Genomic DNA, 129426 nt, shown 5'->3' on the forward strand with positions numbered 1-129426 from the left:
GCCCAGGAGAAGAGCAGTTGGAGATAATCAATGAATGATTCATATAACATTTATATATACATATATAGAACTACCAACACATGCAGCCACTTTGATTGGGGTTTTCTCCCCATCCCCAGTCTGCATCTGTTTATCTTTCTGATCCTTGATCCCGCAATCAAATATATGTGGGCAAACCTCTGCGCCAACTCAGATTTCATCGAGTTGCAGGATCAGGGTCACAGGGTCTACTTTTCAAGAGATCTCAGTGCCCAGGCAGGAACTGAAATAAATGGCCAGGTTTTCAACTTGCTCAGCCCCTTGGTTGCATTGGGTGCTGAGCTCTTGAAAAATCTGGCCCCGCTTATGGGTGCTGGACAATTTTAAATTTGGCCCTTTTTTGTAAGTTCTTTGGGATATAGACCATGTTTTCTCTCCATTTGCATTGCACATTGTGGGCTCCACTCTAATATAAATAATGATATTCAATCGTCAGCAAACAATTCGTGACACCTTCTAGCTGATGAACGCCATCTCTGATTGGCTGCAAACAGATCACCCTTTTCACAGATTTATTTGCTGTCTGAAATTATTCAGTAATATTTTTCACAAAGCTTCTCTCCTACTTTATTCACCTTCCACAATCTGAGCCATACTGTGTAGCTGTGAAGGGGTGCATATAATAAATAATAAAATAATAATAATACTTAGCTCCTACATAGCACTTTTTGTCAATGGGTCTCCAAGCTCTTTATAATCAAGCCAAGAGTCGTTTTACAGATGGGAAACCAGAGGTACAGAGAGATGCATGGCCTGACAGCACACCTCTGGGCTAGGACTCCAGGCACAAGTGAGCCCAATGTGACCCTAGGCTGACTCCACTGACCAGTGAAATTACACCAAGGACGAATGTACAATTATTTGTATCACAGTTGCACCTAGGAGCCCCAGCCATGGGCCAGGCTCACAGTGTGCTCAGGGCTGTACAAACGCAGACTGTCGACAGTCCCTGCTCCAAACAGGGAGCAGAGAAGAGACAACAGGCCGATGCAGCTAGACTGAGTGGAAGGGCACAAGGAAGCAATGAGACAATATCCGTTGTCAAATGGACAGTGGTCTCAGCACGGCAACTGCTGATCCAGTGTCAGGTTTTTTGTAGGTGTCGCGGTAAAGGAGAGTTTTAAGGAGGCATTTGAAGGGAGACAGTGAGGTGGCTTTGTGGGTATTTACAGGGATCTCCCCCCAGGCCAGCCCCAGAGAGAGCACAGAGATGCTTATTTGAAAGCTGAGCAAGTCGGCGATGAAGTCTAGCATCACTGGTAGAGTGGACGAAGGCCAACATCTCAATAGCATAGGAAAGCAGACAGACAAGGCAGAGGCAGGCTGTGAAGGTCCTTGAAAGCAATGCCTCTCTGACATGGAAGGTGTGGCAAATATATTGATCTTCAAAGCTATTGAGAAACAGGACTAAATCCATCCCTGGTGTAAGTGGCGGTGACTCCAGCTAAGTCAGTGCAGTTCCTCCTGCTTACACCAGGGCTAAATTGGACCCATAGCACTTAGCTTGCATTGTTGGACTCAACATGGGGGCTCATTTAGCAGCACAGCTCTAGGTTCTGGTAACCCTTTAATCACAGCCACGAAGGTCCATTAACAGAGTTAATTAAAGCATCAAAAGCTGATCAGCGGTCCAATGAATAGCAGCACAAGCTGGTTTGGAAGCATTATAGCTCTCTCCCACAATACACCAGGGAAGCATGCAAATTAACATGCTGTTCCAGGGGCTAATGCACTACATGATTGTAAAACCATATAAAATAATTGTTTGCAAAATAAGCAGCCCTGTTAATGGCTGATATCATCCATTAGGCAGCATCAAGAGCAGGGACGGGCGCAGTTTTACAGCATGTCCCTTCCTCATCGCAGAGAGCTTCCCGCTCCCAAGAGACATAAGGGAGCCTTATGTGGGGAAAGCCCAACAGTCTGGATGAAAAACGAAAGGGGCAGGCATTGAAGCAGTGGGACTGGGATCAGCAGCGCACGGGCGTACAACGCAAAGGAAGAGTCAACAGAGAAATCTGCTCCATTGGACTCCAACTTCCACCCTCACCATCCAGCTGGGGGGCCTTGATCAGCACCGCCAGGCGGTTTAGTCCTGTTGCCTGACATCTAATGCAAGTCTGCGGTGCAGAGAGCAGAGAAGAGCCCACTAAAAGTAAGATGTCACTGAGGAAATCTCTCCCCCCTGCTCCCACGCAGCAGGGCACCTATTGAGTCTGGGATTCTGGATGTGATTTGACATCCTAGGTTAGGACCAGATGCATCTGAGCAAAAGGCGGCCTGCAGGGATGGAGTCTGTACTGTAAGCAGCTTTGCATGGCTCCCGCCTGGGGGCAAAAAATCTCCCCTGGCCCCCTGCAGCTCTTAAATGGTCTCCCCGTACTAGAGCAGGGGCACAGGGGAAGAGAATTGGCCATTTAGCCTGAACAGCAGTTCCACAGATACGAGGGGAAGTTTTAAGGGTAGCTAATGCAAGTCGATGTGGGAGAACCCCACTGTGACTACTCTAGCAGGGGTGGGTTGGTAAGAGGGGCTGGAGAAGTGGGTTTCTTGTGTATTGCCCTGCCCGCCGAGGCAGACTCTGCCATGCCGTGCACCTTGTGCATTTGCGCAAAGCGAGTGCAGCCCTGGGAGTGAACTGCCAGGGACATGGGCACGCTCACTTCTCACAGATGGGAGTGACTGCACCAGGGACAAGGTGGGGGAACAGGGGATCAGATGCAGATATACACACACCCAAAATGGCAAAAAAAAAAAAATTGAAGGGGTAGGGGAGAGAGCTTCTAGCCAAAGCTCCGCTTCAGTAGAGACAGAAGAACCATCCGCCCCCACTGCTGGTAGAGTGGGCACATCCCAAATCGTGCTGGGGCTTTCCAGGCCTGAATAAAACAAGACATGGCCTGACCTCGGCCCTGACAGCCTCAGACTGCCCCTCTAGCCTCGCTGGGTTCATTGCCCTCTCAGTTGGGTTTTAGTATCTGATTTTTCCCCGTCTCTGCTTCTTTTCTAACACTCTCTCCTCAGAGGAATCAGGAGCCCAGGGACAACCGAGTTCGAGTCAAACTGTCCAACTCTCTGCAGGGTTGAGCGAGCTCAGAACAAGCCCCATGAATTCCCCCAGCCCCTGGCTGCAGCATAGGACAGCTGGGCTGGTGGATGAGGTGCAGCATTGAGTGGGTGGAATTCTCGGGCCTAGGTTAACAGGAGGTCCGACTACATGATCAAATGATCCCTTCTGGCCTTCAAATCTATGGACCAAGCACTGGGCTGGGTCACAGCAGACCTGGGTTCAATTCCTTCCCCATCTTCTGCAATGCTGAGCAAGTCACTTAATCTACCCTGAGCCTCACCTGTCAAGTGGGGTCCCTACTTCCCTGGGGTGCTGTGCGGCCAGATCCATTGGTGACTGGTGAGGAGCTCAGATGTTCTGGCGATGCAGGCCATAGAGATAGCTGGATTGCTAGGGGCATCTAGCTGCCATCTCCAATGCATTCACCTACGAAGTCACTCAATAGGCTTACCCCACATTTACTTCCCCTCCCCCCTCACTGTGTTTCACCAGCAGCCTGCTTCCCGCTCTCCTGCTTTGTTGGTTCTCCCCTGCGGCTCCACCATCGCAAATAATAAACAGATTTCAAAGCCCCCGTCTCACATTGATGTAACATCAATACAAATGGAGATAAAAGCTCAGCACTCCAGAAACAGCTGCCGATCACACAACGCCAGCTTTGCCATGGAATATTAATTGGGGTATTAAAGGGAAAGTCTCATTAGTGCAACCTGAAAGGCCAGCTCAGCAGCACGGCAGAATGGCCTGGCATGGCTGAGGAGAGCAGAGCAGGATCTGCCATGCCCATCTGAGGGAATCTGCACCTCTCCTCTGCATGGTCCATAGGGCAATGGGGGGGACCACTGGAGGAAAGCAAGTATGTAGGACCAATCCCCCCATACACACACCAAGATATCATCCCTACTCCCTCTGTGGCTCCTACATGGGAGCTCAGCCAAGGGGAGTGGGGATGACTGCCATATGTTCTCCTCTCACAGCAACATGAGTTACCTCTCCCTGAGTGGCTGTAAAAATCTCTCAGCAACATTTACCTCCAACAGCCAGGCTGAAGGGGCACAGTCAACAGCAGCTGTGGGACCTGGCCTGCAGGGCACCTGGGCCTTGGGGAGCAAGGGAAGTCTGAACTCTGCAGGTTCTGACCCTTTCTGTGGATCCTCATGTTCCAGCTGCACTATTGGCCATTCCACTCTGCAGTCGCCCCCAGCGGGGGGTGCCTGGGGTACGGTGGAGTCAGCTGTGGAGGTGACCTGGACACATAGGGCAGGGACTGCATCCAGCAGATGGACAGGTGTCATCACAGAGGCCAGACACCATAGTAAGGCTCGGCTCTAGCTCAGCCTGTGTAAATCGTGCTGCTCACCCTGGCCAGGGGCAGGCGAAGGAAGAAGGGAAGTCATTAGCCAGCTGCTTCTGTTAAGAGAAGGAACTGTGTCCAGGGTGCCACCACATTCCCCATCATATGGATACCAAGCTATTTCCCTGGCCCCCCCCCGGGGCTCCATGGCTCAGCTGATCGTTATGTGCTGGATTACTGTGCAGACATCATGTATCCACCCCAGCCAAGGACAACTGTTCCTCTCTGCCTATAAGTCAAAGATCCCGCTACATCCCTCGCCCACCCCATTCTCGTGGCTCAGCCTTCCCTGCATCTCCTTCCCCAGCTCAGCTTTCTCCTCCCTCCCCCGCAGTCTGGGCCTCTGCAGTAGAGTCTGTGCATAACCAAACCCCTTCCCCAGCCCAAAGTGGGTCATGATACCCATGTGGTATGGCCTCTAGTTAGCAGGCACTGGGCCAGGTGGTACCTTGCACAACAGACAGGCCTTTGGGCCTCCCTTGGTAGAATTGTGTAGCGGGTGCAGCAGGCGAAGACGACCCAGCCCTCCCTTTCCCCCCACACCTTCCCTGCAGCTGCAGTGAGCAGGTCACATAATAGCTCCACCATTCAGGTCTCCTGGTTTGCATTGATCTCCCTGTCTCTTCACTTGCTGTGCTCTGACATTTTTGCTAATGGGGGCAGGATGGCAGCAGCGTTCCTCAACTTTCCCCCAGGGGCTCATTAGCAGACAGCTGACTAAGTGAGGAGGCCCCCATTTGTGAAGGGTTGCGGAGCCCCTTCTTCAGGATAATTGCCTCCCAGTGACTGACTCGAGGCAGGGCTGCCAGAAGCCAGCTCAGCTTCTCTGACATGCACACGCGGGCACTAGCAGCCTCCTCCTACCGGCTGTGGCGAGCTCAGCCCCGTGTCTAACAGTGACACTTCATGTTCCAGCCTCTCGTAAACCCTCACCCCAGCGCTAGGACCTCACTTACGTGCCCTCTCCCTCTGAGACCACCCGTCAGTGCCAGGCCTTTGTTTATAAGGCCTCTGGTCTCACAGCTCCTCTCACACACTCCCCTCAGTGCTATGCCTGCGCTTGGTTATAAGGTGTCTGGCCTGTGTGGCCATCCTCAGTGCGAGGCCTTGATTCACATGAAATCTCATTCTGAATTCCCCACAGCCACGGCTGGCTGCCCTGGGCAGGGAGAACAGATGGGCCTGTTGGAATCAATGAGCATTTGGCCAGGATGGCTCCGCTGAGCATTATTTTGTAAACCTGTGTTTGTCTGAATACTTGGGGTTGGTGGGGTGGGGGGTCAAGGCGGGAAATCCCGGTTCTACTTGGCTTCTTATCCCACATGCCTCGCCATGGTGTTTTATCACGGCTCATGGCTGAATAGAGACATGGTCTTGGGCTCCCCTCCACTCCCAGCCATGATGCATGGAGCATCTGCCCCGACATTTGTAACTGTACAGATCTCCTCAGTATCGCCCACCTCAAGCATTCAAAAATCACGACGTTAGCTTAAAAATGAGTTCTTTTTCTTTGCCTTCTGGGTTTTTGAGTTCAAGGGGGCACCAGAGTCACTTTTTCAAGTTTTTCTCCAAAACCAGGAGAGCTAGTAACTTTTTTGTTTTTAAGATAAAAGCTGAGCATGAAAACTTAGATTCACATGATTCCAGGAGTTGGGGCTTTAAGACAAATACAAAATATCACAAAACTCTCAATAAAATCATGACACTTGGCAACACGATCTCCTCCACAACAGTTTGCAATTCCATAACACTCCAGCGTCGATGACAAGGATTGTTTGCAGGGAAAAGTAACATTGAGAGATTATTTAATGCAGTTTTAGTTTCTTTTAACACCATGTAGCAGTTTGAAACAAAGACAAGGAACTGACACCATGTGACCTGCCAGTTCTTTGCAAACCACCAGCAAGGAAGGACCCCACTGACTACGGCCTGAGAACCATTCTTACGGACAAAAAAATAGACCTGGTTCTTTATTTCAGTCTGCAAGCAGTGGGGGGCATCTATTGATCTGACAGCAATTGACAGGTGAAGGCTGGAAAGAGACACAAAAATGAAGCCAGTATACTTCAATATTCCACCCTTACTATGAGAGAGAGACAGACTACAGAATTCCCCCTTTAGTAAATATAATATACTATAGTATACCACTATTTAAAAAAAAACCCACAATATTCTACAGAATTCCTCCTGTATTATAAAAGGCTTCAGAATCCCACAAGAGGCCACCCTTATTAACACATAGCCTGGTACATCTCAATAGAGGTCTCTGACTTTATAAGTGTCTGTGGTGTTGCTAGACTTTCATCCTATCACAGCAGAATGACTTATAAGGGACGATAGCAAAGATTTTTTGAAGTATTTAGGTGCCCAAAGATGGAGACAGTGACCTAGTGGGATTTTTGAAAGCATCTCGGTGCCTAACTTCAACTGGGAGTTATTTATCTGCATCTTTAAGGGAGTTGGGGGGAGCTACCTGTGAATGGGGGGCAGAGGGATAGGAGGGAGAGCTACTGATACGACTGGGGAATGATAGGGTAGGCAACAGATTCCAGGCTGGGCAGGAGCATCCTACCTGCTGCCAGGCCCATTCCAGCCACTTCCTGCTCCATGGCCTGATCCTGGGTGCCATGGCAAGCGCTCTGGGTCCTGCTCTCACCTCCGAACCCTATCCCTGGGCATGAGGGAGTTTACACATGGGTGGAGCCCCAACAATCTTTCCATGACAGAGGCTTTAGCTTTCCCCTGCTCCCCTGGGTCTGCCACCCCCTGTTTAGCTGCCTAAATACCTTTGAAAATCTGGCCACCAATCTTTTACGGAGGCAAGGCACCCCTTAGTTTTGATGGGCATTTGGAGGGAGGAAATACTTCAGGATGAACTCTGAAGCTAGTCATTCTGCAATGGCACTCTGCACAAGGACGAGTTAGATCAATGCTCTGTCCCCCCTAACCCTGCCCTTTAACACAGACCCCCCCACACACCACGAGTTACCCCACTGACATCTACGTTAACACCGAAGCTCACAAGCTCCATATGCCGGAAGCCTGGGCATAGCAGCCCAGCATCCCAGAAGGAGACACCACAGGCCCCATTAAACACAGAACACGATCAGCATGGGAGTCACCGAGCAGAAACTTTTCACATCACTGCTTCTTGTCATGTCTGTGCACCGCGGCTGTCAACAAAACCCTAATGTAATTGTGTAGACAAGCAAGGGGTGGAAAACAACAGTTTCAGCAAATCAACGTAATTTGCAAGGAAATTGGTGAGTTACTGGCAGGAACAGTAATGAGGAAGGAAGCTTCTTGGGGAGAGTTTAACTTTTTGCTTCTTATGCTGCTCTGTCTCTTGGGTCAGTGGCTCAGTTGCTCCATGAATTCAGCCACTCACAAGAGAGGAGCATTTGACGACAGGACAGTTTGACACCTCTTGTCAAGCTGCAACGGAAAAACTGCTACCCTTCTAGCAGAGCGAGCTTCCTCCCAGCAGTGCCTGGGGAACATCCCCTCATCTTGCAGCCTGCACCATTTCACAGAGCCCTGGGGGACCTTTCCTCTCAGCTGTGACCTGGGCGTACCTCCTTCTCCCACAGTGTGTTTGTTCGTGCTGCAGAGCCCTGGAGAATTCCTACTTCTCTAGCGCTGTGAAGAGTGCCCCTGTATGCACTCATTCACTGTCATGCTCTATGGCCGCTGTTCTCAAACTGTGGGTCGGGACCCCATTTTAATGGGGTCTCCAGGGCCAGCATTAGACTTGCTGAGACCCGGGGCTGAAACTGAAGCCCAAGCTCCACCCCTACTCAGGGGCGGCAGGGCTCAGGCTGTGGCCCCCCGTCCCCTCCCACCAGGGGCGGCGTGGCTCGGGCTGCAGACCCCCCGCTCTCCACTGGGGGCAGCGGGGCTTGGGCTGTGGACCCCCTGCTCTCCCCACTAGGGTGGCAGGGCTTGGGCTGCGGACCCCCCTCTCCCCACGGGGAGCAGCGGGGCTCGAGCTGTGGGCCTCTCCCCACATGTAGTAACTTTGTTGTAAGAAGGGGGTTGCAGTGCAATGAAGTTTGAGAACCCCTTCCCTATGGGATCTCCCTGGATTTCAGCACTGTGAACTTCACAACTGTGCCTGGGAAGATCCCCCTGTTCCTGCAGTAGCGTCTGGCTGAAGGATTAATCTTACGAGTGCCGACACTGATGTCTTCCTCTGTTGGTAAGAAACCAAGCCTTTATAACGTTTCAATTGAGTTAAAGCAAGAGGCTGCTTCCCCAGAGGCCAAAGGAACGGGCTGAAGCAGATTGATATTTGTGATTTTTTGGGGGGGGGGGGGGGAGGGGGGCGGGTTTTCCTTATGTTCAGTTCACTGCGCAGGGGTCTCTGTGATTTTCCCATCCAGTGCCTGTGCTGGGAAGGCTCTGGTCTTCCCGCCATTCTCTCTTTTCCTGACAGACCCTCCCCAACTCAGCTCCGGGCCCTTTAAATAGATGTTTTGCCATAGTGCAGAGGGGATTGTCTCTTGCCTTAACCTACATTCCTTCCTTTTCAACTCTGCATGAGCAATTAAAATTTAAATAAGAGGCTCTGCACTGCAGCAGGGACTGGTGGGGGGGCCGATGGAGAAGGGCGCAGCCCTCTCAGCCAGGCTCCAGCGGTGTCACCACCCTGGAGGTGAGAATTTATTCCCAGCGAACAGCTCCAGGCAGGCATCGGCACAGAACGCCCTTGGGATGGCAGGGTCAGATGCTGCTGCTGCTCAGAGTTGGAAGGACTATACCATGCTGAGGCCCTGCAGAGAGAAAAGCCAGCCCCAGGATTCTGCTCCCTACCCCCAAAACACTCAGCTGGTTTGGCCAGAAGGACATATCAGAGAGTTCTCAACAACTCATTGGCAGAACGGCATCCTGAATGCCCAGCACTCTCCCCCATTGCCACAAGTGAGTTGTGCACAGTGGATGTGAGCTGGGGCAGATCAGTTGTGGAAGGGCACCTGACCAACTCTGGTTTGCACTGAGCTGGCAGCAAGGGGGTGCTGAGCTGGACACTGGGGCATTAGTTCTGGGTGTTGAGAGGGCAGCATGTACCACCCAATGTGTCTGGGATCTGGCTGAGCCCAATGGGGTCAAGTTAACATTTCCCCAGAAACATTCACGTGTGAATGTCTGGGCCCTTGTACTGCAACCCTTCCAATTCACGTTGAGTTCAGTTCAGTTTCTGCACCGACATTTCCTTGTCTTTGTAAATATACTGAAGGGAATGCTCTTGCCCAGAGCTAGAGTGACCGGATTAGCAAAATTGACAGCATAGGTGCTGGAACTATGGATGCCGGGGGGTGCTGCAACACCCCCTGGCTTGAAGTGGTTTCCATTATATACAGGGTTTACAGTTTAGTTCAATGGCTCTCAGCACCCCCACTATACAAATTGCTCCAGCGCCCCTGCCTGACAGGTCTTCTCCAGCGCTAACCTCCGTGATCTGAAAAACCAGAAGTGGACGCCCAACCCACTGTTGCTAATCCCAGGCATTCAAAAATCAGATTGGTTTAAAAATATAATCAAATGGGGGCTCTTTTTCCTGGCCTGCTGGATTTGGAGGCTAGGGGGCACTCAGGTCACCTCTTCCAGCTTTTCTCCACAACAATGAGAGCTAAATTCTTTTTTAAATGAAAGCTGAGATTCTCATCTAATCACCAGAGTCCAAAACCTTGGGCTTTGAGAAAAATACCAAATATCTCAAGATGTGTGATAATCATGAGAGTTGGCCATACTGCCATCCTGATGAAAGTCCCTTTATAAGGAGACGCTTGGGATTCAAGACAGGTCCCATAATAGCTACTTAAAGTCAGGCAAACTAGAGAGGAGCCCAAGTGGCAAACTTTGCATCCAGTGTTTGCCCCGAACTCCACCCAGGCATGGGGGGACTCAGGTGAGATCAGGGTGGTCATCTTGGCACAAAGGAGCCAGTTGTGAAGTTTGGGGGCTTTCAGATTTGAAGTTCTGGATCACCCCATGATAGAGCTAAAGGCCAGATGTGAAAGTCAGGTCTTTCCCCAAGTTGGAGGGTTTGACCCTCTGTCCATTGGAAACAGAAGTTCCTGGGAGCAATCATTTTGCATGGCCCCACCTGCTGATGAACTGAAACAACAAGACAGTATAGGCTAGAGCAAATCACTGGAAACATATAAATGTTAAGAGAAAAACACACACGCACACAAATCCAGGGGATCGACCATTAACCTCCCGGAGCGAGTGAACCATAAAGCCTCGGGCCTCAACATGTGAAAACTGAATGCAAAGAGTTACAAAGGAATTTCATAAAACTGGGCAACAAAATGGCAGATGAAATTCAATGTCGATAAATGCAAAGTAGTGCACGTTGGAAAACAATTCCAGCTATAAATACAAAAGGAGGGGTTCTAAATAAGCTGTTACCATTCAAGAAAGAAAGATCTTAGAGTCATTGTGGATAGTTCTCTGATAACATCTGCTCAGTGTGCAGCAGCAGTCAAAAAAAGTGAACAATGTTAGGAGCCATTAGGAAAGGGATAGATAGTAAAATAGAAAATATCAATGCCACATCTGGAATACTGCATGCATTTCTGGTCACCTCATCTCCAAAAAGATATATTAGAATTGGAAAAGGTACAGAGAAGGGCAACAAAAATGATTAGGAGGTATGGAACAGCTTCCAGACAAGGAGAGATTAAAAAGACTGGAACTGTTCAGCTTAGAAAAGAGACAATTAAGGGGAGGATATAATAGAGGTTTATAAAGTCATGAACGTATGGAGAAAGTGAAGAAGGAAGTGTTATTTACACCCTTCATATAACACAAGAACCAGGGGGTCACGTGATGAAATTAATAGGCAGCAGGTTGAAACCAAACAAAAGGAGTTACTTCACACAACCTGTGTATACTTCTACACGGTCAACCTGTGGAACTCATTGCCATGGGATGTTGTGAAAGCCAAAGTATAAGTGGGTTCAAAAAAGAATTAGATAAACTCATGGAGAATAGGTCCATCAATGGCTATTAGCCAAGATAGTCAGGGACACCACCCACACCCTGGGTGTCCCGAAGCCTCTAACTGCCAGAAATAGGGACTGGAGGACAGGGCATGGATCACTTGTTAATTGCCCTGTCCTGTTCACTCCCTCTGAAGCATCTGGCGCTGACCACAGTCGGAAGACAGGATACTGGGTTAGATGGAACATTGGTCTGACCCAGTATGGCCATTCTTATATTCTTATGATAGATGGCCAAAAACAGTTTGGCCTTTTTTTATTATTATTCTCTTTCCCTCTTCCAGGACAGTAAAAAGCATTCACGAGATGAGGTGCAAAATTCCTTCTTGACTTCAAAGACATTTCTCCTGGCCAGTTTCTCCTGATTCCTGGCATATTCCATTGGAAAGCTCTTCACACAACCAGCTGGCAACACACAGTACAAAGCTCTTGCTTCCCCTGCAACTCTCGCTTCCAGATTACAGCATCTTTTTGTCAAGGTGAAAAGGAAAGTAGGAAGCAGCCTGCATTTCAAAGGGAGCCTGACAATATCAGAGAGGCTTTGAAAGCACCGTGCTTCCCTGTTTGCAAACAGAAATAGGGTAGGGGAAAGCACCAAAGTTTACATTCCACCAAAGGGATCTCATGTCATTAAAGATGCCCCATTCTGCCTAGAAGTAAGAGATAATTTAAAAAAAATCTCTCTCTGATCTCCATGCAATAAATAACATGAACGCCTTTAAATGAACACCAAAACCAGGGCTTCCATGATGATGAAAGATGCATCTTCCTTCCTCCATGTCATGGAACCTTCTGCTTGGACACGAACTGAATTATGGTACCTCCTGCATCTGGGAGACTCAGGCACTGGGAGACTACTGCATTTCCTCTGCTAGGGATTGATCCTGCAGCATTCGAGTTTATGGGAGTTTTCCCATTCAATAGGTGCAAGACCAGTCCCCTAAAGCACTGTGTAGGGCGGCCCAAAAGCATTTAGTGATGGGAAAATTGGGGGTTTTGACTTAACAAAATGTTTCACTAAAAGTGTCTGTTTTCCATGGAACTTTCAACTTTTCATCAAAAAAACAAGCACCCAAAAAACAAAATCTGAAAATTTTTGATTCAGAAATGCCACAGTGGTGCCTTATGGAAGTTGTAGTTCAGGTTCCCCTTTCCCTGCTTCTCTTCTATGTACAGAGCTCCCCAGTTGGACTACATCTTCCATGATGCAACACACCCAGGACTCCCATGATGCACTGCACAGCTCAGCAAGAAGGGAGTCCATAGTTCCCCATGGGATATGTAGTCCAGCTAGGAGAGAGGAATGGAGCCATGAGGTACCCAAATTGCAATTTTCCTAAAGCAGCATGGTGGTATTTCTGAATCAAAACTTTTCAGCTGAAAATGTTTGGTTTTCAGCCAAAAGTTTTTGGTTTTTGATTATTTGTGTGTGAGAGAGAGAAAGGCAGTTTTCTGGAAAAAAAGAAAATCAATGAAAATTATTTCCCCCCGTTTTCACTGAAAATTTTCCATAGGGAAAAAACCCAAAACATTTTCCAGCCAGCTCTAACACTGAGACCTTGTCCCACCCTGAGCAAGTGACTCAAGTACTCCAACACAACTGCTTTACTGAGCTATAGCATAGTGTCTGGCAGACTAAAACACCAAGCGATGACCTCCTCATTACCTCCCCAATAGTACAGCACACAGGAGAGTAAAACAATGACACAGAACTACATTATTTCTGCTCTACGATAGCATTCTGAAGACTACAGCACCAAATTACCTGTGCTAAAGCATATGGACTGGCTCACCTGCATGTCTGCCTGCTACTTGTTTACAACACTGACTTATTACACCAAAACCCAGCTTCACTTCCTACTGCCCAAGTAACACAGGACTGTTATTATCCATCAGTTGCTTCCTGTTTATGTCATTTACCTGTATAACTCTGTGTATTCTCTGTACCTGTTTAAAAAGATAAATAAGTAAATAAAAGACAGGGAAAGCAAGTTGGCTTATTGGAATTTCAACCTTAGTCCAGCATTCACTGTGATTCAAGAGCAAGGTAATTTTTCTATCCCAAAGGATTTCTGTCCCTATTTCACAAAGCCAGTAGAGGGGCAACAAGATACCCCTTTACACTGCACAACACCCACTCTAGAGTGTAAATCTTCCTTCTGAGGGCGGGCAGCCATCTTGTCTTCCAAAATCCCTGCCTCTGAGCAAAGAGAAGAGTGAGCTGTTACCTGCTTTTATAACCTACAGCCTGGTGTTTATAGGACGATTTCAACCAATCAGAACGGAGAATAAATAGGCACATATAATGAGTACTCTCAGGTCTCTCTAGGAAGTTGGAGTATGCCTAGAAGTTAGGCAATTCAAGGTTCTGAGGGGCATTATAGTCCAAGCAGCCCCTCCTGGTGGTTCACAGAATGGAACATTTCAAGAACTGCCTGAAAGGGGATCTGTGGCCAGGAGCTAGGTCAATAAAACAGTCTCTCTCCCACACACTGGTCTGCAGAGTGAAACCCTTGGTCTAACAGACTGACCCCAGAATGGGGAGTCAGCAACTCTGCTTTGCTCTGTGATCAGGGACAAGCCATTGGGCTTCTTTGGGCCTCAGCTTCTCCGTCTGTGTCATCCCCAGCCACACCTTGGGAAAGGTAGAGTGTTATTCACCTGTTTGTAAGTGCTAAGTGTTGGTTTCATTGCAATAAAGTTTCAGTCGTAACAGCCTGTCAGCAGCTACATTGGATGCACTGCCCACAGCTCCCCCAGCCTGGTGTCCACTGCGGGCTCTCTTGCTGGCTGTTAGTTTGTGGGGGCACATCAGGCTGCTCTAATCTCCTTTTGATTGGCACTTCTTGAAGCAAATTGCTCAGTCACCAGGGTCAGCCGAGCCCCTGGTATGCAGCATGTAATTCAAATAGAGCTGCTAGGCGGGGAGCGAGGCTGTTGTCACGGGGTCCAGAAATGTCATTCGCTAGTTCCCTTGCAGGAACAGCCGCGGGGTTCAGAGACCCCACACCTCTCTCCATGCACCACGTTCCCAGCTGAGTCGTTGCCTCTTCTCTCCAGTGTCACGCTCTCCCCGCCCCTTTCTGCCTCCTGTTCAGCCATCCCTCATAGGTGAACATGCTCCTGAGGAGCTGAGCTGGGAGTCAAAGGGTCAAGCAGCTGAGACTGGTATCACGCAGGCGACAACAGGGCTGACAGGATGATGGTCAGGCCAATGTATCAGGTCCTCATTCTCTTACGGTGGGCCCCATTCTGCTACACTTACTCAGGTCCCTTGCTCCCACGAGTAACCCTGTCACTGGGCTGTGTCTGTACCTATGGTACTAGCCAGCACAAAGGTAGCAGGTCAGCCCCAGTAGGGTTAGTTACTAGCATCCCTCCATCACAGCCTGTTCCATGGTGACGGTTAGAGGCCCCTAAATCTCTCCTGGCTCCTTTAATTAGGCAGAGAGCCGGCCCAGGAGTAGGAGAGGCGAAGCAGATGGGAGAGCTACAGAGAAGGGAAAAGCCAAGGGGAGATCAAGCAGTGCTACAGGTGGAAGTCCGAGTGCTGACTACTTCTCCCCCTGCTTTCCTGACACAGCTCCCAAGAGCAGCCCCAGCAGCAGGCAAACGCTGCTTGTGAGGGGCTTGCCCCAAGAACCCTCCCAGGCTTCACGCCTGCTCACTCGGCCTGCCCTGCTAGCTGCCTTTGGTGTGGGAATGAACTGCCTGCCTGCACCACCAGCATGGGGGCACGATCGCAAGGAAGCCTCCACAGCACTGAAGGCAACATCTCCTCTGGCCTGACAATGACTTTGCTTTTAATGGGAGCCAGTGTCCCAGCCCGCTCCTGCCCCAGGCACCATGCACCCAGTTAGCCATGCTTCTATTTTCCACCTTATATGGTTTGAGCATGTGTTTAAAGTGACCCATGTTGAACTTTCTGAGCCCCGGGGGAGTCAGCGTTTAACTGAGAGACGCTATTACCCCCAACCAGGCACATATGCTGGTCCCCAGTGGTGGCAAGAGGGAAATGGAGCTATCTGCTCCCACTGGACTAAAATCAGCAGTCACTGCAGGTTGCAACACTGATTCTTAAAGACCCCCACGCCCCAGGACAGAGGGAATTAGACCCAGGGTTCCCAAACTGAGGGCTGCTGCACAGTGCCACATGGTCCACCGGCATAACTGTATTCTCCAGTCAAGCTCTTAGTAAATCTTTAACTCCATGTGACTCACGTCAGTAAAAGCTACAGCAATGAAATGTTTAGAGCTGTATATGCTGGACAGAGTATAGAAAAAACTTTATTTATAAAAACCCAAGCTGCAATAAATCAAGTTTAATTCTCGCGAGTACAATGATGCATTTCACTGCAAGGTAACCTAGCAGTGTACACACAGTCTGCCACTTACAACTGTAAAAACGGCAAGCAGTTTTTCTATCTGACCTGGCTGGATTTATTTTTCAGAAGCAAGAAGAATGCACTGGTGGAGAAGATGATGAAAGCCCTGGACCATCTACAGTGACACAAATGAGCCAGCCAAAAAAATAAAGTGGTAAGAAAATACGATGATGCATGCTTGAAGTTTGGATTCTCTTTCACTGGACGGGTTGAGTACCTGTTGCCTCAGTGTGTTATAACAGAACTGTTATTTTGCATTTTTATTTACAATATCTGATTGTTTTCTAATTAGTAGAGAGTAGGGTTCAGTCTTGACTTATACAACACAGAAATTCAGATTTTACACTAAAAAAATACTGAAAACACAATATAGGGTTCAAGTTTAAAATCAACAAATAACTGGTTTTTTAACAATTTTATTAATGTTGTGTTGCTCATTCAGTTTTGTACATGGTACAGTTATGCACTGTTTGCCCTGTTTGAACACCACATTTTGCTCTCCATGTTTTTTTAAAGTGTAGCTTTACTAAACCTGTTGCTTTCAAAGACCTTAAAGCCTGTCTTTGAGTGCATATTGCTAGGGATTTCTATCCTTACAACTGTTTATATTCAAATGAAAAGGAAACATGGGAATTCTTTGCTTACAGTGTTATCGTTTAGCTGTCTGTAATGATTATTAATGGTTCTAGTTGTTAATAGTGGTGTTAACAGCGGGGTGCAGTGCCCATTGCAGCTGTACAGGTGGGCCACAGGGAACCATGTTTGAGGACCCCTGAATTAGACCACACTGCCGGTGGCCCACTGGAATTAGCCACTGCTGCGCATGACGGTTCACAGCTAGACACTCCGCCGCATCCCCCTTGACACTGGCTAGAGGAGGGCAGTGCTTTTCAGAGGGCAGATCCTTATTTAAGGTAAAAAAAAATGTTGTAGCCTTCCTTGCATTTACGAGTAAAAATGTATTCATGCTAACAGTGCTAATAAGCCTGTGTAATTGATTTGTGCGTGTGTTTGGAGAGGCTGACAGAGAATCCTTGACATTGAAAAGGGAGGCTGTGCAGGGAGTGAGACTTTCGTTGTTTTTATTTGTAATAAAATTTCCAGTGCCTCCCCCTGCCCCCCCCACTCCCTGGATTGCCTTACACAACACCCACCCCACTCCCAGGGATCGCAACCCACCAGTTGAGAAACATTGGAGTAGGGGGATGGGAAGTCAGGACTCCTGGGTTCTATTCCTGGCTCTTCCTATGTAATCTGGGCAGATGAATCTCTCTGTGCCTCAGTTTCCATAAACAAGGACAATGCCACCGCCCGGGGTGCTGCAAAACCTACCTAGGAAAAGGAGCAACCTGATTGGACATTGTTATGATTAGATTCCACTGCATGTGGACTCTTCATATTTGACTCAACTGGTCATGGTTCAGATCAGAACTAACTGCACCTGTCCCTGGGGATTTGAATGCAAGGAACATAATCAGCCCCAAATGGGCAGTGCTCTTGAGAACTGTGGAGTGTGAGTCTTCCTGATGAGGAGGAGGAAAGACACTGTTACAACTGAAACACGAGGGCTAAAACCATCTCAGAGGACAGAGCTGCTCACGGATGGGTGGTGGGGAGCCAGCAGGGATGGATGGCTGTGACTGCTTGTCGGTTTCACTAAGAACAATCCAGGGGGTGGCTTGTGCAAAAGGTGACTTTATTGCAGAGTTCTGCGCTGCGTCCATGCATAGTCACCGCGGCTGTCTCGCTAGTCTATTTTCTTTCACCTTCGCCAAGACGGCAGGGTGCCCGGCGGGGCCACGGGGCGACAGCTCACAGCAGCAGCAGCCTGCGCAGCTCCTGGGAGGAGGTGACAGGCAGAGAGCAGGCAAAGTTTTCACAGAGATAAGCAGTGGCTTTTCCGTCTTTCCTCTCCAGGGAGGAGAGGAAAGGCAAATGGTGGTACAGGAATCCAGTACTGTCCCCGTCCGCCAGCATCAGCACCTGGGATACACAGAGATGGAGACAGTCAGGGATGGAGTGAAAGGGAGAACACAGTCAAGACCCAGTCAGCTCCCCTGGCCCACCGTGGGAAGTGCTAACTGTATCACGCCTACACATGCTAGGAGAGGGGAGGATGGAAGGTGAAGAGAACCAGATACAGATCTTAGCGCATGTCTCATGGAGCACAGACCCTGCAATCACATCCCCACACCCTTTACTGCTGCTATTTACTAACTTTTTGTAACACTTCTTCGAAGGCTGAAGGGCCTGGGTATATTTAGTTTGGAAGACAGGAGATTGGGGGTGGGGAGGACATGCCAGCTTCTTGAAAGGCTGCCATAAAAAAGATGGAGAAAAGTTGTTCTCTCTTGCCAGCAGGGGCAGGACAAGAGGCGATGGGTTCAAACTCCAGCACAACAGATTGAAATTAAATCTCAGGAAAAACTTCCTAACGGTAAGAACAGGAGACCAAGGGCAGAGACTACCTCCGGAGGTCATGGAAACACCTTCACAGGAGGTTTTCAAAAGGAGGCTGGAGAGCCACCTGTCTCGGATGGTTTAGACACAACAAAGCCTGCACATTGGCAGGGGGTTAGACTACATGACTCTTATGATCCCTTCTAGTCCTATGCTTCTATTCCAGAGAGACCTCGACCCTACAGACCAACCAATGCTGCCGGAAGAATGTGGGACCCCCATTTCTAGCCCTCTCCCCTTTCCTGCACCCCCTCTACATGGCGTATCCTGCCTGACCCACCCTGCTACCCCTCCTCCCCTTGTGCATGTCTCCCGTGAGACCTAAACGCCTGTTTTCCCCTCTTAGCAACAAAAACGTACGGCACCTCCTGACCAGAATAAGCGCAGGACCATATGGCCAGGGCTCCTCAATGCAGGTCACTCTCCTCTCATTGATCTGTGCTAACTTAGGGCTCCACCCTGGAAGGTGCTGATCCCTGCCAACCCCCACTCAAGCCACTCTGTCGGTATACTGTAAGGGCTCAGCGTTCAGTGAAGGGTGTCACACAGGGGGCTTGGTGTAGTGACGGGTGGGGCTTGGGGACGGCTGGGCATGCACTGCTGAGTATCACATGAGAGGCTCAGTGTGCAGTGATGGGAGCTGGCATGCAGTGAGGGGTGGTGCCTGAGGGCTCAGTGTGCAGTGAGGGGTGGTGCCTGAGGGCTCAGTGTGCAGTGATGGGAGCTGGCATGCAGTGAGGGGTGGTGCCTGAGGGCTCAGTGTGCAGTGAGGGGTGGTGCCTGAGGGCTCAGTGTGCAGTGATGGGAGCTGGCATGCAGTGAGGGGTGGTGCCTGAGGGCTCAGTGTGCAGTGAGGGGTGGTGCCTGAGGGCTCAGTGTGCAGTGACGGGAGCTGGCATGCAGTGAGTGGTACTGCCTGCGGGCTCAATGTGCAGTGAGGGGTGGTGCCTGCAGGCTCAGTGTGCAGTGAGGGGTACTGCCTGGGGGCTCGGTGTGTACTGTGCGCGGGTGCCCGGGCAGGGTTGGCATGCAGGGGGGAGTAATGCCCAGGGTTGTGTGTGCAGCGAGGGGTGTTGTGCAAGGAAGTGCTGGCATGCAATGAGGGGTACCGTCAGGGGGCACCATGTGCAGTGGGTGCTGCCCGGCCTGGGACTCGATGCTTATTCGTATGTGTAGCTGCACAGCCCCTCCCTGTTGGCTCCCAGTTGGGAGCGGCCGCACGGACAGCTTGGCCCATTGTGGTGCTGGGCCGTGTGCTGCAGCAGTGACTAACTCTGCTGCAAACCCACCCAAGTCCTGTTTACCCAACGAACAAACTGTGATCAACAGCGCTGCTGGCAACACCCCCGCTGCCCAGCAGGCTTCAAATTCGCTGCTCTAATTGAGCTCAAACGGCATTAATCTCTTTTAAGCCATGCCAGTTTCCCGCAGGCAGGAGTCAGAGCCACAGCGCAGACGGACCCAAGCCGGCCTGAGAGTTAACACTCCCCTCGGATCCCTGAGACACTCGACAAGGAGCCACTTTCCTAACTGTGGCAGATGCTAAATAACCGATCCCCCCTCTCAGGCCAATGGCTGCATGTTCAGCACTGCCTCCCTTTCCCCCTACACTAGGGATCCCATGGAGCCCAGAGAAGGGGACAAATCTTCCAGCATGCCAGACAGAGGGGGGGACAAAGCCAGGGGGCATGGGGCAGAGCAGCACAGGTGCAGGATGCAATGACAGCGGGAGGCTGTCAAGCAGTCCAACAACCCTGCCACAGGTGGCTCATGGTTAAGGCTAAGGTTTTGTCACGGATCTTTTTGGTAAAAGTCATGGACAGGTCACAGGCAATAAAGAAAAAGTCACAGAAGCCCGTGACCTGTCCCTGATTTTCAGAAAAAATATGCATGACAAAATGGGGAGCTGCAGGGTCCCCACACCTGGGCAGGTGCGGGGGGAGCTCTGAGGGCCCCCACCACCCATGGCTCAGAGCAGCGGCCTTCCCCCACTGCCTTGCTGCCCAGGGCTTCTCGGATCTCCAGGGTACCCCACAGCCCCAGGCAGCGGGGGTGCCCCACAGTTCCCAGCCACCACGGGCGGCGGGGGACCCTGCAGCTCCTACCAGTGGGGGCCTGAAGTCACGGAGGTCTCTAGAAGTCACAGATTCCATGTCTTCTGCGACCTCCGCGACAAAATCATAGCCTTACTCGTGGTTCACATGGCACCCGGGCAATTTTCAAGCCAAAATGCTGATCACCCTTCCCCACCAGAGCCTGCGCTCTCCCACAATGCCCTGGCTCGCTGTCGCCCACACGCTCATTTGCTGTGGGCCGGGACCTGCTGCCAGGGGGCGGGAGGACGCATGTTTTCCCCAGCCAGCCTGTTCTCCAACGCCAGCAAAGAAGGGCGGCATTCCTGCACTGTCTGCCCAGCAGGCCCGTCATCCCAGCACCCCAGAAGTCAGCGCAGACATACTTCTGACACCAACCCACGCCCCGCGCCCTAACCCAGCAACCACGGCACACATCACACCCACAGCCCTGAGCGCAGACACACACCAATACAACTGTACACCATCACACCGATCACACCACTAACCCCTAAACACACACGCTCCCAGCAATAGCAGACCCCAGCCCCCTCACGGATCACATCTGTTCTTAAACACACGTACACACACAGAACCACTGACACACCCCTCACATCCAAATGCAGCAAGCAGAGCACAGATCATACCAATGTCCCCCGGCACTGACATCCAACACCCTAGAGCAGCAATCACTGCACACATCACCCCAACTCGTGCTTCCACACAACACATGTCAGCTTCCACCCCAACCACCGCATACCAACTCCCCTCGCACGCCAGAGGCAGGCAAAGATCCCACCCACTGACACACACTGCACCCCTCCAGCGCAGCCCCACCCACATCGCACTGAGCCTGCTTCAAACCCTGCGAGCCACATTCCCCCCACCCACACACATCTCCTAGCTCCTCTGCTAAAGCCTCGGGCTTGCCCCGGACTCCTCCCAACCAGGCCACAGACCCGGCTAGCCTCCCACTCACTCTCCTCTCTCTGACGTGCTCCAAACTCCCGCCCTCCCCCCAACAGCTGTCCTGCCCCATTCCCCTCCATTTGGGCAGCAGGCCCCCTCGTCACACAGCGGCCACTGCTGCCCTCCTATGGACCATCTCTCTTTCCCAGGGCGCCTTCCATTCAGCCTGCTCCCATCTCCTCCACAGGGGCCTGGAGCTAGCTGCCCCCTCCCTGGCTGGAGGGGCCCCCTTCCCTGCCTCTGGCTTCAGCTCAGGATTGGCATCCTTTCTCTCCAACCCCCCTCCTGCCTCCCCCCAGTGCCCCACTGGCTTTGTCTGGAATTAATTCCAGGAGTGATTAATTACCAATTCATATCTAATCTGAAATTCATTATTCATTTTCTCGCAGCCTCCCTGAGGTCCTCTGGCTGGGCCAGGACAAAGCAAGGCTGGCGTGTTAGCGCTCCATGGAAGAGGAGATAATGAAATCCTTCATAATTACCCCGCAGGCCTTTAGCAGGCCAGGGAATTAACCCAGGAGCAGGCTCAGACCCAGGCCTGTGCCTGCCTCTGGCAGTGACTGAAATCTGCCTGCCACCGTCAGGACACTGCCTTCGGCCCCTAGCACCGGGTAAGGTTAGGAGGAAAAGACACCAACGTCTCTTTCCTCCCTAGTCCACCAGCCCCTGCTGGCACGGAGCAGTGGGGAATCCAGGGCATGTTCTAAGCAGGTCAGTGCAAGGAGGGCTGCAGCTCACAGGTAACATCTGCACTCCCCCCTTCTAGCCAATCAGCAAGAGCTCCCCCAAGCCTAGTCCACCTTGACAGTCAGAGGAGACCTCAATGAAGGGCTCATCCACCCCTTTCAGAGAGCACAATAATAACCACACAACCACATAGGGCAGCCTGAGACCCCCGGCCTACTGAACGCAGGGACCCTTGAAAGACTAACAGCAAGAACTGTACAGATGCAGCTTCCTTTGAGCTCAATGCGTGTTACAAGGGTGGGGGTGACTCTAAGAGCAAGCGTCACAGCGGATAAAGGACCGTTAGCAACATTTTCCAAGGGGAAACTGAGCCACAAAGCAGGGAAATGACCTCCTCAGGGTCACAATGCAAATCAGCAGCAGGTCAGGAACAGGCTGCACGACTCCCAACTCACTACAACCAAAAGTTCTTGTTCCCAAGCTGCTGGGTAGCGTTGCTGATGGCTGCTAAAGAGATGCCGTGCTCTGCCCCAGAGTAGGCTGCACTTTGGAGGGGAGGAGAAGTGAGCCTTTAGGCTCCACATCTTCTATCACTTGGTGAAGTGTCTAAAGATGGGATGAAGGATGCTAGTTAAACAAAGGATGCTGTCGCTATTAATCCCTGATTATCATGCACCTTGGCCTGAAATGTTACCATACAAAATGACAGACCTGAGATTCCAGACTTGGGTCCCTCCCACTCCAGCTCAGCACAGCGAAGGGTTAAATGAACCCATCCTTCTGCGGCACTCACTGATTCCTCCCTCCTCAAACAGAAACGCTCCCCCCCCCCCCCCCAACACTGGTATCAAATGTAAATTCACCAGCTTTCTCAACCTCACTACGGCAAGGATTTCGCTGTGATGTTTGCGAGGAATTAATTACTGGAACGACCTAGTTAATTACATCAATGCAGCTCAGGCTAGCCCCCAGCAACCTGCCAGCAATGGGTGGGTGGGCGGGGGTGTCATGTTGACGTCTCTTAAACTCCTGACACAGCTGCTCTGCCGTCTCCAGGGCAAGAGAGGCAAGCGCTGCAGAACGGGGTGGAGAAATGGAGAGTGGTGGGAGGGGACCGGGAAAGGGCAGAGGCGCCTGTTAGGAGCTCTGGGCTAGCGGCCTCCTGAAGGGGGAAAAGGCAGTTTGGGCCCAGGCTTCCACACGTCTCGTTGGACAGGAAAGTTGCTCTGGGGTCCTGGTGTCTGAGCCTGTCCAAATCCTGAGCAGTGTGGCTGGAAGGCTTTGCCTCTCCTCTCCTTTAGCTGAGGTGGACCGGGGAAAAAGAGCCAGTTAACTGGCAAGAGTAGTAATGGGCGCCACACACAGAGGGCGGGAGAGGCCAGGCACATCCAGGGATCCCAGGGGGAAGCCGTGCTGAAATCCCCCAGCCAGCAGTGCCCCAGCTCTGGATTCACTCCATGCCCCACACTCAACCAGGCTCCGCGATGGGGTTCCACAGGGCTCGCGCTCCCTGCCTGCCCTGGGGAGAATGGAGCCCTCCAGCCCACTCCCCGGATGAACCTGGGACTCTGCTCCCACTTCAAGGCAAGCCTGTATCCAGGACGAGCTTTATCCTCCCTGCGGGAACTCTCCTGAGGCTCGTTCTCCCTGCCCTGCGCTTGGGGCAGGCATGGACACTGGTGCAAAGTGGGCACAGACTGCAACCCCTGGTAGCGTTTGCATGGGGCCTGAGGTGCAGGTGTAACCTAGCACTCTGTCCTCCTCTAGTGGGCAGGGGAGAGACAGACCCCTTGAGTCTGCAACCTGCGGCCAGCGTGACACCCCGCAGCTGCTCATTAAACCTCTCAGAGCCTTTCACTGCCAGGTCATTCTGCTGAACCCAGCCCCGGCTGGTCATGACTAGAAGTGGCTAGGAAATGAGTTGATGATCTCAGTCCAGTTCCTGTGGTGACCCGGGACCAATGTTCCCTCTAATTTTTGACAGGCCTTGTGTGTGAAAAATTTCTTCTGTGCAAATTTTTGAAGAAGAGTTCAAATTTGTGCGCCATAAGGCAAGTGCGCCCAAGCGAGTAAAATGCTTATAAAGTTAAAAAGTTTTAATTTGCAATTTGTGATAATAGTTTTATACCATGTTATTTTATAGATGTCATCTTTAAATACTTAGAAAAAAGGAAATTTAACCTCCTTTCCCTTTCCCCCCCCTTGCCGGCTAGGAGAATCTGGCTGTGTTGATAGATGGTGGGCGAACAATGTCAAAAGTCGCCCGTAAATGATATTTCGGCCTGGCTCCGATGTAGCATTTCATTTGTTGTGCACGCGGTGTTTTGCCGTATGTGCGGGGTTTCAGATCGGTGTGCGGGCTCACACGCACACAGCTCAGAGGGAACAGTGCCCAGGACTCACGGGGGCCATGGAGCCTGAGTTAACAGCACGTCTCTCGTCCTCAGAGGTGGGTTTCTGCAGATCAGACCAGAGGCACGCAGGCAGGATGGCGTCGGGGAGCTTGGACTGCTGCTGCCTGCCCTGCCGATTCTGGGCACAATCAGAGGACGCCAGTCCTAGGGCTGACAGTCTGGCACCTCTCAGCAGCATACTGTGTCAAAAGCCCCAGCAGCAGCAAACCCTGCCACATGCATAGGACCCAGCAGCATGGAGGCATCTTTCTTCAGGCTCCTGCCTGGAGTTTCCTTGGCACTTAACTTCTCAGCTGCAGCAGGGACAGCACCTGCCTCTCCTCCTCCGGTGGCAGCAGAGACGTCGTACCTGGCTTAGGCTCTGGCCGCAGCCCTGAGCTAGCAAGTCAGAAGATACTTAGGACACTTCAGCTCCGATTCTTCTGCTTTCAGCCCTGTTTTACCAAACTGTGAGGAGATAGCCTGGCATCAGGTAAGCCCTCATATGACAATCCAGGAGGTGCTTGTGTTCAGCAGCTCTGTCTCCTTGTCAGCGTCAATCACATGTGGAAGAGACAGGATCTCTCACTCCAGACCTTGGAGACAACAGAGAGAGAGGCAGCTGTGACCAGGGTGGATGCAGGCCTCTGACATCCCGTCCATTATAGAGAGGCTGAGCAGGGCACAATACCTCGTTCGCTGAAGACACCAGCACTGGGAGACATGGACCCAGGTCTGTGTAATTTGAGATGTTCTGATCCAAACTTTCCAAAGCTTCAGGCAGGTTGGAATCCAGGGTTCTGGTTTAGGCCCATCCCTATAGAAAACTGACAAGAACCCCTCTTGCATCCCCAACTAATAAGAACAGCCATACTGGGTCAGACCCAAGGTCCAAAGGCCAGTATCCTGTCTTCCGACAGTGGCCAATGCCAGGTGCTTCAGACAGAATGAACAGAACAGGTAATGATCAAATGATCCATCCCGTCACCCATTCCCAGCTTCTGTCAAGCAGAGGCTAGGGCCACCATCCCTGCCCATCCTAGCTAATAACCATTGATGGACCTATCCTCCATGAACTTATCTAGTTCTTTTTTGAACCCTGTTACAGTCTTGGCAGTCAGAAGACCTTGGACAGAACCATTTTCCAATGGAAAATGAAGTTACATCAACATCGAAACGCTTCACAAAATCATGTTGATTTCATAGAAGTTTCATTGTGGAGAAAAATCTGGGAAAAAAGTTCTGCCAACATCAAAGAATCCTGTTTCGGTGTTCTCAAAACAAAAAGGTTTGATTATTTACCCAGGAACAACTTTTTGCTTCAAAGTGTTTTAATTTTGAATTTTATTAGAGATTATGATATTCAAATAGAAACAGAAACAAAACATTTCAACTGATCTGAAATTAAGTTTTTCTTCATGGAGAATTCTGAAATGTTTGCATTTTGTTCTGAGGAGAACTTAAACCAAGTTTCAAAATCTCGTAATCCTCATGAAACAGAGTTTCCATCCTCTGCACAGTGCTACGAATGATATCATTGACAAGTCAACTCCCCATTCTGATGATGTCACATTTCTCTTCCTGTTCAACAGGCTGTTGTCATTTCCTGTGTGTTCACCTACATGTCATTGTTTATATCCTGAGTGGCACAAGGCTGCTGCCCATTCTTCTGCTTGCATCTCAGCCATGCCATTGTTCTTTTCACTGGTTGTGCTCAGGAACTAGCAACTCATACCTTGCTATTCTAAAAAGCACTGAAAATTAATTTCAAAGCACAGCCCTCTCTCTGCTCAGGCTGTCCTTGTCTCTGCTTTAATCAGTCAGTCAGTCTCCAGGGCTTCTGTGCTCTTTTGCCTGGAATCTTTTATAGACACATGGAAAGACTCCAAAGCAAGTTCTTTCTCCCTCCATTCTGCAAAGTGATTCTAGAGACTGGGATGTGATGCAGCAACGGGGAAATAACACATCATGTCAGAGGCAACATTTATTTAGAAGGATAGGGAAGGAGTCTTTTAGTGCCATGATTTTCACTGAGAACCAAATGGGAACCATGCAATAGAACACTAGCATGTAGTTTAATTCAATATCCATCGGCAGGACCGGAGTCAGATAGAACCACAAAGAGAATAAACCAAATCCATCACCAGGTGCAATCCTGCTCAGGCTCCTTTCTATAAGGCAGGGAAAGGGAAGGGCCCAGGAGATCAACGGGAGCACAAGAGCGACAGCTGTTGTTAAAGGATGGAGGCGGGGGGAGGCGGGCACCTGCATTGGTTCTGCTAACCAATCTGCTAAAAACAGACATGGCTGCTGGGTTCTTTGTGCACTAATAGTTGTTGCCAACAAACAATTGGGCAAAAAATTCTCAGCCTTCCTCCACTCATCAACCAAAAACCAGCTGCAGTTTCTTACCCTGCTCCCAATCCCACAATCCTTTGAGGTCACAGCCCACAATCCTTTGACAACCCCAGTGACTAGGCCAAACATGGAATGTGTGGGCGGTTGCCAAGGAGCCCACACTTTGGTATTTTAACTATCTCCACAAGTCCAGGCTCTGACGTGAAACCCATTCCAGGGACCAATCTTCCTCCTGCTCTTTCCTGCCTCGTACTGCAGGGAAGGCAAACCTAAGAGGCAGGGACGCTGGGGGCAGAGGGCCATGGTCCCATCACTTTTTACTGGACGTAAGGGCAAGTAATGCGGGGGACGGGGGGGGAGAGGAGTGAGCGGGGGGCAGGGTCCTGGGGGGAAGAGGTGGCATGGGAGCAGAACCTTGCAGAGAAGGGGCGACATGGGGGCACGGCCTCGGGGGAATGGGTGGGGCCACAGTTCGGACACTGGTGGCCCTCCCACTTTTAGGGAGCTTCCATCGCCCCTACCAAGAGATATTCCACCATCTATCTCTGCAGTGCTGGAGTGAATGTCGCGAATAGCTGGGCTTTGGCTTCCAAAGCTCCGTGTTGCAGTTGGAGGCAACTGAATTAAACAGCGAGAAAGGAAGTGAATTTCTTTGCCATTTGATTTGCTCGCGCTCCCCGGTCGGTTTGTTGTCCGAGTCCCCCTTGCAGAACCTGCTCAGGTTGCAGAGAACAAAGGCTGGCACAGCTGTTGAACAGGGAGTAATTTATTAACAGTGGCACCAGAGGACTCAGCCTCCTGCTGCCAACCCAGTACGTTCAATTCCAGCAAAGTGGGTCACTGGCTTTAATCCTTCCAAGGGAGAGAGGGAGGAATAAAGCTGGTAACAGAAAGAGACCCCGCGAGCAGAACAAGGACTGGCCAGGGCACACTGGAGCCATGGGACAGCCAGCCTGTCATGGAGCCAGCACCAGAGAGATGCTGGAGCCAGCAGGAGAAGAACAGGCTCTGAGCAACCAGGAGCCACGTTCCCTTCATTACACCTCCTCACCTCCTGTGCCCACAGGAGATTCATCCCAAGGGAGGGCACACTCTGTGGTTGCCTTTACCCACCCGCGGGAGGCAGCCCAGCCGGCAGCTGAACCTCTGCAAGCCCAGCCACCTTGCGTCACACCTGACACTCAGCCAGCACCACCCACTGGCTCCCCGCAAAAACCCCACTTTTCACTGCTGCAACCCCCGACCCTGGAGGCCCTCGAGCCGCTGCGGCCCTGAGTAAATCCAGGCTGACTCTTCCTTGGCACGTATCCATGCTGCCCACATTAGCTCTTGTGGCAGATCCCAGGGAGGGGCACAGGACTGTTGTGTAGACTGGATGGCGACCTTCCCACGCAGGGAAGAAAGGCCAGGAGATGACGGGATTGCTACAGACACAGACCAGAGTCACTTACTGGAGCCAGTGACTGGCTGGCAACGCCAGTTGCATGGATGGGGCCTGGGGAGCCAGGGAGAGATTGCGGGGCAGTGATGGCCTGCACCAAAGCCGTTGCAGAGAGTGTCACGGCTGCGGGGTCCTGCCAGACACACACACCGGGTAGGACTCAGATCCTGCAGGAGTGCCGTGGGTCTCTTCACTTCACTGGGATTATTGCAGGGCTAGGATGTGCACAGTGACTGAGCTTACCGAGTCGAACCAGTCTGCTAACAGATCAGGGCTCTTACGAGGAACAATGCAGAGAGCAAGTGTGTTGTACCTGAAGTGCACAGAGAGCTCCTAGCACAGGCGGGCGGCTGGGCGGGCGACTCCCGGCACCGGCGCTGCGGCTGGGCGGGCGACTCCCGGCACTGGTGCTCCGGCGGGCGGCTGGGCGGGCGACTCCCGGCACCGGCGCTGCGGCTGGGCGGGCGACTCCCGGCACCGGCGCTGCGGCTGGGCGGGCGACTCCCGGCACCGGCGCTGCGGCTGGGCGGGCGACTCCCGGCACCGGCGCTGCGGCTGGGCGGGCGACTCCCGGCACCGGCGCTGCGGCTGGGCGGGCGACTCCCGGCACCGGCGCTCCGGCGGGCGGCTCCTGGCACTAGTGCTCTGACACGTGGCCCAGTGTGTGACTCCTGCCAGTCGCACTCCAGCGTGTGGTTAGGCGTGCGACTCCTGGCACTAGCGCTCTGAGCTGCTGCTGTCAGAGATGAACCCAGTTCAGCTGTTCATAGCTACGAACTTTCTTCTCCTTTGGCACTGACCCCGTCCCTTCTCTTCTGCCCTGTTTCGTTCAGCTCGACATGTTACCAAGTAAGCAAGCTGTCAATCAAAAGGGCAGAGACGCTGCCGGCTGAATGTGACAGCTGCCACGGGGCTCAGCTGTCGCGCTGTTCGGAGGGATTTCGATCTCTTCCACACCAATCCGACAGCTCCACTCCCAACCCCAGGCAGCAGCGCCGGGGTGCTCAGCGCGCCTTCCCAGCCACGCCGGGACAGGCAGAGTCACACAGCCCTAATCAGGAGTGACGAACCAGTTCCATTCCACCGGGAGAGCAGAACACGAGGTGAGCGGTTGGAAGATGTTACACCTCGTACTCACCCTCCACCGGGGAATGCCTTAAAATACAGTCACCGCTAACTGCAAGGAACAGCCGAGCACCAGGGGCTCATTTAACATCTAAAGGGATTGCATCCAACATGCCAGTGCATGACAAACCCCCATGCCCAAGGCAACTGTGCTGCGCAGAGCTGACTGCCCTCAGCCCACAGCACGGACAGCACAAGGCACTTGGGAGTGAGGAAAGCGGGCCAGCACTGGGCTCATGGGAACTCCTGGACCTGAGAGTGGATGCACGGATCTTGGTCCTGGGTGCGTCTCAGGGGGCTGGGGCTGAGGGAGGATCTAAGGGAGGTTTGGGGATTCGAATGGCTGGAAGAGGACATTAGGCTCGGGGGGGGGGGGTTCCTGGCACAGGAACTGAGGGATCAGAGGAGACAGAGGAGCTTCTGGGGGAGTCTGCAGGGTTCCTGTTGAAGGTGTGGGGCTGGGAGGGAGCTAAGATGTTGTTGCATTTCCAGGCAGAAGTTGTGTTGCTGAGTTCAGTAACCTAGATACATGTGCAATCCAGTGCTGACAGCCAGGCCGGGCACGTTCGCCCTGGAACAAGTGTCTCTCTCTGGGAGTCCCGTGTAAACACACATGCTGTGTTGTAACAATTCATTTCCCGGGTACAGGCTGACAGAAAGAGCCTCTGCAGCCATTTCTCTGTGTCAGGGAGAGGCGCCCAGGGAATGGGATTCATGATCCCTGCCTCCCAAGCTGACAAACAAGGCACAGCAACTGGAGGGCGTGTGGGGAAAGTAGGGCACCCCTTTAAAAGAGAGGTGTGGATGGGAGAAGGGGAAGGATGGGTGAGGGAGAAAGAGCATCAGGAATCCAGCACGCTGCAGAGAGCCACTGCCCGGTGTGAAGAGAGGCAGAGAAGCAGAACCAGGCTGTGTGCCCAGAGGGCACCGGGGCTGGCTGGCAGGTTGTGGAGAGGGTACCTTGTTTGGAGCGAAGACGGAGTGCACACAGCGGAGCAGATCTTTAGTATCTTCTCCTTCTGGGGCGCCGCAGATAACGACCTGTCCGCAGAGAAAGGAATGCAAAGGTGAATGGAAACAGGCTGAATCAGAGCCGAGTACCATCTGGCCCAGGCTTGTCTCTCTAACAGTGGCCAGGACCCGGTGCCTCAGAGGAAGGTGCCCAAACCCTGCAGGAGGCAGCTCTGGCGCCCCAGGGAATGTTTCCTCCCCCACTCCGTCAGGTAAAGGTGAGTGCATACCCCGGGACAGGAGGACTGAGATACAGCAGGCCAGCCATGCCATGCATTCAATCCTCAGCCCGGCAGAGGGAGAGAGGGCAAAGTGCAGGATGGAATGACTAGGTGGGAGGGGAGAGCAGAGGGACACAAGGAACCGTGGAGAGAGGAAGGTGTCTAAGTCAGGTGACTGGATTCTTGCTGTCACAATTGTCCTTCACTTCCTGTCCCAAACTGCTTTGAAGTGCTGCTGAGTGCTGTCTCCCTGCTGTCATGTGGCACCCCAGAGGTGGCTGCATGTCAGTGATGGGGAAATGACTCTTTCCTTCCCCTGCAATAAGCAGCATTTTGGGATCCCCCATGCTATGGGCTCACTCATCCTTGTGATTCATTCATCTCCACCTCGCCCCTCCCCTCTCACCCATCTAGTCTGCCTCCAGGCAGAGAGGAGAAAGCCTGCAAAGGACCAAACCAACCAGAAACAGATGGAGAAGCAAAGGAGGAGTTCATGGAATGGTCACAGGGCGATTTCACAGTCACTCCTAGTCAGTCACTTACTGTACCAGCCTCATCCGACTCCTGGGGATACACACAGCAGAATTGCCACCAGCTGTTCCCGAATGGGGAAGCCATGGCCAGTGGCTGCACACAGGCTCCAGGCAGCTGGGGGCTCCAAAGGGCACTGCTGTCTCTCCTCCCTCCCTGGGGGTTCTCTGCAGGATGCAAGGTACATCCTACAGCCCTATACACCCTAGTATCCCCACAGGAGCTGCCAGGCAGAGAATCCCCTCCCTTCCCCAGGGCACATGCCAACAGCCACAAACCACGTGCCTCTGCCATGGAGCAGCCGTCTTGCCACCCAGGACAATCAGACTCCCTGTAAGCTACAGAGCTCTGCTCAGTGTGGGGAGGGGCCTCTATGCTAGGGCAGAGCAGGACGTGCTGGGGAAGCAGCGGGTGAGTCTCTGACCACACAGATCCACTGGCCAAACTCCCTACCTGTTTGAGAGTGCGGTGAAAGGCCACGGTGGCTCGGGCCATCTCTGGCAGGGCCACAGGGATCTTCAGCAGCCTCTCTGAGAAGGCAGCCAGGATCTGCCCAGCTTTCTCCACCCACTCCATGTTGCCGGAGTAACAGGCTGCCCTGAGTAGGTTAGCAACGGCCACGGAGTTGGCGCTGGGCTCCACGCCATCTTGATCTACAGGGAGACAAGAGCCTGTCAGCCAAGCAGCCCAGTGCCCCTGAGGCGCAGCACTTGCCACAGGGGCATGGCTGCCTGGCATGCCAGCAGGACGACGCCGAAGGAGCATGTCAGTGTGCTGGGTGTCAGGGCCGGGCACTGCTAAGCCTCTCCAGGGCTGCTGCTCTGTGACGCACCCAGGGCAGATGTCTGCGAAGGCTGCTGCCTTGAGACCTGGGCCACAGACAAAGCATGAAAGATCCAGGGGCTGGGAAATCTTTTCCTGGGGCCTGTTTCAGACATTACCAAGGACGCCAGGAACTCATGGCAGAAGGGTAGTGCCCGGCCCTGCCATGCTGGAGACCCAGGCTCCAGGCCTGAGCTGGGACGCTCACTGTCTAGGCTGGGAAAGCTATAAAGAATTACCGTGTTAGCCTGCAAGGACCTCTGCAACCAAGCAAGGACTAGCATCGATGGGCGACACCCTGCATCTCAGCTCCCCCTTGTTTGCCAGTGCCGGGCACCACCATACAAAGCACACTGAGGACTCTGCTCCTTTTGGGGCATCCCAATTTCCGCTTCTTGGTGAAATCAAAGACTACAACTAAGGAAAACTACAGCCCAGCTTCTTGTAGGTCCTACACACAAACACGACCTTGCCCAGCACAACATTACGATAAGTTCTCAAGACTTCCTCATTCTCAGCTTGAGTCTGGGGACCCAGCCCAGCTCCACGGTGCACTTACCATCCTTCAAGCGGAGGAGCAGAGAGGAGTCCCCAGCCTCGCTGGAGAAATATGCAAAGCCTTTGGCGTCCCAGAAGAGCTCGTCTTGTTTGCGCTGGAGCTGCACGGCCCACTCCAGCCAGCTCTGGTTCAGTGAGGCCTCATAAAGGTCGAAGAGAGCCTGGATCACAAAGACATAATCCTCCAGGAAGCCCTGAATGGGAACAGCACTGTGAAGACAACCAGGGAAGGGAGGGACAGAAGAACGTGAGATCCACCACTCCGGAACAGTCCCTCTTAACACTGGAAGGCAGATGACCCACACTCGGGAACACTGCCCCATGGAGTGGAAGTCTTCCTGAGCCCAGCTTGTGGTCGGCTTATGACCTGAAGGATATTGGGCCAGATCCTCAGCTAATGCAGACTGACTTTACTGGAGCTAAGCCAGTTTACACCAGCTGAGGATCTGGCCCGTTATTTGTAACCTGACACCCTCTTGCCGGCACATGGTCCCCAGCCATCTCCCACATGACTAGTAAAGTAACAACCCGGATACTGAAATCGATAAAAAGGGCCGGATCCTCTGACTTCACAAGGTCAGAGCCCCTCAACTCCCACTGAAATCAGTGAGAAAAGAGGGTGCTCAGGATCAGGCCTTGTCTCCCAAAATGGATGCCCCAGTGCTGGGGAGGGTGAACGGAATACAGTTAGGGACCCAACTCCCTGGCATCACTTTCGTACTCCCAACCACCCCCAAGCCCAGAGCCCTGCCAGGCAAATAACAGGGTCCACAAACACGTGTGCCGCCCATCCCACACTGCAGTCAGTTGTTAGCCAGGCAAATAACCTGCCATTCAAATTGTCTTCATCCCCGTTGACACATGCCTAATTTGTGTTTGCCCAGGAGAGCGCAGTGGCAAGGAAGGAAGAAGTGAAGGGGGGGTGAGGGGGTCCATCCGGATTGTGGAGCTACTGGCATCTGTTGTCACAGCTGTCCCATTGTTTCATCGGCGCTGCTAGCAAATATTAAGAAAGTGCCCATGCAGCCGGCTCCCCCGTGCCTGGACTCCAAGGGGGAGTCGTGAGGGTCTCTGCAGGTACTACTTCTGCACCTGTATCTGCACTCACCTGCTGGTGTCCATGCTCCTCGCACGCGTGTACACCATATGCACCGACGTGTGCGGGTGAGCTCACAGGCACGTGCACGTGTGTGTGTTCACGTCTGGGCCTGCCCCTGCCTACGCGCTCTGTATGTCTACACCATGTGTCGGGGCGTGTCGCTCTGGAGGTGCATGTAACAAACACAGCAAGGCCTCCCAGACGCCAGCAGGGGTCGCCAACGGAGGATCTGTCACAAAAGCACGTGCCCCTCCTGCATAAGTGAAACTGGAACCTTTCGCCACCAGGGGGAGGCTGAGAGGGGCCAGCTCCCAGAGGGAGACACAGTCAAAGGCACGGCACACAGGTGTGGGAGGCTAGAGGGGGTAGTGGGGGGCTAGCAGAAGCTGTTTGGAGCAAGCCCTTTGAGTGTTTCCCTCTAGGCAGCGATTAGCACTGGCCCTTGATAAATGGAGCTTTGTTACTGATCCTGCCCAATCTCAATCTGTGCATACATTGGTGCTCACTGTACTCAGCCCCAGCTGTCATTCCGCAGGCAGCAGGGGAAGGTGTTTTCGAAAGGTAAAGATAAGAAAGAGCTGGGAGAGGATTTAACCTTAATTCCTCTGAGCTCTCTTGGGAGTCCATCCACCCTGAGCTGAATTAATCTAACCTCAAGCACACACATGTGGGAAACAGACCTGCCCTGGGCTGTAGCAGCGTCACCCCATCTGCCTCTCCCCGCCCAGCCTGGCAATGCGGGGGTGGGGGGAGCACCAGACGGGCAGTGAGGGCAGTCCACGAGGGGCGTGGTCACGGCGACTCTTTGGCTGCCTGCAGGTTGGGCAGGGTGAGGGGCCCCAAGGGGAAGGCTGGGGCCTGCGAAGCGGGGAGCTGTGAATGGGGTAGAGGGCACTCAAAGGGATGCAGAAAACCAGCTCCCCCCGGAAACCAGAGCCCAGACACCACAGCAATGGCCACCTTCGAAATGCAGCAGAATAGATGAGGCAGATTAAAGAGACAGACAGACTGATCGGACAGACAATCAGCCTCCTTAGTTCTATGCTGATACCCACCCACCCCCACCACGCTGAGCGACTCCTCCCACACTCACCTCTGCTCCACCGAGCTGCCTTTGCCCCGGTAGCAGCTCCGCAGCAGCCTGCCGCTGCTGGCATCGAACAGGTGGCCTCGCAGGAAGTCAGCAGCCAGCCCGGCCCGGCTGACGTACTCCTCCTTGCCAAGGATCGCCCCGCTCTGAGCGAAGCCCGAGATCATCAGGCCTACATGGGTCAGAGGGAGAGAACAGAGCCTCGCTCAGAGTGCAGCTGGGACCATGGACTGACCAGCGATCTCCACTCCTTTGTTTAAACAGCCTGCCTGGAGCTTCACTTTGCTGAGGTCGAAGCGGGGCTGAAAGCAGGACAGGCCCCAGCCCCTGACAACCAGCGTGAGCCACCGAGAACGTCACATCTCATCAGAGCGGCAGCTGCCAGGAAAAAAGCTCCGAAATGCCCCTTTGGTGGAATACGGAGTCTCTCCCATCTGCGGTAGCCCAGCCATGCCGTGCAGTCATGACAGACAAGCGCAGCGGCCACTCTGACTCCGGGAGAGCTCGCACGCAGCCTGATTCACTGGGAGGGAACGCCGGTCAGGACAGAGGTTACTACCTACCATGGGACACCTGGGTTTGTACCAGCGACAGACAGACACCTGGTCCCTCCACTCCCATGCCAGCTAGCAGTGTCAGTGCTGGCCATGGGCTCTGATCCTAGCCTGGGACTTGAACTCGTGACATCTCAGCCCCATGGCACCACACAGACACTTTTGACCGTTTACATGTGTTAAGGAGCCTTTACAAAGGTTGCCCTGAAAACCGGAGAAAGGTTCTGCTGCCCCCTGCTGGCAAATGGGAGAACCGTCTTGGGAAGCGGTCCTGAGTGCCCCCTCCCTGGGTTTGCTCTGCCACCGGGAGGCGGAGAGCCTCAGAGAGGAAGTAGCTCAGCAGCACCTGGGAACAAAGGCAATGCCTGCGCCAGGCCTGCAGGAGAGGCAGGGGCACTGTCCTGCCAGACGCCTTCCCAGGAGGGAGAATTCACCTTGCCCATGCTCCCAGGGGGCCTCTCAGCTTGACCCAGGGCGCTGGAGATGCCCCAGAGGTGAAGAAAGGTCACAGCCCAGCAGAGCTGGGCAGGGATCACCAGCAGGAGAAGGGGTCCGAGGGGTGGGTGGAGGGGAAGCCATGGGCAGTCGGGGGCGGGGATGCAAGGAAAGCCCATGACGGGGCTGGGGAAGGGGAAGCGGGGCTGGGGGCTAGAAGGATGGAATGGAGTCGCTGCTGAGCTCCCAGCCCAAGACCTCTTGGCAGGGCCGGCTCTCGGCTGTGAAGTAACAAATGCAGGGACCCCTCGAGCAATCGCCCCTCACCGCTGTGTGCCCAGGATGCCCCAGCAGCCTGACATACCTCCCACCCCCTACCCCCACACTGGAAGGCTCTGCAGGGCCCTGGACCAGTCCCTCCAGGGACTAGCAGGCCAGGAGGCAGAGCCGAAGGACAAGTCCAAACAGGGAGCAAGGGAGAGAATTCGGCCATGACTGTGGCCTAAAGGCACTGAACTCAGGGGTCCAAAAGGGACTCTAGGCTCTGCACTGCCTCCTGCTGGCTGGGCCAGAGACTGCTCTACGCCCTGGGTATTTCCCTGTCTCATTTCTTGCAGCACCTCCTGGTGTCTGGGACAGTTAATTCCAAGAGCCCTCAAATCACTCTCTCAGCTGAGCTCAGTGTCTGGATGGGCTGCCCGCTCCTAGGCAGATGAGACTACGGCAGCACTGGGTTAGAGCTTGGCCTCACAGGTCCGAGCACAAGGCCCCTGCTCCTGGAGTCATGTGATAACAGCCAAATCTCAGCTTTCATTTTTTTAAAAAAACTTAAGCTCCTAGCCCTCGGGGTTGTGGAGAAAAGCTTGACCGTGTGACCCAAGTGTGACTGATGCTTGCCTGAGTCTGCACACAGCCTGAAACAACAGCTCAGAGAGATGTGAGCTGGCCCAAGCCCTCCAAATGAGGCATGGAGCCATGTCTTGGGGGCAGTGCCCCAGTTCACTGGGGGGTAAGGGAGGTCCCATGTCATGGGGTGGGCCTAGGACCCCAGACTCTGTAATCCAGCCCTGGACTATGGTTCCTCTCCAGAGATTTAGACAAGGCCTCTTGGCTGCTTCTGTAGCCAGTGCATCTAGGGATGTGAGCCCAGCACTGGCTGAACATCACTCCCAGGGAGTCGTGTGCACCTTTCACACCCAGCGACTCCCCTGAGCCTGAGGGACCCTTCTCACCGTTCCAGGACGCCAGCATCTTGGTGTCCAGATGTGGGCGCGGTCGGTGACCCCGGGCTTCGCAGAGCCGCTCTCTGCTCTTCACCAGCATCGTCTTGAGCTGTTCCAGGCCCAGCCCGAACCTGGCTGCCGTCAGCTCCAGGGAATACTGCACAATCAGCACGTTCTGCCCCCTCAGCTCCTGGTGCGGGTCCTGAAACAAGGAGCCAGGGGCATCACAGCTCCCGCCTCAGGGACCAGACAAGGCTGCACCCCCGGCCGGGCCTACACTCGTGCTCTCTAGGATGGCCTCCCATCACAAACTCAAGTGAGTGACTGCGTCCCACCCCCAGGATGGCTCTCTCCAGGGACCCCTAGCTAGCAGTACCTCCCTCCCCGGACCCCAGCAGCCAGCACCACTCCCACCCAGTATCCCCAGCCGCCAGTGCGGCTTCCTCCCAATAACCACAGCTACCAATGACTAACAGCCAATATTTCCACACGGTGTCTTCCCAGTATCCCCAGCTGCTAGAGTCACTTCCTCCCAGTACCCCCAGTAGCCACATATCATCCCCTCCCAGTATGGCTAACTGCCAATATCTCCATATGCCTTCCCAGAATCCCCCTGCCCATATAGCTACTTTGGAATCCTTCTCCCTTCGCTACACCTGTCCGCACAGTTCAGAGGCCAGTGTCCCCCATGTCCCTCTCTCCCTGCCTCCATTTGCCTCCCCATAGCCTCAGGCCCCCTCTCCCAGCTCACCTTCGCTGGGCTCACGTTCCCACCTTCCTTAATCCCATAGTGATGCATGAACACATCTGCCAGAGTCTTCCTCTCCGAGGCCCCCTCCACAGGCTCTGGAAGGAGGCGCCGTATTTCCTCTGCCGTCCACACGCAGAAGGCCCCCTCCCGCTTCTCTTTGGACTTGGCTGTCGGGTAGGAGTCTGCGTCCTCTGCACTGTAAAACCCTCCAGCCTGAAACACGCAGCAGCACCATTAACACAGACGCACCGGCCGCTCAGAGCTGCCTCCCCCTCACCACACACGCGTTAGCGATGTACGATCAAGCCTCTGTGACTGATCTCCCTGGCCAATGGGCGGTGCTGCAGGGAACAGGGCAGAGAGGGATACTCCGGATATAGAGAAATCTCCACCCCAGCCAGCAGGAGGTGCTGCAGGGAACAGAGCTGAGGGAGATATGCCAGAGAGAGAGAAATCTCCACCCCAGCCAGGAGGAGGTGCTGCAGGGAACAGGGCTGAGGGGGATACTCCGGATATAGAGAAATCTCCGCCCCAGCCAGCAGGAGGACCTGCAGGGAACAGGGCAGAGGGGGATACTCCAGGTGTAGTGTACTGATATATCAGTATAGTTAATAGGGCACTGGCCTGGGGGATGCAAAAGATCTGGGTTCATTTAGTGGCTCAGCTTCTTGTCTGACCTTGGGCAAATCCCTAAATCTTCCCGTGCCTCAGTTCCCCCTCTATAAAATGGGGATAGCACTTCCCTCCCTCCCAGGGTGTTGTGAGGCTAAAATCCATTACTGATTGTGAGGCCATCAGGTAAGACAGCCGTGAGGACCATGGAAATACCTACATAGGTCAGGCATAGACCCGTCTCCGTCCCAGGCAGCAGGAAGCGCTGCAGGGGACAAGACAGAAGGAGACAGAACTGGCACAGACCAGTCTGTTATAGCCAGCAGAGGTGGGGATACACTGGCACGAAGGAGCCTGGGCACCAGGAGCGAAGGCATGGCTTGGCTTCGTGTCAGTGACTTTGATTGCTGGCGAAGCACAGGAGCCGCCGGATGTGATGGCAGCAATGAAGCAAGTGATTCCCGCACCCGAGCAAAGGCGCTGACTTACCCTGTCGCTCAGATCTCGGGAGACATAGAGCAGAACGTCCGCAGCAACATCTGCAAAGAATTCATCGCCAGAAATCTGTTAAAGACACAACGAGGATTCCATTCCAGTGATAACAAAGGGAGGAAAAGCGACACTAACGAGATCGATCAGGGGCTTCTGATTTAAAGAGCTCACGCAGGGAAACAGCAAATCTGCTGGTTTAAGGATTGCACACCCTGGACTGGATTGGAGGGTCGCCGTCACACCAGGGAAATCTGCTGGTGTCTGTGAGTTACCCCAGATCTACACCAGAGTTGCTGAGAGCAGACGTCCTTTGGACGCTTACACAAAGTCAAACTCAGAATGTCCACCTGAAGCTCCACTCTTGCTTGTGTTTGAAACCTCAGCAGCAAAACCCTTTGGAGGCTAGCAGAGTGAAGGAGAAATCCTCGTCTGGCCAGAGGCCGGCAGAGCGTGGCCAGAGTCCCCGGCTTCAGACAAGCAGAGTTTCCTGGGATGATCTCAAGACAATAGATGGGCCAATAATTTCATCTGCCTCCATTGCAGGTGACAGGTAACCAGGATCCTCAGATCCATCGTACTTGGGGCCTACACTTAGACCCTGTATTGCTCTGGTATGGACACACAGCCTCTCTCTTGCTGATTTATACCCGCTGCTCTGGGAAGCAGGATCACAGTGCCGGGGGAGCTGAGCTCCCAGTGGGGTCCGTGTTCTCGCTCTGCCCTGTCCCCATGGGAAGGCATCTCCACAGGTCCTCAGCTGAGAGATCTTCCCACTTGTGCGGTGCTTTTCCCTGATGGCTCATAGGTTTGATAATTTCCCTCTCACCCCTCTGTGTAACAGGGGTGGAGCCTCAACCTGCAGGCAGCTCATGACTGTCCGAAATGAGCTGCTTCTTGCTGAGATCAGATCTCTGCTCAGGGGCCAATTCTTCTGAGCCTTGATTCAGAGCCTTAAGTTAACACTAGGGCTAAGAGTTACAGTGGGCCTACCTGAAACGCCCTGGCATAGGCCACAGCTAGCTGCCCCTGATCATACAGCATCTTCTCAAAGTGAGGAACATGCCATCTCTGGTCGGTGGAGTAGCGATGGAATCCCTGCAGAGGCAGAAATAGTACATATGCACCAGAGCCCAGCACCGTCCCTGGTCAGCAGTCTGATTATACCTCCAGGGTCTTCTTTCCAACAGAGAACACTTCATGCTACCCAAACAAGGTGCCTCCAAGAGCCATCACTCCAGGCCATCAAACACCCAGCCCCCCTTACCTGAGCAATGTGATCATGAATCCCACCATAGGCCATCATCTTGAGAGTGTGCAGCACCATCTGCAAGGCCCGTGCGCCATCAGGGGATGCCCGGTGTAGGGTCCAGTATGTGAACAGGAAATTTAAATTGACTGCAACACAATAACAAAGCCAAGCACCTGAGGTCAGTCCCATGCCCTGGGCTGCTCCCTTCTGCTGCGATGGCTCAGTTAGGAGACAATGGACTGACCTGGCGTGGGAAACTTTGGAAACTCTGAAAAGCCACCATATTCCTCATCATATGATTCAGACAGCTGCTGGAAACACCTGGCCATGACCTCTGGAAAAGGTGGGGGCGAATCTTCCCCTTTGATGCCGATCTCAGCCCTTGCCAGCAGCGCTGACATAATCCTCTGGCTATTCTCCAAAAGGGCATTTTTGTTCTGCTTCCACTAGGAGGGAGACCATGAAAGAGCCGGAAGGTCAGTCTTGCCCCATCAGCTGCTCATGGCCTTTGTCCCCTCTTGATGAGGTTCCCTGTGTTAGTCAAATCCAGATTCTGTCTTCAGGCCCCAGTCCAGTTCTTTGGTCCAGCACCCAATGATTCCCCTCCCCAGATCAATTCTAATCAATCTCTAACCTATCCAGAGCTCTGCACCTCTTCCATATGCAGTCCATCAGTGGGTGTTTTTTCTCACTAACTGGCCCCTCATTTGTCCCCACATCCAGTTCGTTTGTCCCCCAAACACACGTCCCCACTATCCCAACCCCAAATCCAATTTTCCCCATCAACCCTCCAAAACAATCAGTGCTAACGGCGATGGCTAGTCCACTCCCCTGTCCCAGGTTTCTGTGCTGTACTTTTCTGATGAGGACCCAAAAACCCACCACAAAATCTCAGGATGCAAAAATGTATACCTGATCAGCAATTCGGAGCAGCACCGTCCGAAAGCCAACTTGGTAAATTCCATCTTCAGGAGGGAAATACGTCCCACCTACGAAGGGTTTGAGGTCAGGAGTCAGCCACACACTCATTGGCCAGCCCCCTCCACTGCTGGTGGCCTGCAAGAAAAACCATGGATAAGTGATCATCTCTCGGCCACCCCTTGGTATCATAATGTGTGTATCTAACCCAGGGATGGTGGAGAGGTTCTCTCCACACCTCTTGTCATGCATGTCCCCTTTCTTGTCATCATCCCCCGTCAGACCCACCTCCTCACCTGCACAAAGGTCATGTAAACTTTATCCACATCTGGTCGCTCCTCACGATCCACTTTTATGCACACAAAGTTGTCGTTCAGAATCTTGCCGATCTCTTTGTTCTTGAAGGACTCCTGCTCCATCACGTGGCACCAGTGGCAGGTGGAATAGCCGACTGAAAACAAACACTGTCGATTAAAGAAAGGTTCCAAGCTGAATAGTGGGACAAATGTCCTAACTAATGAAATCTATTCACTGTGGTATACTCTCCCAAGGGGATGCCCATTGAATGGGACACTTACAAATCGGATTGGAGTGTAAACTTCAGGGAATGAATCTGCATTGGAGGAATGTAGGTTAAGTCACCCTGTCATTTCCATCTCTAACCCCTATGATTTTGCCCCACAGACTCTTGTAAACAAGAAGCAGCCCATTGGATAAGAACATAAGAACATACATACTGGGTCGGACCGAAGGTCCATCTTGCCCAGTATCCTGTCTTCCGACAGTGGCCAATGCCTGGTATTTCAGAGGGAATGAACCAAATAGGTAAACAGCAAGTGATCCATCCCCTGTCGCCCATTCCCAGCTTCTGGCAAACAGTGGCTAGGGACGCTTCAGAACATGGTTTTGCCCAGTTTAAACGAGTGTTCATTTAAGGGCGAGTCTACATGTGGGAATTAACCAGAATTGATAATGCTTAATCCACTTTGGAGGTGGATTAAGCAAAACCTGAAAACAGCACTCTTATTCTGGATTAAGTGTATCCACACAGAAAGGTATTCAGGAATAGCTATAGTCATTTAAATTCACATCCTATCTTATTCTGGAATAACCTCTGTGTAGACAAACCCTAAACCTGTCTGATCCTCTCATGCTGATACAAAGTACAAGGTTATCAGACAATCTTCTCAAATGATCTCCAGTGCCGTTCACACACCAGCTTGACACAAAGATGCATGGCCTATGGTGTAATTTACATAACCACGCATGGGAAAGCTCAGTGCATTTGCTCTTGGGTTACCTGACAGAAATATCAGCTTGTTTTCTTTCTTTGATTTATCAAAGGCTTCCTGGCCCCACGGGTACCTGAGAGAAAAGAAAAAAAGGGGCTTCTGCCATGAGGGCTGCTGGGTTTTAGAATATATTTTACGCTGGCTGAGGACCAGTTATAAGATGGGAGGCAATCAGTGTGCTCGTTGTGGATAATCAAGTCCTATTCTGGGTTCTGGACTGTAGCACACAGTCACCTCCTGCCCCACAAGGTTATCACAAATCTGAGCATACAGGATATGAAGGGAAGAACTCCACAGCCTCAGGGTAACACACGCACACACACACAACTCCATACCATCAGGGTGATACCCACCCCACACACACACATCAATGTCCCTAATGGAAAACTCTGGTTGTACATTTAAGCTAGTGGTGGGCAACCTGCGGCCCGGGGGCCAAAGGGTGCCCACCACGGATTTAAGCTGTGCTGCCATCCATCCCAGATCCCATGGACCCTACCCAGCTTCACAGTTGGTAAAATGAAAGGGAAGAGGGGAAGGCTCTCTCTCTCACCAGTCCACCGGATTGTGGGCATGCTGGAGGAGGTAGGGAGACTTCTCGTTAATCAGACGGTTGGTGTAACGATGGATGCTAGATCGGCTGCTTTTCCCTCCTGTGGCCATGGCTGGGCCCCCTCTCAGAAACACAGTCCTGTGACAAGGAACACAAAGGTTTGTTAGCATCACTCATCCCCGAAGACGAGTAAGACACCAAAGTCCCGAGAACTGCTAAGGACTGGATCAGCATATGGCCAGGCTTCTTGAGATCCCTGTACACACCCGCACAGCCCGGCGTGATCCCCGGTGGGCTGGGGGCAGCAGTGTAGTCAGTCCGTATCTGTGAACGCTGCTGGTTCCTCGCTGCAAACCCAAGGCTGGAGTTGTGAGCTGTGACACTAATCTATTGGGTTACCGCAGGGGTCTGGGTTGAGGTGACTTAGGCCCCACCAGCACAAAGCTAGCTCAAGCACGCCCCCAGTGGGCAGGGGAAGGAGTGTTAATGCTGCCATTGTGATGCGGGAGCCGTGTCATAGCCCAGCTGAGAGCGGCTCCCACAGTCCCAGGTGCACAGCTGCAGCAGCGGAGGTTTGTGTCCTCTTCCTCCAGCCAAATATCATCTCCTTAGCCATACTCCAGAAGGCTACCTGCTCAGCATGCACACGGCTCTTCTCCCTAGAGCCCCCAGCCCCCAATAGGTATGCTGCTCCTTTGAGCCCACTCCAAAACCCTTCCCTTTCTGACCAACACAGACCATCCACCGGTATAAAGCTCAGAACTGCCACCTCATTCTGCTGCAGGTACCTGTACTCCAGTCCCACAGTATGTCTCACAACACCCCTGCGAGGAAGGGGACAGTTATCTTCCCCACTCTTCCAGCTGGGGAACCAAGGCACAGAAAGGCAAAGTGACTCGCCCTCAGGTCACACGTGGTGGGCGTAAGCAACTGAACCCAGGTCTCACAAATCCCCAGCCAGTGCCCCAACCTGGACCACACACAACCTCCTAGCACCCCAAGGAAACTCAGCCCTCAGGATCCTCTGTGCTGAACCACTCCCCCCCTCCCCCGCAAACATCTCTCCTTTTACCTCCTAACTGTACCCACAGACCCCAAAAGGCCTCACAGCCTCAGCCTTGCCTCGCTCCACAAGGAGACCAGCAACAGAGACTTTACATTTACGCAGCTCCAAAACATGCCAGATGCTCCTCACACTGATCCAAAGACAAGGTCTCTCCTTGGAGTTCCCAACCTAAACAGGCTTGAAGCCAACAAAGGATAAGAAGTAACATACACAAGTAATTCAGTGTTCTGCATGGGGTCACCTTGTCTCTTGGGTCCCACACTTTTTGTGGGGCTCATCTTTTCTCACTCTCTTGCCATCATTTTGGAGGAGACCAAGGACCTGGTGGGCCTTGTGAATGGAGTAAACTCCTAAAATGGGACATGAAGGAGGAGGAGAGGATGCAGACAGGGTGGAGCAGGTCTGGAAGGAGGTTCCGGGGGGGATATGGGAGACAGAGCAAAGACAAGAGCAAGAGAAGGGAATGAAGGGGAAGGTTAACTGCAAAGCTTGGGCCAAGAGAAGACAGGCAAGTAGAGTAGACAAAAATACAGGGGATTAGTATGGAGCGATCCTGACGTTACACAGCCTCTGGGATCAGCTCCAAAGACTGCAACCCACAAAAAAATCAATGCTGCATCAGACAGATGTACAGGAATCGGCACGGCATTGAACACCCTAACAGAGAGGAATGGGGCTCAGATTCAGGGACAGGCAGATGAGGCAGCTGATCTCTCCCTGGCCATTACCAATCAGAATGAGGATCAGTGGCAGGCTGAACAAACAGATAACTCCCAGGTGCAACACTGGGTCAGATCTAGCTGTAGAGAACACTTACTCTCATACTGCGATGAACGGAATGCCTCAGTCCTAGGGGTGGCCAAAGGGAATAGGGATATAAGGGGGCTGGCAATTTTTCTTGACCAGCAGTAGGACAGATAGGGAACCTTATTGCAACCTCCACCCTTTCTGTTTGTTGAATCCCCCAGTTGCCTCTTCTCATGCACTTAACGTGTACCGTTTTCAGAGTAACAGCCGTGTTAGTCTGTATTCGAAAAAGAAAAAGGAGTACTTGTGGCACCTTAGAGACTAACCAATTTATTTGAGCATGAGCTTTCGTGAGCTATAGCTCATGAAAGCTCATGCTCAAATAAATTGGTTAGTCTCTAAGGTGCCACAAGTACTCCTTTTCTTTTAATGTGTACAGTGTTTAGCACAATAGGCCGCCTAGGTGCTGCCAGATTCAGAATACAAATCATGCCTCATAATAACGGCAGCAGGGAGGACAATACTCCTGGGTGTGGCAGAAACTCTCTCTGGGCCAGACTAGGGGGAGCAAAGGGATCATGAACTGCCAGGGACAGAGACCACTGCCCTCCCCCCATGGATCAGCACCAATGACAGACAAGGGGATCCTATTGGGGCAGACAACATCTCTCTTGGATCAGTATCCTAGACAGGGAGTGGGTCAGACAGAACCACCCAAGTGTCAGGAGCAGCAAGAACACAGGGGGCTCCCACCAAAACACAGAACCACACATTCCCCCCCAGCCTTTCTTCGGGGCTGGACCAAAGACAAGCCAGGGAATCTCACTGGGTCAGAGAACCACACGCCCCTTTTGAACAGCGCCAGACCGAGGGGGGCGGATCCCATTGGGTCAAATAGAGCAGCCTCCCGCCCCCAATCCTGGGGGGGATCCCCCTGGGCCTGACAGAACCACCTCCCCCCCCCCTTTGGATCAGTCCCGGGAGGGCTGCTCCCCTCGGGGATCCCGCGGGGCTGTGACCGTGTCCCCGGCTTCCCGAGCCGGCCCCAATCCCTGGCCCGGCTCCGTTCGGGCTCCCTCCGGGCTCTGCCCCGGTACCTGCGAGTCCAGGCGGTTCGGCTCGCTCCGGCCCGGCGGGACAGCAGGCAGCAGCCGCGGCGCAGGAGGGGGGCGGAGATCATGGCCGACGCCAGCGACCTCCTCCCGTGCTCGGGCTGCGGGGAGGCCGGCAGGGGGCGGCAGCGGTCGGCCAGAGCGCGGAGCGGCCGGACAGCCCCGGGCGCGGGGGGAGGGATAGGCCCTGCTGCGCCGGGGAGGAGGAGCCCGGCCGCGGCTAGGGCCTTCCGGCTGCCCGCACTCGGGGATCACCGAGGGGCTGAGTCCCCAGGGCCGGGGCGTCCCTGGCTCAGGCTCAAGGGGTGACCCTGGCTCTGGGAGCGACCCTGGCTCTGAGTCCCCAGGACAGGGGTGACCCTGGCTCTGGGAGCGACCCTGGGGCTGAGTCCCCAGGACAGGGTGACCCTGGCTCTGAGTTCCCAGGATGGGGTGACCCTGGTTCTGGGAGTGACCCTGGCTCTGGGAGTGACCCTGGCTCTGAGTCCCCAGGACAGGGTGACCCTGGCTCTGGGAGTGACCCTGGGGCTGAGTCCCCAGGACAGGGGTGACCCTGGCTCTGAGTTCCCAGGATGGGGTGACCCTGGTTCTGGGAGTGACCCTGGCTCTGGGAGTGACCCTGGCTCTGAGTTCCCAGGATGGGGTGACCCTGGCTCTGGGAGTGACCCTGGCTGTGAGTCCCCAGGACAGGGGTGACCCTGGCTCTGGGAGCGACCCTGGGGCTGAGTCCCCAGGACAGGGTGACCCTGGCTCTGAGTTCCCAGGATGGGGTGACCCTGGTTCTGGGAGTGACCCTGGCTCTGGGAGTGACCCTGGCTCTGAGTTCCCAGGATGGGGTGACCCTGGCTCTGGGAGTGACCCTGGCTCTGAGTTCCCAGGATGGGGTGACCCTGGCTCTGGGAGCGACCCTGGGGCTGATTCCCCAGGACAGGGCTCCTGGGACATTAGGCGTCAAATACGGGACTGGTGATCATCCTGCACTGCACACACAGTCAGAGTCCCCGCCAGTATTGTCAACACCATGTATTCAAAAAGCATGAGTCAGGAGACTGAAAACAATAATAAAACTGGGGGGCTCTTTATTCACCTCCTGGGCTTTGAACCTTTGGGGGGGGGGTCACATTTTCCAGTTTTTCTCTGCAACCATGAGAGAGAGAAACATCCATTTTTTAAGAATGAACACTGAGATTCATGTGACTCCAGGAGCTGCGGCTTTCAGAGATGCCAAATATCATGAGAGTTGGCGATAATCCAGAACGTCTACTCTAGCCCCCACCTCTGCCCACCTGAGTGGGGAAAAGGTGTGTCCTAATCACATGCTAGCTAACATGAGGTAACTAACATCAGGTGAATGCCTAGGGAAGACAAGGCAGTCTGTAGTTTTCACACCTTAACAACTCAAAGTAAACACTGGGGGAGCATGGGTCTATCACCACCTGGTAATGTGTTAACACTACAACTGCCTTGTCTTCCTAGGATTTTACCTCGTATTAGTTAACTCTTGTGAGCTAGCATGAGGTAAGTTCACACCTTTTTTTCCTGGGGAAAAAAGACCACGCTATCCCCAATAGGATTTTTTTTCCCCTTTTCCTCTACCCTTCCCCAAGTCGCTAGTGTCTCTGTGCCTTTATGCTGGTGGTTGTGGCCAAAAAGAGCTTCCACCACCATCTGCTACCCCCCAGTGTAGATGGCTGCCTTCCCATATGTGGGCTGAGCCAATTTCCCCACTCCTGCACAAGCTGCCTAAAGCACCACGGATGCTTCAATGCAGCTTGATCAGGGCAGGCCGACGTGTCAGAATGACTGTAGGAGAATCCCCCTGCTCCTCCTTAGTCACTCTGAAATCATCAGGATCTGTCTGTGCCAGATCACTTCAAAATAGCCTGTTCTTGATCTGTGGTGATCAGTGACTGAAACCTTCTGCGGAAGGCTAAGTGGTTTTATCACCCACCATAAGCAATGGAGACCAATTTCACCCTTGTGTAACGCTCATGTAGTCGGACTCAGATGCAACAACCATTAACTCAATGGAGCTAAACACCAGGGATACATTTGTCCTGGGGCTCCAATGTCGTGGGATGTTTCCTTTCAGAGTGAATATTCAGAACCTATCAGTTTATGTTCACCCACACTGTACATTTTGACTGAAGGGAACAGAGTAGCCTTTTAGCGTAGCAGCCGTGTTAGTCTGTATTCGCAAAAAGAAAAGGAGTACTTGTGGCACCTTCGAGAATAACCAATTTATTTGAGCATTGTCCATGTAATTTCCTGTGGGCAGCTAACTCTAATAGCTCTCTCGTGTGAGCCCTTCTGCCTTTGCTGTTTCCTTCGTTGGCGGAGCAGCAGATTCTAGCTTTAGAGAACTGAGGTGGGGATTTTCAAAAGCACCGTAGCCTTGGTTCGACTACCGCATCACCACCCCATGGTGTAGCTTGATTGCTCCTGGTAACTCGACTGCCAGCCACACACAAAGCCCTCACACATGCACAGTCGTGCTAGTAACATGACTAGGCCAGCACAACTGGAGGTATAGGGCAGCCCTCACAGGCTTGTCTTCCTTCCAAAGTTAACTCCTGTTATCACTCAAGTGTTGCCCACTAACTTGAATCACTTCCACACTCAAAAGTCCTTGGGTACCACTGCATTTCAGTTAAGTTTGTACCCCTGCATTTCAGTTAAGTTGGCTGGACCCATCGGGGGTATAGGCTAAAGCTGGAGCCAGCACAATGTGTCGGCTGCTAACACAACCATTCTAGTGTGGTTGCTGACTAGCTCCATTAAAGTGCCACTAGTCCTCCAATGCCTTCCCACCTTTCCCCCCCCCTTACGCAGGAAGGACAGATGACTTCTCCCACAGTTCACTGGGAAAGAATTGACAGAGTGGCTCCCCTTTCTGCAGGGCAAAGAACTGGGGGACATGACCCCAGAAGGCTTAATGACTCACATGAGTGAGTGCAGCACCAGCAGGGACATAGTATTAATTCAAAAGAACAAGTGTTAATTCATAAGATTGGCCATACTGGGTCAGACCAAAGGTCCATCTAGCCCAGTATCCTGTCTTCCTACAGTGGCCAATGCCAGTTGCTTCAGAGGGAATGAACAGAACAGGTAATCATCAAGTGATCCATCCCCCATCGTAGCATGGCTGCTTTCATTCAAGTTCGGCTAACTCGACAGAAGTAACTTGAGTGTTGATAACTTGATATCAGTAGGAGTCAGGCACCTAGGTGCCTTTGAAAATCCCATAAGGTACCTAGCTGCCTCTTTAGGTGCCTAAATAGCTTTAAACATGTGGCCCTTAAGTTCTCTGATTCATTTATAAAATGGGGATCATGATGGTGACCCACCTTTGTACAGTGCTTTGAGATCTATGGATGAAAACCACTCAATAAATATTAAGTATTATTATTTATGAGTCCTTCATGGTCCTGAGCAATGAACAGTCTATTACGGACCCAATCCCTCTTAGGTTTGGTATCCAGATCAGGATTCCCTGCAATCCAAGGTCTTTTGGGAAAGCAATGGAGAACTATGTTCTTGTCTTTGAGTTCACAGTATGGCCCGAGAGATGTATTCACCTCCTCTGGATGCTTATAATGGACCTCAACATGAATTAAGCACATGCAGAACAGCTCCCAGCTGTTTGCACTTACTCTTCAGCTACAATAATTTGGTGTTTCACCCAGAGAAACAATGAGGATACATTAATAAAATTCATCCAGTACATGAGAGAGGACAATCTGCCAGAAAGTAGAGTGCAGCAGTATAGAGCATCTGCCAACCTACATCACATCCCACACCAGCTCTGCGTGGCTGGTTCCTCCTTGTCTGCAGTCCCATGTCGGTTGGAGGCCCAGCACTCGCTTGCCATCACGCCTAGAAAAATAACAAGGCTTGATGGGTTTGTTGTGCCTTTTTTCCCTGCCCGGCATCAGCTTTTCTGAGCCAAGGAGGTTGCTCCACTCCAGGCTCCTTCTGCAGCTGCCTTACTATTCAATTAACTGCTCGGCATTGATCTGCTTTTAAGTGCCACAGGGTAACCTGCACACCTGCACTCCCCCCCAGCCCAGCTCACACCAAAGCGGAGAAGGACTGGGCCACATTAACCTCCCCCTGCTTCCTGTTAGCTCTTGAGCATCGATTTCCTATTTGTGCAGCGGTGAGGAGAAAAAAGAGGCCTGACAAAGCACAATGCTGTCCTTTTACTGGTGTTTATTAATGACACTGTGGGAGGCAAAGCACATTTTTGCTAAGGGGGTTGATTTAGTGCTGCAATAGATTGGCTCCCCACGCCCCCCCCAGCCCCGGCCCCGCAACTCCATGTTTGTTTGCTGCAGGTTGTGAAGAGAAGCTGGTCTTAAATATTTGTTGTCATGAAGGTATGAAACAAGCAGCGCTGCTTGGTAATTGCCAGATGAGTGATCATTCCCCCAAACCCCGGCGTCAGCGCCTTGGTGAGCTGATTTGAATTTCCAAACGCTTGGAGTCTGACGGGTACAATGTAGCTGCAGTGCCCGGAGCACAGGGAGCCTGACTAAATTGATTACCTGCTAAACCCAGGCAGATTGTTTCTATTTTGTTCCTGCTGTGCCTTTTGGAGGGGGTGGAGATGGAGGGATGTTATGTAACACAGGAAAAGCTTTTGCAGCAAAAAAGATCCACGTGCAGTGCAGATTTCAGGACTGCAAAGGCAGGCCCCTTCGAGAGCTGGAATATATGACATTCGCTTCTTCCCCAGCGGAGGGCTTGAAATGTTTTTTTTCTTTTTTTTTTTCTTTTCTTTTCTTTTATTTTTTGCTTTATGTCTTGACTTGATGATCTTTTAGTAACAGCTATAACACCTTGTTCCACTGGCATCTTTTCTCTGAAGCCATGTCAGCTTTCCCCATTGCCCCTCCATCCTGACCCCTTAAGAGAGGAGTCTTCAGGCTCTGTGTTCATTCAGAGTTAGCAGTCCACCACCGCTTGCTATGCTCTGCCCCCCTGCCATAGAGGAACCCTTCACACTTCAACCCCATTTCAGCCCCCATGTGTTGGGTTGGAAGGTGATCACCAGTTGGAGTCAGGCAAAAATTCCCCCATGCCATTGTAGCTGGGGTGGGGGTGCTGCCTCCCTCTGTAGCCTTTGCCACTGGGCACGGTCAAAGCCAAGAGAATGGCACAGATGGATCAGTGGACTTGTTCCAATATTATTCCTGTTCATCCTCTAAGTTACACTGAAAAGGCTCTGGAATTTTGTGGTGGCTGAGAACGGCGAGGGATCTTTGCAAACATGGTGTAGGTGGCCCTGTCCGGTCTGTAAGGAGCCTGTGCAGCAGTCTGTGCTCCGAGAGACAGCCCAGAAAGTGAAACTTTGGGAGGAGGGGGTCAAAGGTGGGTTTAAACCATCTGTGCGCAGGGCGTCTGCAGTTTCCAGTATAAACTAGAGCAGTCCTGGGGATGCTCTAACTTCTGGCAGCCAACACTGAGCTGTGCTGAAGCCCAGATTCCCCCATTGAGCAGGATGCTACTGACCTGGGATGGCCTCTGCACTGGGAGCTACCTGTAAAGGGGGCAGCATAGGGCCACTTACATTGGCCCTACAGTATCATAGCAGCCCTGCAGCCCCTGTATGTTGACAGAACAGTGTACAGAGTCTGGGGTGGTGGCCAGAAGTGGCCCCGCCCATTACATGACAAAGGAGTTTCCCATTTTACTGTAATTCATTTGGGGAGAAAGCTTGTAACTCGTCAAGAGTTATAGTCATTGTGAGACGTGTATGGGTGATATTTAAGGAATAATGTAATAGGGTTGCCAGGTGTCCAGTTTTTTACCAGAATGCCCAGTCGGAAAGGGACCCTGGCGGCTCTGGTCAGCACCACTGATCAGGCCGTTAAAAGTCCGGTCAGCGGTGCAGCGGTGCTAAGGCAGGCTTCCTGCCTGCCCTGGCTCCACACAGCGCCCGGAAGTGGCGCGCATGTCCCTGCAGCCCTTAGGCACAGGGGCAGCCAGGGAGGCTCCACGTGCTGTCCCCGCTCCGAGCATCAGCTCTGCAGCTCCCATTGGCCAGGATCCACGGCCAATGGGATCTGCGGGGGCGGTGCCTGCGGGCTAGCGCAGTGTGCGGAGCCTGCCTTAGCCCCGCTGCGATGCCAACTAGGAGCCACCTGAGGTAAGCACCACCTGGCTGAAGCCCAAACCCCAAACCTCCTCCCACACACCACTCCTCCCAACTCCCTGCCCCAGGTTGGAAACCCATCCTGCACCCCAACCCCCGGCTCCAGCTCTGAGCCCCTCCCACAACCTAACTTCCTCCCGGAGCCCAAACCCTGTACCTCCTCCCGCACCCCAACTCCTGACCCCAGCCCGCAGCCCCCTCCTGCACTCCAAACCCCTCGTCCCTGGCTCCACCCCAGAGCCCGCACCCCCAGCTGGAGCCCTCATCCCCTCCCGCAGCCCAGTGAAAGTGAATGAAGGTGGGGAAGAGCGAGTGATGGAGGGATGGGGGATGGAGTGAGTGGGGGCATGGCCTCGGAGAAGGGGTGGGATGGGGCAGGGCAAGGGTGTATGGTTTCGTGCAATTAGAAAGTTGGCAACCCTATTAGGTAGCTATATTGAACGTTTGCTGTATGGACTTGGAGTAAAAGTTAATCACCAGGGGATAATGCGTCTCAGTGGTAGCCCATTCAAGCAGGAGGGAGTTGTCACCCTGCCTTGGTTAGCCACTGATGTAATACCAGGCTCAATTGTCTAGCCTTGTTCCACCCCAAGACATTCAATGAAAAACCGTCAGAGACAACCGCAAACAATCAAAATCGCTTGGAGGTAAAAAAGGAACATTACAACAGATGGGGAATCACCTTGGCTCTGGAAAAAGACAAAAGAATGTTTCAGTATACCACAGGGTGGGGAAAGGCCTCTGGATCCATTCACTGAGCAGACATCTTGGGGAGCGGGGGATGTGCTCATGAAAAATTGGATACTGGTTCCCGTGAAGCCAGCCAGCCAACCCTGCAACAGGCTGAACTTTGAGGAGAAAACCTACTTTATTAGCTAGGAAAGGTAACTGTGAGTAAGTGTAGATCCTAGTTTGCGTTTGATGATTTTGTTTTGTATTGTAACCATTTGTTTCCATCCCTGACACTTGTTTCTAGGAGAATCGCTATCCTTTCTCAAATAAACCTTCTTTTGTTTTATTACAAGTGCTGTGTGCTGGCGGGGGAGGGCGGACGGGTGTTAAGATAAAACTGGCGCACTGAGACACACTGCTCTTTGGGGGCAGAGGATGTGGGATTTCTGTAAGTAGCCAGTGCCAGGGACCAGCTATCACAGGGGAATGCTTCAAAGGGACTCAGGGACTGGGCTGCAGGGATTGTTAACCTGCAAGGCGAAATCAGGGCTGGCATAACCCGTAGGAGAGTGGTTTGAGGGGCTGACAGGCTTAAGGAGCGGACACCAGCCACCTCAAGCCAGACTCCCTCTGGCTGGAGGCAGGGGGAAACAAGGTGACTCAGGCCTGGGGACCCCATGAAATGTCACACACACAAGTGGGATCTGATTTTTTCTCGGGAGGAATATTGTGCTTTCCATCTAGACGACATTAAACATCCACTCATGCTACCCAGTCGCTTTTGCCCCTTCTAGCACGCTATCACTGCCTTTGGGATGGGGAAGCCCAGTCTGGGCCTGCTCCCAGGCCACACATGGTGGCCCCTCTGGTCAATGTAAAGGCAGCCTGGACAGAGGGCTTTAGCTGAGACTGCCTGTGAGCTGACACGTTAGCCATGTTTATCGTTCCATAGGAGAAGATGGTGTTGACATGCCCACATCCCCCACACAGGCAAACAACAAACCATCTCCAAAGAGCTGCCAAGGGAACATAGGGTGACCAGATGTCCCGATTTTATAGGGACAGTCCCGATTTTTGGGTCTTTTTCTTATATAGGCTCCTATTACCCCCCACCCCCTGTCCTAATTTTTCACACTTGCTGTCTGGTCACCCTAAGGGAACATAGTTGGGCAATGGCAGAAATAAACCCCAAGCAAAGCCAGAACTGAAATCCCCTCTGTCTGCTCCACGGGCAGAGGATCTGCAGGCCAGCTGTGAGCAGGATGCTCCTCGCAATGACCGCGCAGGGGCCTGGCTCAGTCAGAAACAGTCCTTGTCCTTCAGAGCTCAAGGCAGCAAGTCCCTGGCTCATTCTTTTAAAGAGACAGCCCCCGTTGCTTTGACACTGGGAATGGCTCAAATTCCTGCTCGCCAAACTCACCCAGAAGGCCTGGCAAAAGATTCCAAGTGGGGGCAAGCAGCAGCTGAGCATTGCTGAGAGGTCCGACAGACTGGAAGCAAGGCTGTGCTGGAGAGAGCTCCAGGGCAGGAGGAGGGCGTTCACAACTGGAGGGGGGAAGCAGAAGGGCATTTCTCAGGGAGATTCTCAACCCTGCTCCAGACCCTCTGTGCCTCTGCACTGGCATGCACGAGCCAGAAAAAGCCTGAAAATGGCTGGGGGAAAATGCCCCGGTACAGTCACTGCATTGGACCACCGTAAGCATCTCTACATGCTGGTTCCCTTGCAGGACCTGGTGCAGGGGATGTCCCAGGAACATGGGGTGTTGCCCATTGCACCAGGGAGTCTGGGCTGCAGCAGCCCAGAGGCTGCCCAAGGTGGAACCCCAACTGCTCTAATTTACACCAAGGACCATTTTGCCCCTTGTAGCAGGTCAGAATTGGGAGGGCACAAAAGTGGCTGAAAGCCACGTGGAGGCACAGCACAGAGTCTCATCCCAGATATGGGGAATAAGACACAGGAGTTCTGGGAGGAAACCGGCATCTCTGTGATAGATGCTTTATAAATCCATCCAGGCACACACATGGTTCCCAACACCATAGCGTCAGCGGGCCTGATTCCCCACTGCCCTGCCCTTTGTGTAGCATTTACACTGGCACGACGTGGGTGAGAAATGCTGGCAAACCAGAATGGCAGCATTGTAAACTCACTTGGCAATGGTGTAAATGATGACCCAAGGTGTGAGGCAAGTGTGAATGCCAGAGATAGGGCAGCTATAAAAAAGGGATGGGTCTGGATCCAGAGGCCAGGCATTGCTGTGACGAGGCTTATGGGCAGACGGTAAAAGACACAGAAGGGGGAAGCAAAGCCTTCTTCAAACTTAGGAAGAGAAATAAAGGGTAAAGCCCAGACCAGTGCCCTGGGAAGTCAGAAGCCCCACACCAAAATACACTAGAATATTTTATTGTTTTACAGCCAGTTCATGTTTTCCTACATTCAGTTACAGCCACGAAGTCTCCGTAAACCGTGCTGCTGCCTCTGCCCCTTTAGAGAAGTGTGAAACGTGTACACTAACGAGTTAACAACTGCCCGGCCACTCCCCCTTCTTAGTCCCATCACCCCTCCCTCTGCTGTGTTAGTGTCTCAGCGTCCTCCTCTCCCTCTGCACCAGGGTCTAATGGAGTTGGCATGGAGTCCTCAAAGTGAGACACAGCTGGCACTCAGGATATTAACCTCACACTGTCCCCAGCCTACAGTCTCAGCTCATTAGCCCCTCCTCCCCCACTCCAATGTATTTCCCACAGAGCACTGCAGTCCTGGCAGGAGAGCTTCGAGAGGCTGAAACTGGGATCCAGTAGTTGAAGCTATCCAGGCCTGTGTGGGTTGTCTCAGAAGGTTTTGTCTCGTTGAGTTTAAGGGAGATGGGGTCAGGCTGGGAGGATCTGCACCAAGGCCGATGAACACATGGGGAACATCCACAAAGGATCAGTGTTCCAAAGGTCAGTGCCCCATGGAGAACAGTTCAGATGACAGCATCAGCGGAAAAGGGTTCCAAAGACCAGCACCCAAGCAGAGTAACATCCAGGTGACAGCAGCAGAGAAACCGGGTTCCCAAGAGTGACACCCAGATGTGGGGGAGGAAGACATCTGGATAAGGCAGGCAGAGAAGATGGTCCCAAACATTAGCATCCAAATAGAGGAACATATGGGTGACAGCAGGAGAGGAAGAGGATTCTCGGGATCAGAGTTCAGTCATCCCCAGCGCCATGGGGAAAAGCATACAGGTGACTGGCAGAGGAAAAGGATTCTAAGGGGTACTCCTCCTGTCCCTGGGAACATCCTGACCTTCAGCAAGCGTTGGGGCGGCAAGTTTCAGCAAGTGATTGCACCTTCCATGCAGATTATAGAAGGATTCCTCTATCCCACTGACGGGCCCAGGATGGTCTCTAAGAGATCTACAGTGACTAGAAAATGTCTGTTACGATGCTTCATACTGGGCTCTCTGGGTACCAGCATATGGTGCTGGAGAGTGGAGGACCCTAGATAATTAAAGCCCTTTCTTAGGGACCCTCCATCTACTCTGCAGATCATGGGAATGCCAGCTGATGACAAGAGTGCCCTTATTGCCGTCAAAGGCAGATCTAGCCATCCTTTACCTGCCAGGCTGGAGCAGGTAGTTCTATAGCACTTCAAGCAAGGAGATTCATGCTAACTGTGTCTCTGTAACCTGGGCAGGTGTTGGGTTAGGAGTTGCAGGTGAATGGTTTCCTCCATCACAACTAATGAACTGTTGCCCACAAGGCCTTTGCTTGAGAACACGCAAAGATTTCCTTAATAGCTGGGGATGGGACAAGACAGACTACATGTAACACAGATCCAGAGACTTCAGAGGAAAGGGTTCATCACGCCCTGTGAGGCGGGGGGAAGAGCAGAGCCTGTCAGTGGCAACAAAGGCTGAGGCAGGTTACTGGGTAGCTGTGGAAACGGCCCTGCGCCGGCCTGCGGGAAGGCACTCATGGAGACGGGGAGGGTCATTGGGATGCTGCTGAGTGGAAGAGGGAGTGAAGCACTGTAGGTCATGGAGTTCATGGTCATCCCCGTGGCCATGCCTGGCACTGGGGAGCTGGTCCTCATCTGATTGAGCGTTGGTTTGGTCTGGTCACTGATGCTGAATGGGTTTGTGGGAGAAGGTGCACTGAGACCTGTCAGGAGAAAGTACACAGCATCATCAGGCATACAGCCTACAAGATGGGAAGTCAGGGGATAGGGTTAAAGGTCAAGGCTAATCTCTGGTCTCAAAACACACTGCTATTAAATTCAACTACTAAACCGATGAGTCAGGAACATTCAGGGTTTGACTCAACCCCAGAAATTCAGAGAGAAGACTGAAAAATTTAGCTTGAGAAGTTAAGTTCAAACCAAAGTTTCTGCCTTGAGTTTCAGGCTGACCTCCGTTTCCTGGCCAGGATCAGAACTTTAGTGTGGTTTTGTTTTTCACTGTGATACTAAGGGCAGAACTCAGCCACTGTAGGTGCTGCATGTTAAACCAAGTCATTGTGAAAATGTTCCCACTGGTCCGCCCACCATCCTTTTGTGGCCTTCTGATTCACATCAGCTCATGAGCCCCTCGAAAGTCCCACCTGTCATCCTTACATAGCCCGCCAAGAGCCTCAGGGTACATCTACACCGCAATGTAAGCCCAGGGTTAGTAGAATTCAAGCTAGCAGACCCTGGATTTGTTAACTTAGGGCTTGAGCATCTACAGTCATTTGTAACCCCAGGTTAGGAATTGCTGAACCCTGGTTCTCCCAGCCTGGGGCTCCAGCATCTACACTGCATTGCGTAGGCCCAAGTTCAACCACCCATATCCCAGACTTCCTATCACCCTCCCAAAATGTGGCTGGCTCTAGCCTTTTGTTCATGGTGCAGCGTGGGAAAATCTGACTGTCCACCAAACTGGACAACGAAAGCTGGCCTATGGGACTGTGGGATACTTTTTGCAGATTCCCAGAGTACAAGTGCAGTGGGGCTGCGTTTACACTGCAAAACAACAGGGCTTGAACCCTGGGTCCCGGGTTGACTCAGGCTCGGACCCTTCACCCCGTGGGGTCCTGGGACACTGGGTTAGTGCAATTTGTGTGTGGACAGAATGGGGATTAGGTTTGAGGTTTAACCTGGGCTTATGCTGCAGTGTAGGCATACCCTCAGAAACCACCCAACATCCTTCAGCGGCCTTTTTGACTGGGCCCTGCGCCCCATGACCCACCTGACAAAAATGGATTATGAGTCTTCAGGGTTGCAGGGGCAACCACCAAGGAGTCCAAATTCACCAGGGATGAGGCAGTTGGGCCAAGAAAGGATTCTGGAGTTTTACAATCTTTCCTCTCTTTGTCGGAGTCAGTAAGAGAGTCTCCTAAGCCCGCAAGATCAAAAACGTCTGTGTTCTTAACTCCATTCTGCTTGGTGCTGGGAATCAGGTCACCAAACAGGTCCAAATCTAGAACAAACAGCAGAGACTGAATAGCATAACCAAGATGGGATCATGAATTTCAAGAAAACAACAGGCAGAAGTGTGGACTGTCACGTGAGAGAGAAGCAGAGACGTTGCCTCTCTCTTCTGACTGTTGTGTCTTGAAGAATCACGAAGCACATTCTTGGATTGCCTTCACAAACACTTCCCTTTTATCTGGGACAACCTTTCCTTAACACAGAAGTTGTTGCAGGGAGTCTAGCTCAGAAATAGCAGTCTCGGCTTCAAGAACCTGCACCCTCTGTCTACTCAGCAGCAGTTCGCAGCATGCATTGTTGCCAGACTCAGAAGACAAATGTCAATGGAAGTTTGCCCCATCTGATCCCAAGTATTTCTAGCTAATGGAAAAACAGTAGCTTGCGCGGACTCCACCTTCACCCATGTGCAAACACTTCGGGATAGTTAACCCTTGCGTCAGATGTCTAACACAGAGATGACGACAGTGAGAGACTTTGGGGCCAGTAGCCATATGATATGGTAAGTTATAATCATGCAGATGTATGCCACAATATGAAACAAATATACCCTCCCACAGAGCCCCAGGGAAGCTCCCACCCTCACCTGCAGACACACCCGCCGACTTCCCCATTGTTCCACAATGCCCTATTTACCCTTCCGGCCCCAGCACCCCTGATCTGTTAGGACTCTCTTACCAACAGGGCTGTTAGGCTTGATAGAGGATGGGGCCTGTGAGCTCTCATGTTCCAGCTGCTCTGTCGGCTGGGGTGGTTTTGCAAACAAGTCAAAAGTGACATCACCTGAAGCTGAGCGAAAGAAAGGAGACAGACAGACCCAGAAGGGAAGCAAGGGGAAGGAAGAGAGGAGATGAAGGAAAACAACAGAGGAAGGACAGAGGGAATCAATTTTTAAAAGGGACAAAAACGAGGCAAGACAAGCAGAGATGGGGAGTTAGGGGTTAAGGAGAACATAGAACACCAGAGAGAGGGAGAAAGGAATGAACTAGGTCAGTGAGTCCTGAAGCAGCCTGTATGAATGAGCCACCAAGTCCAAATCAGTGACCCACTGACCAACCAATGCCAGTGGATGAGACAGAGAAACTTAGCATACAAGGGAGGGCCCACTTCATGCATGCCATCCTCTGCAGCCTGGCAGGCTTCCCTGATTGTTAGTGCCTCAGAGGGCAATGGGAAGGTATGTTCAGACCAATCCCAGACCCGTAGGGACAGGCATGCCCCATGACTCCAGAAATCTGTCACCCTTCATTTCTATCCTGAGGCCTGCATAGACTGAGCAAAGCTAGCAACCCAAAGAAGTGCCAGTTACCTGAATTCCTTTCTCTAAAGAAAAGAATCATTGTTGAGAAATACTTAAATTCTGAGCTCTGTTGGGCAGGGGCAGGGACCATCTTTTGTTGTGTTTGTACAGCACCTTGCACAGGGGGGCCCTGGTACCATAGCTCCGAAGCACAATGGCAATGCAAATAATACATAAATAATCATCATTAATTAATAATTAAGGAAAGGAAAAGTTATTCACTAGGGGCTAGACTCTGATTTCATTCACATGGATTTAAATTCAGAGTAATTTCACTATGAATATATGTCAGTGTAAATGAGATCAGAATCTGGCTTCTTTTAAATACCCATTCCTCCACTGATTTCAGGTGAGTTACTGCAAGTTTACACCACTGTAACTCAGATCAGAATCTATCCCTAAGAAATTTGTTCCCTCAGAAAGTATTCTTTGTCTGCAAATTTGTGCTTCTATTCATTGTGGCTCTGTTTCCCCCATGTAGGCCTTACCAGCACTGCTATCACACTGTGTAGTCCAACTCTTGTAGCTTTCTTTTCCCAGAGGGACTAATGTAAATTCCTCCATCACACACTACTGTCCTCCTAGGGGTTTCCCCTTTGGGCATTGCAAGGGCTTTCACCAGACACTGGACAGACCTGATCTGTGGTTTTGTTATTCTTCTCCCCGGGGGCTGTACCGTTTTCACTACAACTCTATTTTGAGTATAGACATGGCTAAGAGTGGGTCTATGTCTACCAGTGTGCTCAAGATTTAGGCGAAAAATCTGTTACATTCTCCTCCTCAGGAGAGGGGATCAGAGTGGAGTTGGCAAAGTGGACCATCAAAGACATTCCCTGGGAAGGAAACACAAGATGCAGGTATTGGCTGAGATTTTTAGAGGATCAGAGGAAACTGGATCCCAAAAGAAGATGTGATGGTAAGTATCATGAGGATGGCAGGAAGAATGATCCCGAGCTTCAAGTAGCAATGGAAACTGATGAACAAAATGAGCTTCTCTTACCTGCCCTGGGAGGATTGTCAACGACACCTCCCCAAGGATCAGCAGTACAAGTAGCATCAGCAGAAGCTTTAGAAGGTGGGGATGCCTTTACCCAGGCATCTGCTGATGACAGACTTGAAGAGAGGGGGGTCTTCTCCCAAGGGTCAGAGGAGGAGGAGGAGACTATGGGAGGAAGATCCCAAGGCCCAGTGGAGGTCTGGTTGATAGATGCTGCCATCTGGTTTAGAGGATCCCCGGAAGCAGCCGGGATTGGAGCCCAGGGGTCTGCAGAGGGGCCCCAAGAGGCTCCTGCTGGTTCCACATTGGACTTGAGACCTGAAAGACACACAGGAAGATGTGGAACACAGGCAGGGAACCATTCAAAGGCACTGCAGAGAGCACTGAAACACAGCCAGGGGTGAGGCAAAGGGGCAAATAGGTTAGAGAGGAGCAGGAGAAAGAAAGAACAGAAAAGAACAGGTAATCAAAAAAGAAACACATAAAGCAAAATGAGGCCAGAAGGCAGGGCGCATTTAGTAATCAGCCCATGTTTACCATTTGTCACCCTTCTTCCTTTCATTTCTCGTTTCTGTTCAATAGCCCAGGTGTGGTTAAAAGCTGCTATGACAATGCAGTGAGTGAGCAGAGGATAAGGGGAAAGGGCAGACAGAGAGAACACAAGCAAAGATTCTTACTGTTAGGTTTCCCAGAATTGGACAAGGACAGAGCTGGAGGGGAGAAGGTTCTGCCATTCTCCCAAGCATCAGCAGATTGAGAGCTGCACCCACCTGGAATATCCCATGGGTCAGCTGAAACATGGGTTGAAGTTACTGGCGCTGGTCCAAAAATGTCTGCCAGCTCCACAATAGAGGACTAGAATTGTAAGGAGTAAAAGAAACAAGTTAAGGCTCAGGGATACCTGCAAGGCCTCGTCCGATATTGCTCCTGCAGCGAAAGGGGCTACTAGAGTGGTTTTTCCCAGGTAACCCCAGACCTCACCCTATACTTCCTGCAGAGAAGCAACCTAACCTTAGATCTGGGCAGGAATGGTCTGATTTGGCTCCTCTCAGTAGTCAAGAAATACGTCATTTAAAATCCATTCCAGCTAAAGCTTTAGATGAATGCAGTGCTCACGCACAAAGCCACCAGGACAGCAAGGCTAGCTGAACTCTTCTACTTACGCAGAGCAGAAACAGGGCAAGTGTCTCCCAGCCTGTTCAAGCCCATCCTGGAGGGACAATCCAGGAGTAATTCAGTTTCCCTGGTCAGGCTGCTAATGAGGTGTGAACTGCTATGGGGAGTCTTTTTTTTTTAATCATGCAGACATGGAGAATTACACAGAGATCACCAGATCAAGTCACATACACCACTGAACAGCCATCAAGGAATAATCCCTTTGCTCATTACCAGTCTAGGATAGATTTGAACCAGATACCAAGAGATGAAATGTTCTGTACCCCATTATATATCTCCACAGCCATCCAGACAACCAGCTAAAGCTTTTCACCTGACTTTTCTTCATCTTATCCTCTTCTTCCTCCTCCTCGATACCCGTGTGGGTCTCTTCCAGTGCCCTCTGTAGCAGTGAGTTCTCTCCTTGGCATGCCCTCACTTCCTGCAGTCAAAATGGACAGTGCATATGTCTGGGATGTGAACAGTAAAGACACAGGATAAAGGATCACCGATGTGCACTGACTCTCTGCAGAGAGACCAAGGGCAGGGGTTGCTGTGCATTACAGTTTCGGGCATTAGCCAGCGGCCAATTACTGATGTATTTGCACATTTCATGATAAATCCATGGATAGGAATATTCAGTGCACAGCTTTAAGAGCAGTGAACGTAAGTTTACAGCGAAGCAGGCACCAGAAGCAGAAGGACTGGGGTACACCACTTCCCAGGAAGACACCAAGCAAGGCAGAAAGTTGCACAATGTTTAATACTCCAAAGGTCCATTTAGAAACTCATGAAGTTAGAATCCAAGAAGAGGAAAGTGCCCTTTGATCTGCTGCGTGTGGGGTACCTTCTCATGCTCCTTTTTGCTCAGGCTGAGTGCTATCTGCAATTGCAATTCTTCATCTGTGCTGGTGGCTGGAGGAAGTGGCTGCTGCCAATGAAGGAGAACTGAATGAAATTGCTTCTTTGATTCGAGGTATCTGTATTTGCTACCAAATTATCCCCTTCCTTGTAACCATCTTTCTTTCAATCCCTCACCTGTTATACAGTAAGTCTTTTTATTCAGTCATTTATCCATTCATCTGGTGCTACTCTTTCCTCCATCTAGCTAGTCAACCACCGATCTTAATGTCTATTCTTTCATCCATCCATCATCCATGCACCAATCCATCTGATCTTTCCTCCATATACTCATCAATCAGGCTCTCTTTCCTTTTCCATCCAGCCATTCACCCACCCACTGTTTTGTTTGTCTGTTCATCTACTCTTCTAGCACTCTGCCCATCAATCCATTGCTGGAGGGGCTGGTTTAGAAGCTTCTGGTTTGAAACACCAACACCTTGAAACCACAGGTTTGAATCCTGGCACAGTTGACTTAGCCCTTCACATTTTTTAGATACATACATGTAGCTTCTTAGCAAAGTCTTTGAGGTGAGGCCATAACACCAACATCCCATCTGTACTACATGAACATAAAAGATCCCATATCACTTTTCTTAAGTCCTCCCACTGTGGTGCCATAAGCTGCTCCACCTCAGAGGTGGCTGCACTTCAGTGACGTTGTCTTGTAAAGCACTGTGGGATCCTTCAAGATGAAAGGTGGTACATTAATGTAAGATGTTGTGTGTCCACTATTATTTGACATACAAACACCTTGCCACTTCAGACTCATCTGGGCCCGATAAGATTCTATCTTGCATTGTGTTTATGGTTATAACTTTTCTTTAGACTTTTAGCTGCTTGGCTTGTCAGGCCTCTAACCATACAGCTTCCCCAGTGACACTTCTTCCCCTTGCTGAGGTCAGAGCATACCAAGGGCAGCCCTTGCAAAAGCTAAACACTTTGCAAACTGCTCAGGAATTCAGTGGATATTTCTGCTCTTTTATCTCCAGGGGAACATCATTAGCAGATCTTCCCTTAATAACATTGATAAAGAATAACAACAGCTCCTAGCATTGCTATAGCAGTTTCTGAGGATCAGAGAGCTCTACAGGTGTTACTGGTTAATCCTCAACACCCTTGTGATGACAGCATTATCCCCACTTTTCAGATGGGAAAATTGAAGTGCAGATGGTTAAGCAAAGATCTTATAGTTCAGGGGTGGCCAAATGTACTGATCCCCTGAGCCGCATACAACAATCTTCAGAAGTTCAAGAGCCAGGGCACACGTGCCAAGGCTCCAGGCTTCAGCCCTGCAGGAGGTTCCTGACGGGGCTCGGGGCTTCAGTCCTGCTCCTGCTGAAGTCCAAAGACCCCCCTCCCCACTAGGCAGAAGCCACTACCCCACCACCCCGCTGCAGGCAGAGGTCCTGTGCTTCCCCCTCTTCCCAAGTCTGGTAGTTGGAGAATGGGGGGAAAGACATGGGGGGCTCTGCGAGCTGCATTTTAATGGTAAAAGAGCCACAGTTTGGCCACCCCTGTTGTAGTGTATTAGTGGTACAGCCCATAGGACAACCCAAGACCTTACTCCCAGTCACATCCTTACAACTGTGGACCATGTTTCTTCTCTCAACCGACGATAAAACTAAACAGATCTATGTGCTGCAATAAACTCCGTCCCTCCTTCCATCTCACCACTAACTGCTGGAACAGCAGTGGTTCCAACTTCATCCAACAGGCACACAAACAGCCCACTGAAATACTGCTACTCTGCATGTTGGAAAATATTCAGATCTTGTCTTCAGTGTAAAACGCTACCACATTGGGGGCCTCATTATACCACGGATCAGTCTTGCAGTGGGGGGAGGACCAGACTGCATTTTGACCATGTTCCTTCATGCTGAAAACTTGGATTTGGTGAACATACAGTTTGGGCCCTTCTCCACTAAAAGGTCAAACATGCAGATGGGACCACAACTACCAGCCACACCTATTCACAACCCTACAGAATCCTTCAGCAAGGCCTGATGGTCTGTGAAAACTCATTGGCCCTAAAGCAGCCAGGAGCAGTGGAGGAGGGCTATTCTGCATGACAAAGTTTGACCTAGATGCAGCAGTGGCTCTGGGGTCCCATTACTTGGAGTGGGGGACAAGTACTTTGGGACCCTGGGAGGTCACTATTTTAGAAACAAAACAACCTTTCAGGAGTCCAAGGGCTAGTTAGACCCCTAGAAACTCTTGGATTTTAAGAGTTTAAAAAAGGAAAACTTGGCTCCTGTGTCAATGGTTAGCTGTGAAAGGATGAAGACTCACCAGTCTGTCGCTGTTCCATTGTTTAATATTGGATAACTTTGTACATATTTTGGCCTTTTTGACAATAATGTGGGGCCCCTTGAAGACTGTTGGAGGGAGGAGGAGAAACAAATGTCCCCTTTGCCTACCCCCTTCCCTGGTTGTGCCTGGCCTACCTAGATGGGTGGTTCTAATAAGCTTCTCTTTGACTAGCACGTTCCTTCAGCACTAACCACAGCAGCTTCCCTGATAAGGTTTGGGAAGCTACATCTCTGGGACAAAAATAGGGACACAAGTTCTCTGAAGTCCATCCAAGAGCTTCCAGGAAGGGAAGGGTGGGAAACGGTAACTATTTTGCTCAGAAACAGGGATGGTGACCATGTAGGTAGCAATCATATAACCAGCCAGGCCTCCAGCAACTGTGGGTGGCTCCAGCACAAAGAGGAATGCTAAGGCCTAGAGCCATGCCTGGCACAGGGACAACTTCAACCACCAGAGGCTAAGCCAGGAGAAGGTGTTTGAGAGACATTTTGGTCCAACCAAGCTTAATTTAAACATAGACTACAGTGAGGCGGGAAAGCCCTGACCCTGGAGGTGTCACCCAAAGTGTCCCTCAGTGGCTTTGTCCTCCTCAAATATCATCAGTATCATTAGAGAGAGGCAGTGCCGGTTAGCCTTAATCTCAGCCTGTGTGTGTGTGTGTAAACAAACAGTCACTGCCTGGAAAGGGGGAAGCAGATCAGCTGATAAGAGAGCTGGGGAAAGTACATGAAGGACACATGCTCTAGGCTGGGATTTTGGGCCTGACTCTAACATGATGAATATAACAGCGAGACGGGAACCCGTTAGGTTATCTTGTCTCCCCTCCCCTCCCCCTGGCCAAGGCAGAACTGCTTTCTATGATGTCTTCCAGAGCTTTGTCTAGCCTCATTTCAAATGATCCCAAGTGACTTAATTAAACACAGTCATGTGGAATAAAGTTAGTCATCTGATGCCCACACACTAGCACAACTGCATTCAAATCACAGCTAGAGTCACCAGTACATGGACCAGTTCTGCAGGATGTTTGCAGTTCCTGGTACAGAACCCATTCTCCCCAGGGGGACACAGGTTCCCCCTGGTATCTGCCAAGGAAATAACAGAATCACTCTGGGCACATCAGCATAAAACCTTCATGGTTAAAGTAACAGAATCAGAGTAATTTATACATGAAAGACAATGGGTGAAATCCGGGCCCCATTGAAGTCAATGGCAAAACCCGCATTAACTTCAATATCATCAGGATTTCACCCAATGTATTTAGAGCAGCTGATTACATATGAGCTGTTCGGAGTCCTGATTCCACATCTCCAGACGGAATTCTATTTACCTTCTTTGAAACCACCTGATGGTACATGGAAAGGGACAGCGGCGTATTAACGCCGAGGCCAACAAGGCCTAGGCCTAGGGCGGCAAATTTGCAGGCGCGGCAAATTTATAATAGCAGCCAGAGGCTGCTTCCCCCAGTGCCGGTTTGTGCCCTCTGCCCCTGGCCCCGCCCCAACTCCACCCCTTCCCTGCCCCCTCCCTGCCCCTATTGGTCCCCTTCCCCAAATGCCCGCCCCAGCCCCGCCTCCTCTCCTGAGCACGCCGTGTTCCCCACCTTCCCCCCTCCTTTGCTAACTTGTTTCACGCACAAGCACTGGCAAGGAGCAGGGAGAAGCAGGACCCGGCAGCGCGCTCAGGGGAGGAAGCAGAGTGGAGGCGAGCTGCGGGGGGGTGGGGGGGTCGGGGGGCAATTATTTCTGGGCCTAGGGGTGGCAAAATCATTAATCCGCCACTGGAAAGGGACCATTCATCTTCAAGGCAACCACACAGAAGAAAGGGTTTAGATGGACCGCATCTATCTTTCTGAGACCGTGTGGTATTGATTTAAGATGTACTGGTACAGTGCACACACCAAGTCCTAGGCTCACTTGTATGCACAGTATATGAAATGGGCAACAACTGTGCAATAAATCCTCATCATGCCACAATATGTTGGCGTGCTGTGTCTGCATGGAGCAGCCAGTGAGAAAACAATACTGTGCACACTAGCATGCGGGTTGACAGAGCCTAGAAATCTCTCTCATGCCTTACTACCATGATCCCATAGACTCAGAGACTTTAAGGCCAGACAGGACCATCATGCTCATGTCGTCTGTCCTGCACATCGCAGGCCCCCGGACCTCACCCACCCATTCCTGTAATAGGCCCATAACCTCTGACGGAGTTACTGACGTTCTCAAAACTTGATTTAAAGAATTCAAGTTACAGAGAATCTACCATTTACTCTAGTTCAAACCAGCAAGTGACCCGTGCCCCACACTGCAGAGGAAGGCAAAACATATCCAGGGTCTCTACCACTCTGACCTGGGGGGAAATTCCATCCTGACCCCAATAAGGCAATCAGTTAGACCCTAAGCATGTGAGTAAGACCCACCAGCAAGACCCCTGAGAAAGAATTCTCTGTAGTGACACAGAGCCCTCCCCAGCGTGAGTCCCATCTCCAGCCACTGGAAATGTTTGCTCACAGCAGTCCTGGATGGGCCACATGACATTGCAGGCAATCACACCACCCCGCAGGAGAGAGGCAGCAAACATTACCTTCTCAGCCTCCTCTCGACTCATGGCTAGTGCAAGCTGTAACTGCAGCTCCTCCTCTCCAGTCGTCTGGGGTCTTGCCTGTTCCAGGTCTGAGGCGTGCTGAGGGGACGAGGAAGAGGCTGAGATAAAAAAAAAAAGAGGAAGAATTCAGATTGAAGGTGGAAGAAGAAAAACAGAATCTCTGGAGCTGGGATGTTTCTAGGAGTCAATCCGCATTGATCACTACCTTCTCCTCCTCAACGGGCTTTTCTGCTCTCCCCTCATTCCCACCACCCAGCTCACGCTACAGGACCTTCATGCTCAGCAACTGCCCTAAATGCTTGGGAAGCTGCTCCTCATGTCACTGATGTCCCAGAGCACTCAGAGAGACAGTCTGCCTTTAAAGAGCTGGAATTCGACCACCAGCCTGGTTAAGGAGAAGGGTGGGGATCGGGGTCAGGATGCAAATAGAACAGTTACCCCCCAGGAATAAAATTGTGTTTTCCGGCAGGGATCCTGTTAGCACAAGAATCTCTACACAACGGCAGGGGGACTTCACCAAAGCAGGCAGCTCGGTGGGAGGATAGGAAACGATCAGAAAGTATTTGAGGCTGATATCAAAATAAGCAGCTGCTAGAGAAAGGTTTTAGAGTTGCAACCTTCTAACATAAACAATCTCCCAGTGTTTGAGATGGCATCTGTGAGGTGCTTCCTTCAGTTCCGTGCTCCGAGTGCCTTGTTCACCCATCAATTAGTAATGCCTTGAAGGCCGGGAGCAATTCAGACTCTGTGAGATGTAGAGTCCCAGCCTTAACTTTTACTCTCCAGAATGCTGCACGTGAGGATGGCCCAGAGGAAGACCAAAGGTCACCTACCCCATGACATTAGAACAGGAAGAAACCTGTGTCTGCTCCACAGTGGAGACTACTGGCCATGTGGCTAGAAAGTAACCGATACGGATTTTGAACCACTGCCCTAAAAGACAATGTTCTGGACAGGGCTGCCAGGATAGACAAGAGCAAGCCCAGACGTTCCTGCTGAACTTCAGACATCCAGTGATCCACTGGCCTTGGGTCAGAAACGCCCACGCTCGCCATACCACCCACGGTCTATAGCACTATAGCACTTACAATTAAAGGATGATGGAGACCCCCTCGGCTTGCCATAGTCTTCTCCATATTGTGATGTCCGCCTGCCATAGGAGAGCTGCTGGCTGCTGCTGATGCCCGTGCCCTCAATGGACATGCGCTCTTTGGTTTTCAGGGCATGAGCCCTTTCCTGCTTCAGCCTCTCCTCATCCTTCAGCAGGCCCATGACCTGCTTGACTTTCTCCCGCACGTTTATGCCTTGGTCCTTGCCATCGCGGTCTGTGTACTGGAAGTCTTTCAGAGTCTGAATGGTGTAAAGGTTCTCCCGGCACTGATGGGCCACCTTCTCTGATCCAGTTTTGATGAGGTAGTCCAGCAGGGTCAGTGCCTTGTACACATGGCGCCAGTTCTTGCCACTGTCATTCAGCCGCCTCCAGATCATCCCCATGATCTCTGCAAAAGCCACCGTGTTGAAGGTCAGATCTGCAATCTCAGACATCAGGGAGCTGGGTGGGCCCCAGGAGTCATTGGAGGTCGCCTCACGCACCTTGATCTCCGCCTCCGAATAATTGTGCACAATGTTTTTTACCTGCCGGCGCAAGGCAGAGGTAGTCATGGCTGAACCTTGCAGAAAGTCCACAACGGGCAACGAAGAACTGAGGAATAAACAGTCTGGGACCCAGGGGGAAAGTCACCGTTCCAGCTTCACCAGTGAAAGAGCTCTAGCTCACTAGGTTTCACGTTGATCTGGAAAACAGACAGAAAGTGTTAAATACAATCACCAGTGAAAAGGGGACCCAGTCTGCATTCCCAAAGCACTTCTGTTGCTCTCTGACAGCACCTGCAGTAATTTTCACCTTTAATGTGTATAATCAAGACATATTAAATGTAATATGAAAAATTATAATACTTCTATTCCATACATCCTTGTATTTTGTGACTTAACCTTGCTACCTACTGCAGCTAAAGGCAAACAAGGTACATTTTTATTTGTTCGAGATGAATCCAAAGGAAAAATCATATAGAAAATAAATAGTCAGTTCTTATAGTTTCTCCAGATATCTCCTCTTGTATTCTACGGAAATATTTGGATTGGATTTTACCATGTGGTTCTGCTCCTAAAAGTAACTGTCTAAAAATGGCACCTTCTTCCCCCAAAGATCTGCTTCCTCTATGTACGGAGTCACACATAGTGGCAAAAATAGGTGTGTACTGTTTTCTCAGTGGAAACACACTATGGGAGAGGGAAATGGATTCCATTCTGTTGATTCTATGCATCATCAGAATTGTTAACTAAGTTCCAAATGCATCTGGGTTCAATTCTCCCTTTAGTCGACATGGTTTTTTATACTGGTGCTGATGCCACAGAAGGAAAAGAAAACCAGCGAGACTCTCAGATCCCAGTGTGCATTGGCAGAGCTTGCAGTCAGAAAACCAGCCACCTTTTTACAAGTAAACTCAGCAAATAAGCTGCTTTGAGAGGCAATAAATATGGAATCCCCTGCTGTTGTTTTCCCAATCACTTGTCGAACTGGGATTCTTCTCCTGGAAATTATCCATGGCCTTTTCCTGTTAGAGAACAATTGGCTCAAGACTGAGGATTAGCGCATCAATTTGGATAAAATAAGAACCTTTTACCCCAACAAACCTGTACCCCCACACTCAAACTACCATTCTCTGAGCTTGTATACTGGTTCTGGATCCCAGCAAGGGAAGCAGGTGCTGAAATGCCACAAGAGCCTATTCTCATGATATTTCCTATCAGGAACAAAGGTGCTAGAGATGGCAAGATTTCTGACCCAGTTCCATGCACCCAGGCATTCTGGGTAAGCATCCCAAACTCTAGAGTGCTTAGGCAGTCAAACTGATCCTGAGAATGTTAAGGTCTGAGAATGCTGAAATTTGTAGAGCCTCTCTATGCACCAGGGGCCAAATCATGGCTCCACTGAAGTCAACCGGAGCTTTGCTTTTGCATCAGCGGAGCCAGGGTTTCACCCCAGACTTTGGGTTCAGTTACAGTCTGATGCAGGAATTTTTTTCAGGGTATATTTCCATCCTGCATCTTTGTAGAGAAATGACCGGCAGGTTCACCAAACCTTTTCCTCTCTTTCCTAGTTTCTCTCACGGCATTACTGAGGTAACCCCTTGTTCTGGGAATGGACACTGATGGGGGCCATTAAATCTGAAGGTGGGATATGCCAAGCAATACTTCCCCTCGGGGTCTGAGCACAGGCATTTCACAGAGCCCCTGTTGCCTGAAGCACAGGAAGATAAAGTCTGGACCTAGTATTTAGTGGTGTATCTGAAACAAGTGTGGTGGTTTCAATCCAGCTCCTGGGTGTCCACATCTCACCTGGTGCTAACTGTCCCCACTGTTATCAGTCTCAGCAGAGAAGCTGAATGCAGCCTGGGTCATGGAGACTGAGTTACTCTCCATCTGCCCTGGTGGCTTCAGGCTCGGGTCATTCTGGTGCAGGAAACTTAGACTACTCTTGCCTGTCCTGTAACAATAACCTCGAGCACTTCACACACATTAACTCAAGTAGTCCTCGCCACAGCAGGGAAAGGCTGCGATCCTCCCTTGACAGAAGGGATAACTGAGACACGGAGGTCAAGTGACACCCAGCAAGCCAGCAGGGCAGATCAAGATGAGAACACACAAGGCTCTGACACTGGCCTTGGGCTCAGCCCACCAGACCACATGGCCTCCTGCTGCCACTGTGCCCATCCTGCAGATCGAACAGAAGGCTCCAGCTCCTTTCAAGAGCACAAAACTCCCTACAAATTCTTTTTTAAACAAGTGCATTCCCCAAGCGGGGTCTCTGTCATGTTCCTACCAGGCTGCAGCCCACCTAACTGCTAATGTTATATCCAAGCAGAGGTAGCAGGAGAGAGGGGGCTGGAGGGAGAAATTAATTTGATAGAGGGTGGAGGTGGTGGGTGCAGAAAGATAAGAACATCTTACTTTGAATTTTCTTTTGAATGAGCACAAAGTATCTCTCTCTCTCATGCACACACACACACTCTAGCACACACATGGGGGTGCAGAGCAGCTAAGCCGTCCTCCAGAGTCCCAGGGACAGGACTTGCACATGTAGAAAGTAACCCTCAGCCCTGTTGCAATGAAAAGACGATGCACGTTACAATGAGGTTTTCAAAGCTGTGTCAACAGTAAGGAAATTGGGACCCATGACTCTCCACCAATGGTAGTGACGGTGATGGCTGCAGCGTAGACAGGGTACTGATGTTTTAAAACGGTCATTTAAATCTACTCTGAGTAAGCTGCAGGACCACAAGGTTCTGGAAGGGGAGACAATCAGGGCAGGAGTTTCCCCCACTCCAGTTCTCTGGTGATGGAGGGAGCGTAAGGATTCTGTGAGCTGTTTCCTCCTTCTTCTTCCTTGGGAGAAGGGCAAACCATGAATTGCAGAGCTACCCCAATGACCTCTTGGTTTGCTTGTGCTCAAGGCCAACCTTTGCTTTCTATCCCCACTCCCTTCACTTCCCCTGCTTCACTTCTTGTGCTCCAGCTAATGTACGCTTGGAGATCACTGCACAGCACTGCCCACACTGCCCCAAAGAGAAGACACAAGTCTGACCTGTGCTAGAGATCCTCTCCCAATTCCACACTCTGACTGGGTTTACCCCTGACCCTGCACTCCCAAGAGTGGGGAGACACAGTGGTTTCAGTCCTCACCTCCTGGCTTGAGAGGCAACTATGCTCCCCGGAATTCAGTTGCTACATCTTGTTTTCATCCTTACCCTTCCTAAGTGACTCAGCTATAACCTCCATTAGGGAACCTCATTTTCTCCATGACGGAGTCGGGGCTGAAAATAGCTTCATGTGAACACACCCACAAAGAACACGCATCTCCCACCACCTTCCATTAAAACCAGTCAGGTCCTACAATTGCTTTGAGAACACCTTAGATCTGGACAGGCCCTGCTTCTGCCTGGGTATGGCCTGGTTAACCCCATGGCCATAGGTGAAGATCAGGCCACCCACCCACCCCCAGCCAGTGTAGGCATCACACTCACCGAGGCAGAGGGAGAGGAATCTGCAGAGATGGCTCACAGGGCTAAAGAAGTTTCTTTCAAGATATTTCCCTGTATTGATTTCCTTTCACAGTGCAGCCCAGCTCAACCCGCCTACTGTCTTTAGATCTTAGGGCGGCTAAATGCCAGTAAAATGACTGCAACCAGAGACAGCAGTACCCGCCAGGGGTGGGGGGAGACAGTCACTCCTTACTGCTTAAAAACAACCGAGCTGATCAAGTTAAGTCCTTCACGATCAAGATCAGCACTTTCCCTTCTGACTGCAACAAGGTTATTGACGAAGTTCCACCTTCCCTGCTAGCAAACGCTAAGCTTTTGCTGATTAAATTCTCCCTTGTATCAAAGCCTCAGCTCGAGACATTCCCTTCTAGCTCCCAGCAGGTTCCCTCTTCAGTAGAAGCCCCAGGTCCGGACATTCCCAATGTGCCAACTAGCACCAGGATTGTCTCCAGCCGGCAGCATGACCTGTCCCTACAATTATTCACCTGCTTGCAAAACTTCCCAGAAAGTTTTCAGTTTTTATGACGTCCAGAGACACAGGAATGAAAGGAGAAAAAACAAAAGTCGGACATGGGTGGCAACCCGGAGCAGGCAGAGTGTTTGTGCCTGGAGCCCTGCCAATGGTGTTAAAAGCAGTGAGTTTTATCAAACACAATATCCCCAGGAATATAAAGGGAGTGAAACAGAAACCGTGTGGTAGATAAGGCAGCACCAGGCAGCCTCATATGGAATTACTGCAGTGACCTTGAGCAGAAAGCTATCAGGTGGGGAGAAGGACACAGTGGCTCGGCACTGAACCAAACTGCAGGGTCTCCAGCAACCAGGGAGCTTTAGTGATCCCAGCAAAGGGGAAAAGAAAGTGTCTCGGGAGGCAAAGAGAGAGAGAGACTGGAGCAAGAGGAGGCAGGGAGGGGAGAGGAAGAGAGACAAGTAATGATTGGGGAAGAGTGGCGGGGGCAGGGGGCAGACTGAGAGGAGAGAAACAGGAAACGGAGAGGGAAAGACTCAGGGTGACAGACAGGGAAAGGGCAGATGTCAGCAAGATGAGGATGGGAGAAGGAGGAGAGAGAGATGGGGAAGAGAAGAGAAAGATGGGAAAAGCCTTGTTAACTTTAGCAAGGTGCACGGCCCTCCCTCTTGGAGAGAACGTTGCCCAAAGCAAAGAGAAGAAGCAGGTGAAATCCAAATAGCAATCAGTATGACAGTGCGAGGAGTCAGCCCTCGGCAAAGGCTCCATCACAGGCTGCTTTACCCTGTGCCAGAGATGCTGCTAATAAACCCGCAGCCAGGTTCCAAAAGACCATTGCCACTGGCTGCTCCCTTCTTGGTATGCCCCACTGGGCGCCAGGCTCACAGGCTAGTACCCAGTGCTGAGGGAGGGAGATAAGTTACAGGAACTGGGAAGGGGTTGGGCTCTTCTTACAGCTGACAAAGATAGAAAGGGAGGAAAAGACAGAGCAAGAGACAGGGAGGGAGGGGGAGAGACAGGGAGTCTGGCTGCGAGACCAAGGGTGAAACTTGCCAAGAGCCCAACCAAACACTCAGGTTCTGAGGAAAATCCTACCCAGCATGAAATCAAAGACAGGGGCCCACCCTGACATGTTCATGTAACTACATGCAAGCACACGCAAAGCACACCCTTACCCCCTCGGCTGCATATGCCTCCATTCGGATCTGCAATAGCTTGGGGAATTACATAATCCCCCGGGGATCTTCTTTTCCCTTCCCAGACGTCTGGAACTCCGGGCCCTTCTCCTGCGTGGAGGGTATTTCACAGGCAGAGGGGCACCACCGCTTCAAGAGAACAAGGGACCCCAGGGCAGGTGTCCTGAGGGGAGGCCTGAGCTGAAGTCAGCCAGCCTGCCCGGGGAAGTCTGTTGTACTGAGTGGAAGTGGCCACAATGCTCAGATGACCAGTGTGACACCAGGGATGGTGGGGGGAGGAGACAGGGAGGGGGAGTTGACACCAAGGGAAGGGGTTGGGTTTAGGAGCTGGGGCTACACTTCAAGGCAGCCCTGACCCTGGAAAGGCTCCCCTGTGCTGTTCTATCCATATGGTACTGAATCCCTTGTGTGTGAACACCCTCCACCCCACAGTCACCACCATCCAGTACCCCAGGGAGGTTGTGGGGGGGAGGGGGGGAGTAGGGGAGGCTTTGCCCTACCTCAGCCATCCTGAAACAGCCTCATCTCAGAAACTTCAGGCAGCTCACTGCAGGAGGACCCGAGCTCTGTTGGGGAAAAAAAAAATCCTACAGCTTTGCCAGACTAGTGATGAAAATCAAAATGTGCTTCACTGCAGTCTGAGATACTCCAGCATCCAGAACCTTCCTCCCCACCCCCACCCTCCTCCAACCTGCCATCCAGTCACCTTCCTGCTTACCACAGGATAGCTCCTGTACCTGGCTATGGTTCCCAGACATCCCAGCTCCGCAATGCACAGGGAGAAGGAGTCTTACTTCTGGCACTGGCTTCGTCCCTGTGACTCTGAGCAGCTTCCCCTCTGCAGAGTGCAATCAGCAGACAGTGCTCCGATCAGCCCTTATGCTGTTCCCTGAAGATGACTGTCCAAGCTTGGTGCAGGTTCAATCCCAGAGTTCCTAAATCCATCCCATCCAGCAAGGGCTACATCCCTTCCTCGCTGCTACCCCCAGGGGTCCTGAGGACCCGGCAGTGTGTGGACGGGGAGAGCTATGTTGTAGTGTAGATTATCCCCTGCGACTGTCAGAAATCTCTCTGCTTCTTGCACACGCTGTGAAAGTTGCTAAGCTGGCTGGGCAGGTCTGTCTCAGCTCTAACAGGACACAGGCAGGATTGGCTGCTCTCATTAACCCCTTCAGGTTACCTTGCATAATTCCACAGACTTTACAAAAGCTCCCAGTTCTTATTGTCCCAGCAATGATCTGCCACCGTGAAGCCTAGGGGGCTAGCAGAAAACTCCCAGCTCTCTTTAACCCTTTAGTCTCTGTATGCAATAGGGAAATGACGACGGGACCCCCTTGCTGGGACTGGAGGAAAGAGAAATGCAGACAGTGTACGGAGGGTGGAGGATGTTTAAACGCTCAGTCACTGTCCCCTTTGGCTTCCAGCCAGTCACTTTTTTTAAAGCCAGTGTTCTAACGTAGTCCAGGGCCGCAGCCTCCTCTGGACTCCGCCAGCTGATCACAATGCACCCCCAATGGCGTCCCAGCCCCCTTTCAGTCGCATCTGTTAAGATTCTACAGGATCTAAATTTGGAACAGCCCAAAGGAGCAGCCCTTTACTTTCAGCCTGTCCCACTGCCTCTCATCAGTTGTGGGAGCGAGAATTTTGTCTTCCATCTGTAGTGTGGTGGCCCTTCCCTGCAGAGCAACCAGACTCTGGCTCAGGGAATGAGGCCCCTCTGTCATGTACATCGGTCAAACTGGACAGTCTCTACGTAAAAGAATAAATGGACACAAATCAGATGTCAAGAATTATAACATTCATAAACCAGTCGGAGAACACTTCAATCTCTCTGGTCACGCAATTACAGACATGAAGGTCGCTATCTTATAACAAAAAAAAACTTCAAATCCAGACTCCAGCGAGAAACTGCTGAATTGGAATTCATTTGCAAATTGGATACTATTAATTTAGGCTTAAATAGAGACTGGGAGTGGCTAAGTCATTATGCAAGGTAGCCTATTTCCCCTTGTTTTTTCCTAACCCCCGCCCCCCAGATGTTCTGGTTAAACTTGGATTTATGCTGGAAATGGCCCACCTTGATTATCATACACATTGTAAGGAGAGTGGTCAGTTTGGATGAGCTATTACCAGCAGGAGAGTGAGTTTGTGTGTGTGGGGGGGGGTTTTTTGGGGGGGGGAGGGGGGTGAGAAAACCTGGATTTGTGCTGGAAATGGCCCACCTTGATTTTCATACACATTGTAAGGAGAGTGGTCACTTTGGATAAGCTATTACAAGCAGGAGAGTGAGTTTGTGTGTGTGGTTTTTGGAAGGGGGGGGTGAGAAAACCTGGATTTGCGCTGGAAATGGCCCACCTTGATTATCATACACATTGTAAAGAGAGTGGTCACTTTGGATGGGCTATTACCAGCAGGAGAGTGAGTTTGTGGGGGGGGGGGGGGAGCGGAGGGTGAGAAAACCTGGATTTGTGCTGGAAATGGCTCAACTTGATTATCATACACATTGTAAGGAGAGTGATCACTTTAGATAAGCTATTACCAGCAGGAGAGTGGGGTGGGAGGAGGTATTGTTTCATGGTCTCTGTGTATATAATGTCTTCTGCAGTTTCCACAGTATGCATCCAATGAAGTGAGCTGTAGCTCACGAAAGCTTATGCTCAAATAAATTGGTTAGTCTCTAAGGTGCCACAAGTACTCCTTTTCTTTATTCCAGAATAAGTCAGATCTCTTGCTGTCATCACCACCACCCACACTCTCCCCCAGCCCGGCCTATTATTTTAATCACTGACAGGATTTCAGGGTTTTTTTTAAATATTAGTAATCCCTGACATCTTCTTAATAGAGAATACATCTTCTGTGCAGAGACATTCTTGTGGGTAATCAGTCATTAATTCCCTCCCACACCCCCACTATATGATGCACAGAGAGTGGGAGCTTTGAAAGCAGTCCCACGTATGTCCACTCCAAAGCCAGGCCAAGACCCATGTAAGCAGGTCTACTCATGTTGAACTGGGCCATGGAGCCAAAGGTTCTGCCTCAGGCTACACCAGAGAAGGTAATCTGGGAAGATACCTAACAGCTACCTCCTGGGCCGCTCTGAGTCTCATCAGGATGACCCTCAACTCAGACTTTGTTGCTGTCTGAAAGACTGCCTATCAGGGGAAAGGGAGGAAAGATGGATGCCAGATCATGCTCCTGTCTGGGAATTAGAGCATACACTCCCAGAGTGAGTGGAAAAGAATGCCACCAGAATCCTCTTTCATGAGCTGGCCAACAGAATCTCCCCAGTGGAGATAAATCAAGAGGAATACCATCTGGCCGGTCTGAGACACTGTCTTTTCTTTATCTTCACTTTCTGTTTATGAGGATGTCTGTGTTCTGATGTTATATGGGATATAGTCATATGCCACCTAGACATTATTTTTCACATACCACACTATAAATTATTAAATACATACAAACAAATGCCAAAGCATGGAGGAAAAGGGATCCTTCCTGCCTGGCCTGTATGGCTTGGCAGCTTGGGATCTAGATCTATCCCTTTGGCTAAAGAAATGACCCTTTCTTGAGGGCTTATACTCCAATGGAAGGGCACACATTGGGGCTCTTAATAGATTTTGTCTTCTGAACAAAGCCAGGCCTTACAAGGGTGTTTTCCCCTGAAAGGAAATGTGCAAGATTGGAGTGTTTGCACAGCAGTGTCTGTAGGGCATATATGCAAGGGCATATAGGGCAGAGTGGCCATGACCCTGCCTCACAAGGCAAAGCCTGGGGTTGCCGAGGCCTCTGAAAAGAGAGGGATAGAGGGTGGGTCATAGGATCTGCACCAACTACATCTCATGACTGCAAGATAGGTAACTGTTCCTTCTTTGAGCATATATCAATGGGAATCCCACTGTGGTCACTGGCAAACAGTGTGCCCTTAAGATGATGGAAATGAGGTGTCTCAGCTGGATTAGTTGAATAGTGATTGGAGCACTGTTCTCCTGAGGTTGGCATCTTACCTAGCAGCTAAGTCCAATGTGTAATGTCTGACAAAGGTCCGTGAGTTACTTCATGCTGTTGCCCTACAGATTTAGGATATTGCCACATTCCTGGAGTAGGTGGAAGATGTCGCTTGAGCTCTGGTGGAGTGAGCCTTTCAGTCTTAACATCCAAAAGGAGAGATACTAGCCAACTAATAATATATTGAGATGGCCTGTATTATGCTCTGGTATATTCTCTATGATGAACCACCTGACTTTATGAGTGGCTGGCTATGGCTCCGGCACCAGATAAACAAGGTGCCAGTCTGGATGGGTTTGTTCTGTCAATGTAATAAAGTAAGACTCTGGAGACATGCAAGTTCTTTTTTGGTACAGAACGGGGTTTCAGGAAGAAGATAGGTTGATTAACTAATTAGTTCAAATGGAATTCCAAGACCATCTTCTGGATGAACATAGGATGAGGTTTCAACCCCACCTTGTCTCTGAGTAAGTTCACAGGGAAGTACAGCCATGAGTGCTTGCAGCTCACTGACTTTCCCAGCCAGAATTATGGCAATTAGAAAGACTGCCTGGAGAGTGAGATGGTGTAATGAGCGTTCTGAAAGAGCCTCAGAGGAAGGCTCCGTGAGATTCAGGAGGACAATATTGATGTCCCAAGCAAGCATAGGTTCTCTGACCTATAGGTAAACATGTAACAGGCCTTTGAGACACTTTGATCCCGTCGGGTGCAAGACGACTGAGCACAACTGTAAAGGAGGATGGCAAGCTGAAATCGCTGCCAGGTGAATCTTAACAGAGCTGAACAAAAGGCAAAGTGTTTTAAATGCAACAAGTAGTCAAGGATCTTCAACATCAGAACCTGCTCTGGGTCCAGGTTGTGTTGGCTTATCACATTGAGATTCTTTCGCATTTCAAGGGGGGAAAGCCTTTCTTGTAGCGGTCTTCCTACTCTGTATCAGGATTGCCCAAACCTACAAGGAGCAGTCTTTTTCAGTATTACTCAGCCAGCCAACATCCAGTGACTATCAAGTATCTGACCATGGTTCTGAGATACTGGGGCCAGGCAGTCTGGGAGCTGGTTAGGAGGCTGGATGGGCACCTGCAGTAGGTCTGTCAGCCACAACTGTCTCGACCAGTAAGGAGCTACAAGGATGAGTGTGGCTCTATCCATCATGATCTTGGATACCACCATACAAATCAGTGGGAAGGCATGTAAGAGGCCTTGATTCTATGGCAGAAGGAAGGCATCTCTTAATGATTCGGGGTTCATACTCCTTCTGCAGCAAAAGTTCTGACACTTGGTGCTATCCTTGATCTGTGATGGGAGTCCCTCATCGATAGAACACTGGCTCTGTGATGAACCTCGGCAGTCATTACTCATGGTTGGTGACAGACTGTCTGCTTAGGTAGTCTGTTAGATTGCTGCTCACTCCCAGGAGATGAAGAGCAACTAGGGTTATCCCGGGATGGTGACACCATGTTCCGAGCTTGATAGCTTCCTGGCAGAGGGGTGATGAGCTGGCACCTCCTTGCTTGTTTACACAGTACATTGCAGATGTGTTGTCTGGCAGGATCTGCACTGTTGGATTTTATAGGATAGCTAGGGATGCCATATAAGGTAGCCGTATGACTCTGATTTCCAGGATGTTTATGTGAAGTCCCATGTCCCTCATATCTGAAGATGGTCAGGTGGGCTCTCCAACTATTCCCGATGCGTCCATAATCAGTCATCATTCGGGAAGGGAAGAATGGTAACCACCGTCTCATGTTATTGGAGTTTAGAACATAACATAAGAACGGCCATACTGGGTCAGACCAAAGGTCCATCCAGCCCAGTATCCTGCCTGCTGACAGTGGCCAATGCCAGGTGCCCCAGAGGGAGTGAACCTAACAGGTAATGATCAAGTGATCTCTCTCCTGCCATCCATCTCCACCCTCTGACAAACAGAAGCTAGGGACACCATTCCTTACCCATCCCGGCTAATAGCCATTAATGGACTTAACCTCCATGAATTTATCTAGTTCTCTTTCAAACTCTGTTATAGTCCTAGCCTTCACAACCTCCTCAGGCAAGGAGTTTCACAGGTTGACTGTGAAAGCCACCAATTGTTGACTGTGGTCAGAGACTCAGAGCCCAAGCCCAGTGGAAAGGGGCAAGGCAGCTTCCGAAGGTCATGGTAGGCTCAAGCATGGCTCTGGTGCGGCTCCTAACATTCCCATCAAACCTGCTGCCACGAGGAGGATGCTGAGTGTATAACGGAGGAGGATGGATGCCTCCTGGCATCTTTCTAAGTGGGCAGTCAGCTCTTACCACTTGTTAACTCTGCAGGTAGAAGGGTGTTCTCTGCCTCTGTTGAGGCTAGTACTTGTAAGGGCTTATGTCAGAAAAGGAATTTATTCAAATACAATGAATCATCTCTGATAATACAGGTGTTACTGTGTGTGCACATATATAATATTAGCAACACTGCATTTAACCTGTCACTCAAGAATCTCAAGGCATGTTGCAAATGTAAGATTATTGATATATTTTCTTCATAATGCCAAAGCCTTTTCTAATGCACAGAGTCCAGCTGCTTTAACGGGGAGGCTGCACGTTTCTGAAGCAAGGTGCCAAGTGGAGATAGACTCTACATCCCAGCTTCCTCTGGATTTGAAAAATGTCCTGAAGGCAGGGCTAAATGGTGTGGGTGTGGCATTAAGAATTGATACATTTCCACAAAAATATGCCATGGTGACTGACAGACACACTAGGAAATCTAGACAGAGGAGGCAGCAGGGGAAACACAGGCAGACACACATGGAGGCAAACCAATGCACAAGGAGAGGGGATGATCAGATGATAGAGGCTAACACAGTGCTAAATCCTGCTCTCTTCACTCACAGGGTCAATTCCATTGATTCTGATTCCAATGGGACTAGCTCCGGGAGTAAGGGGAATAAGATTTGGGCCCCAGTGAGACACAGGTACATTGAGATGGCCAAAGAGAAACATATGCTAAGATCAACAGAAAGGGAGAACACTATATAAAGAGGAGAAAGAAAGGGAAGGCAGGTGACTGAACTGTAGCACCTTTACACTGGAATCCTGTCTCTCTCCTGTGTGGGATGATGATTTCATAGCCAGGCAGGGGAGTGCTGCTTTTGTCTCCACTAGCAACGTACTACTCCACTGAGGTGGGGAACAGTATTATAAAAGGGGCCCATTTCTGCTTCTTGGCTGGAGAATACCAATTACAGCCTGGCCGATGCTGCAGGGAAGGATGGGGATGGCTCCTGCTTAATCGTGGAGGTTTAGGACAAATCAGGCAGGAAGGTCAGATAAAAGAAAGAGGACAACCTTTCCACAGGCAGGCCATGTTCTGTCAATTTGACCAAATCTTTGGCAGGAATAAACAGGAGAAAAGGCCAAACCAAATCAAAAGATTAAAGCCTCACTAGGTAAACGCTGGATTCCAAATCCTAACCTGTCCAAGCTACTTCTGAAGAGCTCCACTGTTGAGAAGTCATAGGAGGAGGCATGGCAAGCAGCTGTGTGGAGGCCTCATGCTGGGAAAAATGAGATCCCAACTCACTCAAAAAAAAATCAGAGAGGGGGGATAAAACCTAGAACTGAAACAGTTACAGAAAAAAACAGAAGGGAGCAAATTCATCCCATTAAACTCTACCAACTTCAATTCAGCTCCACCAGGTAGAAATCTGACACAAGGAGACAGATTAAAATTTTAAAAAGCTGGAGTTCTAATGACATTTCTCTGTGTTAGTGTCATGATGGTTGGGTTCTGGAACACTTGGTGCTCTCTCTCCTCATTAGTTTCAGAGACAGGAGGCTGAGAAACAGACTGGCACTGTGCCTTGAGCTATTGGAACTTTTCAGCTCTCTTCCTTAGGCAGAATTTCTCCAGTTTCTTTTAGTCTCAACCATTTCTGAGTCTGTGATACCCCTGTGACATTCAGTATCTGGTGGGAACACCCTACACCCCATGTTCATCCTTATGATTGTGTGGTATCTAATGCAAAGTTTGTCATGTCAGGTGTCTTCAGAAGGCTCGTGATATACTGAGCATTGTTGTCATGGTAATGTTATAGTAATGGTTGTTATAGTAATGTTATAGGTTGTGATTTCATGTATATGGTTATGAGGCTGAAAACGTGTCCTCATGGCTTAAAGCAAGCCCAGGCAAAAACTCCCTAAGAGCAGAGGGGCAGTTCACACCTCATCAGGACACATATGGGACAAACCCAGCCCAGCCTCACAAGAACAAAGGACGCTGGCCTAGGCAGCAACAAAAGGATCTGTTGGACTCTCGAGTGAGTCACCCCCCTTCCATTGGCCAGTTTGGGACTGCGATGAGGTAATGCTCACCTGACTCTGAAGGGGAGCGGGCAAAGCCAAGAGAGAAGAAAACATGATAAAAGGGAGAGATGTCTGCCATGCTTTCTCTCTCTTCCACCTCCATCTACAGACATCACCACCAAGCGAATGAAGCACTGATCAAAGGGGAGAGCCTGGCTGAAGGGCAACCAGCCAGCCTGTGGTGAGAAGCATCTAAGTTCATAAGGGCATTGAAAGTGTTAAGATCAGCTTAGAATGAGTTTTTCTTTTATTTCATTTGACCAAATCTGACTTATGTTTTGGCTTATAATCACTTAAAATCTATCTTTACAGTTAATAAATCTGTTTATTTATTATACCTGAAGCAGTGTGTTTGTTTTGAAGCATGTCAGAGACTCCCCTTGGGATAACAAGCCTGGTACATATCAATTTCTTTGTTAAATTGACAAACTCATATAAGCTTGCAGTGTCCAGTGGGCATAACAGGACACTGCAAGAGGGAGGTTCCTAAGGTTGTGTCTGGGACTGGAGATATTGGCTAGTGTCATTCGGTTGCACAATACAAAGAGAAGCTTACATGCCAAAGGCTGTGCTTGAACAGCCCAGGAGCGGGGGTTCTCACAGCAGAGCAGGGTAAGGCTGGCTCCCTGAGTCAAGGATTGGAGTGACCTAGTAGATCACCGGTCCAGAAAACACCAGAGGGGAATGTCATGGTAATGCACTGAACTCCCCCCATTCAATAAATTTTTTGTCGAAATAACAGATGACCTAGGAATGTCTCCCTGGATGGATCTCCAATAGCAAAATGTGAGAAAAGGGCCATCCTGGTCAGGTTTTTTTTAAGTCACTTTTGCCAGGTTCAGACAGAAAAGGAGACTATACTGGATCTGCATAAACATGAATATTTATTTCTTTAAAAAGAACAGCAACAATGTATTTTTAGACAGAAAATGCTTCACTCCCCCGCTCATGGGCATCCCTCTTTAGCTCTTCAAATAGAAAAACCATATTGCACACCATTGAATCCAGCAGGCCATAGACCTAGAACAGAAAACAATACAAAGACCCTTTTAATGAAAACATGATAACAAATGTTGGTGAAAGGGATTGACTGAAGCGAAAGCATCTCGCTTATATACACCCCCCTCCCCCCAAACATGGTGCTTGTAATGCTCAAAGAAATATCTGGATTTTATATATTTTTATCCCTAACAGGAGCTGTCTAAACTAAAGGAAAGTGTGTTTAACATTATCTGACATAAAATTAAGTATGATGATCCCTCAAGAATCCGTAAGCATGCTGAAGAAATTCCAAGTCAGAACAGGGGGATGCAGCTGAATACATGATGGAGTCATTCCAGCTTGGGGATTTGTTAACACAGCAGCCCATGCTAACATTTGCTGACAATTTGTTCATTAGGTTTTCTTTATCTGATAAAATGCTCAGCTGTGCACCTAGCTTCATGCTAAGCTTAAAAGCAAAGAAGAGGAGACAGCACAGAACAAAAGCAACTGAGAAAAGGTGACAAAAAACACAGGAGAATGAGAAACATGGAAAGATAAGACCAGACTTACTTCAACATAAAGTTTTTCACGGTATTTCTCAAGTACAATGGGATCTACTTGTTCCTGGCGAGATTCTACTTGGTCTGAATCTACGCTATCCAGCAGTGTCAATTCTTTCACCTCCCGTGTGAAACTTGGAGTTCTTACTCTTTTCTCATCTTTCCCTTTCGTCTTCCTGCTATTTGAACGTTCCTGATCATACAGAGAAAGACAGACAAAGGTAGGACCATAGCATCCTTCAAATTGCAGGGCATGCTGCACATCAGAGACAGCAGTTCATTCAAAAGAGAGGAAATCAACTCTTCCACAGGAAGATGGAGGTTTACAAGCCCAATATACACACCCTTGTTATCTGTCACATACTCTCTTAGAAACCAGTTAATCACTTTCCATCTTCTAGATTTCCACCACATACCTCTCTATCTTTTCCTGTTGACTTTGTTGCTCCTTTTTTGTCCTCTTTTTCCTTGCCCCCAGCTGTCTTCTTCTCTTCTTTCTGCAAGGCTTTCCGATCTTCCTTTCCTCCTTTTACAATCTGCTTCAGATCCACTGCAACCAAAACAATTCCAGTGATCCCAGAGCATTGTTTCAAGATCCAGTACAGAGCTGCAAATCCAATGCCTCTGTGCACTGTAAATACATTATATTACAATGTATTTTCCTCTATCTGATGTTTATGGAAGCATACTGCAAATTAGCATTTGTACAGTACTCCGACTTCTCAGGTATAGTCATATTTAAGGCTGGACATAAGCAGCAATAAATATGCAGCAGGACTAGCATGTAAAGGAGTAATAATGGTAATGTTTTTATTAGTATGGGTGAGAAATAGGCTTAAATGTTAACAGAAATACAAATATGAATGCTAAGCCAACAGGTTTCTGTGCCTTTAAGAACCACACTACAAACCAGGGTGAGTACTATACTCTGCACTACTTTTTCTGATAGGTTGCCTCACAAAGGGCTCAGTGCGGGAAGTGCTCAAGTACCAGCAGTCATTTCAGCTGAAGCTCAGTAAATTACCTGAAATTAAATGGAACTGAATTCCACTTAAAAGGCCCAGGAAAACCTGCTTAAATGGCTTAAAGGCTGGTGTGCTAAGACTAGAAATTTACCTGTTTCCTCTGGAACACTTTCTACGGAAGTGTCCTTCTCAGGCATGCCGAGCAAGGATCTCAGCATTAGGGAGCGGCTCACCAGACCTTCAACTGCTTCACGCCACAGCTGGAAACTGAGAAACAAAACCGCCAGTATTTGCCATGGCCAGAAGTTGTGCAGGAGAGCATTCATATGTGCATGGGGGATGAGGGGCAGCATAAGGCAGGGTTTTTGCTTCTCACAGCATCTTGTTCTACCCTGTGCCCATGAACAAAGACACCTCAGCCAGTAAGAGCTATTGTCGCTTCCAACTAACTCAATGTGCTAACATCCAAGGTCTGACAACTGTGCATAGATGGCTTCAGGAGAAATTATTTTATGAAGTAATAGCCCCCATGGCTCTCAATAGTTTGGGAAACAGAGGTCAGCTGGATCTATAAATATTATGAAATAAGGTTTCTTCCTCTTCAACATGAGTCAATGTGGATCAGATTTCCATCTGCATCTTGGCGTTCCTGTGTCCTTCTGATTTACAGGTGAACAGAAACTTTCAGTGTGTTTACAGCCCTAAAGTAAGAGTCAATGACAGAATATGGGCTACAACAACCTTTTCAAGTACAATGTTAGAGAAAACTGCCTGCCAGGTGAGACCCTCATAAAAGGAAACACAGAATATTCTGCCAGATAACAATCTCGGAGAATGAAATGATCTCAAGTAGTCTCCAAAGCAGCAAGAGATCAATATTCTGGCTTATCTCCAGAGTCAAATGGGATCTACGACTTGGACAGCTGCTATCCCTAAGCTGTAGAAAACCTTGCATGTAGAGGACTGATAGAACTCATATTGCTGGACACACTTATCTGCTCTCTTCTGGAGTTTGCCAGTGCTACTAAGCGAAGGTATTTGTTGGAAAGGGCTTTTCTCTGCAATGGTAACATACCATGTTTGGTACAGGAGATCTGACTGGGTTGGCCTCTGTTCAACACAAAGTGCCAATGCTGCCTTATTGAGCTGAGTCAGGGCTGCTTCTCGTTTTTCCTCCTCAGGGATTAACTGCAAAGCCTAATGGGATAGAAAGCCCAGTGAGCAACTCCTCAGCTTCAGAGCCAGAATGAGGACCCTGGGGGTCCAAAAAGGGAGGGAATGGGGAATAAAGCTATAAACGCAACAGACAGGTTTCCAACAGTGCCCTGTAGCCAAACTTGCACTGTTAAGTTACACCACTCTGGATTCTTAAATCCAAACAAACACCACAGTCAGGGAGAGAATTGGAAAATACCCTGTCTGCACCCTGTTGTGAGCACTAGGCCCCCAAATCCTCTGATGGATAAGGACAACTTTTTAAGCACAAGGATCTGTAAGGGAAACAGAGGGGGCTGGATCATGACCCCACCCCTCATATTCTAAATCCTGGAATAAACAACAAGCACTTCTCTTCCATACTAAATGCTTTAGCTTTCCAACAGCTAAATACTACTGAACACATACAATGTTATCCAATTCTTTTTAATTCATCACACAGGCGCTGCAAAGTCTCCCTTGGGAATCTCTTCACAAGAGCACCCAGGACATGGTCAGCAGTGCTGAAGGATGATTCATTCCCTGCTAGGTTTTCGCTGACACACTCAGTGAATCACACCCTCTCACCTCATTGCAGTGATTTACTCAAACTTCTGATACACACACGACTTCATTCATTTGGGAGCTGGAACATACCAGACTATTCCCAAACAAGCAAATCTCAAAGTGGATACCACTTCCATTCCTTGCCAACCCATCACAATTTTAACAAGGACAGAGGGGTAGAACCTGTTTAAAATCCGCAAAGGAAAGGTTCCACTCTTGCAGGCTCACTTCCTCCTCCTCCACATTAATCATCTGGCTTAGGATCTCCTCCGCAATACTCTTCTGGCGTGGGATCTCCCCAGTAACACTCTTCTGACATGCAATGTCAATAGCACAGTTCCGGCACCAAATTTCCTGTACAATGCTCTTATGGCCTGAGACTGGCTGCACTACGCTCTTCTGGCGCCAAATCTCCTCTTCCTCTGAAGTTGAGGGAAAATTTATGTTTTGCCTCCACAATTTGTGGAGCTCCTTCACCACTTGGTGCTGATAGTGCAACTGTGATAACAGAAAAGGAAAAGATAAATACAGATGTGAGACAAGTCTCACTTTGCAAATAAGACCACCATCTAGCGATTAAACTGACAAGCTAGATGAGTCTATCTTCCTGCTTAGAAACCCTGGGATGCACCACATAGGCCACGGCATCATCATTCCCGAGTACTTATGCTCAGTTCAGTGTAGAATATCAAATGGCAAGCTGTACCTCTGGATTCTTTCTGTGGAATAACTCTTCCTCTGTGATATAAGCATCCACAGGAGATGGGACTCGCTCCGGTGTCCGAATTCGATCAAGCAGCTCCTTCAGATTCTCCTTTACTATGACAGCAACTTCTCGCGCAGCCAGCTCACTCTGGGGCACCACAGTAACCAAAATAGATGTGATTCCTTGATCCACATACACACACAAAGAAATTCACACACACACACTACTATAGGCATACATTAACAAATATGATCAGTTATAAGGACACAAATACACAGATGTATTTACATGCGATACAGTGGTCATTAAAATGATCACACAAACATCTATATTTTACAGATGATGGTATAATTTTAAAATTATTATTTAATTTGACTTTACTCAGTAGGTCATTAAACTCCAGCCATACCAGTAACTAACACTTAAAAAAGGAAAAAAGTAGAAGGATTTTTTTTTTAAAGTAAGTATTTTAGGACAGACATCATTAGATTTTATACAAGATGCACAAAAATAGATGGAGGTGATGTGGAGTGCTGATGTCACTTCATTTGGAAAACCTGCATAATCACCTAATTAACTAAAACTAGAAAAGACAAAAAAACACAACACACTTTTGGGTGCTATGTAAGTAACTGATAATCTTACTCTTAGTGACAATTTTATGGCAATGAAAACATTGCAGCACCCACATCATACTATATTCTATATTTACATACTGAGTCTGAAGCTTATATTCCCACAGCTAACCACTTGGTTACCTCCAATTCATCTCTGAGGCCAGCCAGCATATCCTCATACAAAGCAATGCCCCACAGGGACACCTGTAGGACAGCCCCTCCTAATAACATGGGGTGAGTCCCAAACTCCCAGGACTCACTGAAGATTCCTGCCTTCCCCGACTTGAAAAAGAAGGAAAAGTTTCTAGTTTCCCCAGGCAGAATGACACCTAAGAATAACAGAGAGAACACATCAGTCACCTGACTACAAGAGTTCTCTTGTTCTGCAGAATTCCTCTTCCAAATACTTCACAAATCTGCTTATTTTCTGGCGTCAATGTCTGTTTTTCAGCCAGATATCACACCTAATATCGCCATCCATCTTCCAGGTTTACTCCCATTCTGATTGCTGATTGGGGTTTTTTCTCTTCACCCTTCCAATCCCTAATTTTACCTTGATCTCAACCCTCTCCGTACACGTTCTGCCCCAATTTTTCAATAGAAAATCATGCGGTTTTAGATATTCTACCCATACAAATTCTGGCTAGGACTCACTCGCTTTCCTCCAACCACTCTTGAAAGGGATCTGTCTCACACATCTCCTCTGGCATTAGTCTGCTCTGGGAGCCCCAGATAGCTTCTTATGGAGAATCACCACATATGTTTGCTTTGGCAGTGGCCTGACTCAGATAACCCCCTGAACATGTCCACCTCACATGTTTCCTTTGGCATTGGTATAAAGCCCATACGGTAATCTTTAAGAGATCCACATCTCACCTGGTCTGGTGTTAAAGTAAAAATATGGCATCCCTTTCTCCTTAGTTTCTTCAAAGGTAACAGACTGGGCTTGCCTCCGCCAATCATACCATATGGCAGCTGTGCCATCATTGCTTACTGTCAGGCAGGATTCAGCTTTCTCACCCGCCAAAACTTCAAAGGTGACCCGGGCAGCAATGCCAATTTCATCCTGTGTGGAAGAGAGAAAGAAAAAAGGTAACCACAGGATTTGCCTTCCCGTGACCAAATGAAGTGATACTACAGCTGGCTGTTTAAACTATTAGATCCAGCCTGACAGAAAGTTCTGCAAGGCATTGTTTGTCCCTACCCCACCAAGTTGCCACTTTCAGGAGTGGACTGAGGCAGAACAGAAACACAAACAAAACTGCCTGTCTCTGTTTCTAGATCCCTCCAAAGCAAGTACAAGTTTAGCAACCACTTTATGATATCCAGAATAATCCCTGCTGGTTACACTCAATATACAGCTATGACTTAGGAAAGAAAGAAAACTTAGCCTTATCATATTTCAAAACAATTGCAATTTTACCCTATGAGAAGTGGTGCTATTGATCCAACGAGCTGGCTCTCCACAAAACTGCAAAGATGGACCTAATACTGGTTCTGGAACCACATCTGGATAATCTTCTAAGGGATCACTGCTAAACAAAGCAAAGGCCAATATTCTCTTGGGACTGTTCAAGCAAGTTATTATCAAGCACTGGGGAACAGAGTGGTTGTTTAGAACACCCACATTAACCAAGAAACAGAGGGTTCATTTCTGATTAACCATTTCATCTGTAGGGTTCAACTGTGGCCAACAGACTGAAAACTCATGAAATCACAGAGTCCTCTGATTACAGACAGTGTCATTGGACTACAGCTTCGAGGGTGGGTGCAGGAACTCCAAACATAGACTGATATTGTCACCACAAAGAATGGGCAGGATGGAACTCATGCTGATGAAATGGACAAGGACACCTGCCTAAGAAAGGCTGGGGACAGATCACTAAATGAAGAGGCAATATCCACCAAAGAATGGACCAAAAGTAATGCCCACCATGGGCAGAAAAAGATATCTGAGGAAGATGGAAGACTGAAGACACCAGAAGGAGATGCACAGCCTGGAATAACTAGGGGCAGATTCTCCACCCTGCCTAACCTAGGGCACACTGAGTGGAAAGGGGGTGGGTCACAAGAAGTTGGTTTCAGCTTCTTGATCCTCAGCCACGAGGCCCCATTGCTAGTTCATAGTCATACAGAAGCACCTCTAACTTTGCCAGTGGAGAACTGACCATAGCAGTGCTTCACTCCACCATATCTCCTCCTCCTCTTTCCACCTCTGCTGCACCCTGGAACACTATCAACGTGGCCCCTTACAACGGGATGAGGAGGACATTTGGTATTGGAGGCAATGGAGCTACCTCCATCAGGTTTCCACCAGTGGAGAATTCCCCCTGCACAGGGGGAGTTCTCTACTAGCTATCTCTGGCTTTCTTAAGGCCACTTCCCTATCCTCTATGGAGAACCCGGCCCATTCTGGATAAGGACAAGTGAGAAATCCTCAAAGACTGTTGGTCAGTATCCACAATTCCTTATCACTATCATCAAACATAACTTACAGGCTCTCTCTCTCTTCAGTGGTGCCTTCCTTATTTTCCTGGCACAGTGGGAAATACAGTGCTGAGACAGAAGTGAAAGGTTGCCCTTTACCAATAACTTCCAGGCCATCTAGGTCCTTGACAAAAAGTAATAGACATGAAAAAGGACATCTGTTAGTTTTTCTCCTTACCCAGAAGTCACTAAGTTAAGTTAGGCTATAGTATATCCTTTGATAAGGAAGGAGAGAAGCACAGTATGCTGCCTTAAAATACAGTGCCTTGTACTTAGGAGAGAGTCCACTGGTCTTACAGGGTGATTAAAATCCAGCTCCTCTAGGATGGATTTTAACTCCTGTCGTCGATACTTCAGGAAGAGACTCTTATCCCAGGTGAGACGGAAAGGGGACTCCTTTGCAGATCTGGAACCTGTGGAATTAATCACATGTGAGCTCAGTGTTTACACACCACATGCCTATTGATTTCACTTTCTCCCCGACCACTGATCTTGCAACAGTCCAATCTCTGAGACACACCATTCCATCAGAGTAAGCTTAATCTTAGGAGTACCCTGGCAGTGTCACCTAGGGCTACAGTAGTGCAGCCTTCCACTTGGCAGGTCCCTGCAAGTGATGACTAGATGCTTGACAGTGTAAGCTGCTTCACATCAATGCCCTCCCACTGCCAGAAGAGACCCTAGCAATACGAGCTTCCTTGCAGCAATTTAAAACTACTGGATAGTTAATCTTTGCTGTTCCACACACCTCCCCGTTAATGCTGTGCCTCCACCCATTTCCTCACCCATCTCCATCCTGACACTCTGAGGTTTCCCTACATGAGTGACAGGCTCTGGGTAGCCTCGCTCTCTCTGGGTCAATGTCATCACCACACCAGTGAGTTCATCTCCAATACACTCAGGCTGGCTCCAGAACTCACTTCCTACATGGTAGCCCTAGGGAGGAAAAAAAAGGTTGCCACCATGCAATGATAATCTGCCTGTCATTCTCACAAGAACTAAGCAGAAGGCATCACATGTTGTTTATAAGAAGATTTAACCAATTATGACCTCTCCTCAGTCCAAATGGACACTCTGACTGAATGAAAGATCAAATGATATTAAACACAATATAGTCCCATTGATGTGAATCCTTTTTTAGTGCTGTAAATACACAGCAAATGACTCCCTTGTTTTAGCCCAGGAGCATTTCCCTTCAGAGCACCTTCTGAATGGGAACGTCGGCCATCTAGCCCTGACGCCATTAGATCTTTGTTGCCTGGTAATAGTAATTTCTGGCACATGACCATGCCATCTCCCCAGCCTCTGCTGCTCCTTAGTAGGAGGCTCACTGCATGGCACTGCCCTACGCACTAAAGATCTTTAGCAAGGAGCCCACAAGAGCAGCATCCGTTAGATCTAACCAATACTTGTTACACCACCACCATTTTTAAATCAAATGATGTTTCTCTTTGAAATAACTGAAAGCTCTGTAATTCATTTCGGACCTGCAGTGGATGTGGTAGATGCCTAAAGATGGCTCCTCAATGCCAGTCCCAACAGTATTATTCATGACACTAACATCCTAGTCCAAATGGCCTCCCCTTTCACAAAACCAGAATAATCAGGACTCTGAAGAAGTGGGGCTCTCACTTTCCCATAGTGCAGAGCAGGGAGGCTCCGGTCGATAAGATATCGCTCTTCCTGGACTCGTCTGTAATCCTCTGAGAGATTCATCAGCAGTTCATTTTCTGGTTTCCGAAGAAACTCTAAAAACAAGCAAAACAGAATCATCTCTTTTACCAACCAGAGTCTCCAGAAAATCAGCCTCACTCCTTCCAGCTAGCTCTCTCTCCAGCACGGTAACTCTCTTCCAGTCACCCCCCCCCCCCCGCCCCCAAATCTGCCTCACTGCTACTTCCAGCCACAGCCGTACAAGCCATCAAGGCCATCCTCACAGCCTGAATGTGCTGAAACATCTCACCCAGCACTACTGGAGTCTGGGGAGCACTGAAAATGTGTGGATAATTGCACAGCAATACAATTTCGCAAATCAGCCAGGCCTTGGTTTGCCAGGGACAGTAATAACTTACTGTGATGGTGTTTGGTTCACACAGTCTTACGTGGCGTTCCACACAATTAAGTTGTTCCAGCTTTACTCACTACTCAGAAAACTCTGCTGCTTCTTCCTGAGTGCCACATTATGATGCCAGTTCTGGAGGGCCCTGTGCTGTGATGGTGGAGCCCAGAGAGACTTTCTCTTCTTCCCTTCCCCATGTTTCTCTCTGTACTTCTCTAAAGCTGCCACTGTACCATCCAGATCTGAGTCTGCAATCAGCTCAGCTAACTGAACAGAAATTAAAATGTTAGATTAGCCTATCCATCGAGGCACAGGCACCACAAAAACAAAAGGGGCAAAGGGGTAAAGAAAAGAGTGTTCTGGATTGGCACCATCTCTATGCAATCAATTCTGGATCAACAGAGTTTCTGGCATTCACAGCATCACTCACAGACTGCGTCAGACTATACTACATTGAGTAGTCAGACATAACGAATGAAACTGTCTCATCACCTCACTTCTTGTGCTACTCAGTACTGGTGCTCTCAGCAGAACTGCTGAAGGAACTGGAGCCTGGAACTGTCCAATGCCTCTTACTGTGGGACTCTTCTCCAGACAGGACTTAGTAGGCCTGGCATTGCAGCTACTCTGCAAGCAATTTCCCCCCATATGGGCAAACCATGTCTCATGCCAGAGAATTTTCTGAATCATTTTCAATTAAACCTAAGTCTACTGCATTCACTACTAGAACTGTGTGAACAACAGATTTTTTGGTTCACTAGCCAAACAAAAAAAATCATTTTGGATTAACCCAAAACTTCCCCCCCCTCCCAGTTTCCGTGGTGGTGGTGCCCCCAATAACCCCGTGTCGGTACTCACCTGGGATGCAGGAAACCAGGTTCCAATCCCTGCTCTGGACTAGGGACCTGAACCAAGGAGTTCCTGCTCCTAGGTGAGTGCCCTAACCACCAGGCTATAGAATCTTACTTCTCTCTCTTTCTGACCCAATGAATATTTCATGAAAAATGGAAAGCTTTAACAGAAAAGACAGAGACTTCCCCAGAACACCCAATAGCTTGGTAGTTAGAGCACTCACCTGGGAGGGCAGATACCCGAATTCAAGTTTCTGCACCAAAGCAGGAATTTGAACCTGGGTCTTCCACATCCATACTGAGTGCCCCAACCAGTGGGCTATTGGGCATAATGGGAGCACCATCGCCACCTCCTCCTCAGGTTTGTGAATGCCACATAAATCCCCTTGTGAATGTAGCCAGAAAGAAATTTGGGGTTGAAATTGACAAGTTTGCAAATAGTTTTGGAACAATTGGAAGTCCATTTTTCAGTGAATAAACTATTCATGCAAAAAAATTCATCCAACACTACTCACACTCTACTTCTAGGACAACATTTGATGGCAGCCATTTCACAACTTTATAAACCAACCTCAGCATTTCCTCTAGCTAAAGCTTCTCTCTTGAATTCCTGGAGACTTCCTAAGATGCTGTGGGGGAGAATTTGTTCACAATTACCAACAAAGGGTTCTTCTGGCCCTACAATAAAGCAAGACAGACTGTGAGATCACAGAGTGCTCCTCATCAAACACAGTGGACAGAAATAGAAACTGAGACCACAAGAATTTCAGATTCATTTCTGGACTCTCAAAGGTCTAGCCACAGGTAGTTCTAGCAAAAATAAGAGTAACAGGTTAAGAGCTCAAGTTTAACCCTACCAGAATAACTCAGTGGTCTCTTAGATGCATCAGTAACAGCAGGATATGCTATCAGGAGTTGTGCCTTCTTCCCAGCCTCCTGGGGTTTGTGTCTTCGAATGAGGAACTTCCTTGTAATAGGAGTTTTCTCCCTTTCTTGGGGAAGGCGTGGAGTATGGAGCTACAGAAACAGAATACACATTCGCAATGAGGTTAGGTATAGCACTGCCTCATCTCCACCCTTCTGATCTTGCTGGGGAGGTCCTGGAAGTAAAGAACTCACCAAGATCTGACACCACACTTCTGGTCCTTCTCATGAAGGTGTGGTGTATGGAGCTACAGTTATCAGATTAAGTAACATCCTTACTATCTTGACTCTGCTGCTTTGATGGGGCAGGGAATTAACTCTGAGTGGCCTCCCCCAAGAATTTTCTGCACCATAGCTTAGTGACAGGTGCTACCTCTTGGGTTTCATAAAGTTGCTATTTTTTTTTCATAACCATAGAAATCTTAAAAGAAAAAAAAAGTTGGAAATGTGATTCTGAACACACCAGATGGTTCATCCTGACATTTAAGATCTTCGTATAAAATTAATCCTCCACTTTCAGCAGCTAAAAAGAGTAGCTAAAAATTCTGATGATTTGACAGACCATCAGAAGTAGGACAGCAACAAGTGGAACAAAAGCAAAGCTCCTATAGTTTGTTTTGATGAGACCCTCCCCAAACCCCCATTCAGGATAAAGGGAAAGTTTCAGTGAAGGCAGCTACTCCCTGTGACAAGGGACACGAGATTTTATACCCACCTTCTCTAGATCTTCCACCTTGATTGCCAGAGCCTGGATTTCATCTCCTTGCAGAACAGAGCTGACAGGCTCGGGCTCCTCTTGAACTGGTGGGGAGGGCTGCTCAAATGTCTTCACTCTCTTCTTATCTGAAGCACAAGCAAAGAAGTAAAAACACATTGTCTTCCTCTCCCAGGGAAACCTTCTTTCTTTCAGCCAACTGAGAAAGCCTTAAAGGCAGTACTAGTCTTCAAGGTGTATGGAAAACTAGAACTCAGTATCGCCTGTGCTCAGCACATCATGGTATCCACATGATTTGAACATGGACAGTGGGTTTCATCTGCCCCATTCCCCTCACCCTGGCTTAGACACAATGCGATACATTTTCAAGTAGTACATTTCCAGCAGGCAACAACCTAGAATGGAAACAAAGAACTTTTACAAAAGTTTCCTATTTCAAATGGAAATAGAGAACTTTAACAGAGTTATCAGAGTAACAGCCGTGTTAGTCTGTATTCGCAAAAAGAAATTGGTTAGTCTCTAAGGTGCCACAAGTACTCCTTTTCTTTTAACACAGTTACTCACTCAACTACATGATAGTCCTTAAACAAAAACTGTATCATGTATGCAAAAATATCAGATTTGTATATTCAGGGAGACGTTTTTGCAGCTCATAAATACATATTGATCATCACAGCTTTGATAATTTGATCTGCTTATGTCCCAAGTTGTGGCATTCTCCTCATTACTTTGTGATGTTATATTTTCTTTGTCTCTCCTTTTGGTCTTAGATTGTAAATTTTTCAGGGTAAGAACTACCTTTTTGTTATGTGCTTGACAGCACCTAACACAATAGACCCTGGTTGGGGCGCCCCAATGTTACCACAATTCAATAAGAAATAATCCTAGCTTTAAAAGGCTTTCCCCACCTTTCACTCAAAGCAACAAAAGTTTCTCCAACCAGAAAGAAAATCAGTAGTAAGAGTCAGCCAAATGTTATTGATTTTTGAGACAGGTATGTTAACATAATTAGGAATATGCAGTATTATATTTCAATCCCTTTCAAACATTAAAAAGAATATCAGGGTGAAACCTCCTTCTAATTATATGTAATACATATTTTGAAAACATATGAGATCACTGCACTTCTCAGAGGCAGATTTTAGCAGTCTTCTCACTGACTATAATTGGTATTTGAAAATCATTCTCCCTAGGACTCCAATATTTAACTGGGTAAGTGGATTAAATATGGATCTAATGTGCATCAGTGATAAATCAATTGCATGTATACCGAGGGTAGGGCTAGCCAAGCCAACCAGACCTGCCCGATTATTTCTGCAATCTCATTGGAGGCACATATGTTCCTTTTCTGTGGCCTGCGGAAAATATTAAAGCATGTCTTACCATGCACCCAATTAGACATACTGGAGCTGCTGCTGCATCTCCAACACAGGTGCAGCTTTTGGAAAACTTAACCTGCTGGGTCCTGCCTCCCCCTTAAAACAAACAAACAAAAAAAAACAACCGCCTGATAAAAGTCTGGAAAAGGGCAGGTGGAGATGAGATTTTCTCCTACAAAGTGAATGCACAGTAGGTAGCTAGTAACAGTATCAGAACCACTGACTATCATGTTCAGCGTGTGGCCCTCGCAGTGCTGTTAAAGCGAGACCAGCTTCACTTGGATACCCCCAGCCCTATAACCCATCAGGTCCAAGGCAGGATTGTCAAGGCAATGCAAGGTCCACTCAGACACTCCATCACCATTTTGTGCTGGCGGTGGTGACAGCGGGCAATGGGAATGTTGCCAGGGCTCCCAGCTTGTCCCAGGGGATCTCTGGCTACACTACCTGGGCGATGGCAGGATGGGCAACCTCCCAATGCGTTAGGTGGTGCCACAGCCCTGCCCCAGTGACTGCCTGGCAGCAATACCAATACCTCTCAGCTGTATGCCAGCACGGCAGGGCTCTGGAGCTGGTGCCAGTGCTGTGCCCTGTCAGAGCCTTCCCCCGTCACTGTGCCTGGGCGGGTGGGGTCCCTGCAGTGGTGTCTGGACCGTTTCTCTGTGCCTGGGGGGAGTCCCCGGGCCCCCTCACTGTGCCCAGAGGAGGGGGGATCTCTGTGCCTGGGGGGAGTCCCCAGGCCCCTTCACTGTGCCCAGAGGAGGGGGGGTGTCTCTGTGCATGGGGGGGGAGTCCCCAGGCCCCCTCACTGTGCCCAGAGAAGGGGGTGTCTCTGTGCATGGGGGGGGAGTCCCCGGGCCCCCTCACTGTGCCCAGAGGAGGGGGGGTGTCTCTGTGCATGGGGGGGAGTCCCCGGGCCCCCTCACTGTGCCCAGAGGAGGGGGGTGTCTCTGTGCATGGGGGGGGGGGAGTCCCCGGGCCCCCTCACTGTGCCCAGAGAAGGGGGGGTGTCTCTGCGCATGGGGGGGAGTCCCCGGGCCCCCTCACTGTGCCCGGAGGAGGGGGGGGTCTCTGCGCATGGGGGGGAGTCCCCGGGCCCCCTCACTGTGCCCGGAGGAGGGGGGCCCTGCAGCAGTGCCGGGGGGGGGGGAAGGGAGGGCACCGCAGGGCTGCCGGTCCCAGCGCCCCGCCCCTACCCTGGGGGGTTTTGGTCCGGGCGTCCTTCTTGCTCGACTTGTTGATGGTCTCGGACACGGCGATGAGCGAGGGGACCCTGCGGCCGCCCCGAGGCTCCTTCTTTAGGCTCTGAAGCGGCGGCGCCGCCGGCGACTGCATCCCGCCCCGCACGGCCCGGGCAGGCAACAGGCTTGGGCCTGTCTCCCTGGCAACCCCTCCGCCTCCAGCGCCGCCCCCTCCGCGCCAGCCACAGCGCCTGCGCGCGTTCCTCGGGAGACAAGCTCCGCCTCCCGCACGCCATGGTCCGGGGAAGCGGAGGGGAGTGACGACTCCCCAGAATCGTCACCACACGCCGGGCGGCCCTTGTGCGCATGCGCAAGCCACTCGGAAGAGAGAGCTGGTAGACTCTGCGCGTGCGCAGTTTCAGTCTCAGACGTGCTTGCCCCTGTCCAAGCCCTGTGTTGCGCATAGGTCACAAGGGCAAGGAGGGTGCTGGGGGGCAAGGGGAGGGTGCTCTTGGACAATTAAAGAGGCAGCGTTGCATTGTGAGGGTTGGTGCCCGTGCTTTGCCCCTATGTCCTTCAGCAGACACCAGCAATGCCTGCATCTTCCTCCTCCCCTGCCCTCCTGCCTCCATGGCTCCTCTGGGGCAACTCTACAGCTCCTCTCGCTGGTGCCTACAGCCCACTGGGGCTGTCTGCAGCGTTGTGATACCTTCCCTTCAGGGCAAATGCCTCTCAGCAAAGCAGCTTCCCCAACCCACACGAGGCTGAACCTCCCCTCAAAGTGGGTTACTGCAGTGATGGCAAAGCAGCACAAAATGGAGACGGGTCTGAACCAGCCCCAGTCACTGGGGAGATAGGGCCCACAGCCCTGGTGCCCGTCAATCTTCGCGTCCCCTTTGGCTCTGCAATAGTTCCACAGCCCCTAGACAGTCCATCCACGGTTTCTTCTGGGCCACAGAGGAACGTTCCAGTTCTTGGCAGCCCATCCACGCTCTCTCGTGCGCTCCAAAGGAGCATTCTGCTTGCTCCCATTTCAAAAGGAACTCCCCTCTTGCCTTCTTTGCCCTTCAAACAGGAAGCCAACGTCTAGTCACAGGAACTCCCAGCACAGAATGCTATGTCCCTGCTTGGCAAGCTCTATCTGCAGACACTTTCTTACCAGGGTTACACACATCCTTTCTTATAGCAGCAACATGATGCAGCCACCACTCTTCAGTTAGCTGAAACGCAGTCAATAGCATCCCCTCATGCCACACCTCAGCTATCGGAACTGTGACTACTACTCTGTGGTCTTAGGCCTACTATCACACATCTGAGGACAAGCTAAGAAACTAGAGAAAAAACCTGCAACACATCTTATTTCTATGGGACGGAGGGACAAAAAAAATGTCCAGGGTGGGGGCAGTCCACCTCATGTCCCCCCCTTAGCTATGGGGCTGGATCCCCAACATGCAATGCTTTTTGCTTTCTTCAAGACGATGCAATGCATGCTGGGACTTATCCTTTCTGTGGGCTGCCCTCCCAAAGCCTGCCCCTCCCCCCCACATTAAAGATGGGGCATTGTATTCTGGGACCTGTCCTCTCCCTGGTTTTAAAGTGCTGCTTGGCTCATAACTGATCATTCCATGCTGAGATCTTCCAGAACTGTGGGATGCACAGCACCCTCCATAATAAAGTGCCACCTGGCTCACATGGAAGCACTGCATGCTTGGCCCAGTAATTTCCCTGGGCCCGACCCTATATTTAAAGATGAGGGCTATCAGAACAGCAGATTGCATAATTCCTGTGAGCTGGATTTGACTCACCTCTTCTTAATAGAAGCATAGTTCTTCACCATACAATTAGATGTAGATCTTTTGTGCCTATTTTCATCCATTTTGGGCCATGCTTTAGCTCCAAATTTACCTCTCCTCAATCCACGATAACAAGGTGCTCTTAGTGCTTTATGTTAAGAGATAACAAATATTGATTTTTCAAACCAAGGTGTCATAAAAATAAAGGGAAGGGTAACCACCTTTCTGTATATAGTGCTATAAAATCCCTCCTGGCCAGAGGCAAAACCCTTTCACCTGTAAAGGGTTAAGAAGCTAAGATAACCTTGCTGGCACCTTACCAAAATGACCAATGAGGAGACAAGATACTTTCAAATCAGGTGGGGGGGGGGGGGGAGAGGACAAAGGGTTCGTCTGTCTGTGTGATGCTTTTGCTGGGAACAGATCAGGAATGCAGTCTCAGAACTTCCATTAGTTAGTAAGGAATCTAGCTAGAAATGCGTTAGATTTCCTTTTGTTTAATGGCTGGTGAAATAAGCTGTGCTGGATGGAATGTATATTCCTGTTTTTGTGTCTTTTTATAACTTAAGGTTTTGCCTAGAGGGATTCTCTATATTTTGAATCTGATTACCCTGTAAGGTATTTACCATCCTGATTTTACAGAGGTGATTCTTTTACCTTTTCTTTAATTAAAATTCTTCTTTTAAGAACCTGATTGCTTTTTCATTGTTCTTAAGATCCAAGGGTTTGGGTCTGTGTTCACCTGTACAAATTGGTGAGGATTTTTATCAAGCCTTCCCCAGGAAAGGGGGTGTAGGGCTGGGGGGGGATATTTTGGGGGAAGACATCTCCAAGTGGGCTCTTTCCCTGTTCTTTGTTTAACACGCTTGGTGGTGGCAGCATACGGTTCAAGGACAAGGCAAAGTTTGTAGCTTGGGGAAGTTTTTAACCTAAGCTGGTAAAAATAAGCTTAGGGGGTCTTTCATGCAGCTCCCCACATCTGTACCTTAGAGTTCAGAGTGGGGAAGGAACCTTGACACAAGGTGATATCAAACTTTACACAAATTAAATGAACGGCACATTGTTTCTTTTCCTGCTTCCTCGTCTGCTATTTATTGATGTGCCTTTTTAATATTTCCACCTTCTTCATTGTACATTTTAAAGGCCTGGGTCACAGATTTGGCTTTTGAGAGCTTTGCATTCATTATACCTTACTTCCAGCACCATTTGGTGACCAAAAACATAATTGCTTTAGTTTGTCTCATCACAGTGTCTTGCAACGTGGTGCTTTCCAACATTGAGCAACAGATTTAAGATAAAGCAATATGATTACAGCAAATTCTTGGGAGGTATTGATCTTGTGTTCTGGGGTTCTCTGACTAATTAATTTGGCAATGAGCATCCCATCAATAGGCATAATTTCTGACAAATTAAAGGAGAATACAAAGCCCAATCCTGTAAAGTGTTGAACACTACAGTCTCCCCAATTCCCACTGAAGTCAACAACACAAGCTGCTTAGCAACCCACAGGAGCCAGGCCTTAGTTCATAAAACCTTTCCTGTTGGAAAACTTGTCTTCACCACAGCAGGTTTTGACACTGTCACCTCATGTTAATTTCATTTGCGAGGATGTGAGTAATAAAGAGGCGTTCCTAGACTGAATGCCTTCAGGATATTTGGATCTTCTGCTTCTCCTCAAAGAATTCCCAGTTCTGATGCAAATGGACACACTGTCTGGCTACTTGGCTGATGAGCATGAACAGAAGACCAGATACTTGATATTCTCAAAATGGTGGGTGCAAAACCCTGCCTCATGACAACAGCTCAAGAAGATGACTGGAGGAAGTGTCCCCTTCTGAATATTTGTTTGCAATTTATTGCATGAAACAGAGCTGCTGGTGTGGATTACTCCACCTTCCAAAAAGCAGGGAATGCTGCCAGAGATCAATGCAAAATGCCTTTGCACGCATTTCTGTGCTACCAGGTCATGGCCAAAGCAAGTTACAACAGGAAGCTTGCTGCTCATTCCAAAGATATTTGTTTTCAGCCCAAGGCACCTAAACTGCCCAAAGAGGAGCTACGTTGGCAGCTTGCTGGAAGCCCAAGGGCCGACCAATGAATCAGATGGCATCGACCCTCCTTTATAATTTAGCGGTCCAGCCAAGAGTGATTACAGGTCACAGTATGCACCATGTGCTTGTCAGACAGAAGGATCCTCTCACCTGCCCTGCTCAGGATCATCATGACAGACAGATATCGTAAAAGATTCTCCAGGCAGGTACATTCCTCTGGCTCATGGGCCCATCCCTGTTTTGCTCCTGGCACAGCCATGTGATCAGACAGGGCATGCGGATGTAGAGCAAACACCTGGAGGAAAAGAGCAGGCTGAGGCTTAGGCTCAGTGATGAGCACAGCGTGGTTGTGATGGACCTTGTAAAAAGAAAAGGAGTACTTGTGGCACCTTAGAGAGTAACCAATTTATTTGAGCATGAGCTTTCGTGAGCTACAGCTCACTTCATCGGATGCATACCGTGGAAACTGCAGCAGACTTTATATACACACAGAGATCATGAAACAATACCTCCTCCCACTCCACTGTCCTGCTGGTAATAGCTTATCTAAAGTGATCATCAAGTTGGGCCATTTCCAGCACAAATCCAGGTTTTCTCACCCTCCACCCCCCCACACACAAACTCACTCTCCTGCTGGAAATAGCCCATCCAAAGTGACAACTCTCTACACAATGTGCATGATAATCAAGTTGGGCCATTTCCTACACAAATCCAGGTTATCTCACCCCCTCCAAAAATCACACACACAAACTCACTCTCCTGCTGGTAATAGCTCATCCAAAGTGACCACTCTCCCTACAATGTGCATGATAATCAAGATGGGCCATTTCCAGCACAAATCCAGGTTTTCTCACCCCCCCACCCCTATACACACACAAACTCACTCTCCTGCTGGTAATAGCTCATCCAAAGTGACCACTCTCCCTACAATGTGCATGGTAATCAAGGTGGGCCATGTCCAGCACAAATCCAGGCTTTCTCACCCCCCCCCCCCTTTTGTGTGACCTTGTGTGACTGATCTGCTTGGTCAGGTGAAGCGGTCTACATCTGAGAAGGATGGGACAAATGTGGCATGTATGCCTTCCAGTAGGTACCGATGCTACTTTCTGCTCAGTTCAAAATTTCCTAAGGTAACAGCTGTAGTGCACCAGTTACAGCCCTTGAGTGAAACTAGGAAAGTCTTCAGGGGATTCACACCTCTCAGTGCCATCACTACCTCCCACTTATATGTGCAAATTCTGGCCTTGCGTCTCCCTACCCCCAGAGCTTCACGTCAAAGGCACTGAGCACTGCAGAATTATTTCTCTGCAGCCCAGGCTCAGGAAGAGTCCATGTTACCTCTTCAAAAATGTCCAGTAACAAATCTTCAGCAACTAGCCCAAATGGGGATTTCCTGGATTAGGCTAAAAAGGGAATGCAAAGATTTATAGTAGGGAAACAGAAGCAAGTTCTCCTATATTTACCTTAGAAACTTCCTACTGGCTCAGGCTAGAGGCTTTTCAGCTCAAGGCACCTTGGTTTATGTAGCGTTGGAAGGCCTGGGGTGACATGAGTTTGGGTGGCGTTGTCTTAGTCCCAGATATGCACGGTGGGTTGGGAAACCACGTCCCCTGATGCTCCCTCCCTTGAAAAGAGTTGGGGCTGACGGACTCAGATTTTTTTACTCTTTCTAGCAAAGCTCCCACCCTTTAATTCCGGCACACGTCACCCTCTACCGTCACCTTGGTTGTTCCCAGAATCACACAGAGCACATACTGAAGGGCAAATTCAAGGATTGCTCTTATCAGCACTGATGGAAGCTTGCCAGCCGCGAGTGCATTCCTTACCACTTCACAGAGCAGTGCATAGGTAACTGGCCCCTTTGCCTAAAGCAAAGACCAAATGGCATCCAGCAGGCTGATAATGAGGGGAACGTGTCAGAGACTATTAGCATGAGTCATTGCTTCTTAGGCTCAGTGAGACTGACTCAGGGAAGGCTTCCTCATGTATTTCGCCTGGGTGGCAAACTCCTCAGCACTTCAGGAAACACCCGTGGGGATTCATTCTAATCAGTGGAAGTGGGTGAAATTACTAGTTCAACCTGTTAGGCCAATAATTAATGACAATCAAGGTGTCAATGAGGAATAATTGGCCCCTTGCACCTCATCACCTCACTGCATTCCTTTCAGGTGTCTTACTTCCCCTTCCTTAGTGAGACTGTGCTAATGCTATGTGCTTCCACTGCACCTGTCAGTTGGGGATCTCAAGGCACTTTGGGTATTATCCCCATTGTACAGCTGGTGAAACTGAGGCACACCATGGTTAAGTGTCTTACTCAAGGTCAAGCAATGCATCAGTGACAATGTCTGGAGCAGAACTCAGCTCTCTTGGTTTCCAGTTTCCTTCTCTGCCAAGCAGATGATGCCGCCTCCCATAACAACAACTGTAATGATTGGAAACATGTTTGATTGTGAATTTCGTTAAAAGACTTTAAAAATAATGGGCCTGAGTCTGCCCTCATGTCACCTTCTTCTTCTTCTGTGCCATCTCCATTACTGGAGATTTGCAACAATGGTAGTCCATTCTGTACGGTCCTCTTCTACCCTCTTTGTGGATGAGCAGTCCTTTTGATCCACCCAGGATATCATCTCACCACCCAAAAACTTCTTCTTCTGCCTCATGTTCTGCCATCCACTTTCCCTTCCAGTGCCCATAAACATGCACGGCCACTTGAACCTCTTAAAATATGCCCTGCAAATCAAATCTTTCTTTTAATAAGATCTCTGACTAGCGTTTGCGGAGTTCCAGTCATCTTCAATACTTTTTCATTGTTTACAGTCTATCTGTGATAGTCTGAGAATTCTATAACACGATAATGTGAAGGACTGTAGTTTCTTTATTATCGATTGTTTGAATATCCATATTTCACAGCCGTAATTTAACACAGACCAAACGTAAGTTTTTAAGAGCTGGAATTTAGTCTTCATATTTATGTCCCTTCTCATCAGATGTTTATTCTTCTGCAGTATCTGCTCTCACTTACTCTGGTGTAAATCAGGAATAACTCCAAATCAGTGGTATATACTGGGATGAGTGAGAACAGCATCAGACTCAAGGCATGCTTTTGTTTCTCGTCTGCCAACAAAGGGCTCTTTTGCCCGTTTCAATCCTGATCTACAACCCACTGACATTGATGAGTCTTTCTATTGTCTTCTTTGGGCTTTGGATCAGGCCCTGAATGTGGATGAGAATAGTTACTGGGTAACAGGAATTTTCTGTGCCCATAGTATAGTAGATCTGAATGTGAGTATATTGATATTGGCTATGATGGATTTTCACAAAAACAATACTAGCAATCCATACAGTGTGCTTTCCTCAAAGGGACACTGTTCAAATATTGTGTACTGATTTTAGTACTCTTTTGCATACAGTTTCTTTCCAAAGGCTCAACATTTCTTTCCCTACCAATTTTGGACCCATCTGGACTCATTTACACCCATTAAACTCAAGAGGATGGTGGAGGTGTAATTTAAGCACAATATTTGTCTAGCTGCATTTGGCAAACTTTGTTCCCATTTCTCCCACCCATACTCCTAATGGAGGGGAGGTGAACTTGCCTGATTTTGGTAATGTCCTTATTTGTTCATTAGCATAATCAATTACATCAACAGCCTTGGAAATCACCAGGAAGAACATTATTTTCTCTGGATCCCACCGCCATTGTAGGGCTAAATATTAACTAAGTCAATTCTCTGCCACAGCATGGTGAGGGTTGATCTAGCCTTACGATAAAATCCCTAGCCAACTGATTGTTCTTTTAAAAAAGCCTTTCTGACTCCTACAGAATCCATTCAGAGGTGCCATACACCAGCTGATCAGCAGATGTGAAAAATGGCATTGGGTTTCCAAATCAGTCAAAGGGAGTCCAACTGACAAGACCAACAGGCCATGCAGATTTCTTACACTACCCTTGTCTACACTACCCGCCGGATTGGCGGGCAGCAATCAATCCAGCGGCAGTTGATTTATTGCGTCTACTCTAGACGTGATAAATCAACCGCTGAGCACTCTCCCGTCGACTCTGGTACTCCACTGGAGTGAGAGGCGCAGGGGGAGTCGACGGGGCAGCGTCAGCCATCGACTTACCGCAGTGAAGACACCACAGTAAGTAGATCTAAGTACGTCGACTTCAGCTACGTTATTCACGTAGCTAAAGTTGCGTAACTTAGATCGATGCCCCCCTCTAGGCCTTATGGGGAAGGGAGTTTAACTTTGCCTAACTCACATGTGCGGGAGACTCCTCAGCAAAAGCCACAGATGGCAGCAAGTGGAATTTCCTATTAATTATTCACTTCCTATCTCCCACCCTTTATCTGTCACATCCATTTAGCTTATAAATTCTTCGAGGCAGGGTCCATCTCTTACTCTGTGTCTAGACAGCATCTAGCATATTGGGGCTCTGATGCCAGGCATGGCCTCTAAGTACTTGCATAATAAAAACAAATACATAATAATAAATTCCTTATTTCTGCAGGATCACTCAGAATTTTACTTTCTAGGCTATGTCCACACTACGCACCTTTTAGCAACACAGCAGTGCTGCTACAGCTGTGCTGCTAAAAGGCGCGCAGCGTAGCTGGTGTTCGTCGGCGGGAGAGAGCTCTCCCGCCAACAAAAAACTTCCACCTCCAATGAGCAGCGGTAGCTTTGTCGGCAGGAGAGCTGTCCCGCCGACAAAGCGCTATTCAAACTGGCGCTTTTCCTCAGTAAAACTTTTGTCGTTCGGGGTGTGTTTTTTTCACAGCCCTGAACGACAAAAGTTTTACTGACGGAAGTCCCGTGTAGACAAAGCCTTAGTCACTATGAGCTAAAAATAGCAGTGGAGGATGGGAAAAGGCAAAACAAAAAAACATCTGAAACATAGACCTAGAATTTGCAATGCAAAATAATTACAGCTGTTCTGGCACATGGCTTATTCATAATCCCTGACACAGGACAGGCCCTCAGCTTGTATGGATGCAGAGAAATTTTCCCCATCCATTATAACGATGAAGGTGTCAGGCAAACTTTGGACCTAAATTTCTTTAGTATCTTTAATAACACCCATAATAAACCTAAATATAGTTCATGCAACCACAGATCTAGGACAGAGCCCCAGGATTTAATATGATTTTGGAACCGCTGAATACACAACATTGTTGATACTGTAGCAATCTTGTCTTTGGGCCAGAAGGTCATTCATAATGTTCCACAGCCACACACGGACTTCTCCTTCCCAAGGCTGACTGTAGCCCTACACTGCAGAATGAAAGGGGCACTAAATTCAAGCTGTATAAGCTATTAGAAGTTAAAATGACGATCCCTTCTACCCATCTCTGGTGGCACAGAATGATCACATTTAACCTGAGCCTCTCAGCTTTCACATCCTCTCTATCGAAAGCAGGTTCTGTGATCCAGGACTATGTATGAGCTATTGCTCATTGCAGACTGGTGCTTTTGCCCACAGAGTTGCTGCCCAGCCGGTATGGAATTGATTCCATTATAAAGCACTCAAAGAACCCTTGTTTGGTCTGGTCTGGTCTGTAGGGTAATATGCTTTTCTGTTGACCTCTTCATCTTCCAGGAGTTCATGACAAATTGCAAATAAAATCAAGTTAATATTTTAAAATGATTATTCTCTATTTGAACTGCCGCCAGGTCTTGAAAACTGCATGAGTAATCTATCACGGGATCCAAATATTGATCTTACAGCTAAACTACAATTACCAGACTAAGTCAGAGACAAACTATTACAGGCTGGTTTATTAAAAACAAAACTTCTTACTTGTGACTGTAGCAATCAGAACACCCGAGTAGATCAGCAAGCTTACCTGAGCTCTTCACTTTGCATTCACCAGAGACCAGAAGGAATGTCTCAACAGCTGCACAGCTCTTCACCAAAGCTAGGCATAATATAATGGGCCTAAATCTGATCCAAGATATGTGGTACTCACCTCTGTGTCTCCTCCGCACGGGGAATGCAAGGACCACAATGAAGCACAAGTTTCTGTACAGTAATATGTGCATTTGCTTTGGTTTAAAAGGGAAGCAATGTCTGGGCTGGACACTGTCCTGCAGCCTGGACTAGAGCACTAGACTAAGACTCAGCAGACTCAGATTCTATTCCTGGCTCTGCCACTGACCTGCTGTGTGACCTCTGGTTCCCCTCCCACTTTTTGTCTGTCTGGTCTGTTTAGACTGTAAGCTCTTCAGGGCAGGCACTGTCTCTTATTATGTGTATGTACAGCATCTGGCACAACAGAGCCTTGACCCTGATGCGGGCCTTTAGGTGCTACTGTCATATGAATTGCCGTCTAAAGACAATTACACCTTTGTTCCATTCAGCAGTGAGGCCAAGGGCTGAGAGGGCCACTGAAGACAAACTCTCTTCTTAGCACGAAGTCAGGGCTATGGCGTATTAGTGGGGTGGGGTAGGAGAGCCTTGGCCTGCCAATGTCTATGCTGTAACCGTTCAGTGGGCAAAAAGCACTTCATTCCCCAGCACTGTCCCGGCGGCACTGAATTCCCTCCAGAAGTGAATTGATACCCCCAGGCGCCACTGCACCTGGGAGAAAATGGGGCTCAATAATGTATTATTCTGGGCTGCATATTCTGCACCTTCCAGCTTTCTGGTGGGGGGGATGTGTGTCTCTGTGACATCGCCTCTGCTTGTGGTTCCGTTATCCACGACAGGCAGGGAAAGATAGAGTTAAACCCTGGGGTGCCCTGCTTTTGCACTGAGGGGCAGCTGCTGAGACCAGCAAGCTACTCTGCAGAGTCCAAGGAAAGGCAAAGAGAATAACCAGCAGCATTTGCAAGGGAGCCCTTAGCTCACCTGTCCATCTTACCAGCGTAAAAGGTCAAAAGTGCTACAGAGCTAAACCAGGGGGACAGGGAGCAAGCTGCACCCACATGCTTTATTAGTGGGCATGAGACGGAGGGCTTCCGAAAACTCGGCCAGAGTGAGAGGTAGCTCTAGCCGGTCCCGGTCGCCCACGCTGGCCGTGGGGAGTTCAGTCCAGAGCACGCTGCAAGCGTCGGGCAGGAAATGACCTGCTCGCCCTTCCTCGGGGTTTGACATTGCAGTATTTTCGCTTCACTCCTTATCTCCATCTGCTGGAGGGAGATTGTATCACATGCTGACTGCAGAGAAGAGACTGGTTTCAGAGTAGCAGCCGTGTTAGAAGAGACTGACTTTCCTCACTGAAGTAAGGGAACTGAAGTCACTGAAACCCACACTATTATGTATCTTTCCATTCAATCTAAAATTAAAATGCTTTTACCCTATTTTCTGCAGTAGCCACTGAGCAAATATGGTGCACATAAAAAACAAACAAACCAGCTTCCTCTCTGCTATAAGCAAATGCAAATTGCATTGATTTACTCCAAGCCTGGATTTGGCCCTAGTCCTGGATTTTGCAAACTGAGGGCTCCAAAGTGACTTCAGCCAAGAGCCAAGTTATTCCTTAGGATCAGCCTCCCCTGCTGCAATGCTTTCCAGACTGGATGCAAGATCTGTCTGTCTTCGGGTCCCCTGTCCATCCAGGACTGCTGGAATTTGCTGGGAAAGGCTGCTGCTTCCTGGTTGAGAACTGTCTAGCTTCAGGTCCGATGGGCTGTTCTGTCTTCCCAGGACTTCTGGAGCTGGTTGAGGAGGGTCAGCAGCAGAGAGTCCAGCACTGCCAAACCTTTCCAAGAGCACCTGAGCCCCCTGGGAAAAAAGCAGGACATGGATCATCCCCCCCATCAAAGAACAGGGCTCTTCCCCCACCACAGTCCTTACCTATTGTCCAAAAGCAGCAAGCCCTGATCCTCCAGCTCTTTCACTTCCTCTGAGGTTCCAAACACGTCCCACAGGCTCAGGCTGGTGGCAAACTGCAGCCAGTGCTGATGGGGGAGAGACTCCTTGTAAATACTGACTTGACAGAGTTTACTGGGGCTTCGATCTTTTATTTTGTGGGGTTAGTTTCACCTGCCTAGTAACAGATTCCACACAAAGCTCTAGAGGGAAGGGTGTGAGCCTCTTGGAGAGGCCTAGCCTTTCTCAGGGCTGCCTGCCTTTCTGCATCTGCAGTGCTCCTGCAAAAATAGCACTCACCTGGCTTTGCACCCTTAATTTAGATGGTTCAATCCCTGACTGTGCCTGATGCTGCGGTGATGGGGGCAGTGTGAAAGTCCTGATCCCGCAGAGAGAAATCAGGTGCTCAGCTGCCTAACGGTCAAGATTTGCATCTCCAGCTGAGGGTGCCAGAAGCGCAGGTGCAGTTTCTATGGGTGCCCATTAAAAAAGGGGGTTGAACAGAAGCCCCTTGAAATCTCTGGCTGTGGCATGCAGTCCAAGGAGCCGTTCGCATGGCCCAGTGGGTAATACCCCTGACTAGCCAACAGAGACTGAACTCCTCTCTCACCCCTAAGAGTCAGGGCTAAAGGGTGGGAGAACCTGTCCACCATGTCCAATCACCGCACGGTCAGCATCTAGTATTGGTAAATGCACTTACAATCGAACCTCAGAGTCATGAACCCCTCTGGAATGGAGGTTGCTCATAACTCTGAAATGTCCATAACCCGGAACAAAACGTTCTGGTGGATCTTTCAAAAGTTTACAACCGAGCATTGACTTCAGACAGCTCTGAAACGTCATTACCCAGAAAAGAAATGCTGCTTTCCCTTATTTTTTTTAGCCGTTTATGTTTAAACACAGCACTGTGCCGTTTTTGGTCTCTGCTGTTGCCTGACTGCGTACTTCCGTTTCCAACTGCGGTGTGTGGTTGACTGGTCAGTTCATAACTCCGGTGTTGATAACTTCTACTGTACTTTGCATACTGTGCCCAGCAATGTGTGATCCAAATATGAGATTGGACTATCAAAGGTGCCACAAACAATCAAATCCTGTCCTACCACGTGTGACTGGGACCTGTATCCTGACTGTAAAGGTTTGGGGGATTACTGAATTCACCGTTTGGACTTGATGACCTTGGGCCGAACTTTCAAAGGCATTTAGGCACTTAGTGGGATTTTCAAAAGCTACCCGTGCCTAACTCCCTTTGATTTCAAATGCCTATCTGCATCTCTAAGCACCTAAATACCTTTAAACATTTGCCCCTTGGGGCTTTCAACCCATAGCAGCTGTACTGGGCCAGGGGCTGACATCTTGGCAATTCAGACTAAGGGAATCCCTGTGAGAGTTCCAGAGCTGCTCAGAATCCCAGCAGAGAACAGAGCACTCCTTGCCGAGCCAGTCCACACACAGCACTTGACCAGAGCTCTCCTTGGAAATGGTTCCTCTTGCTGGCCCTGTCCAGAGCCAGCTGCGAAAGCCACGCTCTGAGAGTTCAAACCCTCGCAGGACAGGCTGCTACAACCGAGAGCCAGCTCTCACCTGGTGTGTGATTCCTATGTCCATGCGGAGCCCCAGGACCAAAACCTCCTCCAACCTACAACACAAAGAGCGATGCTGGAGGGCTGTGGGGTCACCAGGGGGCTCCCGAAGGTGGTCCTGCATCTGGGGCTGAAGGTGCAAGGAAGGCAAAGGGGAGCACCTGAGTGCAAGTGGGAAAAGGTTGCCCACATTGTTCTCCTTCAAGGGCCTGAGACTGCAGCCCTGCTGGCAAAGCTCCCATCATCTTTCATAGTTTAGCCTGCAGGAGAATGGCAGGATCGGGCTCCCGCTCGGTTAGAAGCATAGCGTTTAAGGCCAGAAGGGAGCACCAGATCATCTAGCCTGACCTCCTGCATGTCACAGGCCACCACCAGCCCCCATCCCCCGCACACTAAGCCCAACAACCAAAACTAGCCCAAAGTCTCACAGTCCATAGGAGACTCAATATGTGCTACAGGCAGAGTAAGGGCAGGACCGAGGGGCATCAATGCTCGAGGCCCTGAAAAGGCAGGGAAGTGATGGTGAGACATAGCCACACAGTCCTGGCAAGTGACCCGCACCCAGGTTATTTTATCTCAGTAGCTTGCAGGAAAGGCCACATGCACCAAGACGCTGAGGAGGAGGAGGAGGAGGAGGAGGAGTCAGACACCACCTGGGGTGAGCCGACTGTTGGCCCTGCCCCAATACTCACACCTCCAGCTGGCTCAGCACAGTCTGTTTCCGGGTCCCGTGTCCGCAGGCAAGCACCTCCTTCATCCAGCTGTCCGGCTCCAGGGTCTGTATTCTGGCTTCCCGAAGGCTCTCGCCATGTGCTCGCGGCACAAACCTCCCATGAGCTCCTAGGATAATGACAAGCATTTCTGCAGCATCCCTTCCCTCCTGGAGTTCATCACCCCCAGAGCAGCAATGGCCCTTGGGTCAAAGCCATGGGGTTGATTGGGGGGCGAGAGGTGGTGCCTTGCAAGGGTCAGTCATCGCTCAGGGCCCTGCAACAGTGCCCTGGGAGGATGAGCTTCCTCACAGCAGCTCCTTGTAGAGGTCAACTGGACCCCAGCGGAGAGGCTGCTTTGTAGCTCTATACACAGCCCCATCTGGTGAGATCCCGTGTGCCTCTTACTTTCCCAGGGAACTCACCTGGCCCGACCCCTATGTACTGGCTGCCTTGCCAATAGGACAGGTTGTGGGTACTGAGCGCCCCCTGCAGGAGAAAATGACACACCATAAGCCAGGAAAAGGAATCAAATCTCTTTGGACCCATTCCTGCAAGATGCTCAAGGCTTCTGGCATGGTGACTCCCTATTGGACTCAATGGGTCTGGTAGGCGCTCAGCACCTAGCAGGATCAGGCCCATCATGTGGGGTTCTGGGTTTATCTTTCTCACAGTGTGCAGAGTAAGCAGGGCTTCCTCTTTCAGTGCTGGGCTTCCCATCTCTCTCCTGGGCTGAAAAGACCCAGTCCAGCTTCCTTGCCCACCCCAGCTCCCTGCTGAGAGGGAATCTCAGCAAGCATTGCTAGCAGAGGGCATGCTCAGTGCTCGTCCCCACTCCCAACATCCAGAGAGAGTTCCCCTGGACCTGCATCTGCTCCCCCACATCTCGCCCCGGAACACGTCCCCTGCTTGGGGAGCTCAGATCCTCTCACCAGTTGCATTCTGAATTATTTGGGTTTATTCTCCCCCCGCTTAGATCTGGGACACACTGCAAAAGGGACAGGCCAAGGGGAGGGACTCACATTCCTGGCAAAATTGGAGACCTCATACTGCCGGAATCCCACGTCCCGCAGCATCTCCCGGGCAGATTCATACATCTCTGCCACCACCTCCTGCTTGGGCACGGGCAGAGAGCCCCGCTGGACCTGCTTGAAGAGGGAGGTGCCCCTCTCCAGCGTCAGCTGGTACAGAGACACGTGGTCATCACACAGCTGAAGCAGCTCTTCTAACCCCCTGGCCCATGAGGAAACACTCTGGCAGGGGAGGCCAAAGATGAGGTCAACGGATGTGCGGCCGGGAAACAGCTTCTTTGCCTCTTCCAAGGTCCCCAGAGCCTCATCAGCCGTGTGGTTCCTCCCAAGGAGCCTCAGCTCTGCATCATCCAGGGACTGCAGAGAACAAGAATGATCGGCGGAGAGGTGCTTTAGGCTGCTTTAGAGAGGTTTTGAGGGAGGGAGCACGGGGAAGCCCCAGAGAGGGATGAGAAGGGCACGTGAGGAGACAGCGAGAGGGAGAAAGAGAGTGAAGGAGGGAGCGAGATAGAGCAGGACCCTGTGGGAGAAGGTAGAGAGAGTGTCCCTGAGAGAAGAGCATGGGGACGGGGGGGGGGGGGACGGGGGGCTGTGCCTGAGGATGAGAAGGGTAAATCCCCTGCTTTCTCACCTGGATGCCAATGGAGAGGCGATTGACTCCCGACGCCCGGAATCCCGCCAGCCGCGAGGCAGTTGCTGAGGTGGGATTGGCTTCCAGAGTGACCTCGGCGTCCGCCGCCAAGTGGGCACAGCGGGAGACGGTCTCCAGGACAGCAGCGATGGTGAGCGGGCTGGCCAGGCTTGGGGTGCCCCCGCCGAAGAACACCGAGCTGATCCTGCCGAGCGGAGGGGAGAGAGGCCTGGAGTCTTACGGGGTGAATGGGCTGCTGTGCAGGCTACCTCCAGACTCACTGCCGCAGAGGAATCCTCCTCCCATGCCCCAGGGGACACCTGCTTTCAGGCAGGACGTCCCCTCCCTCGGACCTCAATAGACCCTTACCGCAAAGCCCCAGCTTCAGTTCCTGCCCCAGCAGGAAAGGGAAACAGTGTCAAAGGAGCCACGCCCAGCCCCCCAGCCGCTCTGGGTCGGGTGCAAAGCTAAAGGTCAGCACAGCCTTTGTGGAATACAGCAGGGCGGATTTAACCACCTCTGCCTCCCACATGCCGCTTTCCCTGGCTGCTGTTGTAAAGCCACAAAGAACTACATTACCTCCCCTTCCCCCAACCGCCACTCTCTCCCCTTTCCTGCTGAAGGACCCACCTCTGGACTTGGCTGAGCCGGATCAGGGTCTGGGCTTCCCGAGAGAGACAGCTCCTCACGGACTCCTCGTCTAGGCCCCGGGGGATGTACGTGTTGAAGTTGCAGTAGCTGCAGCGTTTCTGGCAGTACGGCCACTAAGAGACACGGGGACCAGGATTCGTAGACTCGAAGGCCAGAAGGGACCACTGTGATCATCTAGTCTGACCTCCCGTGACACTAGTCACAGGGCTTCCCTTAATTCATTCCTGTTTCTATTATGAATATGGTTACAGTGGAACCTCACAGTTACGAACCCCTCGGGAATGGAGGCTGTTCATAACTCCGAACAAAACGTTCTGGTGGTTCTTTCAAAAGCTTACAGCTGAACACTGACTTCAGACAGCTTCGAAACTTCACTATGCAGAAGAAAAATGCTGCTTTCCCTTTCTTTTTTTAGTAGGTCACATTTAACACAGCACTGTGCTGTGCTGGCTTTTGTTTGTTTGTGCTGCTGCCTGATTGCACATGTCCAGTTCCAAATGAGGGGTGTGGCTGACTGGGGTCGAGGGTTGCCAAGTTTCTGGCTGCAGAAAACCCGAACACCCTTGCCCTGCCCCCTGCCCTGAGGCTCCGTCCCTGCCCCTTCTCCAAGGCCCTGCCCACTCACTCTGTCCCCTGCTCTCTCCATCACTCGCTCTCCCCCATCCTTGCTCACTTGCTCATTTTCACTGGGCTGGGGCAGGAGGTTGGGGTGCGGAAGGGGGCTCAGGGCTGGGGCAAGGGGTTGTGGGGGCGGGCTCTGGGAAGGACTTTGGGTGCGGGAGGGGCTCAGGGCTGGGGCAGCAGAATGGGGCGCTGGAGGGGGTGCGGGGTACAGGCTCCAAGCAGCGCTTATCTCAGGCGGCTCCCAGAAGCAGCGGCATGTCCCCCCTCCGGCAGCATGTCCCGTCCGCAGGCACCACCCCCGCAGCTCCCAGTGGCCATGGTTCCCAGCTAATGGGAGCTGCGGAGTTGGTGCTTGGGGCGGGGGCAGCACATGGAGCTCCCGGGCCGCCCCTGCACCTAGGAGCCGGAGGGGGACATGCCGCTGCTTCCAGGAGCCACGTGGAGCCAGGGAGCCTGCCTGGCCCTGCTGTGCCACTGACCGGACTTTTAATGGCCTGATCAGCAGTGCTGACCGGAGCCACCAGGGTCCCTTTTTGACCGGGCATTCCGGTCGAAAATTGGATGCCTGGCAACCCTACTGGGCTCATAACTCTGGTGCTCATAACTCTGAGGTTCTACTGTATTATGGTAGTGCCCAGGGACCAGCCAAGATCAGGCCCCACCGGGAGCAAGAGGAGAACTTCTGGAAAAACACCCCATCTTGATTTAAAAGTATCCAGTGATGGAGAAACCACGTGTGGTACATTGTTCCAACGGTTAACTACCCTCACTGCCTTATTTCTAGTCTGAATTTGTCTAGCTTCGACTGCCAGCTATTGGACCAAGGCCATAGATTATATTGGAGACCTCACTCAAATCCAGGGGAAGTTACCTTCCCAGTAAAGATGGCACCATCTTACATTTAGTACAGGTTTCAGAGTAACAGCCGTGTTAGTCTGTCTTTGCAAAAAGAAAAGGAGGACTTGTGGCACCTTAGAGACTAACCAATTTATTTGAGCATGAGCTTTCGTGAGCTACAGCATCCGATGAAGTGAGCTGTAGCTCAGGAAAGCTCATGCTCAAATAAATTGGTTAGTCTCTAAGGTGCCACAAGTACTCCTTTTCTTTTTACATTTAGTACAGAAGTTCAGACCCAGAGGTTCACACAGGCCAAAGCCTTGTCCTGACTCAGGATACGTCTACATTGCAACCGCGAGGTGTAATTCCCAGCTCGGGTTAGCGGACCTCCAGCTAGCACTTAAAAATAGCCAGGTGAGGGTGTAGGCAGGGGCGGCTTGGTCTAGCCACCTGGGCACCTGCCCCAGGATCTCGGCTTGCAGGGGGGCGGCGAGCTGAGCCTGCACCTGCTATTCTAGCCCCAACTTGACCGACGTTAGCACACGGACACCTGAGCTGGGCACGACCCCTGCCGCTGCCCTACAGCCGGCCCCCCGGGGGCTTGTGGGGTGCCCGGGCGCCCTCACGCGCTCCTCCTCCCACCTTCCAGAACGCGGGGGCGGCCGAGGCGGCGCAGCTCGCCCCGCCGGCGGCACAGCCCGCCCCGCCGGCTGCACGGGGCGCGGGTGACCCAGCGGCGCGCCCGGACTCCGGCCCAGGAGGCCAAACGACACCGAGCAGGGGGGGATCCCAGGACGCGGGCTGGGGCGCCCAGCCCTTCCCTAGGGTGATCGGCCGCATTCAGAGGGGCCATCCCTCGCCCCCGCCCTGGGCCTCAGCTCCCGTCCGCACGCAGCCCGCCGCGCCCAAGGCCGCAGGGAGCCCCCCGCTCCTACGGGGCACCGGCCGGGGGCGCCCACACGGGCACAGGCTGCACGGGCACGCGCGTCCGCACGGGACCCGGCCCGGGGCGGGCGCATTGGGGGCGCGCGCACGTGGCCCGGCCCGCACTCACGTGCACGTAGAGGGCCGCCTGGAGCGGCTCCGCGCGGGGCGGCTGCCGCGCCCGGTGCTGCCGCGCCGCTCGGAGGCTGCGCAGAGCCGCGGCCAGCCGGGCCCGAGGGTGCCGCCAGCCCGGCGCCGCCATGAGCTGCCCCGCCCCGCGCCGCCGGTCACGGGGAGGGACCGGCCGGGCAGCCGGCTCCGCAGCGCGTGTGGCCGGGACCCCTGCTGGGCTTCCCCGCCGCGGAGCCCCCGCCCCCAGTGCCGCCTCTCAGGCTGCTTCTTCCCCCCGTCCCCGTCAGCCCTCACCAGCCCCTCCTGCTCCTACCGCCCCTCCCGACCTCAGCCCCCCCGTGTCCCCCTGTTCCTACCCCCCAGCTCCCCCTTCGTCCCCCCCGCTCCTACTGCCCCCCCCGCTCTCAGCCCCCCCGTGTCCCCCTGTTCCTACCCCCCAGTTCCCCCTTCGTCCCCCCCGCTCCTACCGCCCCTCCCGATCTCAGCCCCCCCCGTGTCCCCCTGTTCCTACCCCCCAGTTCCCCCTTCGTCCCCCCCAGCTCCCCCTTCGTCCCCCCCGCTCCTACCGCCCCTCCCGATCTCAGCCCCCCCCGTGTCCCCCTGTTCCTACCCCCCAGCTCCCCCTTCGTCCCCCCCGCTCCTACTGCCCCCTCCTGTTCTCAGCCCCCCCGTGTCCCCCTGTTCCTCCCCCCCAGTTCCCCCTTCGTTCCCCCCAGTTCCCCCTTCGTCCCCCCCGCTCCTACCGCCCCTCCCGATCTCAGCCCCCCCCGTGTCCCCCTGTTCCTACCCCCCAGCTCCCCCTTCGTCCCCCCCAGCTCCCCCTTCGTCCCCCCCGCTCCTACCGCCCCTCCCGATCTCAGCCCCCCCCGTGTCCCCCTGTTCCTACCCCCCAGCTCTCCCTTCGTCCCCCCGCTCCTACTGCCCCCTCCTGATCTCAGCCCCCCGTGTCCCCCTGTTCCTACCCCCCAGCTCTCCCTTCGTCCCCCCGCTCCTACCGCCCCCTCCTGCTCTCAGCCCCCCCGTGTCCCCCTGTTCCTACCCCCCAGCTCTCCCTTCGTCCCCCCGCTCCTACTGCCCCCTCCTGATCTCAGCCCCCCGTGTCCCCCTGTTCCTACCCACCGGCTCCCCCTTCGTCCCCCTGCTCCTACTGCCCCCTCCTGATCTCATCCCCCCCCGTGTCCCCCTGTTCCTACCCCCCAGTTCCACTTCGTCCCCCCCAGCTCCCCCTTCGTCCCCCCCGCTCCTACCGCCCCTCCCGATCTCAGCCCCCCCGTGTCCCCCTGTTCCTACCCCCCAGCTCCCCCTTCGTCCCCCCCACTCCTACCGCCCCCTCCTGCTCTCAGCCCCCCCGTGTCCCCCTGTTCCTACCCCCCAGCTCCCCCTTCGTCCCCCCGCTCCTACTGCCCCCTCCTGATCTCAGCCCCCCCCGTATCCCCCTGTTCCTACCCCAGCTCCCCCTTCGTCCCCCCCGCTCCTACTGCCCCCTCCTGCTCTCAGCCCCCCCCGTGTCCCCCTGTTCCTGCCCCCCAGTTCCCCCTTCGTCCCCCCCAGCTCCCCCTTCGTCCCCCCCGCTCCTACCGCCCCTCCCGATCTCAGCCCCCCCCGTGTCCCCCTGTTCCTACCCCCCAGCTCCCCCTTCGTCCCCCCCGCTCCTACCGCCCCTCCCGATCTCAGCCCCCCCGTGTCCCCCTGTTCCTACCCCCCAGCTCCCCCTTCGTCCCCCCCGCTCCTACCGCCCCCTCCTGCTCTCAGCCCCCCCGTGTCCCCCTGTTCCTACCCCCCAGCTCCCCCTTCGTCCCCCCGCTCCTACTGCCCCCTCTTGATCTCAGCCCCCCGTGTCCCCCTGTTCCTACCCCCCAGCTTCCCTTTTGTCCCCCTGCTCCTACCACCCCCTCCTGATCTCAGGCCCCCCGTGTTCCCCTGTTCCTACCCCCCAGCTCCCCCTTGGTCCCCCCCGCTCCTACCGCCCCCTCCCCATCTCAGCCCTCACCAGCCCCCCCCGTCCCCCTGTTCCTACCCCCCAGCTCGCCCTTCGTCCCCCTGCTCCTACCCCCCACCTCCCCCTTCGTCCCCCTGCTCCTACCGCCCCTCCCGATCTCAGCCCTCACCAGCCCCCCCGCATCCCCCTGTTCCTACCCCCCAGCTCCCGCTTCGACCCCCTGCTCCTACCGCCCCTCCTGATCTCAGCCCCCTGTATCCCCGTTAGTACCCCCCAGTTCCCCCTTCGTCCCCCCGCTCCTACCGCCCCCTCCCCATCTCAGCCCTCACCAGCCCCCCCGTCCCCCTGTTCATATCCCCCAGCTCCCCCACCAGTCCCCACTTGGTCCCCCTGCAACCCGAACCAGCCACCTCTTCCTTCCCCCGTCCCTATCCCCTGCTGCCCCCAACGCCACTTCCTACCCCTGTTCCTACCCCCTGCTTCCCACCCCCCTGATCTCAGCCCTAACCAGCCACCCCTTCATCCCCCTGTTCCTAACCCATAGCTCCCCACACCACCACTTCCTTCTCTCTGTTCCTGCCCCCCCAGCCACCCCTTCCTCCCCCCGTTCTTATCTCATGGCTCCCCCATTCCCTACCAACCCTTTCACCCCATTCCCACCCCCACTCCATCTTAACCTGAGCCACACATGCCCTCCCCGTTTCTACCCGCATTCTTGTAGCCTTCCCCACTTACACACAGTATAAACGGACAAATAACTGAGAGAGCCTTTTTGCAGCGTGAAGGTTGAGGCCGGTTGGGAAGCAGGAGAGCTGGGTGCTGGGGTGAGCTTTAGAAGGGGGCTTTGGGATAGAATTAAGTCCCAATCTCTGTAACAACCCCGCTGGAGGTGTCCGTTCCCACACGCTCTGTGTGCGGCACACGTTCTGTTGAACAGCCGCACACAAGGGCAGCAGGCTGGTAGTTGGTATTGTATGGTGCCATGTGCCCATCATTCCGTGTGTGACATTGGCCAGGGTGTGATAAAGTTCCTGATTGAAAACACACAGCTCAGCCTAGAGAAGGCAGCTCCGTTGTGTCCGGGGCACGTGGGATGGACTTTCCACTCTCATGTTTTTCAGGCAACGCTCACTTCCACAACATTCAGTACTAAAAACCAAGCCGTTTCATTAACAATAAGTGTTTCCAGGTATAACTAAATGACTGGAACGTTCCCAAGGGGATATTGTGTCTCATTAATTTATACCCTCTAGGCCTGGACTTTCTAGTCAGGAAACCATCAAATAATCTGGTACTTATAAAGTATGTACGCAGGCCCTATCCTGCAAACACGCCCGTGAGTAGCTTAATTACCCGGGCAACTTTCCCTCCTGGCAGCAGCGAGTCAATGAGTGCATTTTTCAAGCCCTGTTGGGAGGCCTGGCTGGTCACGTCCTTTTCTTTAACTCCTCAGGTGGTATTCCTCTGATATGCACAGTGTGTTTAATTAGTAATACTTACCTCTGAGTCCGTGCCCTTCAACCACTGTTTTCAAAGTATTTCCCCAATTTACAGATGGGGAAACTGAGGCACAGGGGCGGGGAATGACTTGTGTGAGGTCAAAGCGTGTCTCTCTTACCAACAGAAGTTGGTCCAATAAAAGATACTGCCTCACCCACGTTGTCTCGCTAATATCCTGGGACCAACATGGTCACAACACCGCTGTACAGCTTTTATCCAGTGCTTTTCATCGGTAGATCTCAAAGCACTTTACAAAGGAGGTCAGTACCATTATCCGTATGGGGAAACTGGGGCACGGGCAGGTGACGTGACTTGCCCAAGGTTACCTCAGTGGGCCCGTGGCAGAGCCAGGAACAGAATCGAGATCTCGTATGTCCCAGTCAGTGTGCTGTCCATTAGGCCACACTGCCCCCCCCCCACAGCAATGCTAAGCCCAGGGAGCTTGTTCCATCTGTTCTCCAAAGATCACAGTAGCTTCCAGCTGCAGTTCGAGGCGGTGGCGTGGAGCTATATAACTCGCTATGGTCTGGGTCCTGCCTGGTTCCTCAGAGGCTCTTTGCCATGGCTGGGATCTGCTGGGCTGCTTTGGCCAACAGCACCGGGGGTGACAGAGCCTGATATTCTTGACTGTCAGGGCCGGGGGCAAAGCTCAGCTATTTACTCAGAATGTTGCCTGTTGCAGGGGGCTGCCTAGGAGAACGAAGGCAGTGCTGGGGGACCCGGGTTTGTGTAGACCGCGTACAGAGCTTTTTGTCACGGGCGCACTTTGATAAATCTATAACTAATGTTAAAAGGCCAATCCTACCAGGCCCGCCGCTAATTCCCACAGCCAAACAGCAGGTGGCGCATCTGTAGTAACCGGCTAAACTAATGACATCTAATTATGCACTAGTGAAGAGGGAGAGAGGGGCCTGCCTTGCTGAACTCTTAATTCCCATCTCTAGGGGGGTTTCTCAGCACTTTCTTTTGGGCTCACACGTCTCCTGCTTGGCTTTGGGCCAAAGGTGAAGTTGGAAGGTCTCACCTGCCAGGAAAGCGCATTAATATCTGTCAGGTGTGCACAGCAAAGTGAGGGCAGCAGTTGCTACTTTTGGTGCCCAGAGCAAGGAGCTGGAGCATCCTTTGTGAGGAGCTGGGGGGGAAGTCGTGGCAGCACCTGTGTTGTCCTGGGTTTCATTTGCCAGTGAAGTCTCTTTTCCTTCTGGTTTCAAGCGAATTTAGCACTGGAGCCGCTCCAGCTTGTCAGCAGTAAGAACAAGGTACATTTATCCCGGGTCTTCCAGCTCGGTGGATCCTAGCTCCAGCTTGTCAGCAGTAAGAACAAGGTACATTTATCCCAGGTCTTTCAGCTCAGTGGATCCCAGCTCCGGCTTGTCAGCAGTAAGAACAAGGTACATTTATCCCCGGTCTTTCAGCTCAGTGGATCCCAAAGTGCTTTACAAGCGTATGAACCACTCCACCCACCATTGAAAAGCCTCTCTCCGCAGGCAGCTGCATTAACAGAGCCCTTCAGCATCATACAGCTGTCTTGGGCAGGAAATGAAGAACAGGGTAGCCGGCCAAAATAGCAGAGGGAGTTGGCTCGGGCAGAAGGAAAGATCCCAAACCTAGATACTGGAGCGAATCCCCTCTCTCTTACTTAAAGTGCCATGTGATCTTTAACGCCCACAGGCTATATGAATACAGGCTAGTAGCTCCTTTTTACATTTCATTTGAAAGATGGCACCAGCTGCAGCATCCCACTGCTGCAGCCCATGCTGGGAAACTGGTTTAGTGTTGTCTGAGAGAGACCAGCACCACCAGCCAAGTTGCCAACGCCAGTTCCTGCAGCAGCCTGGTCTTACTAATCGTGTTTATTGTGAAGGTGCCTACGGGCCAGCTAAGCTATTGTGCTAGGCACTGTACAGGGTACTAGCCAGTCCCTGCCCCAATGAGCTCACAATTAAAGAGACCAGACAGACACAGAGGGAGAGGTAGCACATACAAGCAAAATGACCAATGGGATGGCAGCAAACGTGTTAGGGCCACAATTTTTTGTTCCTTTGTTTTTGGTGCGGTTAGTCTGGAGGAAACGAGCTAAATGGAAAGAAAAGAGAAGAGTGAGGGTAGGGGTGGAGAAGGGTTGAGGGGCAGGTGTGTAATAAAGCAGAGGGGAAGAGACCGGGGGGGGTGGGGAACGGTTGGAGAAATTGGCAGAGAAAAGTCCAGTGGAAAGGTCTCTGAATGTTGGAAGGTCCCTCCTTGCTCTGGCTCATTCTGCAGCTGCTCATAGGGGAGGCTGGGGCCTGGCTGGCTCCTCCCTGCAGTTTTTCCAAGGCCAAGTGGGGAGGGAGGTATCACATGGGTCCTAATGCCCCCAGAGTACGTGTGAGTCTCCCCTGAAGAGTTCCAGGGACGCTGGGGTGAAGGGTGGCCCCATCTGGGCCCTATTTGACCCCATTTCCAGTGCAGCAGGTCCCTACTCTGGCTGGTTCTGGCTTCTACAATCCCTCTCATCCCAGAGCTGACCAGAACCAAACATTCTTTGCTGATGCAAGTTGATGAAAGCAAGGCTGAGGTCCTCTCTCCCCTGAACTCATGCACATAGCACAGACAATAGCAATGAAGGCTTCCCCCAGTTACTCTGTCAAGGTTCACACCCTTCTTGTGGGAGAAGATAAGTCACTCAGTGCCTATTCATTCCTAGGCCTCTTTGCTAGCGCAGCCAACAAAGGTAGCAAACGTAATAGCGATTTTAGTGATGTGCCACTTCTTCCATTGGATTTCACCTGGGCCCACCTGCTCACGTTGTAGGAAAACAGACAGACGTCATCTAGTAATGCATTTTGGCCACTGCTGATCTTGGTTGCATGCCCAGGAGTGAAAGCAAGTCTTCTAGCTCGTGCAATCGTGCAGAAAAGCCCCGTGCGTTGGAATAGTAGGTGGGACGCTACTGGGGTACCAGGTCTCGTTCCTGAACCCTTAGGAAACTTACCAGCCTTCGGGTTTGTTGTTCCTGCTCTTCCCACCTCGCCCCATAGCTAGGGCAGCAGCATAGCCTTTGCTATGGCTGAGATTCCACCAGTGCCACGGCCTGCAGCCCAACCTATCCTGCCACTTCTAAAAGCTATGTCCCCAGCTTGTGCCTGTCCACGTTGCTGAGTCCGCCCAAGAGAGCGGCTGCACGTTCATCTGTGCTGCAAGGCCGATCAGGCCGTTGGGCAACACTCGTGCTGCTGGACCAGGGCCAGAAGGCAAGGCTTTCCCAGCAGAAGCCTCTTCCGGTCCTGGTTTCTAGAGACACGCAAAGGATGAAATTCCAGTCTTTCAGTCCATGGGATTCTGTGCTGTGTCCTGCCCAGTGCCTGAGGGTCAGGGGATTAGGAGGAAGGTGTCTCAGTGACAGAGCGTGATGCTGGAAGGTGTTAATGGCAGCCATCAAGCTAGTCTTTTATTTATAAACATCACAGACATGGTTAAAGCTGATGGGGGCATCAACCAGCTACTCTCAGGCTAAATGGGAGGAGCAATTAAGCCCCTGGCTGGGGTGAGATAGCGGGAGACAATTGAAGCTGTTGCAAGACAATTGGCTGCACTATGAAGCTTGAAGAAAAGGCGTACTTGTGGTACCTTAGAGACTAGACTTAGAGACTAACCTATTTATTTGAGCATAAGCTTTCGTGAGCTACAGCTCACTTCATCGGATGCATACTGTGGAAAGTACAGAAGACGTTTTTATACACACAAACCATGAAAAAATGGGTGATTATCACTACAAAAGGTTTTCTCTCCCCCTCCCCCCTCTCCTGCTGGTAATAGCTTATGTAAAGTGATCACTCTCCTTACAATGACAGGTTTCAGAGTAACAGCCGTGTTAGTCTGTATTCGCAAAAAGAAAAGGAGGACTTGTGGCACCTTAGAGACTAACCAATTTATTTGAGCATAAGCTTTCGTAGCTCATGCTCAAATAAATTGGTTAGTCTCTAAGGTGCCACAAGTCCTCCTTTTCTCCTTACAATGGGGCTAAGAGTGTCCTGAGGGATTTCCCTGGGACTGGGTGCAAAGGCAGGAGCCAAGATGCATGTGTGTCGAGGAAAAACCCAGCAGAAAGGGAGAGAGAAAGGCATGAGAGAGCTGCGAGGGACAGAGCTCCTTGGGCACAGGACTGGCTGGAGGGGCAGACTGAAACTGAGAGCAAGAAAACTGCCCGCTGTTGTTTGTGCCCACTGTGCTCAGGCAAATAGGGCTCTGGGCACCTTCTTGGGACATTACCAACATTGCACCAGAAATACTGGCTTTGTATCATCCATGTCTCCTAATGGAAACCAGCTGGCAAGGCTTGGATATGGGCTAATCGCATGGGCCGGAGTGGCAAGAGCAGATCCTGTTTGCTGGAGGAGAAGGGAGTGGGATGGGCAGACACACACAACCCCCCCCCCGCCCCCCCGTCTATAAAGGAGTCGTGCACTGGAACCCCCAGCTCGTGTGTGCATTCAGCTCCAACGGCAGGGCTGGGGCAGGGGTTAAGAGACATGAATTCAGGCCGTGCCATCTCTCGGGCACTTGTGCATTCTTAAGCACTGTCTAGCAGCCTTGGTGTTCGCACTCACACCACCAGCAGGATCGGTGCCCTGCACTGCCCCGGCTCCTCGGGGGCTCCGGGAAGCGCCTCTGGAGATACGTAGGGCTGGCGTGCGTGGCGCTGGAGGTGGCTCTTGTCAGTGTAGACAGCTGCGGCCTTTGTTCGCTGAGGCACTCACCTGGGCAGCTGGCCAGGGCAGAGGGAGCCTGGGACTTTGCAGGTGGCCGGTGAGTTCCCGACCCATCTTCCCCAGGGCGGGCTCTGGCTGAAGGGCTATGGGAGGCAGGGACAGAGACGGGTTTGTCAGAGCAGCCGCTAGCGAGAGTTGTTGGCCGCACTCCGAGAGGCCACCAAAACATTTGTTGTGAGAACCCCCGCCTCAGCTCCTGTTGTGCCGTGCCTATCCCAACCCTTCCTTTGGCAAGGGCCGGCCTCCCTACAGTCAGTTAACGGGGCATCACCTCTTCCTCCATCTCCTTTCCCTCGCCCCCATTTCCACCAGCACCCACTGGTAACGCTTCCATCAGGCAGTGGAGTGTCAGACTGGTGCTGATCCAGGGTGTGCTGCTGATCCCTTTAGCTCACCTCCCACTCCTCACCATCCAGCGGGGTAGCCCTAGGGGGACCAGACGTCCCGATACTGGGGCTTTGTCTTACAGATGCAACTATACCCCTCCCCATGAAAAAAAAAGGGGTCCCAAATTTTAACACTTGCTATCTGGTCACCCGAGGTACCCCCAGCCCCTGACCCCTGCTCCACTAGTCACTGAGTATCTCTGCCTCTGCCCTCAGTTGCACCCAGGACATCTCACCCTGACTCAAGGGAGCCTGGCGTCAGGAAGTTTCCCAGTCCCCAAGGCAGCAGTGTCATATCCTTCCCTCAGCGTCAGCTCAAGTAATTGTGCGGTTGGTTTTCGAGCTTGTTCTATTAACAGCTCTGGCGAAATTAATTATTTCTGCAGGGGAGTGGGGCGGGGGGAACCCTTGAAAAAGAGAAGTTGCAGCAGGATCAGATCTGGACGCCATTCAGCCTGTCTGTGATGTGACACGTCCCTCTTTGACTCAGCCTTAAACTGCTGAGATCAGCTTGGAATTTCCTCCTGTGGGGTTAGCTCTATAAAAAGAAGAGCTGGAGTGGGCAAGAGAGAGGAGATGGCAGTGCTTCACCTAGAGATGGTTGTTCCTTCCTGCCAGGTGAGTGTATGCTGAGAACTGGGCTCTGACCCCCGATGGGAGAGGGAGACAGTGCAAGAGAGGACAGGGCCCAGTGCACGCTCCCGGCATTTGGTAGTCTCTGTGTGCTCACACAGAGGGGAAGCTGCTGCTGCGGGGGAAGGGGATCTGGAGACGGATGACGGCACACAGAGCCTTCAGGTCTAGGCCCAGTGGCAGATTAATGATTTTGCCAGCCCTAGGCCCTGAAATAATTCCGCACTCCCCCCCCGGCAGCTCCCCACCCCAGCTCGCTTCTGCTCTGCCTCCTCCCCTGAGCCCGCTGCCGGATCCTGCTCCTCCCCGCTCCCTGCCAGCACTTGTGTGCAAAACAGCTTTGCGTGGCTGGGAGGGAGGGAGGAAGAGGGGGGAACGCAGCATGCTCAGGGGAGCAGCAATGCCTGCCCTCCCACAGCATCTTCCCAATGGGCCGCTCTCTGCCCACCTGCAGGTCATAGTCCCTGGCCCTTGACTATGGGGCGGGGATTTGGGGAAGGGGACCAATGCAGGCAGGGAGGGGGTGGAGTTGGGGCGGGGACTTTGGGGAAGGGGTGGAGTTGGGGTGCGGGGTGGGGGCGCAAGCACCCACCGGTGCTGGGGGAAGTTGGCGCCTCTGGCTGATCTTACAAATTTGCTGCCCTAGGCCTAGGCATTAATACGCTGCTGTCTAGGCCCCGGGTTCAGATCCAGCTCAGAGGTATTAGTGACAAAACACTACGCCCTTGTGGTGGCTGGGGGGTGGGAGGCCTATATGGAAGGAGCGAGTGGTCTCTGTCCGTTTCCCAGGGGACAGGCGTCCACTTCAAAGGAAACAGCTTCACAACTCGCAATGACGGCTGCTGTTGAGTCCCTGATGGTGTGAGGATCCGGGTCCTGAACCCGGGCCGCTGCTGCATCCGCCCCACTGCCCAATAGCTCTGCTAGTGACTGGAGAACCGGGAGCCCTAAGGCCTTATGCTCCGCTAAAGATCCTTCCCACCTCCAGAAGCTGAGTGGAGGATTGGGCTGGGTGCACTATTTAAGCCAGAAAGAGACAGAGCAAGTTGTCTGTGCAACTATGAGAATTCTTGGCTGGCTGCTACGTCGGACCCTGCCTATGGTGCCTGACTCCTGAGCTCTGCCTTCCCAACTTGTCCCTGGTTCCCTGCCATGCTCCTGGTTCCTACTTTCCCGACCTGCTCCTGGTTCTTGCCTTCCTGCCCTGTCCCCTGAGTAGCCAAGCCCGCCTCTGACCTTAGCCTTGCCTCCCGCCTCGGGCTCCTGTTCTGACTGCCCCAGTCCTGGTCAAGGGCCAGGGACTATGACCTGGAGGTGGGCAGAGAGCGGCCCATTGGGAAGATGCTGTGGGAGGGCAGGCATTGCTGCTGCCCACTCTGTAGCTGGCCCGTAGGTAAAGAGAACGTCCACGTCTGGGTCTTTCAGGCTGACACTACAGCCACATAAACCCTAAGGTCCCCTTGCTGGAGTATGTGAGCACAGATCACATGGCACCATCTCCGGGGAGAAGACCAGTGCGCCAGTGAGGGGGCGTTGCTAGATTTTGGCTTCAGATGTAACTCATGCAAACTGGCGCCACGTTAACGAGGCTCCTGGCAACGCCGCTCTGCTGCATAGATATGAAGGTCCATTTGAGATGTCCCAGGCTACGGGGAGAGACATGGGGCGACAGCGGGTTTTACAGGTTGATGGTTTGCTGACTGTAATCCATTATTGACGTATTTATTGCAGGGTAACACAATGGTTCCCGGTGTTCCTTCTTACCAATGCCGTGGCGATCTTTTCTATCCTTCTGTTCCATCCATCAGCAAGGGTGCTGCTGTCCTAGTGAGTATACAGCGCACTCCCATCAAACACGAGAACTGTGCAAATGCACTGCTATGAAACAAGCATTAGGGAGCACTCCTCTCATGAGCTACCGCCTTCCCCAACACTGCGAAAAGGGAGTTAAAATGTATTTCCTTTGATTGTTTGCACTGTTGGTGTCATCGTGTTGGGCCCGGGATATTCAAGAGACAAGGTGGGTGAGGGAATATCTTTTACTGGCCTAACTTCGCAACAGTTTGTCTCTTTCACCAAAAGAAATCGGTCCAGTGAAAGATATTAGCTCATCTCCCTTCTCTCTGTTTCCTTTGATGGCAGGACTGTAGATCTGACCTATCTTTACTAGCATGTTATTGGTTTTGAGTCATTACAATCCTGGGTTATACTCAGCCCCCTTTGTGTAACACACACCCAGGGCAACGAGTTCTGTGCACCTGCCTCGGGAACGGTCTTACTTAGGAACTAGGGATAAAGGAGAAGTGCATCTCCACATCCAACGTCACTGTCACAGGTTCAGTGGGGAGACTATTCTCGTCTCCTTGCCCCACAGGTGACACGTTACAGGGCAAAGTGAAGGGAGTGCATACTGCACGTCAGCGCACCCTGCTGGCCAAGGAACGCAGCAGCAAGAGCAGGCTGGAAAAGGGCACATGTTCCACCTCCAGTTAAGGCACTATCCACCCCATATATGTATCACACACATCGCTACGTAGACCCAGAGCACTGCCAGCCCAAAGCTTCTGGGTTTGAAAGAAACTGCTGCATTTGTTTTCTTTCAGATGAAAAGCATGACCTCGGATATTTCATTCTGAGGATCTGCTTCCATGGGTAGAGCCCACCCTACAGCTGTGAGACTCAAGATCTCTGGGAAACAAAGGATTCACTGACCCATCTCCCTTCTCCTGCTCTCGCTGCTCCTCCCTGTGTGTGTGTTTCTGACATTGGACTGGGGTGAAAGAAGAGGTTAGAATATCCTTGCCCCCTAGCAGAATGCTTGGGCATTGGGTAGGCCAGTTCCAACAGGCATTTGCCCCATCAATCCCTGCAGTCAGAGCATGAGACTGCACCTTACAACCAGCAGCGACTCCGGATTTCTACACATTCTGTAAGAAACAGGAACTGGGAGGGACTGGCCCAGAGGCTCCCTCCTGTGACCAAATCCAGCAGTTCCGCTCTCTCTTCCACTGCAGAAATGCCTCAACTTTAACAGCAAAGAGAACTCGGGGTCCTCACTGGAGCATGTTTTTCTCTACTCTACATTTCAGTGCGCTCCAGATCCAGGGTGGGAGGAGTTCAAGGATGGCCCTAGCAGGGCTCTTTAGAAAGTGTTATGAATCCATACGGCTCTGCCACAGCAGACGCCCAGTGAGCAGCAGGGAGAAGGGAAGGTCAGTGGTGCAGGATCGTCGTCATCAGTCGTCTATCTGATCTCCAGCTGGAGTGGGACATTGTGCACGAAGGGGAAGAGGAGCTTCGGACCACTGCCCCTCTGCTCAGTGTTTCATGGTTGGGAGGCGCCAAATAACTTCCGTAAAACCACCGTCCCGGGCACGCTCTGTCTCGTGCTTCCGACGGGACGGATCCTTTGGCATTTCTGTACCGTGTCTAATGAGCTTCCTTTCCAGGCAGAAATAAACGGTTATGAGATCGATGAGAGTTTCATGTCACTTCAAAACACCCAAGGGAGGGCTGGGAACAGAACCGGTCCTCTGACTCCATCCCTTCCATTCAGCTGCAGGGAACGGGGCCCTAATCCTCACACGAAGCTCAGCTCCTAACCCCCTCTGAGTTCAATGGAAGTTAGGAGCCTAAATACCTGGGAGGCTCTGGGTCCCGTTTGCTGTTCACGAGGACACCCCTTGAGCGCTGAGGAAGGTCAGACAAAGGCAGAGCGTGGCTGGCTCTTCCTAAAGCCCTTTCTCCTGATTCAGATCCTCACTCTTTGGACAGTGGCAGGTCCAGGGCAGCATCATATCACCCAGGAAATCTAGTCTCACCTTCCTTCCGAGTAATGCAGCTACGCTGGAGTTTTCTTTGCCAGGGAATTGAAGCATAGGTGGCCTACAACAGCCTCAGG

At 51.1% G+C, this 129426-nt stretch overlaps 4 protein-coding genes and 1 long non-coding RNA gene across 7 annotated transcripts; 1 reads left to right on the forward strand and 4 right to left on the reverse strand.

Moving 5' to 3' along the window:
• Nucleotides 1–15739: 15739 nt before the first annotated feature.
• On the reverse strand, nt 15740–45802 carry SPATA20 (spermatogenesis associated 20). 2 transcript variants are annotated; one of them, XM_077833860.1, is made up of 17 exons: nt 45682–45802; nt 44079–44325; nt 42772–42909; nt 42227–42291; nt 41223–41377; nt 40921–41064; nt 40253–40454; nt 40024–40154; nt 39750–39854; nt 38757–38831; nt 37656–37868; nt 36914–37106; nt 34696–34864; nt 32505–32713; nt 31577–31776; nt 30321–30401; nt 15740–17838 (listed from the first exon to the last, which is right to left on the reverse strand). In XM_077833860.1, exons 3-17 carry the CDS (start codon nt 42879–42881, stop codon nt 17668–17670), a joined length of 2223 nt encoding a protein of 740 aa, XP_077689986.1. In that variant the 5' UTR covers nt 42882–42909; nt 44079–44325; nt 45682–45802; the 3' UTR covers nt 15740–17667. The 2 variants fall into 2 exon arrangements, with proteins under 2 accessions (XP_077689986.1, XP_077689985.1); XM_077833859.1 differs by lacking the exon at nt 44079–44325 and having other exon boundaries at nt 45682–45796.
• A 9182-nt stretch (nt 45803–54984) lies between these two features.
• Nucleotides 54985–74568, reverse strand: EPN3 (epsin 3). Of its 2 annotated transcripts, none has more exons than XM_077833371.1 (10): nt 74505–74568; nt 68326–69030; nt 67217–67335; nt 62268–62351; nt 61755–61862; nt 61036–61120; nt 60269–60583; nt 58647–58757; nt 57730–57960; nt 54985–56665 (listed from the first exon to the last, which is right to left on the reverse strand). In XM_077833371.1, the coding sequence occupies exons 2-10, from the start codon at nt 68897–68899 to the stop codon at nt 56349–56351; spliced, it is 1944 nt and encodes a 647-aa protein (XP_077689497.1). In that variant the 5' UTR covers nt 68900–69030; nt 74505–74568; the 3' UTR covers nt 54985–56348. The 2 variants fall into 2 exon arrangements, with proteins under 2 accessions (XP_077689497.1, XP_077689498.1); XM_077833372.1 differs by lacking the exon at nt 74505–74568 and adding an exon at nt 72322–72451.
• An 8680-nt stretch (nt 74569–83248) lies between these two features.
• Nucleotides 83249–97690, reverse strand: MYCBPAP (MYCBP associated protein). The gene is made up of 19 exons (XM_077833319.1): nt 97552–97690; nt 94977–95104; nt 94195–94354; nt 93909–94015; nt 92570–92753; nt 92060–92175; nt 91213–91363; nt 90725–90840; nt 90436–90551; nt 89364–89475; nt 88817–89006; nt 88082–88269; nt 87324–87470; nt 86801–87115; nt 85932–86053; nt 85008–85123; nt 84308–84441; nt 83902–84084; nt 83249–83367 (listed from the first exon to the last, which is right to left on the reverse strand). Exons 1-19 carry the CDS (start codon nt 97688–97690, stop codon nt 83266–83268), a joined length of 2826 nt encoding a protein of 941 aa, XP_077689445.1. The 3' UTR covers nt 83249–83265.
• Nucleotides 97691–107114: 9424 nt separating this feature from the next.
• On the reverse strand, nt 107115–116446 carry RSAD1 (radical S-adenosyl methionine domain containing 1). Its single transcript, XM_077834155.1, has 9 exons — nt 116315–116446; nt 113779–113912; nt 113149–113353; nt 112509–112874; nt 111912–111975; nt 111469–111616; nt 110778–110832; nt 109182–109285; nt 107115–109109 (listed from the first exon to the last, which is right to left on the reverse strand). The coding sequence occupies exons 1-9, from the start codon at nt 116444–116446 to the stop codon at nt 109001–109003; spliced, it is 1317 nt and encodes a 438-aa protein (XP_077690281.1). The 3' UTR covers nt 107115–109000.
• Nucleotides 116447–125357: 8911 nt separating this feature from the next.
• LOC144274702 (uncharacterized) lies at nt 125358–129031 on the forward strand. Its single transcript, XR_013347928.1, has 3 exons — nt 125358–125510; nt 127257–127352; nt 128129–129031. It is a non-coding gene; the product is annotated as an uncharacterized LOC144274702 (long non-coding RNA).
• The last annotated feature ends 395 nt before the right edge of the window (nt 129032–129426 follow it).

Source organism: Eretmochelys imbricata, chromosome 14, assembly GCF_965152235.1.
Source record: "Eretmochelys imbricata isolate rEreImb1 chromosome 14, rEreImb1.hap1, whole genome shotgun sequence".
Taxonomy (NCBI): domain Eukaryota; kingdom Metazoa; phylum Chordata; order Testudines; family Cheloniidae; genus Eretmochelys; species Eretmochelys imbricata.

Coding starts and splice junctions, on each gene's coding strand:
- SPATA20 (XM_077833859.1), bottom strand. CDS start 45,764: ATGATCTCCGCCCCCCTCCTGCGCCGCGGCTGCTGCCTGCTGTCCCGC. Junction 40,155..40,252: donor TCCAAAGTTTCCCACGCCAG/GTCAGTCCATTG, acceptor ATTGTGTTGCAG/TCAATTTAAATTTCCTGTTC. Junction 38,832..39,749: donor CCTATGCCAGGGCGTTTCAG/GTAGGCCCACTG, acceptor TGTCTTTAACAG/ATTTCTGGCGATGAATTCTT.
- EPN3 (XM_077833371.1), bottom strand. CDS start 68,899: ATGACTACCTCTGCCTTGCGCCGGCAGGTAAAAAACATTGTGCACAAT. Junction 67,336..68,325: donor GTCTCCATCATCCTTTAATT/GTAAGTGCTATA, acceptor TTTTTATCTCAG/CCTCTTCCTCGTCCCCTCAG. Junction 61,863..62,267: donor GCAAAAAGGAGCATGAGAAG/GTACCCCACACG, acceptor TTTTGACTGCAG/GAAGTGAGGGCATGCCAAGG.
- MYCBPAP (XM_077833319.1), bottom strand. CDS start 97,690: ATGCAGTCGCCGGCGGCGCCGCCGCTTCAGAGCCTAAAGAAGGAGCCT. Junction 94,016..94,194: donor GAGACCACTGAGTTATTCTG/GTAGGGTTAAAC, acceptor GCTTTATTGTAG/GGCCAGAAGAACCCTTTGTT. Junction 92,754..93,908: donor TAGCTAGAGGAAATGCTGAG/GTTGGTTTATAA, acceptor ATTTCTGTTCAG/TTAGCTGAGCTGATTGCAGA.
- RSAD1 (XM_077834155.1), bottom strand. CDS start 116,446: ATGGCGGCGCCGGGCTGGCGGCACCCTCGGGCCCGGCTGGCCGCGGCT. Junction 112,875..113,148: donor GCCTCTCCATTGGCATCCAG/GTGAGAAAGCAG, acceptor TGTTCTCTGCAG/TCCCTGGATGATGCAGAGCT. Junction 111,976..112,508: donor TCTCCAATTTTGCCAGGAAT/GTGAGTCCCTCC, acceptor TTTCTCCTGCAG/GGGGCGCTCAGTACCCACAA.